We start from the raw sequence: 144,179 nt of genomic DNA, 5'->3' as shown, positions 1-144,179 counted from the left end.
CCAAGTCCTACACACTGATCCTTTAACTATTGGACGGATACAACTTTCACCTGCTTATTGCGATTCAGGAAAAGCTGTTACAGTTTGTCCTTAGGGGAACACAAATATTAGTAATACATTTCATGGCAAGCATCCAGTATTTTCAGAGATGTTTTATTCATACATCAATCATCCTGTTGCATGACATAAGAAATCAAGGGATCACCAAAGTCATTAGTATTCCTCCTTGGGGCAACATGAATATCTGTACCACTTTTACATCAATCCAAACTTTCTCAGAGATATTTCAGTCTGGACCGTACCAACCGACAGACTGACATTGCCATCTCTGGCCGCTAGCATGGCTAAAATCTTGGTTCTGTATAATAAATCTTTTGTTTATAATATTCTTCGAATGTTTACTAGTGCGATGTATGATGTGGATCAGATTTGCATGAGTCATTTGTCCCTTTGGGCAGCTTAAGTAAATCTTCTTTACTCAGTATTGTTCAATCTGAATATCATGCATGTGAGGTCATGATCTAATACTTTTCGAGCTTTAACAATCTGGAAAACCTATTGAAGTAGGTGAATCAATGTCTATGATTAGTCTCAAAATTCAGTTTCAGGTCCGTTGAGGATCACGTCCTCTGCTACTGAGTAGACTGTTATTCCAAAAGGAATTACAGACTTTGTTTTGGCCTTGAAACGTCAATATTTCATGTGGAGTATTGAGTAACACGTGCCTCTGAGACATTTTTATTTCTGAAATACAACACTTTTATGTGCAACAAATATTTTCCAAGGCAATCACCATGACAGGTTGCACATTTTGAATTCAATAGAGAGCTTTCATTTACTCCTTTACTCATGTTCAGTTTCACGTGAGGGCGTACTCCATGGATAGGGTTCATTATTGCAACATAAGCTTTAGCATGGTGACCAAATGCATTTATTTTACTCACTCACTGTGTGATTAATGTGGATATTTGAATCAAATACACTCCTTTTCTCTGACAGACAGATAGTGTTGTGCTTCTGTTGCTAGGCAATACAAGGACAGGTACAGTGGTCCATTCAGTATGAAACTGCTATTATGCAGGTCTGCTGTTTATCATTTTGATCTGATATCTTTGAAGTTTGTCTTTTTTTTTTTTTAACTAAAGAAGGACATATTTACTTAGAAAATACTGAAACATTAGAGGGTAATAACACTTACAAAAACTATTGCTTTTGTGTGTCTGACAGATGTGAGCTATAAATAAATAGATCTGTATAACATCTGGAAATACATATTTGTATTTAATACTTTTTTGTTCATCTAATGATAATTAATGATAATCTAAGATGTAATTAGAGTGCACATGATAGCAAAACAACTGTGTTTAATGAGCTTTTGTTCCTTTATTGGAAAGTTGGTAAAGAGTTGGCTGGATTTACACAGAAGATGATCTGTTTGCAAATAAATTAACAGACTAATTTTTTACCCATAAATTAAGTTTCAATACAATGTACTCATGCACTTCAGTTTTGAATTAGCCACAGAAGCAAATTTGTTTTAAAAGGTTTAAGTTAAAGTGCTTTAAAAATAATTATTTATTGTTTCCGGACATGCATAAATGCTACCTGAGGCTCTTTCTGTACCACCAGTTGGTATTCTTCTCCAGTTCCAAACGCCTAAAACACCCCAGTACACAGAAACCATACAGTAATTCTTTTGTAACATTTTGCTCCAGACATCTAATTACATCCATTTTAGAAGCCATTCATTATACGTCTTCTCTCTTGAGAAGAGAAATGTGTGCCAAGCGCATTTACATGATAGAAAAACTACAATTTCATGGTGAAAGGCCGTGGAAAATCTCCTTGTTTAGGAGGATAATTATGCTTCTGCGGTTGTCTCATATTTATTTCCCCTGTTGTGTCTGTTTACAATGAGGCCTTCTTAATAGACAGAGAATCATGTGGGTGTTGATGAATGGAACATTTGATAAAATTCTGATGTGTTTATGGCTGTCCGATCTTCCTCTTATTGTTTGTATAATGAATGCAGTCGTCCTCCAGGGCAAAGACCAAACCACAGGCCTGTCCATACACACTCTCACACACCCCACTGGTTCCACTTAGGAAATACTCTGGAAACATTCAGGCCTGTCAAATGTTTTCATTAATTGAACTGAAGTTATTTATTTATTAATTAATAAACAGAGACATCATCAGTCTGTTCAGCAAATGCCCAAAACGACAGTCATGTTGACATTTAAGTGACAAAGCCCCTAAATAGCCATAGTAATTATGACTGTTGCCCATTATGAGCGAATGAGGATGACAAACACAAACTTTAATACGAATCAGTGGTTTGTTCCTCCTCTTCTTCCAAAATTCACCAGTGGTTCCTTTTAACCGTGACCGCAGTCATAATTTTAACCCAAACCATGATCGTTCCCTCACCCTTAGCAAGTTATTTTTGTGCCCAAACCTAACCAAATTAAATTAACGTTTTAAGATTCAATTAACTTCTTATTAAATTGCAACTGAACAGTAGTACAGTAAAGTACTACAGTACAAATCCAGAAAACACATGAAAGTGGGCATAAAAATGATTGAGCCACTGCATGTGAGCTTGATGAAAATTCTCCATCTCACATACACGCAGAGCAGAATGTATTCACCAGCCATGTGTTCACTGCATCACAGTTTTATATGCCCAAACTGATAATGTTGCCTTAACAACTGCATTTTGTATGCTGTTATAGTGATAATCAGAATAAGGGCAAGAGCAGTATCAATAAAAGTTGCTGTTTTATTAGTAATTTGAATATTCTGATTATATTTATTCATTAATTTAGTCCAAAGCAGCACTTTAGTCAAAGAGAAAAGTGGCAATGGCTTGAGCCACTTTTGCCACTTTGTGCACAGATTCCTGGGTAAAAAGAGAAAGTCTATTCATCAGCTGAAAACAGCTGCCTACTTGGCTGGAAACAGTATTAATGAGAGCAATGAGAAACACTGAAGTTGCGACCCATAAAACAGCAACAAGCTGAAAGATCTGCAACTGCAAGAGACATCACATAATCTCACCCATTGTTAAAAAATGTGAGTAGTGCAGTGTTAATCATGTTCACACGGTTATTAAAGACACACAAGTTGAGGGTATCATGATGTTAATGACATAACTCATACCTCCTTTGTTTAAAATGTCTCAGCTAAAGATGCAGCCAGACAAAAGACAACATGTCATCCTGTGTGAATGGGCTGATCAGTAAAGCATATGTTGTTTTTAGTGTGAGGAATGGAATAACAGATAAGGAGCCATCATTCTGTGATCGGACCTGCACATGTATCAACCTTTTCCCCTTTTGTGTCATGTGATATTAGTGAGACAACAGATGGAGAACAACACATATAGTCTCCTGTGATTTGGTGGTAAGGCACAACTAATCCACATGTGGTGTCTCTTATCATGTTGTAGGAACATAAAGTGAATACAAAAAGTCTGTCTAGTGTTGGTTTTAATAAGACCAAATAGTGATTTCATGCAAATTCATAGTCATTCTGAAGTAATCTGTAAGCCTCAGACATGACGTGTTTGAGACAACCTGGCCATTGAAAAGACTTGAAATGTTTATTAATGAGCCCATCAGACTCGCCACAGTTATGTTGCTGGACGCTTATGAAGACATGATCTAATTCTGTAACCTTCTCAAGCCCGTCAGATTACAGCTTTACTCTTCCTTGTGCAGCCTGCAGATCACTTTGTAATGTTATCTAAGATGTTATTGTCACAGATGTTAACCGTCACGGTGGGTCGGGATTATTCGAGAGTGAGGTAGCGATCAAATTCACTCAGTAATTCTGGCGTGCTGAAGAGCTTGTGTTGAAAATATTAACAAGACGTTGGGGCCAAAAGCAAGTCAAAACCATTAAGGGTCTGATACCCAGCATTTGTGGTACGGATACTTCTTTCTTCTGTGTCTAGAGAGCGAGATCAACACAAAGGCACTGAAGCTTTCAGAGCACTAAGTGCTTTAGCAGAAGGAAATTGGTTGTCTAATGTCTACAGAGGGGTTTGTGCTTGCAAGTTTTCCGTGATTGCATGTTCAAATCACAATAAATATCCCTCTCTGTTGAGCTACTGAGCCCAAGGTAAAATGTTCTGTTGCACTGCCAGATGCAATTGCCATTTAGAGAGCCTAGCAGGGTGCTCACAGTGTAAAATACCTGCAGTGGTGTGTACTGCTCACACCGCTAGAGGGAGGAAACTGGGGTCCTGTCCTTCAATATATATCATAGCTGAATTTATATGTGAAGTCTGTTTGGAAAATGTTTGGCTTTTCCTTTACACACATGCCCTCCACATGTGTATTTACATTATATCCAGTCTGCAGAAAGGTTCACATACAGTGTAGAGGTGTTTCCTTGAATCTAAAGAGAACATGTTGACATTTTGAAAAAAATAGGTGACATCCACTTAAGTTTACATTTCTATTTATTGACCTTGGTATCTTCATGTTCTCGTATTGAACAACAGACAGTTTTCCTCACCCTCCTAGAACTGTGTTATAAGCCGTACGGTAAATGATATCATCTCTTTAAAGAGGGAAACTAAGTTTGAAGCAGGTCTGAAATTCTTTTGGCTGTAGATAATTTGCAGTGCAGACAGCCACCATATGGCATTGTGTTTGCGGGTGCTATAATCCTAACACAGCCACAGCATTCATTAATTGTTACTTTTTCATGTTCTGACTTCATGTGTGAAGTGGTAATCAGAAGAAAAAACACTTTGCCTCAATTCAGAAATCATGCTTAGACGACCCGTGAGGTCAGCAAAACCGCAGAAAAGAGCTCGACACAGAAGGATACTTGCAGCGTGTTAATCCCACAACTTTCCAGGAGGTTTTTTTCTTAGCTCTGTTGAGTAGACTTTTGGCTGTTATGTCCCCTATTACTGTAGAGGTATAGGCACAATCAGCTTTTCCATGTGGTGGACATTCCAACCACATCTGCTTTCAATATATCCACATGTCCAGCTGTTTCAGACCTACACTATAGGCTACCAGTCTTTTCCTAATCATTCTACTGAAGCTATATGTGAATGGCATCAGCATCATTAATCCACACAGTGTTGTGATACTATGTTCATGTATATAGTATTTCTGGTCAAATGAATGAAAGTAAAATGAAAGTTTTTGACATCTCACATATAATCAACTTATTGTAACTGCTCTAAAATTACAAAGAGTCAAGTGGGATTAATGTATTTACTGTTGTGTACTCCTTGGTTAACCATATTTATAATTAAAATAGCATCCACAGGATTGTCATGTCCGTGCAGACATTGAGAAAAATTACAAAAAGAAAAGAATATACCCCCTAGTGAAATATCTGCCACTGGTGTACATTTTAAATCAATCATCAGTGATGAGCATCTCTTGCCCACAGTGTGTTATTTCCCTCATCTTAGTCTTATCCATTTCCATACGTGCACTACAACTGCACAGGAAAACAGTTGTGAGAAACTGATACAATCTGCATTAGACAGTGGCTACTGCCTGGCCTGATGGAGATAAGAGAACAGTGTACAGGTCCCTAATCCTGATGCATTTGGTGTCATGTTTCTGGCCACCTGATTAATGTAAATCTAATATTCAGTCTCCTTTTCTATTTACGTCTGCACTGACTCATGAGGGAAATAACTGGCTGCTAAATTCTCCACTGTTTTTACTAGCCTGTTGCTAACTTTGGCTGAAGGTTAAAGAGAAAGAATGAACCCAAACAGTAAAGTTATGGCCGGAAAACGGAAACAATGAGCAATAAAACTCCATAGAGCTGACTGGAATTGCAAGTTATATTTCTCTGTGGATTCATCACTATGAACATCATAGTTGATCCATTGTTATCATTTGTCACAGTATGTGGTATGTCCCTTACTCCTGACTGAGAGAAGCTGGGTTGAGTTGGGTACATGATGTTAAATGACTTACTTGTTGCTCATCTTTTTCTGCTTGTCTATGATTATTTGTTGTTTGTTCAGGTAACAGCAATGTGTTTTTTGGGGGGTCCTAGTTGTGTACTGACAGTTGCAGATTACTTTACACACAAGTGCTGTTGCTTGTGTGATTTGTACGGTGGTCGACAAGGGCCAAACGCACTGCAACGGCCAAACGCGTCTCCGTTAAGGAAAACAGCTTCAAGTACAGAAACGATTCAAATGTACAAACTCAAACACAAGTCTAAACGAGGTGCAAAAAGAGAAACATGTTGCAAATGAAAAAACGCGCTGCAAAAAACAAAGACAAATGCAGCATCATCAAACGCGCTGCAAATAGAGAAACGATGCAGAGCACTAAACGATTCAAACCAAGAAACCTTCTTCAAAAGCAAAACGCTTCATAGCCGGTCACTGTTCCGATCCTGCAGGGGCGCTCGGGATGCAGAGAGACTGAACGGTGTTTCAGCGGGAACGGTAATGTGATTTTTATTTGATTATATTTGTATGTTATGTTTATATCACTGTACAACGCACATTACGTGACGTTTTTTTTTTTTTAATTGTAGTTTACATCAGACTCTACAAGGCTGCACATTTGCATGTAGATTAGCCTGCTTAATAAAATGATTAGAGATTGATATAAGCACCCGTTATAATAAAAAGTATAATAAAAAATTACTTTCTGCAGGACATTTTAGTACACCTTAAATGCCAGTTATTGAACCTGGATAGTGACAGAGAGAAGTGATTTTGTATATACAAGAACACAATCTGAACCTTTCAAGCCCCCTTCTAATCATTTATGTTACAAAATCACTAATCTGTTTACCTGCACTGGTGCTAGGTTGTGCAACATCAACTTGTGCACGAGTGGCAGGTGTCTCCTCATTGACATGCTTTAAAAAAGTTAGATTTTTGCCACATGCACAGCAAAAGGCAGGGAAAGCTGCAAGCGCAGATCCACAGAATGGACAGTACATCTGCAAAAGGAAAGGACAGGGTTTAGGTATGGAAGACTGTGATAAGAGGGCTTTTTTAATGTACTATTAAAGCGGGTGCTTATATCAATCTCTAATCATTTTATTAAGCAGGCTAATCTACATGCAAATGTGCAGCCTTGTAGAGTCTGATGTAAACTACAATTAAAAAAAAAACGTCACGTAATGTGCGTTGTACAGTGATATAAACATAACATACAAATATAATCAAATAAAAATCACATTACCGTTCCCGCTGAAACACCGTTCAGTCAGCTGTTCAGTCAGCTGTTCTGTCTCTCTGCATCCCGAGCGCCCCCTGCAGGTTTGGAGCAGTGACCGGCTATGAAGCGTTTTGCTTTTGAAGAAGGTTTCTTGGTTTGAATCGTTTAGTGCTCTGCATCGTTTCTCTATTTGCAGCGCGTTTGATGATGCTGCATTTGTCTTTGTTTTTTGCAGCGCGTTTTTTTCATTTGCAACACGTTTCTCTTTTTGCACCTCGTTTAGACTTGTGTTTGAGTTTGTACATTTGAATCGTTTCTGTACTTGAAGCTGTTTTCCTTAACGGAGACGCGTTTGGCCGTTGCAGTGCGTTTGGCCCTTGTCGGCCACCGTACCATTGGGGATCGTAAAACAGACAGATGAATGGGTCACCATAGAGAGAGTCTGTTGACTTCTATCTAAATCAGTGTGAACTTCGAAATATTCGAAGGCCCACATTTTTGACAGGACCATGTGGTTACTTCATGGCCAATTAAGCTAATTACTTGGCAAGTTTGTGGCAATGTGACAAACCGCTGACACAGCAATTCAGGAGATTGACATCAGGACATACAGAGATGACAATCAACACAAGACCAGGTATGTATTCTCAGGAAACAGCACCAGAGAGCCAGAGAGAGGGAAGGAAGTGGATATCTTTTGTGTATTAACGGTCGTCATGTTGCAATTTCATCTCAGCACTTCAGAAGTTGACATTGGCATTTGAAGTGTTGGAAAAGCCAAAACAGCTAACGTTTTAAATCCTGCTTTGGGTCTCCTGTGTACAACAAAAATCAGGCCTCTTGTGTTTCAAAACATCAAAAGGATTACTTGGAGTTTTGTCAGCTGCCTCCATAATGTTGTCTCTATAATGCCTTAAGATATTTTGGAAGGTAAATGCTTAATGGTGTATACATGTTCCACTAGTGCTTTTCCCAAACAAGTCAAGATCATATCACTTTCAGCTCATACTCACCTCAGCCTTCACAGCTCTGACTTTTTTGCACTTTTGCAACAAATCTAAAGAAAATTAGCCAAGGCCAAAAGCATTTATTACAGTGGATTCATAGTGACTGGACTCGGTTCACCCTTGAGAGGAGCAGTAAATCTGTGGGAATTTCTCACATCGCTTTCAACTTTGGTGAACTTTGAATTTCTCATCGATGACCACAGAGAGTTGGAGTCCAATCTGTCATTACAAGACTGCTGATTTAGCAATGCACTCCTATATCATTATTGGAATCAGGAGACAAATATCATCTTTTTTGTTTTACGATGGGTTTTTCTTCTTTGATTCCAAAATGATTCACATAACAGATCTTGGTGTGTTATGCAGCCTTGAATAGTCACACGATCAGGAACAGGCTAAAGAGGTCAGATAACCTCACTTCTTTCTAACTCTTTCTAACTCTTATAGGCTGAAGAATAACGTGTAATCATTATTTTTTTTAAATTGTCCTTAAACATATGTGGAGTGAATGACATAACATACAGCGGGAGCCATGGCTCAATGTTTTGTTATTAGCATGATTACGTATGTTGATTATTTTAAATAAGGTTTTCTTACCACTGAAAGAGAAAGGATGGCTCTTTATAGCAACTATGCCAAGTTGGCAGTGATGTGGGAAGCTATTGTTTGTTAGAACAAACAGAAAATGTTCAAACTTATTGTCCTGATATTGGCCGTGTTAACTGGTTTGGTAACCAACATCGAAACCTTTTCACCCCCTTCATAACTCATTCTAGGGGGTGGAGGGGGAAATGGCCCAGTGCAGAGAGGATAGTAAGCTCAGTACAGTATTTTAGCAACTATCCCTGCAACAAGTCCCTACTGTATGTCACCAAGCCTCTGAACCACATATTTTTGCAAAGACACACAAATACATTTTCTGGTGTCTCGGGCTGCTCAAGTGTTTGAAGAGGTTTTAAATTTCAGGTTTCCTTGAAATATCTGTAGACTATAACAAAATTTGAATTTAACATAGTGCAATGTCTCCGCATCCTAATACAAATAATATCACACAGTTTCACTAAGCTCATCTCATGGAATTATACTGCTCTTTTCCAGTGTGTATTAGTAGAGCCTAAACTAACAGACCTTATAATTGCCCTTTCATTTTTCATCTTAGAAAGGCACCAGCAGTAAAGAGGTAAACGCTGGAATCACTCACAGCATTGAATACAAAGACCAGCCATGACAGCTGAGTGTTTTAAATGGAGGGTAGTTTTTACAGAGCTCCCTCTCCCCCGGCTGAAGGATTTATTAGAATCCCATTTTCCTCCTCAGGGGTTCTCATGTTTCCAATCCAGCGCTGCAGCCTCTGTTGTCTGCACAGGAGTGCTACTGTACACCTCAGCAACACAAACAACCAAAACCACAAGGAGTGAGGAAAATGTGCATGTGTGCCTGCTATGGTATTTTTAGTCTTTAGTTGGGAGAAAGGTGAGTATTCACAACAGTCATATCCAGTCCTTGTAAAATGTTAAACCATTGTTTAAACTGTCACGTTTAACTAGTCAATAAAGTTTGACCTTTTGAATGAGTCCCATCATATATGTCAGGAGCAGGATTTATCTACATGTATCCTTTTTTCTTGAAATATTGATTATGACAGCAGTATTACTAACACGCAAGTTAACTTCACCACCTCTGACAAAGTGGAGTGCAGAACTGCTTTCTTTATACTTTTTAAAGGGGTATCCTGAATTGTGGGAGATGTTCCAAAACAGAGCTACATGCTTGTCCTCAGACTGACTCATGGTGACCGTGTCAGAGACCAATGGAAGAGCCAAGCAATATGGACCCAGAAGGAACATAGCGATATGAGCTACTGCTCAGAAGAAGGCGCAGGTCAAATACAAGTCTTTTACAAGTTAAAATAACTTTATACCTTAGCCAATGAGCTGTCAGGAAATTCTAAAACATGTAATTCAATCAATTTAATCTTTACTATAGAAGAAACCTCTTCTTTTGTGATTGTTTTCAGTTCCAAAGTCCAGATGTCTTTTTTCTTAAAGATATTGCCTCTTTAAAAAAAAAAACCTTAAATTACGACTGAAACTATTACTTTTTTTTCTTGTACTATGACTTAATTCTCAAAATCGCTTGTGTTTTGTAACAGTGGCTCTAATACCTAAATACTCTGTTGTACTTTTAAAACATTTAGACAGTAAAGATAAATGTCGGCAGCTGCGGTCTGACTAACACACTGAATAACCTAGCAGACTTGGCGCCAACACCTTCCCCGTAGAAAACGAGTCACCTCTGTGTAATGTGGTTAACTGATTGTAAAAGGGTGTTTGTATAAAGTTACTCTCATCTCTTCTGTCTTCTTTGTTGACTGGTCATACAGCATGCAGTCAGTCTCTCAGATTGTGTTTGTAGAAAACGCATGCTTGACAGATCGTCTGGGTGAATGGGGGGTCTGATGAGTGTAGATAACAGTGAGGTCCCCCAGTGTGGCCCAACACAGAGACTGAGCTGGTCAGATTCCCTCCAGCTGGTGCACAAACACGTCATCACTATGTCAGAATCAAAGGATAAAACATGTTATATCTTGTTGACACATCATTGTGTAAAGCTATTTGGCTTTAAATGAAAAAGTATGTATATTTCTCATCTAAAATGCTTACAATGATTTGTGGGTTGTTTGAACAAACATCTAATGACTGACTTCATAATAATTCTAATTATCATGTCTTTTCAAAATACAGTTATAGAGCATTTATTCATAATACATTTGGTGAAAACCAATTTATGAAGTTGACTCATTGTCTGTTTTTCTACTCTTACTGATGTTCAGCAAGTCAGCAGTCTACTGTATTTCTTTGTATTTGTATGCCTGCTTTCCAGTTATGGATTGCATGCTTAATGCTTACATTTCATGCATTTTGGTATCATTTAGCTAATTCTGCAGTTTTTGAGAGTGTTTTTACTATATTTAGATTTTGTAAGTTTTGTCAGAATAACCTTTAATAATCTTGAGATATTTGAGTGGAAGCAGACACATAAAATTGGACCATGTGGGGCCCCTTTGTTACACTTGAGGTATAGTTTATTGTTGTGTTGTATCATTAAGAAGCACAGAAGAGAGGACATCTTCCATGATCATTATCACTTAATGAAAAAACACTTTTTTTCCTTCTTTGCGTGCTGATCTTGTGTGATTGATCCTGGACCTGAGACACTGACAGGAATGTCAGCTATTCAGCACGGTAGAGGCCCAATGAAGGCATCACACTGCAGACATTTACATTTACAAAGGACAAATAAATGCCATTCATGTGATCAGCACAAGAATCACTTTAACATCTGCTGGTATGACCTCTCAAACAAAAAGTGCCCTAACTCCACATTCAGCCCAGGTTTCTTTCAACACCAAGCAACACATCTGACAGATGCTTGATGTGTTATTTTGCTTACTGGATGGTAGATGAATTTGACGAGATCTGCTTTTGGCTAGTAAACTGATCTATTTATCTGCCAAAAGAAAATTGTATCACAAAACTGCTGTGAGAAAATTATTTGCAAAGAAATGTAGCAGCGTTGTAATCTGTGCACACACAAAAAAGGACTCTTGAGTGAGTTTAACTGGAAAAGTCTCATATTTAGACCATTGCTCAGTTTCCATTGTAAAGTACTTTCAAGCCCATTGAGGCGTTGTGGTCAAGAGTGATATTTTTATGCAATTGAAGAAATATGGGGATGTGATTTTATGCAGCTCTAGTCCTTCAGTTTTCCATACTAGGAATTATTTAAGTTCTGGGCATTCCAGTTTGGATGAAAGGAAATGATAGCTGGACCAGTTCCTGCTTAAGTGCCACTCGGGACAGCAATCACAAAATGACAAATTACAAACAGCCCTGGAAAAACGATACTGTGCTGACAGAAAAGATGAGCCAGACGTTCAGTCTGACAGTAGCTATCTCTGGTTAAAGGATAAGATACTCTGTATTTTATCCTTAACATCGAATGAAAAGACCAAAATCAACAATTAACTGATTCAGTGAACAAGTATTTAATTCATGTCCAAAGCCTGATACATCTTGTTCCTCTGTGTCATAGATCTCCACTGTTGTCAAAACACAGCTAAAAACACATAAATGAGCCACAGTGTTGCACTGGGTGACATGTTCTTCCACTAATGTGAACATGTGCGCTGCTAAACACTGCCTTGCTGCCATAAATACTCCCTGCAGCAATGTGTGTTAATCCGCATATGAAAATAGTCCCCAACAAAAACACTAGTTATACCTGTTTGAGTACTGTCAGCTCAGCTAATTTATCTACATGTATTTACTTTTAACAAAGCTATAAATTTGTCAGACATTCAGAGAAAACCAATGGGCAGAGTATACTCATAAAGTATATATATGGACTAAAATATTGTTGGTTTTGGTGTTTTTATGAAATTTGTTGACAATAAGAAACAAATTGAATAACACTTCATCTTATCCCTCAAGCTTAAAGGTCTCTGATTAACTTAAAATTGCTTCTGTGAATTCTCACTAATTGCTGCTGTGCCTATCGCCCCTGTACAAGTATGTGAATGCAGTAAAAAGACCATATTAATTGTGATAACCTGCTGGCTAATACTGCAGGAAAGTAACCATGAGGATCAAAACAAATCAGTGCTTTTGCTGTTGAAAATGTGCTGGGAGTGAAAAAATGTATATTTGGGGGAAAAAAACATGGCAACTTGCTGAGGTGACGAGAGCCAGGATGGCATATCTAGGGCATGAATTGAAAGAATGTTTCAAAACCTATAATTAAGTAAATATTTTGGTGATGGCACATGGAGGAGTTGACCATGCTCAGTCTTTTTCCGTGTGTCACGCACAGACCAGGTGGATTCAAATGCAGAGACACAGGGATGAATGCAGAGTTCTCTAGTCGTTTAATCGGTCCAAAAGTCAAACACCAGGAAATCCAAAATACAGGGCAGAGGTACAAAATCGCTAGGCAGAACTCAGGGTCCAAACGGCAAAACTGGTCGATAATACTAAGACAGTATATAGATAAGAATGCTGGAACTCTGACAGGAAACTGACAAATAACAAATAATATGCAGATTTTTCTGGAGGGACTGGTTAACTCTCTATAGCTTTTATATAATTTCACTCTACAGTTCTCACTCTGTTTAGTGAGCTTGTTCCTAGTTCAAAGATGTCTCAGTATGGGAGCAGTTCTTTATCAATGCACTATTGGAACTGACAGAAAACTAAGAAAACAGATATGCTGCACATCTTTATGCATTTACAAGCAATTTAAAGAGTCAAAAACAAGCAGTTTCCAAGCTGGAAATACACTCCCTTATGGGAACACGCTTTATCTGGAATTCAGCTTTAAAACTGCTGACACAGCAGTGAAATGTCTTTCTGGGTAGAAAAATTAAAATCTATTATCCACCTGACTTATTTGTTTTGACAATCATGCAAGCTCAAGCTTGATTAAAGAGGTGACTGTTATCCATGCAAATTAAAAAAAACAAAACATGAAAGTTACAGCTAAACTTGAGTGCAAGGTGCTGGTCAGGAATCAAGCCTCTCGGGGGAAATGCAGCAAATTTCATGGCGTGACTCCTTACCATCTGCACTGACCAGTGGAAGCGGCTGTATGCTTTTGGCCTGAGGGATCAGTGAGGAGACTGACCCCTTTGATTTAATGAGATGGTCCAAACACACAAGAAAACTTGACCTGTGTGCATCACCCGTCAAGTAAAATTTGCTGACACTGCTCCAAGGGGCAAATTTATCTGCTGAGAAACAGCATTGTGCTCCTCATCTGTGGAACGGTTTAACATTGGAAAGCAGTCCTGGATGCAGTTCAAGGCATTGTTGACTTAAGCAGTTGGATGTATACTTACTGAACTTGTCTACTACTGTAAATCAGGACATCAGGTCCCTGGGCTGAGACTGTGTGATTTGGTTTCACCAAAAATGATGATAAAAAAAAGCCATTTGAACATTAGGCAGAAAAATGTAATAATTAGTCTTATCTTGAACTACCAAGTGTAACAAACATGGGAAAAGTTGTGGAATGTGTAAAAGATTTCCTGAGAAAAGACAAATAAACAGTTGAGGAACAATTGGCTGCAGGCCCTGCAGCACACCAGGAAAGGGTCTTTCCAGTCCGGCCAACTCCCCTCCCGGGCAGCTTGACACAGTTCCAAAGTCCAGATGAGTACCAGGGTCAGACGAGTCCAGACACTATCAGCACATGAACTCTCAAGTCAGTGATGGCAAGCTGATGGCAAAAGGGCTATTTTGAGTTGATGAGGGAGGGAATAGTTGCTTGACAGCCTGTGCAAAGATAAAAGTAGTAATGGACAGAGAATAACCAGGGAGGAAATGTTTACTATAACAGAATTATATGAAGTGTAGGATAAGATATTGGTCTTGATATTCAACACAATATTTCAAATACTCTTAAACTTCATATATTTTAATATATTATGTGCTCTCTGTGAATGGATAAGGCATTTATGGGTGCACTGAATGCTGAATAAAAGCGGGGAAAAAACCCTCATATAGATTGAAACATTGTAAATATATCAGCGGTAAGCAAGACAGTGTGCAGATTTATGTTTTTTTAGGGGTTTTTTTGTCACATATTCAAGTGGACAGAGACTTTTTAAAATGTTTATGACTAGGTGCTGAAAATAGCATTTATGTTTATACTGTTTATCTTCAGCAACAGCTGGCAAACTCAGCGTGTGAGGAATCAACAGAGAAGGTCCTGCAGGGTCCTGCCAGAAGGTCAGTGATGAGAGACTGAAACAAGACTCTCGTGCACCGATGTGATACATCAAAAACTTCTTTCAGTGCTTTAAACTGATGACTGTTGTGTACCAAATCCATTAATACTATCATGGGATTTTATCATAAAATGATCAAATTCCACACAGCAAGTAAGCTGTTAAAAATCCCCTCCAGACATGTAAAAATATTATTATTAAACAATAATTTGTCTCATATGTTTTTTCCACATTTATTTCTTCTCCCTCCCGAAACATTCCAGAATCTATAAATATGCAGATACTTTTTTTTAAATTTCCAATATTAAAAGTGCCTATAATCCTGTCATAGAGAGAGTGGAGCAGGTGGATCCAAATGCGGGAAACAGCAGGCAGACAGGATCAAAAGCAGAACTATTTATTGAACATCAACAGAAAATGTGACACAAGAATGGGCAAACTAAGCAGATGACTCAACAAAGACTGAACTGAAAAGTGGATTGTGTTCCAACACCCATACTACCATAATATTTAGTATGCCAGAAAAAGCTTTAGTATATCCCAATACTTATATCAAATGCAGTATGCCATAAGGACCAGGATGTTCTACTACATCTGGTCGCATAATATTCAAGCCAAGCATGCTTTTCTGGCTATTCTGGCCCACAATCCTTTGCACAGCTGATGATACATCAGATAAACTGAACCTTTGTAAAAGATCAGACCAATGACAGTAACAGTGCAGCGACAGAAGCAGCAACGACAGATTAAACAGTATGTCACAATATGTCTATATACAGTGAGCCTACTGCATGCAACAGAATGAACTTTGGGCAGCTGGAGTATGTACTGAAAGTAAAAAATTGAAGTGAGTGATTCGGAACGTAGGTGAATAAGTGGCTAGTAAACTGGAGAAGTGCTCTCTTTCAAAAGAACACAAAACTGATCAAAGCCAAATCTACGGTGGCCGACAAGGGCCAAACGCACTGCAACGGCCAAACGCGTATCCGTTAAGGAAAACAGCTTCAAGTACAGAAACGATTCAAATGTACAAACTCAAACACAAGTCTAAACGAGGTGCAAAAAGAGAAACGTGTTGCAAATGAAAAAACGCGCTGCAAAAAACAAAGACAAATGCAGCATCATCAAACGCGCTGCAAATAGAGAAACGATGCAGAGCACTAAACGATTCAAACCAAGAAACCTTCTTCAAAAGCAAAACGCTTCATAGCCGGTCACTGCTCCAAACCTTCAGGGGGCGCTCGGGATGCAGAGAGACTGAACAGCTGATTGAACAGCTGACTGAACGGTGTTTCAGCGGGAACGGTAATGTGATTTTTATTTGATTATATTTGTATGTTATGTTTATATCACTGTACAACGCACATTACGTGACGTTTTTTTTTTTTATTGTAGTTTACACCAGACTCTACAAGGCTGCACATTTGCATGTAGATTAGCCTGCTTAATAAAATGATTAGAGATTGATATAAGCACCCGCTTTAATAGTACATTAAAAAAGCCCTCTTATCACAGTCTTCCATACCTAAACCCTGTCCTTTCCTTTTGCAGATGTACTGTCCATTCTGTGGATCTGCGCTTGCAGCTTTCCCTGCCTTTTGCTGTGCATGTGGCAAAAATCTAACTTTTTTAAAGCATGTCAATGAGGAGACACCTGCCACTCGTGCACAAGTTGATGTTGCACAACCTAGCACCAGTGCAGGTAAACAGATTAGTGATTTTGTAACATAAATGATTAGAAGGGGGCTTGAAAGGTTCAGATTGTGTTCTTGTATATACAAAATCACTTCTCTCTGTCACTATCCAGGTTCAATAACTGGCATTTAAGGTGTACTAAAATGTCCTGCAGAAAGTAATTTTTTATTATACTTTTTATTATAACGGGTGCTTATATCAATCTCTAATCATTTTATTAAGCAGGCTAATCTACATGCAAATGTGCAGCCTTGTAGAGTCTGATGTAAACTACAATTAAAAAAAAAAAAAACGTCACGTAATGTGCGTTGTACAGTGATATAAACATAACATACAAATATAATCAAATAAAAATCACATTACCGTTCCCGCTGAAACACCGTTCAGTCTCTCTGCATCCCGAGCGCCCCCTGCAGGTTCGGAGCAGTGACCGGCTATGAAGCGTTTTGCTTTTGAAGAAGGTTTCTTGGTTTGAATCGTTTAGTGCTCTGCATCGTTTCTCTATTTGCAGCGCGTTTGATGATGCTGCATTTGTCTTTGTTTTTTGCAGCGCGTTTTTTCATTTGCAACACGTTTCTCTTTTTGCACCTCGTTTAGACTTGTGTTTGAGTTTGTACATTTGAATCGTTTCTGTACTTGAAGCTGTTTTCCTTAACGGAGACGCGTTTGGCCGTTGCAGTGCGTTTGGCCCTTGTCGGCCACCGTACCAATGGCACTCAAATGTTTGGCTTTAATTATTGTGTTTCTGGGTTTCATTAGCCAGGACAGTAAAACTTACTAAATATTCTGAGAAATTGCATTGCGATTATAGTGATTCATGGCTTTGTTGTCATTGTTAGGGTTACTATAAATAGGCACTATGGGCTAATTCATCATGATACATTGACATCTTGAGGTCTAAGAAACTTAGTCAATGTGCTTATGTGTCAGGACATCAGAGGCAAGTACAGACTCCTTATGAGTGTGCACTGAACAGAAACATTTAAATCAATAATGGAGTACAAATGTGCTACTACAATCATTTGCAGCAATGCACCCACTGGCTTATTTCCTTTTAATACGTTTGCATAATTTCAATCCTGTGGTGTGATGACTATTTGTGTGAGATCATGTTATTAATCCACCTTAGTATTATATTAAAGTTAACTAGAATCTTTAAAAAATATTACATTGTCAAGTTGTACTTGATAAAGTACAACTGGAAATTTATGAAAAGTGTGTAATATGGGGCCTTTCCACTTTTCTGCAGGGCATCTGAGCCCCACCAGCAGCTTTTCTTGGCTGCGTTTCTGCCTCCTGATGGGGGTCTGGAAAATATATATCCCTGCATGGGGCTTGACTAGATGCTGCTGCTTGCTGGAGCCCAGCAGGCAACACACCGCTGTATTATGCCTCCCCATGGGAGCACCACCGGAAAGTGTCAGTCACGAGACTTTGGCATCTGCAACCTGAGGGAACCAAAACACTTAGCTTCTGTTTCTCCCGTTTCTCTGACACAGCACATAGCCAGGGGCACATGCCCACTGTGCAGGACCTCCAATGTAGCCTCACAAGCAATGCAGGGTGTGGGGTAGTGGTAGTGGGAACTGGACATGAATAAGTTGGTAAGTATGAGACTGGCTCCAGTATTGGAGCTGTCACTCTATGTCGAGTCATATTGAAAGTCTCATCTATCAGCAGCCTCAGTTTGCTTGTGCCATGTCTTCTTTCAGTAGATGACAAAACACTCTCTCAGGGCCAATACTCACAGGCCCAGCTGTCTGTAAACATAACATCGGTACTATTGCTTGGTAGGAGTGTCAGCTTTACTGTTTCCCTGAGCCAAGCAGAGCTTGCATGTCTCTGGTGCATCCTGGAGATGGGATTTTGGTTCTGGTGAATAGTGTGGAAAGCCTCTAAGCTGCTTGACGGGAATATCAAAATCAAACTGACATTTCAGAGGAAATATTCTGAATAAATGACATGGGGGTTAAGATATTTCCTGGCACACTTTTTGTCCAATCAGTTCTGAGCAAAATTGTAAGGGAAACAAAGGAGCTTCAGTGCAGGAGTGCAGCACGGAGTGACCTCTGACTGATTTGCCAGTTTGTCTTCATCAGTGTTTAGATGAGTTTGATGAAAGAGGGTTGGAACTTTCTGCTGATTTGGAACATGACTCATCCCCTGCTATTTATTAAAGCTCTTGGTGGAGTTGTGCTTTCTCTTCCGTCTGGAATCATCTGCTAAAGAAATCTTCCTTTTAGACTATTGGAAATGGAATTGGTCTATGCAGTTGCACCAAAGACCTGCGCTGTGGCATAAAACTCACTGGTAGGGAGAGCTTCCTGGAAACATTATATTCCCCAATAGTGATCTGACATTGACCATAAACCAAAACAATACTGGAGCTAATGCATACAGTAGTTTAATAAACCAAAATAATCAGGAGGACCTTTAAAACCAGCGAGGAGCCACGGGGCAAATGCAGGAATGTGTCCCAGCATGTGTTTTTGTTTAGGTGCTCTATCAGTTACATTTCACAAAAAAGAAAGACAAGGATTATGTTGATCTATGTACTGCTCCACAGCTTCATCCATTGTCATCCTGCATTACAATCTACTGGAATAAATGCACATGCAGCTCTGTTCATTGACTTTAAAGTTGATTTGTGTTTATATTGTACAAGTGGCCAGTCCTCCCAAAAGGAAAATGCTGCATGCGTCTGGTGAGTGGTCGTGGTGCTCGCCACGTGTAGAGCAAAGCACAGAGATAAATATGGTTTGTGGCTGATCCACAGTGATCATAAGAGAAATCTGAGAGATTTGAGAAATTTGAGATATTCACAAATCGTCATGAAGTATATCAAGTGTATGTGTTTTCAGGTAACATTTTCCTTTGCGGCCAAATAATGTTTCTAAAAATTACATATCTATCTAGACTGACATCCAGCCTCACCTTACTTCAAAACAGCTAAACACAGACAGAGTCTCCATACGGTCACCAGATACATAGCTTGTGCATATTTCAGCTTTACCGTAAATGCTCAGACATGACAGCAAGAGCTATGACTCCAGCAGTGAAGGGAACCTCCGTTTTTGTGGTGCATGGAAAGATTTGCACAAGAGGGTGGGGAGGGGAAAGGGGGTTCCCGGCACTCTTAAAGAGTGATGACCTGATATTTAACCCCTTTTTCTGGGAAATGACCATTTTTTGTTCAGTCAGTGAAGGGAAAATCCCCCCAAAATAGTGTGGAAAATTCCTCAAATTCTTACTTGTTCTAGTAACTCATAAGGTGTTCAGCATGTTCTTCTGTTCTATTTTCATAGCACACTTGGGTGCCATGTTTGTGCCCAAAAAAACCCAACCTCACTACACTCATCATCCAAAATCTGGAAAAATGTTGTGGTATTTATTGACTGATTATTGGGGGAAATTACCACACGTAGTAACCACATAGAGTGAGATGAATCACCTCTAGATCTGAACACAAGTGAAATGACTTTTGATACAAATATTCGCTAACTACTCCCCTTAAACATGAATTGCATTTTATTCATGATAAGAAGGAAACTTCTGGAAACATCAAATACATGTTTTCCAACCAGCCTGTCTGTGTGTGGTCCTAATGTGTGTACAAGTGATTAGTTTTCTGATAACAGTTTTCTGTAAGAGATATAAAACAATTTACCGCCAAAAAAAGAAAAGACAAGAAAAGAAGAAATCAATCCTTTTTTTTAAAGGTTCATCGTTAACTGTGATATTTGGAACATGATGTACATAAATTATAGCTGCAAGCCTTCCAGTGAACATCTGTGCTGGCTTGTCCCACATAATAAATGACTGGAAGTGATGCACGGTCCCTTTGAGAACTTTGTTGGATTTTGGAAATAATCTGTTTTCACAACATGCATGTTGCTCAGATGGCAGCCAGTACACAGGTTATTGAGTCATCCGTCAGTTTGACGCATAATGACCGGTATGTACAATTCACACTCAAAAGCTGAGGTCAGTTTGAAAACAACGATCCAGCGAGATGCCTCATCCAGGAAAAGGAACACAATGTCACGGTCACAGGTAGCACCTGTTGTTGGTGCCGGGAATCCCAGAAAAAAAAGGCCTTGCTAAATGGATTCAGGATTTCAAATAAAACTTCAGATAAATATTTCTGGGAATGTCAGCCACTGAAGAATTGACGGAAATCTTGTAAACTACCTCAAAAAAAGACAATTCTATATTATTCACATGTCTGAAACATTGCGTAAAATGAACATTGGCCAAAAACATTAAGATATACAATGCACTACACCACATCAGTCATCTGAACATGACTGATTACCCAATAGTCAGGCTCAGCTCTGTATTTATTGCACTGCTGTATTTTATACACTGTGCAGTGGTTCGCTGATCTTGAACCACAAGAAAAATAATCCAACATGGTCTGTTTTAGTGCCCTCCTGAGCAACCAAGACAATACAAGGCTGAGCTTACACCGGCTGCTACTGAACAGGACTCACGTTTGGATGAGTTATTGTGTGTGAGCTGTTCAACAGCTGAACCTTGCATTACAACAAATCACACACATATTGACCTGGGCTTTTATATCAATGCTGCAATGTTGATTGTAACAATGTGAGATCCATTATGGCCATCATTTACAGTATTTACCTAATCTGTTCGGCTCGGCAGTCAGTGAGGTGTATGAATCATGTAAAATCGCCTGCAAAGTTTTTCTCTGTCTTCAGTGTTTTAAAGTTAAAGAAGCGAAAACCACACTGGGCTTAAAGTACCAAACTAAAATGACTTAAATTATACCTTACAGCAAGACGTAATAACTCATCTTAATGTATACTTCATGCCAGTGGATGAGAACCCTCAGCTTCACCTAAATGTGTACATTCTTCCAACAACCCCCTGCAGCTGCAGGAAGACCACTAAAGGAAATGTAGTGATGGATTTTCAAGATGTAGGGACTGCAAACAGTAGTCAGCACTTCCTTTAAGCACTCTCCAAGCTGTTAGAGCCTCTCACAGGCCCAGTGGTAACAGATTCAATTGGAGTAAAAAAAAAAAAAGCCAACATAATATCTGTGTTTGGGTACATTCTTAGGCAGCATTCCCAGACGCCGACATAGGCTTCAGTGAGTCCCGGAGACTGTGCTGGTTTTGCCAAGTTTATTCAAAATACAGCAACAATTGAAAGATTGTCCAAGTAGGTGGTTGATGGAAAGAATTAGAGCTGAATGGAATAGATCAGAGAAGGTAAGTTCCTGAAGCAAGAAATCATGTTATACACAAATTTAAAAGAGGTGCTGCCTGAGAATAATCAATTTGTTTATGTCATATGCATCCATGATATTATGGCAGAATAAATATTTTTGAGTTAAAGCTGGCGTCTGACTCTTTTCCCATCAGACTTGGCAGACATCTTGCCAGAAAAAGCAGTAGGAATGGCTGTAAATAAAAAGGACTCCTGTTTTAGGAAGCACAAAGAAGATAATAAAATAAACTACTGTCATTAATTAGCTTATTTACTAAGACCTTGACAGACTCTGTTGATTAGTTTCCAGGGGAAGAGCAGTGGAATGGCTCTAGATGGCACACTCCCCAGAACACACTGGACACTTACTCTACACAGCCAACTGTTTTGAATCAGCGGTAAATACTGCATGCTACATTTACAGACCTTAAAAGTGTTGCCAAATAGGAAAAAAAAAACTCTAAGTAAATGCCACAGAATTGCAAGAGTGCATGCAATCAATCTTCACATGCAAATGTCTGGATAGGGAGTGTAGATAAACACGGACTGATGTATTTTTCTTATGGCAAATACATTTCTTGTTTTAGAGTTTTGTACATCTCTAATCAGGCCATGCAGTGAAAGACAAACGTGACCGTGTGCTGTATGAGCAGGGATTCCAGCATGAGCATGCAGAGGTGTATAACCTATACCTTAAGGCAACTGGAAAATATTAATATTCCACCTGGTTCTACTGAGCAAAAACATCAGCAAGAATGTAAGGAATTCCACAGATAGGGCAGATTTTGCCTGAAAACCTAGAGTTTCACATTATAAAAAAGATTTTAATCAGCACCTTGTATACACAAACAATATTTATCTGCAGCATGACTCATGCAGAGCACCCCAGAAATTGGCACAGAATGACAGCACCACACTTATAGAGTGTTATATATATAGCATAATATATGCTTTCAATTTTGGTAAAGATACATTTTTTCTGTTATCTCTTAAAGTAGGTCAGTCATGTGCCACAGATCGAAAAAGGAATGTGAATGACACATTTACCTCCAAAAGCCCCCAAATGCACTTATGCAGGAGGAAGTGCAGGAGGTTCATGTCTCAAACACGTCACAGCAGGGATCCTGTCTGATCTTCTCACCTACATAGCAAAGAATGTTTGTTCATCCTACACGTTTTCTAAGTGTGTTCTCAGCTTGATTTTCACACACACATCTTGAAGTGAGTAAATCTGAGATGTAAAGTGATTCCCTGCCACTGATGCCCAGAAATGTAATATGCCTGTATGTGTTTTCCACAAATTTGTATGTGACCTATGAATGCATCCTTTATGTAGTATATATTTGCTTGGCCAATAGAGCATGTAGGATGTATTTGTTGCTAGAAAATTTATTTTCAAGATGACACTTTGGTGCCAAAACACAAAACATATGATGTGCATGAGCTGCAAAGACACATATATCCTGCAGGAGTTGGTGGAGATCAGATCAGAGCTAAAAAGAGAGTGAAAATAACCAGATGGCCAGAAAAATGTCTCTAAATTAATAGAAATGTTACTCAGCATCTCTTGGATGTGTAAATAGGTAACTGTTTGCTGTTTCCCTAGTTTCCTGAATATCCAGCCGGATTTAATATCCTTCAAAAAATGTAGGATGACCACCAGAATTTGTGTGTTTGAGCAAAGCATGGCTTCAGTGAGGTTTCTTTGCATGTATTTTTTGTTGTTTTGTTTTGTTGTTGTTATTGTTGTTTTTATGTATTATCATTATTATCATCATCATCATTATGACAGTCTATGTTAAAATTTCAATTTTTTTTTAATTTAATTAGCCAAAATGATAGTCCAGGTTTGAAGTGTAAATTGGTCAAAGGTCACTCAGTTCAGCTCAGCTCACTGCTCCAATAAAAGCAAAATAAAAAAGCACTGTATGTGTTAACTTACACCAAAGCAGCAATAAGCAGCAGAGCTCTTTGCATCATCATTGATTTATGATTTCATGTGGAAGCGCTGTGTTTTAATTGGCTGTTCAGTGTCCAGGGAGGTGGCGACATGGAGAGGTTTGCCCTTACTGTACCTGGCTGCCATCACTGAGGGTCGTTTCGCTGTGAGTTTAATATTCTTCAGGGTCTATATGGCGAGAGCGCACTTCCTAAAATCGGTGTGGAATTTAAAAAGGAGAGGGCCAAGAAAAGCAGGGTCACATAGCAAAGTGAACTTGAAGTGTGAGTGCTGGGGGATGAAATAGTGCCGTTACCTTTTGATTTGTTCCATGAACCCCAATGCAAACACCATCAGTGAGGTATTTTCCTTAGAAAGCTACTACTTCCTATTGAGAAACTGTGGGAGAGACAGGCTCCAATGGTGCTTTATGATGGTTTTCTTCTCACTAACATCACCACTATGACAGCCAACCCATTTTCATCTTCCAGTAAGTTCACATGAACTCAAACTGTGTCCACATTCACATGCTGGTCTTTCTAAAAAAAAAACACAAGACACCATAATTTTCGGTGAAATTTAGTATTGTGCAATGTAGGCGGATGTATTTGACAAAGAGATGATGATTTCAGTCGAAAAAAATCTCAGCGGCAACAGTGCTACTAAGTTCAAAAAGGAAATACAAGAACTTGCAACTCAACATTTCCATTGTTGCATCAGGATACTTAATGTTTAAAGGAAAACAACTTACATCACCAGTTGCTTGTGAGTGTTTATGTCCCTCCCAAGAGTTGTTTAGTATACCAAATATATTGATGATTAGCTACGTCAAAAGTTGCTTGGACTGTACGGGGAGATTTTGAACCGAGGAACTTTAGTCCAAAGCAGCAGCAAGATAGATCCCCCCATGTAGTCCAGACACTGGGGGTGGTGGTAGTGGCTCATGACTTCTGCTGAGACTGATCGGGCTGATGAGGTTGATGAAGTGATGCACTGATGAATGAATGAAGACTGGACAGAGATGGATTGAGCAAAACAGCACTAAAGAAAGCACTAAAGCAGAGGGGGAGAAAACCTATTTAAAAAGACCACTGCAATATGATAGGCTGACAATGAAGGTGCGTCACCGTTCTATTGGTTAGATGTGACCAGGTGATGTGAACAGCTGACATCTTAATTGATGCCCCAGGAAATGACAGCAAGGAAATTATGAGTGAGCTGTGTGAGGGATCAGAATGAGAGAGGGTTTTAAAATAAAACTGCAGATGAGAGCATGAAAAACGAGAGTCTTCCTGACTGAACTGTCGCTATGCTTCATTTATTAAAGCTCTCATGTCCAGAATCAAGCAAAAGTCTGGTTTAGTGTTGTCTTAAGGGGTCTAAGGGGACTTTGCCTTAGAATTCAGGTTGTAAGAGGTAGATACATTTTCCAAAAAGTCATTATCCACTTGTGTGGTCATCGGGAACTCCTGTGTGCTTTCACAAACCAAACACTCTCTCTCGTGCCTCTTTCAAAGGACCTTTAACATTCCTGTGTACATTTTTTTCCTCATCATTGAGTGCCGTTCTGTCTGTCAGCTCATTAGTCAAAGGTGTGCATTTAGCAGGAGAAACACCACAACACAGCAGTGTGCATTTACTGCCATCACTCACCAAACGTGAAGGACTCCACGCTTGCACAACTGGCATGCGATGAGTAGCATGGATGACTTGGTGCCTGTCCGTAAACACTACAAAAAAAGACATGCTTTCAGAGAGCAGCGTCCGTCCAACATAATCAGACTCTGACATCATTTGCTGGAATTGAGAAGACTCACTGCAACCAATTAATCATTTTCTTCCATGCATACATCCAAAGATGAGCTAGCTAAATGCCACCCCAGTAAAATCTAATCCTTCCCTGGGTCTTTACTATGTATAACAGATGCCCTGAGACAAAAATTCAATAATTTTTTTTGTTATGCAGCCAAACTTATTTCAAACATTACAGATTCATGGTGCATGGGAAATATTGGAGAAAAAAAAAACATACAGAATATTTTTTTTAAATTGTATTTTACCACAGACAGCAGATTCTTATAACATTGTTTCACAGAACATAATTTTCACCAAGTTACGCCAGCTCCAAAGCCACCGGTAATATCCATATTTCCCTTTTTTATCCCTCTGAGGTCAAGAAGGATTATGATCAAGGATTTACAATGGGTCCGAGTCATTTTAGTGTTTAGGCATGTGCCAGAGACAAAACAGCTGAAAGATTGAACAAATTAGTTTAGTCTTCAGTTCTCTTAAATGCTAGCTTTTGTTTCCCATATTTCTTTGGATGCTTTCAGCCTTCCTGCCAGATAATGTGGTTAGTTACCGTTATTAAAGCATGTTGCCCCCATGATCACTTTTACCCCAATCAGACTGATTACATTAGTGTCAGTGCTTTAATATGAATTAGTGATTATTCACATAAAAAAATATGGTTGGTGATTGTCTTTGTCTACACTTTCTATCAGTGACTCATGGAGTTCTTTGTTTAACTAGTAGCAGCAGGGGCCTCTTACTCACTCTTTCCACTTTTATTGTAGAGTCGTTGTAATTTTTTTCCCCCTAAAACATGATTTACTCAAGCTCTCGGGCTGTTTTGTGACAGATAGAATGAAGAATGATCCAGTCAACAGGGCCTGCTTGCCAAAAAAAGTTGTTAGTACATGCTTTTTTTTATTTCACACACACCTTTTTTAAGAGCCCCAACATCTTAAAGCTATGGTAGGCTATTTATTTTAGAAGGATTATTTGTTATATTTGTTGAAATTCTCTTTACACTTTGACAGCAATTAATAAATGAAAATGCTCTGACAAAAAAAAGGGGAGAAAATCCGGTATCTGTGGCTGCCGCAAGTCTGTAATAAGCAGGTCTAATCATTTAATTTGGCCCACATGAAATGCCTGGCTGCCTGTGCTCTCTTTCCATTGCTTTCATTGTCTCCTTCCGAAACCTCCTCAGTCCGTCAGAGATTCTGTGCTTCTGTGAGTCCCAGAACAATGAGCAGCACCTAGGCGTAGAGACAGTCCAGTATCTGACCTGAAGCCACTGCAGTGATGCATAAAAATGTATCACTGCTTTTCACTTTTGGGAGCTGAGTTCACTTCCATTCTAAGTTTATTGCTCCAGTATTGTACACAAGATTATGTCTGATGATCACATGTTGCCTTTCATTCTACTTTCTGTTGATATTCCTGTCTTTTTTTTCTCCCTCTTTGTTGTTCATGCAGTCCTGTCACTTCCTATCTATTGATATCCCACTGCTCACCTGGCTTCTAAACTTACTGATATGTGTGTGTGTGATTGAACTGTTAAGCTGTTGTATTGCGTGCACATATGAACACAGACATACACCGCATTCATCCCCTATCACAGAAGGGATAGGGGATGTAAACTGTATTTTCAAATTCTGACTTTTTTTCTTCTTCTCCTACTTCTTCTTTTTTTCTATTTTTTTTGCCATTTCCAACAAACTGCCGACCCCAGCTTTAATGCTTCCGCTAATAAAACCCACTGTTCAGCTGCAGGGGACATTGGAGTCCATCCAGGTTGAATGTTGCACAGACTAAAAATGTTTCAGAACTTAGTCATAGCCTGTCTATCATTCAATATAATTTCAATTTGCAGTGAAAGTCTTAACTTGCCAGAATGATAAGAGTGTGCTACAGCGTCATACATTGCCTAATAAATAATCCTATAAACAGTCCATCCTCAGATCTTTCACCACTTCAGGTTGGTGTTTCCCTGCAGTCATAAACAGATATATGACTCAGTTTTAAAGATGGAAAAAAACCACGATGGCTTGATTTGCTCATTGTGAATAAATGAAAAAAGTCCTTTAATACACCACAAAAGAGCTCAGATTTATAATTCTGGCAAATTTAGCCTTAATGAAACAGTAAAGTCATGAGTAAAATCCTCTTAATTAATTAATTAATTTATATATTTTTTATTATCACAGGGTAATAACTATAAGATGGTTTAATAGGCTTGATAATTATACAAGAAATTGTTAAATCTTTATCACTACAGCTGATGGCTTTTAGTTTTATATCATCTGGGTTCTCTCAATCTTGCACACACACAACAAGATAAGAAAACAAGTAATTGTTCATAGCAACACGGTCACCCCTGACCTTTGTCCTCTCTCATAGTAACAGTAAAAGCCCTCATTATTTTGGTAAAATTTTGTTTACTTGTTTTTGAAGTTATTAATGCAGTATGATTATTATCTTTTGTGCTGCCATTAAAACAGCCATGTAAAATACAGTAGAGTATTTATTCTTATCTGATCTTATCATCTCCCTGCTCAGATTCCTGCCATTACTCATAAGTTATCCTAAATACACAGTATTTAAAAAAGTGTTGCTTGTAAGCTTGTTTGTGTTGCCATAGCGTCCATCCATTTCCCAAGTGTCTCTTGGATTTGTTTGCCAGTTTTAGCACTCCTGACTATTTCTAGTAAAGTCTTTTTTTATTTTATCAGTCCTGCCTCATGAGTCTGCATTTGGGTCTAAATCCTGTTAATGCACATTATATAACAACCCAGTCATGAAACAGTCATGAAATTTGGTTAAGGCCCAAAATCACTTTGTTGGGGTTAGGGAAAGATTATGATATGGGTTACAATAATCACGTGAAAGGTGGTGTGTGTTAAAGTTACTAGTTCCCTAAAGTTGGGAACCTTTGTCGTCCTGGAAACAGTAAATACCACAACAATCATAGTTAATTGTTTGTAACTATGTCCCGATTCATGGTTGGCAGCGGGAAGCAAATAAAGGTCTCTAGCAGCAAAGTCTGCTACGTGCACTTTTTGCAAGTTAGCATCAGTCCAACCACCCAAACCGCCAATAAATGTGTCACTTTAAATAGATGTCATCTCAACTGTGCCACTTGGTGCTTTGAAAGTCATACACGAGTGTACTTTTCAAACCTAGGTGATGCAAAACGTGACACTGACACAATGTCCTCTAGCGGCTTGGCTGGTGTATTACACACTTTGGTGTGATACTGAATCTTCTTATCTTACTCTCAGTAAGAAAATTGTGTATTTCCCAAATTGTCAAACTATCCTTTTAATCATAGTCATCAAGGTTAAATGTACAGTATATAATTCTCACTTTTTTTTTACAGGTGCTTATTTGTCTGCATGGCCAGCTTGTAGCTACTCACGCTAAAACCTATTATAAACAAACCACAGTGGCTGGTTTCAAGTGGTTTTCTCAGTGCTTTAATAAACATAAAATGCTCCTCTACAGCTTTTTGGGTGTTAAACATGTACAGTATAAAAGTTTTCATGAACAAGGGGTATGGGTTGTAAAGTTTTAAAAATAAAGTAAATTACAAACTAGAGAATATGACAATATAATTAATTTTCTGTTACTATCAGATATTTTGTCAAGAGCACATTTAGAAAAGAGCAGAGAAACACTACAATTAAACACTATGTACCCTCACTGATGCCTGTATGTGTGTGGTATCTCCCCCAGTTAGAAAGAAATTCTGGGGAATATACTCAGAGTAAACATTTGCTATCTTTTGGCTGTTTCCGCAGCAGCTTTGGCTCAGTTTAGCATATATTCATTCAAACGTGGCACCTACAAGTCAGTCTTGTCAGTTATACCTCCCACGCTGTGAGGTCACGGTCACGCCCACAGCGATGTGCCCAGTCACACCTGCCTATGATATCTCCAAAACAATTTCCCATGAGCCCAGAGACGCTTATTCCACCTCCATCCCATTTCACAAGCTTGAACCCATTTTCCATTTGAACAACTGGTGAAGCATCATTACTGCCTTATCGCTTCCTGTAGACTTATATTTCACCAAGGTGGGTACCATATGTTGTAAATCCTGTATTTAAAAAAAACAAAGACCAGAGGTCATAAAAAGTCTGCATTCTAGTGGTATGTATACTCTGGCTATAGAACAGGTAACCACATTTTTTCTTATCACAGGTCCATATATCAAATCTATTTTTAGACAGCCCCCCTATTTTAGAGTGTAAGTCATCAGTGCATGTAGGCGCCTCAGTTCTCCCGTTTTTCCAGAACAGTTAAATCTCTGTCACACACCCACTCACGTTCCCCAGCTTTCCTCTTGATCCGAATGTCTGTGTGCTGCAGTGATTCAAAGAAGTAGCAAACACTGATTTTAAATGAGCCAAAAAGTCTCTGTCTTTACTTGGTGGTGGTCTGGCAAAGGCGAGAAAGAGAGGTCAAAGGTTAAATGCTCAGCCATAAATTCTATCTTTCATCTGCTTGATGATGTCATGACTTGGAGTGTTTGTAGCCATCCGTAGAAAGTCTACAAAATCAGTGAGATTGGCCATTTTTCTGCAGAAGTTATACTTTTCATATTTAAATTACATTTTGCCAATCTTGAATTTTTGATGCAGGGTATTTCAGTAGTTTTTGCATTCATGTATTTATTTCACTAGAGGATCTGGGTACCAAGGCTACTTGTAAAACAATGAACAATGAAAAAAAGGGGAAAATATGAATCCATCATGTATACCATTTAAACAAAAGCAACCCATTTTTGAGTTTTTAGTCGTGTATAATCCTTGGTCTTAACATAGACAAAAATGGAATTAGTGAATGAAAAATGCAATACAGTCATTCCCCCATAATTTCCATGAACGTTCTATGTTTAGAATAGAAACAAAACATTCATTCCCACTCACGACTTAGATCATCTCCCATGAGATTGTGGTATGACCAAAGATTGTGTTGTTTTGGCTACATTGGCTTTTTTCACTCCGTTTATGTGTACTTTTTTACACTTTGTAGACACAGAGGACAATTTATCCTCTCATTTTAACAGTACATGCTGACATTCATTACTCAATGAGTCACCTGGCGGCCAGACTTGTCATAGCAAAATGACAAGCGCTCCATAAACCAGTGAATATTCTGTCATAAATATAAACTTGTATTAATACACGGGTGCGGCTTATGGAATACATTTTTTGTTTTTTATATGACTTTGAGATCCATTCAGAGCAAGTTTTCTATTACCAGTTTGTCGAATTAATTGGCCTTCTTGATCTTGTATCATATTAAAATGAATCTATATACTTTTCAGAAATTGACAGTTAAATAAAATTAAAACTATTTATCGAATAATTACACTTTTATTTGACCGGAAACGGCCGCTTGGCTCTGGTGAGTGTATGAAATATTTGTCCGGTGATGGAAATCCAGCTCAGGAATGCATTTTTCCCCCAGTGTGTGTGTGCGCGCGTCTCGGATATTACACTGACTGGCTGTGAGGTAAGAAAATAAGTCCGTCCTACTCTCCTGCAGCCATCCCATTGGTCCAGACGGCACCTCAGGAATGTCCTTAAACTGTTTAAATAGCGCTCGTATCAGCTGTATAAATCAGTGGAATAAGTTAAAGCATCGGAATAAACCGAGGACAGGGGCTCACAGAGACTTTGCAACTATCTGAGTAAACGAATGAGCTTCGCCACGAACTAAAAGAAGACAGACGGGATAAATAATTGGACAAGGAAGGACTTTTGTTCTCCTTTTTTAAAATCTATTTTCAGAGGAATTTTTCATTTTAAAGGTTTGAAGACTATTTCTATTATTACGCATTGATGCCACTATTCAGCCTTGATGTACCCACTAATGTGTGTTTGTTATTCTTTGGTTGCAGTAGTTCACTTGAGAGTTGAAGATGATGCTCTGTGGCATCTTTTTGCTGTTGATGCTTTGGAGTTGTGAGAGCGCAAGATTGGCAGGTGAGAATTTATTTTAAAAAAAGTCTTTGTTTATTTATGTATTTTTATGTAAAAACGTGCATCTTTATTATAGGCACTACAATTATATTCTGTAGGGACTTTATTTGTGACTGAGGCATACACGTTACAGTGAACTTACATATCACAAAATCGTTTTGGTAATACATTATATATAATATATATTATATAAATATGTATATATATAAATATTCAAATGAATATTCAAGTAAAGGCAGTTATATTCTTCTTATTCTTCTGTTGAATGTGTTATCATTATTTCGGAGGTTTTCTCTGTGTTTGCGCATTTTTATGGAGACTGTTATTATAAAAGAAAAAAAATTGAACGGTTCCTTTTCTTTTCTTTGACCACAGAGAGTCGGGATGATAACAGTGTTTATGACTTATTTGACCTCGCTCGGGTAAACAAGAGACACAATGGAGTGGCTCTGGTCAAAGGCGCAGATCCATACAGCCCTGCATACAGGGTCCTGAACCCAGACCTGATCCCCCCCGTTCCCGACAGCTCCTTCAGGGACCTCATCGACTCCATCCAGGCTGAGAGGGGCTTCCTCCTCCTGGTCAACCTGAAGCAGTTCAAGAAAACCAGGGGCAGCATTTTAACCATCGAGAAGAATGACGGGTCCGGACCCATTTTCGAGATCGTTTCCAATGGCAAGGCGAACACTTTGGACGTGATCTACTCCACCATGAACCAGCAGCAGCTCGTGTCCATCGAAGATGCAAATTTGGCCACCGGACACTGGAAGAACATCACTCTGTTCGTTCAGGACGACCGTGCGCAACTCTTTGTGGGCTGCGAAGAGATCAATGTATCAGAGTTGGATGTGCCAATCTATCAAGTGCTGTCCCAGGAGGTGGCAAACATCGCCAGAGTGAGGATTGGAAAGGGAGCTGTGAAAGACAGATTTATGGTAAGATCTGTAGTGTTTTGGCTCCGATAACTATTGATATACTATTGATTTTAATTGATAACCTTTTATAGAATAGAAGATGCAACACACATTGTAATATTTATGCCTCTATGAAATGTCTAATGTAATTAAATGCATGTTTAATAGTTTTAAAGTGTCTAACTGTAATTCATCTTTTTGTAGGGAGTGCTTCAGAATGTGCGCTTTGTCTTTGGCACCACTCTGGACACCGTACTGAGAAATAAGGGGTGCAACAGTGGAGGTTAGTGTTAGAATCATATTAAATACATCATTTACATGTAATACAATCCATTTGATATAAAATACAAGTGGTCCACTACGTCCTGCTCCCATTTCCAAGCCAGTGAACAGAAATTAATTTGTCTTCTCTCCTCTTTTCCCCCTGCAGCTACCTTAACTGATGTCATGACCCTGGACAACCCAGTCAACGGCTCCAGCCCTGCCATTAGGACTGATTACACCGGCCACAAAGCCAAAGGTAACACCTCTCCTTCATAAAAAAAAGACAAGCCTCTGTCCCTGTTTCACTAGTCAGTTGTAAACTTTTAGAGGTAAGGTCATCAACTGTACTCTTCTTTTCTACATCCAGATCTGCAGTCTATCTGTGGCTTCTCTTGTGAGGACATCGCAGGCATGTTTAAGGAGCTGAAGGGACTCGGCGTGGTTGTTAAACAGTTGTCGAATGAGCTCCGCAAAGTGGTAAGCTCCAAGGGCCATCAGGGTCTGCTCTTTGTCATCATCCACTCTCTCTTTTCCTCTGCCCTCTGTCTTGCCTTCTGCTTCCAGTTAACGCATTCCCAGTGTGTAGCCACTTGTCGCAGTAATGGCAGTTGCTGGCCAAGTCCATAATGAGACCCATGTGAATACACAAATATGGTTGGCTGTTGGTTGTATTTGCGCTGCTTGCTAGAGTCAAGAAATGTTTTAATCATGGTGTTGGTCGGTGATTCATTTGTACTGGAACTTTGGCAAAGTGAAAGTTTTCCATCGTTCATTTTGAGTTACCCCCTTCTCTGTCTCTCTCTTTCTCTTTTTTCCTCCAGTCTGAGGACAGCACTATGCTGAAAAATCAAATGAATATCCACAGTGGAATCTGCTTCCACAATGGCATTGTGCACATGGACAAAGATGAATGGACTGTGGATGGCTGCACTGAGTGCACCTGCCAGGTAAGTGTCATCACACCTGCTGGAATGCAACCTTTACATAAGCCAGGGTTAAAAGACTTGGCTGTATTTCCTGTAAGCAGTTAAAGTTATAATAGTGTTCATATCAACACCTCCCTTTATTATCACTTTGCTTCTGTCTGAAAGCCCTCAACACTTCTTTGAAACTATCAACAAAGCAACATGGGGTATTTTCACCACTCTAGCAGCATCTAGTGAAGGGTGTTCATGTATTGTATAACTGTTGAGGTTTTTTTTTCTGTCACACATTATTCTTTTACTAATTCAACTGTCCCTCCATTCAGAACTCTGCTACCATATGCCGAAAAATCTCCTGCCCTCTGATCCCCTGTGCTAATGCCACTGTGCCTGATGGAGAGTGCTGCCCTCGCTGTGGACCACGTAAGCTTCCTTTTAAATCTACTGCAACCTCCATCATTTCCATAGTATTGTCTAGATTTCTTTCTCAATGTCTTTCTCCCAAGGTAAAAAATCTCATCCTTTATGTCTTCCTCCTACAGCAAGTGATGAAGCAGAGGATGGTTGGTCCCCCTGGTCTGAATGGACCCCTTGTTCAGTGACTTGTGGTCGGGGCATCCAGCAGCGTGGACGCTCCTGTGACCGCATCAACAGCAACTGTGAGGGCACCTCTGTCCAGACCCGTGACTGCTACCCCCAGGAATGCGACAAACGCTGTAAGTCTTAACTCAACCTTTGTGAAAATAAATATTTTCTGTTGATACACGATGAATTAATTGTGTGTATTGTTCACAGTCAAACAGGACGGTGGCTGGAGCCATTGGTCTCCCTGGTCTTCATGCTCTGTGACCTGCGGTGAAGGCGTCATCACCCGAATCCGCCTCTGCAACTCCCCCACACCCCAGATGGGTGGCAGAGACTGCCAGGGAGAAGGACGTCAAACCGAAATCTGCCAAAAGTCTCCTTGTCCTAGTAAGTTGAATTTCAGTGTCAACGTTATGTTAGAGTGTATGGATTCAGGGGAACATACTAAATTTTGTTTTTTATTATACTTTTAGTCAATGGAGGTTGGGGACCTTGGTCACCATGGGACACCTGCACTGTTACCTGTGGTGGAGGAGTCCAGAACCGCAAACGTCTCTGTTCTGATCCTGTCCCCAAATATGGAGGAAAGGATTGTGTTGGTGATGCCACAGTGTCTCAAGTATGCAACAAGCAAGACTGCCCTGTTGGTAAGCATCTCAGATTATTAAAGAAAAAGATCTGCATGTATGCATATATTCAAGATATGCATACATGCAACACCATTCTAAAGCACCAATTCTCTCTATAGATGGTTGTCTCTCCAACCCATGCTTCACTGGCGCAAAGTGCACCAGCTCCCCCGATGGCTCTTTCAGATGTGGCAGATGTCCACCTGGCTACACCGGGAATGGCATCACCTGCAAAGACATTGATGAGTGTAAAGAGGTTCCTGATGCTTGCCACACACACAACGGAGTTCATCGCTGTGAGAACACTGAGCCAGGTTACAACTGCTTGCCCTGCCCGTCACGTTTCTCCGGTCCTCAGCCCTTTGGAAGAGGAGTGGAGCAGGCGACTGCCAAAAAACAGGTTTGAATTATTACTTACTGCTCATGCTTGTGGTTTGAAGGCTAGTTTGCATTTTTTTAATGCTCTGAAATTTCTTTTTAGGTTTGCACACCCCGCAACCCTTGCCAGGATGGTAGCCACAACTGCAATAAAAATGCAAACTGTATCTACTTGGGCATCTACTCCGAATCCATGTTCAGATGTGAGTGCAAGCCAGGGTATGCTGGGAATGGCCATATTTGCGGAGAAGACACTGACCTGGACGGATGGCCCAATACTGACCTGCTGTGTGTGGAGAATGCTACCTACCACTGCAAAAAGGTAGCCAGACCCCACATGAACAGAAATACAAAAGGCCATCATTATCCATCTGCACTATATTATTGTGATGATTGCCTCTCTAACCTCTACTTTGTTTCTTTATAGGATAACTGCCCCAACCTTCCCAACTCTGGCCAGGAAGATCATGACAAAGATGGTCTGGGTGATGAATGTGACCATGATGATGACAATGATGGGATCCCCGATGATAGGGTGAGTCATCACAGTATTTTTTTTTAGCTAAAACCGTTATTTCCTCAGGGACCAGACATAGCAATCAGCAGTAGCCATCCTTCCTCTGGGCAGTTGGAATGTAAAGTCTCAGTGTTTGTGTGCTTTCATCAGATTCAAAGTGGAAAACCAGTGGTATAGAAATAGTGTAATATAATTTCAGCATAAAGACAGAGTGGCTTTTTGCCCATAATTCTTAGTGTGGATTTGGAAAGTCTGGCAAGAAAAATGCTGTGGTACAAATTACCAGCTCTCTTGCAGTGGAATATCACATTCCAGCAAAACTTAGAGGGAAAACAAGCCATGAAAATGAAAGTTCCTATAAATATCCTGTCTATGACCCATTTTAGTAATTTTATTGCTCTTTTATTTTTCTCCATCAATTTAGGACAACTGTCCAAAAGTGTACAACCCTGCCCAGTATGACGCAGACAGGGATGATGTTGGCGACCGCTGTGACAACTGTGTGTTCGAGGCTAACACTGACCAAACCGACACTGATAACAATGGAGAGGGTGATGCCTGTGCTGTCGACATTGATGGTGATGGTAAGTGATCTTTCCTTATTCCATCAATGTTATCTTTCATGACTTCCCTTAGCCTTAAAATAATTTCCACAGTCCTGGAGGCTAATATAAGTATGTTTTGACTTAACAGGCATTCTGAACGAAAACGACAATTGCCCATATGTTTACAATGAGGATCAGAGAGATACTGACAGAGATGGAGTGGGAGACCATTGCGACAACTGCCCTCTGGAACACAACCCTGATCAGGTATTGTCAGATCTCATCTTTCACTTTTCTTTTGCAAGCTACTCTTAATAACATAGCCCAGTCTGTCATGTGTACAGCATCAAGGCCACAAAGTGCACCTGCTTTAATGAAAGAAAAGAATGTGACAGCTTTGAGGAAAAAGAGCGCAATGCTCCCTCTCACCTTCTCCTTTCACCCACTTTTGGAACAAATATGTGTAATTTTGCTGAGGTGCAAGTACACTGAACAATTGTTTGAAGAGACATTGCTCACATACCTGAACACAAGGGGCTACATTTAAATCACAGCCAGAGTTGCACCTCTTATATTTAGGCTGGTGAAAAACAGTGAAGGGCTATTTGATGAGAGGACAATCGTCTTATAGTCTGAGAGTGGCTCTTTGGGAAATCTCATCATAAAGGAATTCTGTTCTCCTACAGATTGACTCTGACTCAGATCGCATAGGAGACAAGTGTGACAACAACCAGGACATTGACGAGGACGGTCACCAGAACAATTTGGACAACTGCCCCTACATTGCCAACTCCAACCAGGCAGACCACGACAAGGATGGCAAGGGTGACGCCTGCGACCATGACGATGACAATGATGGCATTCCTGATGACAAAGACAACTGCCGACTGGCCTTTAACCCTGATCAACTAGACTCTGATGGTGAGTCACTCTCTCAATGTTCCAAATATGTTCCAAATCTTGACTTGTAAAGAGAAACCCCTTCTCTTTAATTTCCATGTTTAAATATCTGTATTTTCCTCTCAGGTGATGGTCGTGGTGATATCTGCAAAGACGATTTCGACCAAGACAATGTTCTAGATATTGATGATGTGTGCCCAGAGAACTTTGCCATCAGTGAAACAGACTTCCGCAGATTCCAGATGGTTCCTCTGGACCCTAAGGGCACCTCCCAGATTGACCCCAACTGGGTGGTCCGGCATCAAGGCAAGGAGTTGGTGCAGACTGTCAACTGCGACCCTGGCATTGCTGTTGGTACGTAAGATAACAACAGGCATCTTTCTATGAATACACACAGTAGTAGCTACAAACAAATTCTGAAACATCTCCTGTTTTAATTCAGGTTTTGACGAGTTCAGCGCAGTGGATTTCAGTGGAACATTCTTCATCAACACGGACAGAGATGATGACTATGCTGGCTTCGTTTTTGGCTACCAGTCCAGCTCTCGCTTTTACACAGTTATGTGGAAACAGATCACCCAGACCTACTGGTCCCACACACCCACAAGAGCTCAAGGCTACTCTGGCCTGTCTATCAAGGCGGTTAACTCCACCACTGGGCCTGGTGAGCACCTGAGGAATGCCCTGTGGCACACTGGAGATACCCCAGGACAGGTGAGTGCAAATTCATCGGCTCATAGTTAGGCATATAGGATAGTGAATGCAGTGTTTGATTTTTTTCTCAACTTAACATTTTGTAATTCTTTGTTTCCAGGTGCGTACTCTTTGGCATGACCCCAAGAACATTGGCTGGAAGGATTTCACTGCCTACAGATGGCACCTGACCCACAGACCCAAGACTGGACTTATTAGGTGAGTTCAAAACCTAACCCAACCTATTTAATTTAATTACAAGTCTGCACACGTTTTTTTATGACATGGAATGAACTCATGTGATCAATTTCTCTTTTTTAGAGTGGTAATGTATGAGGGCAAGAGAATAATGGCCGATTCTGGAAACATCTATGACAAGACCTACGCTGGTGGGCGACTAGGCTTGTATGTCTTCTCTCAGGAGATGGTTTACTTCTCAGACCTCAAATACGAATGCAGAGGTAAGACATGTAACAGAGCATAGAAGTGATGGTTTGACATATTAAAAGGCACCATATCATCACCTTAGATTTTATTCTTAATGTTTTCTGTCTTTGATTTCTTTCAGATACATAATTGGACCACAGAACCTTCCAGAAGAATGTATCAGTCTGTCAGTATGAATATATAATTTGAGACCTGGATCGATATGTTTTTAACTTTTCCTTTGAGAAATGCACATTGGTGGAATGATGAGCAAATGAGCTAACATGAGGTAAACTGACCTCAGGACTTAAATGAAAGTTCAGTGATGATTCTGCACCAAACTCAAATTGTAAGCGCAGCTCTGCTCAGAAGAAATTGGCCCTCTCACTTTGTTGCTCTGGTCTGCGTTGAAGGAGGGCCACATTTATTGCTTTGCACACCTGAACTGTTGTCGTTTGGCGGTATTCCTCTAAGGATGAGGAACCAAAGGGAAGAGAGTTTCACGTTCTTACTTTTTTTTTGAGCATTAATATCTGCTGTGGATTCAAAGATACTTGTTTCAGTATGAAGAAAGCAGTAGGAGAACTTTCTTTGGATGGGGAAAAATGCCCCCTTGAAGGAACTGTTGAGGGACCATGGGCAGTATGGACTGACTGTTACTATCAAAGAGAGTGAATGTTGTTTGTGTGTTTGTGCATGTGTGTCACCCAACAAGCATTGCTATGAAGACAACCAAGTCAAATTTTGATTTCTTTTAATGACCCCAAAATCTTGCAGGCCTTTATTATATTATGTTCTTCTATTTCCCCAAGGCTTAGAGCTGGCCCAAAACATTATACCTAGTCTTCTCAGGAAAGAGCACTAGAAGAAACGAGGAGAGCACAAAATTCAGGACAGCACAGGGCCCCACAGCAGGTATGCTGTACACCTCTTTGAAAAGTAATTATAAGCAAATGTAATGTTAATATCTCTAACCTTTACCGAACATTTGAAGGGACGTAAACAGCGAGGGCCAGTCTATTTCCTGTTACAAGTCACCATTCTAAGTATGACTGTTAGTATGCTTATGTACTCATTCATTATAGAGGCTTTAATTCTCGTTCATCTCTGTATCTCTTCATCATGTTGTCAGCAACCCCTTCAAATTAACTGAAATCCAATCGTCTAATGACAGGATATAGAATTACTTTTGACCAAAACAGTAAAAAAAAAAAAAAAAGAAAGAAAAGAAAGACATAGGCATCACTTACAGTATCTCTAAGTATTATGCTTCTGCACAGTGTGCATGACTGGTGTGCCTGAGCATGTGTGTACATTTCTGACAAGGGAAAATCAAAGGAAACCCTTTATGTACAAATATTACCTCATTAATTCTTTTTGTATTGAGGCCAGCAATACACAAGAATCACTTGTCTTAGCAACAGAGTTTAAATTGGTTGGCTTCTTTTTTTTTAATTTTTTTTTTTTAGCAAGACTTTATCATTTATATGCTGTATATAAGATATTTTTGTAGCAAAAGAAGCCCATACAGGAACGTAAAGGATGAAAGAAATGTTGTCTTGACTATGTTGTGCTATATGTATTTCCTGTGCATTTTTGATAAATTATTATGTTGAGGTTATTTCATTTGTGTAGATATACTTTATGCTATTTAAATAATTTATCTTGAAGCGTAGCCTCATATGGAAGCGTTTCTGTCTGTATGTATAAACTCATTTGCACACTGACATGAGGATGTCTTTGTTATTTTGGTTTTGTACGTGTCTTTTTTTAATTATTAGTGAAGCTTTTCTATAAACATTTGTACCATAGTTTCTACCCAACGTGCTGTTTATACTCCTACTTGTTATTTTATAATGTCAAGTGAACAATAAACAGTTCAGGAAAAAAAATCACTGTCTTATGTTGTATTTTTGCACTTGTCAAACACCAGTCGGTTGAATAGTTCAAGATCTAGGCTTCTCTTTCTTTGACTTTTTTGGACTTCATATCCACTTTGATTGAGGTCTTCTCCCTAGAAAAGCAAAGGGAGCTGCGTCATGCTGGACTGGAATCCATTAGTTGATTTTAGTGAAGCCTTGGAGGAAGGGAGTATCCTTGGGAGTCAACAGAAGGAAAACTCAACATGAAGTATAACCTACTTAAACAGCACATCCATACAGATCTGATTACACATTACACAGGCATCTCATTACACCGTCAAACAATCACACTCCACGTGATCCACAGACATGAGGAATTTTGCACCTCAGAGTGATAAATTCACTCTCTTTAGGGAAGTGAATTTAAGTTACGGCACCGTCAGCTGGCTGTGGTCCACTCTTGCCAGAAGGAATGTGCATTGAAATTCCACCGTTTTCATAAAAATGTCCCCATAAAACTTGAAGATGAGGTATCCATACACTATATAGTTTTTTGACTGTTACGCTGGTGCTGGTCATCTGCAAACAGTACTTCTGCTGCTCATTTAGATCTTTCAGGACTAAAAAGAGCTGTAATTTAAGGCACCAGTGAGGGTCATGCCAAAAAAACCTGACTGTCTCAGTATGCTGCAGGTCTCTAAACATTAAAAGTGACCTCATTCTTACCAGACTGAGCTCACTGTGTTTCCATTACCCCAAATGAGCAGTATAGCTCCCCACTCTGTCTGTTACTTAAATAATATTTGTAAAATAGACAAAAATGGCACATGTGGTGTGTATGTGTGTATGTATCTATGAAATTATTACAAATGTATGGAATAAGTATAAGAACGACGTCTCATTAAGAGAAGTCAGCCTGAAAAAGTTATGTGTAAGTGCTATTTTGGACGTGTGCTGAGGTGTCTGTTTAGATTCCTGGACAGACCGTGCTGCAGGTTCCACTATAGCTGGGCTCTTGTTGGAGTTTGACCTTGGAGGCTCACCTGGCTGACGTGTTTTCAGACCAAAGGAATGTGAGATAATTCCAGCCGTTTAGTCAGGGTCAGAATGTGTAGGTGAGGTGAAGAGTGAGACAAACAGGCCCGTAGGTGTCCTGTGCCAGGAGAGTGGAAAGGAGGGACCTTAGGGCCCAGGTCAGCCAGGTGCAGGCATACTGTGCAAGCAAGAGCAAATAGGAATAATGTCAACAGCACCACAAATCCACCAAACAAACTGAAAGCAGAATTCTCAAAGCTGGCCATCTTTTGTCAGTGGTTTATTTTTTTAAATAATGACAATTAAGCTAGAAAGGACTCACACAGGATCCAATTTCAGAAGATCCTACTAATGGACAGGAATGAAAGGAATGCTTTGCATTTTAGGGGTTGGAGCTGAACTGGATTTGACAATCACTCCTGTGAAGCACGCGTCGTCCCCCTGTCCTCAATAAAAGCCGCACTAAGCGTCTGACCACACATCACTAACACAGACATTCTGTTTTTCATAGGAGAGGATCAATGTTGATACATTACAGTGCAGATTTCACCCAAAGACCCACTGCTATCGGCTGAGTGTGTTTGTGTGTAGTGGAACATTCTGTGGCAACTGTACCCAATTATTAAATTTAATGATAGCAATTTTCTGTTCTCATCTATGATACTTAGAGTAATACAAAAGATGGCCCTGCTGCTCTGTTTCTCATGCAGGGCTATAAACACAAATAAAAATGGGATGCAATCCAGCTGAATATTAATAACAGAGGGCAATTAGAATAAAAATAACAATTCTCGTCCCCAGTTTGTCCATTAACCAAGTGTTAAAACTACAAACAAATATTTTTGCACAATACTGACACATAGTGTTAAAGGACCAGTGTGTAGGATTTAGTTGCAGATTGCAACGAAATGAATACACCTCCCCCAACCCTCCACTACCAAGTGTGTAGGACAACCTACGGTGGCCACAAGATTAATTAAAAACCTGAAAAGCCCTCTCTAAAGACAGTGTTTGGTTTGTCTGTTCTGTGCTACTGTAGAAACATGGCTGTGCAACATGGCAGCCTTCATGGAAAAGGACCTGCTCTGCCTATGTATATAAAAAGGGCCATTCTAAGCTAATGAAAACACGATTCTTATTGTTATGGGATTATACACAAATTAAGACACATTTATGTACATTACATTACATTTCTAAAAGGTCCATTCCACTACATGCCACTTAATCTTACACACTGGTCCTTTAATGTATAGAAAATGGTTATATCTATATAAATCTACAACTTTTACAGCATGTCCCCTGATAACTGCATCGCTTAGGATTTTGTGTCTTACAACTCCCCTATTAGCTTGATCCTGACGTCCCAGCAGTGATGCATCTTTTGATAGACATTCTAATGGCAGGGCCTCGGGTGGATTGGGTCCATCTGTGTATTGTTTAGGGTCTCATGGAGTTGCTTCATTCATCTCAAGGTCCTGGCTCCATCGCTTCGTCAACTCACATTCATCCAACAGGATAAGTAACTGCTCCTCAGTGAGATTTGGTGACTCATTCTGCAGGAAGAAATGAATATTTATGATTTATTAAAAAATATATACTGTATGTATGTGTGTAAGCAAGTGTGTCTGTGTGTGTATGTGTGGCAGTGTGTGATTTCAAAACTGTATGGTGTACATGCATCTTAAAACAAAATTAAGAGTATGTCTGTACAGATGTGTTTGCAGGTGTACATACAGCAACCTGTCCTTTTACAACTAGTGAGACACACACTGTAAACCTCTGGCAATCAAATAATATGAGCCTATTTTTACTGAAGTGATGACAGAATATTTTTCATCTTGACTGCTGATATCTTCCCATTACAGACATCCTTCACTGGGCTTAAAACTCTGTTTTTGACAAATCCAGACAACGTGTTGCATTAATACATGACCTGTGATAACAGTGGCAGTTCATAATAATGTACTGCTGTGGTTGTTCTCTGTGCCTAGTTGGATGCTGTTTGGGAAAAAACACTTACAATCGGATATAACTTTTGTTTTTTCCCTGATAAATCAGTTTCGGCCCTCTGGGACTGCATGTGAGTTCAAGGAAAAAAGCCAACCTTCTTAAATTAGGTTATGAAGAAAAATTTAAACAACTGCTGATATCTATTTCTGGGAGTGACGTGTTATTCAGCAAGTCTAACTAAAATTTCTGGGGGAAACTTTTAATGCCTTAATGCCCAAGGGACAACGGATGAAAACTAGCTATTTTAGCTAATTCCGGTGCAATTACATTTTAATTTGAAATGTTCATGAATGTACACTGTCCCTTTTTAAATAAATAAACTAAACTAAACTAAATTATCTTAAGTAATTAGATGAGGCTGACTAATTTATTGATGCACAAGTGCTCATAGACAGTTGCTATCACTTGGTGTGAGAATGCACTTTGTTTAGTCAGCTGCAACTCAACAGTCAATTTGTTCCAGTAATATCAACTCATTACCTTTCATGACAAGAGCATTAGGCCAAAAGTGCGTCCAGGAAAGCCAGACCTTAAATGTCTGGGTTGAATAGTAATCATTTTCGTCATTCTCTCAGCTTGTGCACTCATGTTTCCCACTGTCATACCAAACTGAACAGAATGTCCCTGGCCTTAAAGTAGGTATGTCCTGATCCAATTACTCTGTCCCTGTGTCTGATGTGAGTCTTGAAGCTGTATTAATTTACATTTTTTTATCCACATGGGAGCAGCAGAACCAGCTGTAAGCATAATACTGACATATTATCACCTCATAACAATGATATGACAAAAGTGTGATAATTCCCCCCCCCCCTTTTTTTTTCCTGCTAATTTTTACATATCCAACCAATACAAAGTAATATTACTCATTTTGAGTCATGTTTCTGTCCACCTGATGAATGTAATATTCCAACTTCCATCTTCCTCATAGCTCTGTTTTGGTCTACACAAACTACTGAGGGAAATATGTGGATACTTATTTTCTAAATGCTAGTCACTTACATTCTCACTAACAGCCACTAGCCACTAACTTTGTCTGTCTGCTAACATACACTGGGTTTATCTTTTGCTGAAAGCAGTTTCCTGCTGCAGCTGAAAACAGGATTGATGGAAAAAGTGACAGTGAACCCAGACAGTGAAGTTGTTGCTCATAAAATAAAAACAATGAACAGACAAATGCTTAGTAGAGCGGTACTCAGTTGATTCTGTTCTTTAGGTTGGTCATTACAAGCTAAACCTTTTTAATTTGACACATTGTGGGTCACATTTTGGGAGATTTCATTTGCCATGTTTTATTTATTTGTTTGTTTATTTCCTTTAGGAGACAGGGCATGTTGGCATTTTAAAAACATCAGTATAAATGTGCCAGGTTAATTTTCACCTGTAGTCCTGACTCAACCAATTGACAAATGTATAAAAAAAACTTAATGCATTGCAAAGATACAGTCAAAGCAAAAGGAAAAAAACTGGAGAAACCTCCCACTTGGCCCATAGACTTTACATTGGGATGATGTACAAAGATTTTAGCATTGTATTTTTAGGCTTGTGGAAAGTTTTACAAATATAAATTACTAATATTCATAGTAGAAAGAGTCCTAATTTAACCTTTGTTGCAGTAAGAAGTGTCCAGTCAGCAGTTTTATGGATGTCTCTTCTATAATGGCTGGCCACAGATTTTTTTTTTCTGCAATACCATGAGTGGCCATTGGGAGAAGTTAGTAGCGAGACTGACCAGCGGATGTATCCAGTTCTGTTAATACATCCATGAGTTAAACAAGCTACAACATGTAGTGAGCTTTAGAGGTGTCAGTGGGTAGATTTTGTTACCATTGAACTACAATTCTGTAATTGTTGTTTTCTCATACAATTGAGCTGCAAAATGCAAACTTAGTGAATCTGGAAAAACACTCGGTCCAGACACAGACCAAATATTACACCCATGCAGTTGTTTTCGCCTCTTTACTGCACCCTGCTGAGTTACTCAAGGCAAAATCACATTCCTGTGTCTCATCTTGCCTCAATAGCTGAAGCTAATACTCTTCATCGATCATCTGTATACCTCTTCTGACCTCAAAGTTCCAGTTGTTGATAGACATCTCCACTATGTTCAAAGTCCTCGAGAATGTAATGACACCCTTTAGGTCATCGAGGGTTGGTTTGTGGTCCTCATTTGTGACCCCTGCAATTACTCAGACACTGCATATCACTTTCTACTAACAGACAGGAGACCACAGGCACCATGGACACATTCCAGCCACAATGCCCCCTGCAGCACTCCATGTTTTGTCCTTTGACATGCATGTATCAAGACATTGCCCTTTGCATGTGGACTTGACCTTTACCTCTAAATGGCAGAGGATGAAAACAGCCCGTGTGCTTGCTTTGTGTTCATCTTTGTCCATGCTCACATATACACTTACCCACACACCCTAACATGTAGGCATTTTGGATACACTTAGTTTCTATTTCTTGTTTATTTTATGTTTAAATAGGTAACATGAATGAGCCACAACTGCAACTCAAGACATACTGCATTATAATGTGCAGGCCACTTACAGGCATGTCAGTATTTTCAGTGTTCATGAATGGGTAATTAAAAAGTGCCCCACTGGCTGGAGTATTAATGGTAAGAAATGCTTTTAACCAGTACCAGCCGTCCTAGAAATAGAAACTACAAGTTTACCTTACCTATGGAGAGGAGAGAAAAAAGTGAGATGCAAGAAAGAGTGCTTTTTACTGCTATGAAAAAATGCTGTGATTCTTTCAAAGTGGTTGACCTCAGGTGCCCCTGATACTATGTAGTCCAAGGGTGTCTGTGGGTGACTGATATGTGTTTTCCTGTCTGGCTGTCTGTCTACTCTTTACAGAGCCAGTTAAACTCAAGTGTTACAGTGTTTTCAGCTCTTCTCAGGACTTGAACTGCACAGCAGACACCACATTAATTTCAGTAAACAGCAGAGAAAAAGTGCTGCATACATGATATATTTAATTTAGGTGGTTCTGGGAAGTATCCTTCTTCCACTGGATTATCACTGAGACATGAACAACAATTTTGAGCCTGCAGTTTTTTTTAACACAGCGTTATTATCAGTTCCACAAGGAAATGAATAGAGCAGGAGAAGATAAAACCTTTGTCAGAATGGTTCAAGCTTCTGTTTTTAAGCTGAGCCATGAGTGGCTTTTGTGCAAGCAGCCATGGAACATGTGGAGAGAGAAGATGTAAATAAAAAGTCCCCAGTTGAAAGAAGTGTGCAGCTGTGTGAGCTGCTTCCCTTGAGGCTGGTTTTGGAGTTATTCCCAGCCATACATCCTCTGGCATAAACATGTGAAATACAAGCTGGAGGTGGAGAATCTATTCATTCACTTAACGCTGACAGCTCCTACTGAGAAAAGTTATGGACCTGTGACTTTATTCAGTATCTTATATATATTATATTGAACACTGACTTAAATACTACTAATAAATAAAAATGGAAGAATGACATTAGCAGAAAAAACACGTTAATGTTGGATAACTGCTTTATTCACTCATATTTCCTCCTTCCTTCTTCTGACGGATTTGTGACAGAAAAACAATGCATTTATGAGGAAATTGCTTCATGTGACTGCTCATGAATCCAACATAGTATTAGATAAATATCTAGGATTCTATTGTATGAACACTTACACAAATCATAAGAACAGTTTTTGCAATGGGCATATCAGCTACTTTTAATCATACTTTTCACAACTGACTCATCACTGACGTCAGTCACAGTTTGGTTGAAGTCAAATTAATCTTGAGCCCTTTACGTCTGGTGGTTATTGTGAGAGCGTCAGCATTACTGCTCCAGACATTGCATACTACTCTCTTGCTCTCCCACTCGCCCAGCAGGCTAATTGTATCTGTCTCAGTCTAGCCTACAGCCACACAAAGCCATATGCACAGAAAGTAAGTGTAAGGGAAAACCTCTGTCTCTGTCCTGTTTAGCGATGCAATGCATTCGCTTTGACCTCATGCGCTGTCATTTGTCCCTGACTTTACTCTTCTTCCTTGTGCATTTGAATAGTACTAACATGACAGTGAGCTTAATATGTAGTCTGCCCTCCAGACAGGGAAGCCTAGCGTCTACCAACAGACAATGGTAGGATGGGAGAACTCCAGACCCTTGATATATGACAAAGGTTTATGGTCACTATCTCGTATCAGTTTCCCACCAGGAGATGAATCTGAGAAAGCCAGATCTGTTCAGCCCTCCAGCTATCTGCCCTGCAATGGACCACCACCTCTGTACAGCTCAGTGTTCGGCTCCTGTACACATGGGGTGCAGGACCAGTTCACGACAAGTGTGGGCTCCTTAGCTTTCAAGGTCACTGACTTCAGTCACATACCTAAGCTTTATCGTCCACAGACCCCAGGGCCAGTTCTCCATTAATAGGGAGGAATTCTATGAATTACGTTTTATGCACTCCCATTCAGATGTTGAGAGTTTCTCACAAGAAAAGCCAGCAATACTTTCTGTTTTAGTACATCTATGACAACACAGCAGATGCATCATTGTCAATACCTCTTGCCAATGTGTTTAGCAGAGAAAACAAGTCTGTCCAATGTCTGACAATGTGGATAATATAGATAAATTTGCCTCTGGGACTTTCTGAGGATCATTAAAGTCAGTTTGTGGAGTGATTGCTGGATGGAATACCTTATCCTCACTTCACCCCATCATTTAACAAAGCACAGAGCACATATATAACGTTTGCTTAGGCATACCCTAAATATCCTTGTTCACATGACTTACATGTTGCTCTCAATGTTTTGACTGAGCCACTGAATGCAGCCCAAAGAAAAATAAATGACAGTTGTTCATTCTGGGGTCATTTACCAAACAACTTTAGCCTGGGCTGTCTCAATGATGTGGTGAACATACAGTAAATGTTGAATTAGAAATCAGTTTGCAGTGCTGCCGTAAAGATAGAAATGTACAAAATGTGGTTTACAAGTGCCAACATACAAATGTATACCACCTTTATGACAACAACGTCTATGTGCATACTCTGTAGATACAGTGACCTTTAAAATCAAAGATTATTGTAGAGAAAACTTTTCATTAAACTGTCTGTTTCATCATCAAGAAGCAGACAAGAGCAGACAGTGTGACAAGAAAAAGATATGGAAGGAATGAAAGGAATCCGTTTCTCCCTGCCTCCTCTTTTCTGGTGAATCAGTGGGCCTGTGTGTGTGTGTGTGTGTGTGTGTGTGTGTGTGTGTGTGTGTGTGTGTGTGTGTGTGTGTGTGTGTGTGTGTGTGTGTGTGTGTGTGTGTGTGTGTGTGTCTGTGTGTGTGTGTGTGTGTGTGTTCAGACCAACAGATTCAGACCAACTTAAAAGGGTGCCCACTCTGTATTGAAAATACCTGTTGGTATGTGTACATGTAATATGTAAAATGCTCTACTCTCACTCTGAATTCTGTATTATTCCAGGATAATAAAGTTACATTTTGGCTTTTTTAATATCATATTTATCATCCAGTCACACATAAAAAGTTTATTCACATTATTAAACAATTAGGTTGAATTGCACTTGAAAATCCATGGTAACATGAACATGGTGTGATTGATGATGTTGGTCTAAATAGAGTAAGATGGCTTTTACTGACATCATCCTGCTTTTCTGTAAATGTTGGGATTGTCCTTCCTTTTGTAGTTGATCTAGGAATGCAGCCAAATGAGGATGCAGAAAAACTAGCACAGGGTCAGCTGTTCAGTATCACAGATTTAGCTTTAACATTTGGAAACAGCCCTGTTGAGCTTTTTCTTTTTCTTTTTTGTACTACTATGACTTGTCCCAACAATAATCTTTGTGGAGGAAAGGCCAAGGTCTTACTGCTATTAACAGCAAAAAAAGGGAACATCAAAGGTGAGTGGAGATATTCTTTGGAAAAGAGATTATATTCATTGGTGTTAGGGATGAAAGAAAGGAGAAGGAGAGATGACGCTCACATTTTGTTCCAACGAAACATGGCTTTTGTTTGAATAAATCACAGCAGAAAGGTAAATCAGGGAGATCTGTAGAGAAACACTTGAATTCTTACCACCACACGCTGGAATCAATCAAACTGAAGTAGAGCAGAGAATATGTAGTCACAACTAAGATGTATGAGACTGACCTTTTAACACTTTCTGCCTTTACAGTAGCAACAGGCCAGACTAAACATAGAGCCTCATGGTTCCCATTGGGTGAGAAAACATCTAATATCTAATAAATCCTGCTTGTTTATAGAGATATTATGCTTTAGTCAAACATTTTTATTTCAAACATATTTTGAAAAGAAATTTATGGCCTGTCAACTTCTTAACTTTGCTTCTTTCCTTGGAATTCTGTGTTTATTTTCTAACTATTTTCATCACTAACTGTAAGCAGACAAAATGCAAACAAAAGACTTCTTGTGAAAAGGTTGGACAGACAAAGAAAAAATAACATTAGAACACTAGAACAAAGTATCACTGTTTCCAAATGAATGATATCACCCCATATAAGGTAGTGTTAGTGGTTTCCTGTTGTGGAGCTGTGTATGTCATTAGACATTAACAGTTATGAAAATGACAATTAGCTTAGCACAACATAGGAAATAAGGGGAAACAGCTAGCCTGTGACTCTCTCAAGTTCAAAAATCCACCTACCAGCTCTACTGAAGCTGACTAATTAATATTATGTATGCCATATCATACATATACAAATATAAGTATAAAACCAACAAGTGATTTTGCAAGAAATGATTTGCACTAATTATTTTTTAGCCAACAACAACTGGGTGCAGTGCCTTCCTGGAGTCTTGTTGTCTTTGTGTGGTAGCCAACAATCAGCAGAGACACTGCTTAAAAGTGCTGGGTGGATGAATGAACTGTTGTTTACTAAGAAACAGTTATAGCAAATATTTCTCCTTCTAAAACCACAACTTTTAATATTTCTTTGCTGGAAGGCAGATTTTTGAAGGCTAGTTGCTTCCAGTCTTCATGCTAATAGCTAAGTGATTCCAGGCTGTAGGTCCATACTGAATGCATATATGAGAGTAATACTGGTCTTTGCATGAAAGCAAATGAGATAATACCCCAAAATGTCAAACTATGTGCTGCAGTTGTAGCAGATAAACCAAACTATGTAAACTTTTCCCTTCCTTTTGATAGAATTTAGGGAAAGGATCCTGCCTTTTCCTGAATTATTTTTACTTTGAACTAATAACTCAACACAATTGATTCTCTGAAAACAACTTAGTTGTCATTGTGAGAGAATTGCATATTAAACCTGCATAGTTGTTACACACAAGAGCCTGTGTGAAGACATTTGAGTTACATACGTTATACAAATCAACTTAATGAGTATACTGGAGCTATGTGAAACTGTTTAAGAATTCCTTCACAGACAAATTCCATACAAATAAATCTTTTCTACCACAAAACAAGCCTGGTGGCACTAAGAATATACACAGTCAGTGTGCTGTTTACATTGCAGTCACTTTCTGGGTACAGTCACTTAGTGACAGTATATAAAATGCTGTGACACACTGCTAAATGCAAAGAGTGTCTAGAAACACCAGTAGTTAAGAGACTGGTGGTTTTGATGTTTTGATGTTTTTGAGTTTACATAATGAGTAAACTGTTCCTCAAATGGAGCTTAATTAGTAAAAAAATTCCATTTGTTTCTCTTTAATTAGGCCTGGAATAGGTCTTGGTTGCATGGCTTGGTGCCTTTTTTGATGCAAGGGTGTGGCTGGCAACGTTTTTATTACCTCACTGTTTGTGAGTGAAAAGGGTATCTTTTATGTTTAAATTAGACATATACTGTATACATCAGGTTGTGGTTTACCAGTGTGTGAAGTGACTGTGTTGGTAAAATGAAGGATAATACATCTGAATTTGTATTCCATCTACAACAGTGCAGAGAGGAAGCAAACAGATAGTTTGTTGCCCAAGATTGAGGGATGCTATCCATTTTTACAAGGACAGGGCAAACCAATAAATTTATCCTGATGTTCTCCTTTTACCGCACACAAAATTTAAAGACATAAAAGCCAGAGAAAACAATAATCAGGCCTATTCACCTTTGTTCTTAAAACATTCCTGCGTTGTGCCTTTAGCTACAGGGTTTTGGGAAAGAGTGACAGTTCTGTGGTTGTAACTCGTCAGAGGCTCTTAAAACCAGTCAGAGCTCAATGGTTTCCAAGGAACTCTGTGTAGTGTGGGCATCGAATCTCAGCGAAGAATGTTAGAAAGTCATGAAACACTATGCAGCACAAAAGCCCATCAGCAGAGTTAACAACCATTCTCACTGTCAGATCAAATCCATGTACAAAGCAAAGCAGAGCAAGAACTTTTACTAAAAAAATTTGCATCAAACCATAAACTCATACTAAAGTGTGTGAGTGATGGATAAAGAGAACAGGGAGATGGGGAAAAGGAGAAAAATATGGGCCTGCAGAGACCCAAATATTGCTTGCGATTTCATTATCCCCCTGTGAGAATGACTGACAATGAGCTGTGTGCATGTAATAATCTCTTATACACGTGTCTATGGATAGAGGCTCTGAGGAGTGTTATAATACACAGTGCAGTACTTATGTGAACGTGATCATGTGTTTTATTGTGCGAGTGTGTGAACGAACATGGCGGCTTTGAACTCACAGTCATCTCCTGGCCCTGGCCCAGCATCTCCAGCTGCTGTTGGATCTCTTGGAGCCGCCTCTCCTGCCCTCTCCTCTCCTTTATATCCTGCAGGACCTTCTCTCCTGGCTTCGGGTCCCCATCACACTTCCAGCCAATAACCTCGGAGCCATGGCCCTGATACACAACAGACACGACTGTTTCTCACAGGGAGCAAACAACTCAGCTCACATGTGGACATATTTGGGCACTTACAACTCATGGCTGCCACTTGTCAACATTTATATAGGGATCAAAAACCATACAACAGTTCAACACAGTGAATTCAAGTGAAACTTTTCCATTCCTTCAGGACTCTTGTGTTATAGTATGCTCATGTCTGTTAAAATACCATAACTGTAGTATGTCTTAAAGATAAACAGTTTGATGCAGAAACAGATACACATCAATGACTCTCTCCTGCTTAGCACAGGGTAATGTGGCATTTGTGTGGTGTTGGAATGGAAAAATCAGTTCCCAAGTGGGAAAAGCCATGTGGATGCTCCCTTAAGCCAAAACAACAACTCAGAAATGTGCAGTCATGGTACACAATTTGCAGAAAGCTGACGTCACACGTGCAGAAACATGGCGATTGAAAGTAAACGTTTGGTTGATGGCAAGAAACTTTTACCCAATTCATGTGCTCCATATTCGTTTTTTGCTCACTTGTAATTTGTAATATTATTAGGTTAGGTATTAGGTTGTAAACATTAGTTGCTTTCCACCTATAGTGACCTAGATTAGTTGGACAAGTTATTTATTAGTATTAACCCTGACAACAAGTCAGGTAAAACAATATTTTAGTGGTTTTAGAGAATGAAGTCTACAGTCTGTCCCAAGTCTGGAACAAAATACATGACATTTGCTTTGAAGCATCCATGTTGTTTCCACATTACGACTTAAAAGCTTATGAATACACCAAAATCGGAAGAACAACTTCCCAACTCGGAAAATGGGACAAATCAAGGAGCACGTGGATGCAACATAAAATCAGATACTCATATAAGACCTTAGCTTCAACTACAGTCCACAAGGGGTCCAACATAAATGACACATTTACAGCATCCACGTGCATTGGGTTGACACAATGAAGCTGCATCCAAGGTAAACTTTGAAAATGGGTCAGGAGGAAATGGGAGACTCATGCCTGGAGGACTGGCTGATAAGTGAGAGGCTTGTCTTACTGACCACAGGATGGGTCTTTTTCCTTGGGGATTTATTACAGGGACTGAACAGTCTGAAGTGAAGTCGTGCAAATCCACATTGATTAATTACAAATAATTAAACAGATGTCAAGTTTATGACAGTACCTTGCTGATACACTGCAATAATGGAATAGCCTCTGCAGCTGTAGGACAATGAACAGTATAGGTGCAGAAAAGCTAACATTGTCAAATCTCAAAGTATGGGTCAAACTCCTTCCTCACCCCACCCACTGGGAAATACATGGCAAAAAGAACAATACAGTAGAGCCTGACCAGTGGATAATGTTCTGACCTCTAAAAAGACACAGCTACTCTATAAAAGTTTTTTTTATTTAAAAAAAAAAAAGAAAGTTGAATCTGAGAGGATGTTGCCAACCACAGGACTGTTTAGGAGTGTTTGTCCAGTGCCATGTGGTTGAAATCTCCATCTCCGTTGGTTAGTCTGAATGCCAGGCAGGCATATGTATGATATAATAATGTTGAAATTGATGGTTATTTCATAAAAAGCTGACACAACGTTACTGAAGACAACGAGAACCAGCATAATTTATGAAGTTAAACACTGAATTACTAAATCAGTGTAATCTATTATGACACATTTATAATAGGATGTTATCTTAGTTAAATCCAAGCAGGAGGCAAGTTCTGTAGAGTTTATTAGAGTAGAATAGAGTATTTTGAGAGGAACAAACCTTCTGCTCTTGTTAATAAGCGAAACAGACAGGCCCACTAGACTAATATAATTTACACAGATTTTCAGGGACAAAATTATACCAATGTGGCTTGACTCAATTTGCTGAAATATTCAAATCTTTACAAAAACAAGAACATCCTAGATTTTTCCTAAGTGTGTGTGGCCTCACCTACCAGTGCCCCCTGTCTCCATAAGGGAAATAATGACAGCTTCTATCTGAAGCCTCTTTTAAGTGGTTGTTACTAGAGCCCTTCAGTTAAGACTCGCTCACCCAGACTACAAAAGCCAGGACCATGCCGGGATCAGACTCCTGTCATGAACCAGAGTGAGAAACACGGCATTCCAACCAGGAAAAATAAAAATTAAAGTCTAGCTTTACCACCATCCTTACACCACTAAATGCATGTTTCTAAAAAGGCCCAAATCTATGGGAGAAATTGTTTATTTAATTTGGAAACAACCACTGCCCTACTTTTCAAGATCTATACGTAGACTCTAAACTTCTAAATTGCCTGCAAGGCTTAGCACTGATAAAACTATCACTGACCAAAGTTTAGATGAGTTTGGCATGCATGTTACATACTTTCTTACAAAACCAATTTTCTCTGGCTAAATTAACACTCTATAAATCCTGATGAGTGTACATAAATGGCAAGTCCACAGTCTTTTTGTGTAAACCTTACTAATCTGAACGTAATTAGCAAAGACAAATGGTCCAAAAATTACACATCAACTTTCCTGGCTTTATCCTCCTTGTCATCATTGCCTTGAACTTAGGTCTTCTCTTTCAGTGTTAGAGCAGCATGTTACTGATGTAGCTCCTGGAGGTGGAGCTATTTTGAACTACTTTATATACAGGTTAATTAATAATAGCCCTAGCCCCTGCAGATAAATTGTCACCAGATAAATCTGAGGATTGTGAGATGATTAATGGGAGAGGAAAGAAGAAGAAGAAAACGTTCTGATACATAAATCTGTTTTCAGTTTTTGAACTTTTTCTCTTATCTTGGATTTTTGGTGAAATATTGGATCATTTGAACATTTATTGAAATGAAACCATGTGAGAAGTTCAGAGGGAAAAATCAGTACTTGGTGGAGCTGTTAACAACTCACAGACATTTGAAATGTGACCCTGACTACACATTGCTTTTTGTAAGACATCAAAAGCCAAAAAGATTGGAAATGACTGGTTCCATCTTTAACACTGTGTTGTATTTTAAAAGCCTGTTATATTATCCATTGCGTCAAATGATCTGAAAAGTAACTAAAGCTGTCATATGTAGTGGAGTAGAAAGTACAATATTTCCCCCTGAAATGTAGTGGAGGGGAATTATATAGTAACATCAAATTGAAATACTCAAGTACTTCAAATTTGTACTTAAGTGGTTAGGGTTAGGGTTAGGGTTATTTAAGGCTTATAGACACGATCGGTCCATGCGTATTCATAGTAGGAGTAGCTGTCAATGTTTTGCTCAAATACCAAAGTAGTGGAGAAATGAAAATCTTGACCCAATGATGGCACTAGATGAAAAGTCTTTACAATATATCCAGAGCTGAACGTGAAATGTTAGTATCAAAGTTGAGACATTGAGATATTTCACTGGATATCTTCATCTTTCTGCTGGCACTCAAGGAAAAGTCAGAAGATCACCAATAATTTCATGGCAACCCATCTAGATAAAATAATGCTTGACATGAAGTGTCAAGTTTAAACAGATTTCAAATCATTAACTTGTGACAAGTGACAATTGAAAACCATATGAGATCATAAGTATTACATTGACAAAGGGTTTGTTTTCTGGTCATAAAAGATTGATTGGCATATAACTTATTCTTTGTGGTACTTTGCTCATAATTTCTCTAAATATATAATTGATTAAGCAATAATAATAAATGGGTGAATTAAGTTTAGATCTATTTCCAAGGCAATGGCAAAAATAAACAGTAATTTAGTCTTTGTATTTGTGCCAGTTGAATTGTAGTGATGATTCGCTTCTTGGAGTGGACTAAGAGAATAATGATTCTTGACCAGACTCCAGATATTGCTCAAATACATTACAGTATTTGTGCTTGTTTTCCTGGAATGAGTGATAGCTTTACCGCAATATGAGGTTAGACTGAGTGACTTTCCAACAGAGCAGGGGAGACAGACCTGTGCTCAGCTTATCTGAACATCAGAAAATTGGCTCTCCTCTGAGTAGCCACTTGACATGCAGTTGAAGATCTCCAATAATCACATAAGCTAGCTCGGTCACAAGACAGCTGGGAGGCCACAAAGATGTGGACTTTGTTATCCTCAAGTGTGAAAAAAAACATGTCAAACAGAATTAGCTTTTTTAAATAAAGCATGTCAGACTATTGATCAAATATCAAACAAAAGCCTTGGAATTTGATGTTGCATTAGCATCATAAGTTGATATGAAGGGCAGCATTGTAAATACAGAGCATTATACGGACTGTCAAGTGCACCTTGAATGCAGAATGGAGGTTATTAAAAGAGAGAAAGGGGTGATTTAAACATATGACAGCTGCTGAGAAGCTGTCCTTGGTTTACCTTATAGTTCGGGTTTTTCTTTCCCGTAACATGAAAAAAAAACATAACTACTAGTCAACTGTCATGAGCAAAAAACAGTCAGTATATTATTTATGACTTTCTGAACTTTAATCAAGCATGTATTTCAGGTTCATTAAGGGTTTATTGATATCCTGTGATCAATTTTATTATTTCAAATAGAAGCAATACATTCCATCCCAAAGTTGTCATGATGTTTCAGTATGAAACAGCTGCGGAGGTTGATGGATGGTCCCTCTGTCATCCAAAGTGATGAAATACGATTAATACTGGGGATTATTATATGCCAAACATTTCATTTCAAATTAATACAAAACAAATTTTTGATGCCTAACACTCAGCAATACTCAGTCTGCTATATCTTGATGCTCCCAATTAAGGAACATATAATTCCATCACGTCAATCATATTAGTTTTGTAAGGTAGTAGTGGGAGCCATTGAGATTAATACCCTGGAGCTTCTTCGGCACTCTAATGTGGGTCGCATCTGTGGTGCACATCGCCAAATATAATAGCTGGATCCCCTCATGCAGACACAATATCAGATATATCTCATGAACAGCAAGAAAACAAGACAAATGATTAGGTCACCCTCACGCTTCAGTCCTCCCATGCATCCTGCTGCAACACGTATATCTCTACATGGCAACAGGGGGTACCAGCCCACTGTTTCCATCAGCTTCTTCAGGCATTATTTTGCTAGGGCTGTCCAAAGCTAGAGCAATAACCAGAAGGAGAGCTTGATGAACATGTTTACACACTCAAGACATGCGTAACAGGGCCAGCATGTTCAGAGGCAGCTAATCCAAATAAGTGTCAACATTAAAATCATAAAAGCTTCAAACAAACTAATTTGTACAACATGTGGTCTTTTCAACAAAGTTTCAAACTAGCTAAAACCATAAATAGGTGGAGAAACTAAACATCATAGAGACTTACTGGTAATTTTGAAGAGTTCCACAAATCAAACAAAGGGTAACACTCAATGAGTTTTCCCTCGAAAAGCACGTGATGTGGATGCTAGCCAATACTGGAGCGTGTTCTAGCATGCAGTGGCCACAAAATGGCTCATTGGCCTTGACTCCAGGGTCCGCTTTATTAAAAATGTCTGTTGGTCACATTGACTCACCCACTCATTAAAAAACAGACTACACATATAATAAAAGCAGCATGTATTTGTTATACACAGAGTTACCACTTTATTAAGTGATCTAATGCAATCCACTAACAATTCCTACCTTTTTAAAGCTTGAGGTGTATGTTTTCACATCTATACTGTAGACATGTCTAAGGCTGTAGTTAGTGGTTCAGTATAATGCGACATCAGCCTACCTACAGCCTCAAAAATTAAAATGCATTTGAGCTCTGACAGTATCAACAAAATCTGCAAATTATAAGTTTTACAGAGATAGGGCTGTTGCATTACATCATAAAGGTATACTTGATTATGCTTGTATCTGATATATCTTGGTCACAAGTGTAATATACAGTAAGCAAATCTATGATGATCACAGCACTGCCCTGTTCTTGGACTGTTCTCCCAGTTTTGATAATTTTATTACATTTGCTAACCTTAAACTCATCTATAAATGCCTAAATAACCAGGCTCCTCAGGTGCTCAGTGACTTGGTGATACCTCTCGGGCTTCTGGCGCAGTACTGTGAGGTACGTCTGCTGAGAATTGAAAGGTGCCCTTTCATAAATTCACACTTGGACAGACAGCTTTTTCTGTGTGGGCGATCAACATGTGGATCTGTTTACCCACAGAGCTGAAAAATGGATCATGACTGGAAAAATGTTAAACTCAAATTGAAAGTGTTTTTAAAGAGGGTTCAGTCATGCAGTCATGACGGACCTGGTGCTTGTTGTTTTCTGGACCTTTTAGGGTGTGTTTTGTGTTGTTTCATATGTACTTTGTTGTTGACTTTTGTCTTGAAATGTGTGCATATGTATTGTTAGGTTCTGTGTTACATCCATAAATGTATGTACATGTATTATTGAGTTGTGTTGTGCAGTTAAATATGGTTTTTACTGTTGAGTTTCATGTATTTTAAAAAAAACATTATATGGACAGGCTTTGCAAACTAGCTTAGGCTATACATGTTCTGGTATGAGGCATAAGTTCATGCTATATACTTGTCCCTACACAAAGAAACATAACAATTTAAAAAAGGATTCCTACTAACTGGAAAATATTATCTCCCATGTTTGCAGTCAATACATCTTGTTAATGGCCTTTGGCTACACATTACAAAGGGACAGTGCTGTTGTGATGAAAGGGAGTCAGCCTTGCTGACGCACCCAGAAATGCCTGCTGTTGTACAGAACAGCATGCTCCTCTTTTCCTCTGTTTCCCTGTTTCTCTCCCTGTGTTTCTCTGCATATTTGAAGTATAGTAGAAGCTCTGACTGTGCCACGTGGACCCAGGCTACCTGCCAAGGCCTGTCCACATGCCTTGCCACGAGCACTCCGTGTGAGAGCTTGGGAGTAATCTGTTCGGAAGCTATGTCTGAGAGTCTTGACTTTTTCTTTTCCTTGTTTTTGTTTGTTTTTTACCCAGCTTTGACCTGTGGTGATCTGCCAAGTTCTGAAGAAGAGGTGCTGTAACACAGCCATGTGCCATATACAGTATATACCAACCTGCATGCTGAACTTTACGCAAGGCAATACAACAAATGTTTTTAATCCTGCACCATTCTTGAAACAATAATCCCTTCCCCTTCCTCTTTCTCTGTAAAGTTAGACTGCACATCTATCTAAAACTACTTCTTAAGTAAAAATGTCAGGTTTGCATAACAAAGTTTTATAAATGCCCCAAATATGATATTTGTTTGTATCCAAGTAGTCTGTTTACCCTGATTGCTGAACATTCCTTAAGTATTAGAAGATTCACTTGTGGGTCATCTGGATTTTTATACTTGCTTATTTCAGAAATGAGGGTGGTCCAGGGCAACCTCTGCTTCACAGATCAAAACATCCCGATGCAACCTCCTACAATCAAAAAAGGATGTTTAATGTGATACAGCATCAAAACATCCACACCACCTGGGCGTTCTCAGCTTGTTGTTAAAGGTACAATCCACAGAGCAATCACAGGTCTGAAAAATGTACGTCTTATCTGTTTGGAGTCTTTACTGTTGAGGTTGTGAAAGACAGTCTTGCATATGAGATCTTTCTAAACTGTTTTCAATTCTTCACAGGATGTGGCTTTTGAGAGACTCATTGGATCAGCCACCCCTCATCATTTTGCAAAGAAAAGGTAATTTTAATATTTGCCAACTAATGACACAGACAAAATGCATTTGAACAAAAAACTTCAGAAGCAGACCATGTTAAATATTTATCTAAAGCATCTGGAGAGAAAACCGTCCAAGCATCTTTTTGCACTTCTTGTCCCCCAGTGACACATGCTGTGTATTGTCAAGCACAATGGGCCTACTTGACCTACATTTCAGCTGTGCAACAATCTTGTACAATGAGGTGATACATCCAAATAAAACGTGGAACTATGAGCATTCGACATTCAACATTAAGGAAAACACGCTCATTCGCTTTCTTGCCGAGAGTCAGATGAAAAAGTGGCTACAACTCTTCTGTCTGTAGGCCACAATAAACATGAAGCTACTGCCAGCAACTGCCTAGCTTATTCATTCATTTTCTTTATCGCTTAACCTCTAGAGGGTCGCGGGGGAGCTGTAGCCAATCTCATCCCTCATTGGGCAAGAGGCCAGATAAACCCTGGACAGGTCACCAGTTAGTCACAGGGCTTACATATAGTGTAGTGGCAGACAGCTATTCATACTCACAGTTTGTATGTGTACCTTAGGTACAAAAACTGCAAAAACAAATGAGATATAATGTGTTAATAAGTGTGCTTTAGAGGTGCTGGGAGACAGATCTTATTCCTTTGCACAGAGCCAGCTATGCTAGCAACTTTAGCCAAAGCTAACTGTCTGTTTGCAGTCACTTCATATTTACCATACAAACATTAAAGTGCAATAAATCTTCTCATCTAACTCCTCAAAATGTTGAACTATTGTTTTAATTGAGCTCAGCCATAGTGGGGTTACTGATATTCTAAAATACTTAACCATATTTAATTTTGGTCATAGAGAAGATTAGTGATTAGTGTAAGGGTTGTGACTGAATAATCTAGTACTACAATGAATTAATGAATTAATGAAACAGCCAAAAGTTAGATCTCAGCCATGACAGGGAAAAACTTCTCTAAACCACTTAACACAACTGCTGCTGCGGATAACACCAGTGGGAGAGGCGTTTATAAGAAGACAATAAACTGTGTCTCATGGGAATTATAGGGTGGAGAAGGGTGTGGAGTCTATTCTTCTAGGCCAAGTTAACCGTGTGAAAAACAGCAAGCATGCCACATTACAACCTGACATCTCAATTCTCACCCTGCAGCTGTCCAGGCATCAGAAGAATATCAAAGCCACAAATGCTGCGACGATAATGGATTTTTCATATAACGATTAATACAAATGTGAAAATGATATTGTTTTTCAAGCGAAGATAATATAAATGACACATTCGTTCACTGTTAAGTTGTTGCCTGCTGTAAAAAGTTCTGAATGCTGGATGCTGAACAAAACATAACCCTTTTCTGGTGTCTATTAGCATATTTTCACATTTTTCTTTTGGGACATGAACACTGTATTCTAGAGAGGACAGTTTCTTCCATAGCAAAGAAGATAAATTGTATTTGTTATCTTCCTGCTGTCTTCACTATTAAAGAGAAACATATTGTTCTGTTTTGTTTTCTGGCTGTGATTAATTTTAAGGCCAGGAATCACAATACATAATCAAATCTGATACAGATTCAAAATACCTTCACATGAGAAAACTGTTGGATTTGTGCTGAGGATAGCTGGTATAATCTATTTTGACTCTAATACAGCTCACGTTTGGTGATATAAAATGAAAACACTTAAAAGCGTATATTTTAGATTGATATAATATGACTGTTTCTTTTCCACAGTTGCTTGATTATATGACCGGACCAAATAAGCAATTTGCTGACTATCTTCTGACCACATTGTATTGGTCAAGGGGCGTTTTCTGCCCAAAACTCTGCTTTCGCACTTAACATTTGCTGTAGTTAAAATCATGGGTGCTCATCAGCAACCACACAGTGTGACTGAGTGATCTCATCGTCACATATCAAAATATAGCCAACCAATACACAACAAAAAACAACAACTGTAGTTACTATGCAATCACAGCCTTGTTGATTATGGGAGGGATCCAATGCAATCAAATACAGTGGGACAGTGACTGAAAACCATCAGTTTTCATTGTAACCACACTTTCAAAAACCCACATTTGAAAGAATGACGTACACAATTCTGACCTGTGAAACACACATACACACTCCCACACACCCACCCACACACACAGACAATCATGTCACAAAACACCCAAAACCAGCTAATTCTCATGACACAATCTCCTTTTTCTGGCTTCAAACTGTGGGTGGTGCAGGCGTTACCACACAGTGGTACAGTAGGAGGAGTGTCCTTTACATTAATCCTATGTGCCAACAGATGTTTTTAATGACAAAAAGGCTGTTTCAGCTGAGGCTTAAAAAAAAGAGGGGGAGCAAAAAAATAGAAGAATGCAAATGGAGCAATGCTGTCATTAGAAAAATATCAACAGTGTCCAAGGAAAACACTGAACAATGTTGTGCTTTGATTCCATTCAATCCAGATCATTCAAGTATGGTTTGCTCTTACCTGACCCTTTTCCGGTCATCAAAAATCAAAGAGCCAGAGGCAAAGAAAACAAGCCTTTTTCTCATAAGCACTTTCAATATGACTCATCATGGGGCCATGTGATGAGTGAAACTATGTTTCCACAAATACTGATGGTATGGTTTATGCCTTATCATTTAGTCAGTACAGTATAATATCCACCTGCCATTGCATTGCCCTATATTGTAGAGATGGAAAAACCTCAAAGACAAACAGTGCCCTCATATGTGCTTTACTGCTACAGATGCAAATCTAAAACCCAGAATCCACAGATGACCACTTCAGTCCAAATACGCCTTTTTACATCTTACAAAATTGTATTGCTACAAGTAGATGACTGGCTGCAATATATGGGCACTAGTCTTCTTATGCAGTTTACGGTAGCCTTCATATGTAGTAAGCCGTTCTGCATGTGTTAATATCGCCAAATGAAAGGGAAAGCCTTGTTCCGTTTCTGGAGCTGGCACTCCTCAACCTCCATGAGTCCTGTAATTACGTTATGATGGGGGGCTGACTCTCCTCTGTGGCAGTATCTAAGTTGGTGCCAGGCCTCACATGCTGCATTCACCGTCCCATGCTCAAGTGAAGGACCTGCTTTACCAGACAGGCTCTTGCTAAGGTGACTGCACAAGAATGCAATACTTTTTCATCAGAATATCACTCCCGACTTATTGGGAAAGAATGCAGCCAAGATCTGAAGTCACATTTTCAAGAACTGACTGATGAGTGCTCACTAGGGAGAGGAGAATAACTCCCTCTTCCATGTAATGTAAAACTGACAGATGATCGATCTGACATTGCCAGGGAACAGGAGACAACAGCAAACATAAAAATCTAGGTCACGATTAAACATTGTCGGGAAAAACAGTTTTAGTGGTGTTGAAACAGAGGTATGATGCTCTCCTTTGTTTTTATTAAAGACTGCCGGAATGAACAGCCAAATAAGCAGGTACCTAAGTTACTGTCCAAATGGTTATAGTTAGGAACTTTGACTGGTGTAAGCTTCTGCATAGAAGAAAGGTAACCACAAAACAAAAGCATATTTACTTTTATGACCACCTTTAGGATTTATGGCCACTGATGTGGAATGAAAGACTGGCTCTGAATGAGATTTATTGCTAGTGCAGTCTACCTTTCATATATGCCCTAATAGTGAGACTGGATTGAGGTAGGGTAAGGAAACAGCTTCTTTTTAAGCGATACAGGTGTGGTGTTCACCAACCTTTCACTTATTATTGTATACACTGCATGACAACACTTAAATCAAGTGAATTTTTTGCTTTTTTTTCTAAAACGTATTCGCCCTTTTAGCAGTCTGAAGGTGAATCATCTGCAACCAGTTACTTGAGAGACAAAAGTTTTGTGTAATTGTTTAATTCATATTTTACATCATTTAAAAAGCATTGGACATATCAACACTAATGGGTAGCAGATGATAGATGGATGTTGGGGAATTTTACTTTCCCAAAATCTCTCTAACTATACAAAATGATTAAAGGGTGGGAAGGAACGGAGGGAAAGTAGGTTATACAAAGTAACACATCCAGCTGCCTAGTAATATCAACGTTTTTTTAGAATTGGCCACAAGTCCACTCTACATCATGAAGGGAGAGTCTCCCCCAAAGGACCATTATCTTATTTAAAAAGGAGTTTTGGTTTAAAGGGCCATTCTGCTGATTTTACACATGAGCTTCAGTTCTTGCTATGTGTGCTAGTCAGTGACAGTAGTTGTGTAGTGTCTTCTGTGGCTGGGGGGGAGATTTCCAAAGTCTGAAAAAATAACTCTGATGATGTCATCAGGGTTGTCTCAGCTCAGGACGCTGTCTGGAAAACAGTGTGTGGAGTAATCCGCTGCAAAATGTAGGCTCCAGTGTTTTAAGTCAGGTTATCTCAGCATTTTTCTTGTTTGAATCTGTCTCTTCTAAATTCCCTCTAACCCTAACCCCAGCCTAACTTAATGGAAGTTCAATACTAAGTTGCTGGAATATCTCTTTAAAACAACAATCACAATTATCGAGGCAGTGTTACAGTACACTCAATATACCTCAAGTATTGATCATGTCCGTATGGATGTGGTCAGGTTCAATAATTCTCTGTGGCATTGATTGAAACAAAATCTTGTACTGAAAACTAAGTTTGCGAGATTTAGTTTGTCTTTGTCAGGCTGTCGATTAAGTTGTAACTACCACAATTTGAGGTTGAAGCCAATGCAGAAGTTCTGCAAAGTGCAATACCATTGATGGCCACTAAATAATGGATCTAAAAAGTGTCAACTTCTCTCTAGATATATTAAGTGATTTTTTTTTTTTTTACAATGAGCAAGTAAAGCAGCGAGTCATTATGGTTTCAATCGCTATATTCAGGCCCTCTGTTAAGTGTGCTGGTGGTCATTAAGAAATTATTGCTCTGTTAATAAGATTTGAAGACTTCCAGATGACATTAGATAAGTTTACAGTGGGACAGTGAGATAACAAGGATACCAGTATAAATATTGAGGACATTATGACATCATGTGCTATTTCAACAATGCGATTCAAGGTCTGTCATTTTTCCTTGTCTACATCCAACAATGATAGTAGAAAATGGCAACCTGGGTTCGCAAGACTGTTGTAAAGTTTTTATGATTTCAAAAACATCATTTTCCTTTGACAGCCTACGCAATTGATGAGCATGGCCATCTGGCCTTGAAAATGCTGTTAGATAAGTTCCTGTGATAACTAACTGAGCTCATGTCTAGGAGCAGGCCCAAACACAGGAACCAAGGCCTGGAAAAATTTTAAAGTTATAAATATCCGTGAAGTTCGTTCTCCACTGTCTGATGTGGTGGTGATGTAAAGGTCATACTCTAAACTCAGACAATATACAATAAAATGATAAAGTATATGCAGTAAATGCAACTTAAGGCATGGACAAAATATTGGGAAAACAAAGATTAACAATAAATGTGTTAACTAAGCATGAGCATAATGATCATGTTAAAATTAAATATTAAGAATACTTAAATGTATCAGATTTACCATTACTCACATGGAAACAATACAAATGTGTTAGATTCATTTTAGTAGGAACAAATAATGCACAGGAAGATTTATAGTATGGCCTTCATATGGAAACCTGGAAAATTGGACGGAAAAGAATGCCAACCTTCAGTTCCAAATTACAGCATACAATTATAGCGAACAATACTATTTTCTCCATCTTACGAATAGGGGTGTAACACAAAACTTTACAAAATCTTGCCACTGACACCCCACTGAGCTGACCTTGTAATAAGGCTTAAAGACCTCGCCTCTGGGTAGCGTTGAATAGTGTCTAGAGAAGTTAATTGAGCTTGATGAAAACTCATTGCTATTACAATGTAGACATGGGGCTGTTGGATACATACCTGACACATACTTGCATTTGTGTAGGAGCTTTGCACGGAGAGAAATTCTTCAACAGGAAGGAGAAGGCGAATTTTGGAGTCAATGTCAATCAGCTGCTCCAGGTCAGAGGGCTGCGGGGTGTAACCCTGGCTTGTAAAGACTGACACAGCCCACATTTCCTGCTGGAAGAGAAACATCACTGAAATAAATCATTGGCCCACTGGCCTGTTTTATGTTGTCGCAACCTAAATAGGGGCCTATACACATTATATATCCATTACATATTTTGTGACCTTGTAAAAGTGATGTCTAGAACAGGGAAGAGGTGCAAGTACTTCTGGCTGGTGATCAGGGTGATCTCTCTTCACCACACAACATGCCAACTATATGCTCAAATGGCAAAACATCAATAATTGCCTGCTCCTCACAGTGATTGTCTGTCCCAGTGAGACTCCCATTATATTCTTAGGGAAGTAGTGGGTGGGGGGTGAGTTCATCAGGGTCCAGTGGTGAGATAAGTTCTTGCAGTAAGGCTTTCATGCCAAAGAAGATCACAACTAAAGAGCACAGCTGTAACCTCTGGATGCTGAGGAAACCTAGACCAGCAAACGTCAGCTAGGTGGAGCACATATCCAATACAAAAAGCCAAGAATGAACAAAATTGAGACCCAAAAATGATTATGTGTTATACCTACAGATTCTCAGATGGTCTAACCTTTGTAGAGTTTCACTCAGATTTGGCAGAAAACCTCAATTCCAGACTTAACACAGATGTTGGTTTGCTGTTTGTGTCCATGTGCCATTTTTTTTTTCAACCATTGCAAAAGACACAATATAAAAATGTAAAAGAAAGAATGACAGAATCCTAGCATCACTTTCAATCTTACAACAGCCGTAGCAATAATTTGTATTTTAACCTTGATTCTGGACTACTCCAAATTTGACCCGCTGATGGTAAAGTCATGTTAGCTGACTTGATATTAAACTCTGAGAAGAAATGTAGACAGCTAACTAGGTTGAAAACACTGGTTGTGTTCTTCACAGTGATTGATCCCAGCTTTAAATGAACAATTTGAAACAGTTTGACTCTCAGCACGAAAACAAATAAATGCATTATACTCATGTTGAACTATTACTTTCAAGCATGAAAATTGTTTGCACAGCTGCAATATCATCCAAAAGATTAATATAATCACTTTTCCAATCCCCATACTGAATTGAAAAAATATTGCTCTCACCCTTCACATATCATCAACCCAAGGCCAAAGGTAAGATATGAATGTCAGTAAAATATATTACACATCTCCAAATGCGGCACCAAAATGTGCTACTATTACTGACTGCTACTGATTTATTGCCGTAGGTTAGCAGAATTACATAAAACTGGGAGCTTGTTAAGTCGAGACGCACTGACATCAAAAATGTGCAAAAGGCTAACTCTGTGGTTGATGTGTCCCAGGGGTTTTTGCCAAGAACTGGGTGAAGTCCTCAGAACTTAAGACCTATCACTGACAAATTCCTGGTGACATAAATAATGTGCTCGCTCCGTTATGGTCATGCATAATAGCATGCTTCGCAATAACAGGAAGTCTTCTTCTAGCCAATAAAAAAACCAGAGAGCATCTGCACTCCCCTCACTTTGGTATCTGCCACCACAATTACTGCAGTGTTGTTCTAAAACGCAAGGCAAACATCATAAATAGAGCAGCAAGACATAAAAAAAAGACCCTGGTAAGCCGTCCCACGGATGCTGAGCTGTCGGGGTCAGGCTAAATGGAACCGTATGTAGGTAGGTATGTTCCCTCTTGCTTCCCAACACGCTTTATCCCATCTGACTTCAAACTGGCCTCACAGCTGCCAAGAGGACTATTAAGGCAAATTAAGAGTAAAAACAAAAAAGCATTTGAAGTTAGGATGGTGTGGGTGGATGTTCACAGTGAGATGGTCTCCTGCTCCAGGTGGCACAGGGTCTCAGATGATCACAAGGGAAACAAGACATCTCATTCTCTTGGCTTTGAGCTCTGTCAGCACACCCATCGCTTTGAGTGCAACTGTAGCTTATGAAAAAGGGCTATATGAGAGATTCTGGCTACTGAATTTCACAGAACACTGGGGGAATTGTTATGAAAATTTGATTATAAAATGAATCCATAACATGTGGCATTCCATGTGAACTGCATCTGGTTCATAATCTGAACCGCTTTGAGGAGTCAGAATCTTCTGCCCATAGGCTATCTCAACTGCCAAGCAGTCATCAAAACATGAATATCTGACCAGTGTTACTCCATGTGCTCTGTTCTGTAGGCCAACGTGTGGCTGAGTTATTGGGCCTCTTTTTGCTTTTAACAATGTCACTCAAAAGGTCAACTGTGGTAGATAATAAAACAGATTCCAATGACGAAGAGCATTAGAAAAACAGTTTATAAATGCACAGGATCATATTCAAATGCTGTGACTAAAAACTGAAAATAATATTTGCCTTCTATAAAATATTAGATATATCACGTGAGATCAAAGTTGATATCAGACACACTGAATGGAATCATTTGCTGCAATGCTGCTCCCCAAAAGACCTCTAGACACGAGGGGGAAGTATTAAGAAACTTGAAAAAGAGAGACTCAACCGACAGCATATGTTGCCTGTTAAAGCTTCATGTCAGCCTACCTCACTGTCTGCGCCTCTGGCACTGTCCTCTTCCTTTTCGTCTATTTCTTGGAGGAGCTCAGCCAGACGCTTCTTCTCTGCCTCGGTCAAAAGCACTTGGCCACCCTCACCACTTACCAGCTATTGCATTGCACATTTAGAAAAAAGACATTGAAAATTGTTATTTGAATCACAATTTCATGTGGTGCTGTAGGAAGCTTAAAATGTGTCTCTCTTATAGAGATAAATCTTTTCCTCGCAGAAAAGACAAACAGCCAAGAGACTCGCTCCAAGTCATGCGATATACCCCACAAGTGCATTTGGCCTAACGTGAACTTTGACATACCTCGATGTTTCTCTTGACAAAGTCCCTCTGTTTTTTCTTGCCTTCAAAAACTTCACAGTGGCTGCCTTCAAATTGCTCTTCCCATGTCTCCTCACGGCCTTCCTCAAATGATTCTATCGTGCTTTCTGGCCTCTTTTCACCTGTCAGGAGTACCACACTTTAGTTTCCAGGAGGTAAATATTGAAAAAGTAAGTCAAAGCTTGAATAATAAGGATTTGCCAACTCTGACTAAAAAAACACCTACAGTTTTATTAGTGTCATTTTTCTAACTATGAATTCATATATTTATCTGCTGATCAACATGATCAAGAGTTAGCAGCCAAAATAATCCAGAAACAGGGATTCATTTGTACGTAATGAGAATATTCTAATGACCATTCCATCTCACGAACGAACTCGAACAAACTCTCATGATAGCGTTTCTGGACCAAGCAACTGAATTCCTCAATGCTCCAAGGCAGCTGTTTTGTAGTAAGTAAACTAAGATGCTTTTCCTTGACGGATATCACATAACATATATATATAAAGGTTTTGATCAGGAAATTGTTAATATAAGTAAAACAGTGGGTAAACATTCACATTTGGAAAACAGCTTTAATAACTTAGTGCACTACTGTAGGCACCAGTCCCTATCAGAGTGGAAAAACATCTGATGTAAGTTTCCTAAGCTCATAGCACCATCAAGTGTGCAGTTCAGGCAATACAACCAAGATAATAGAACAGCCATTATTAAAACAGGCATGCTGCATTTTAAATGTTGTTTTCACTGGGGCTGCAACTAATTATTATTTTAGTTATTCATTGTTACTTGCTGACAAACAGTTTAAAACTTGCAGATGTTCCATTTAGTGTCATATATTACAAATAAAAACAGTAAATAGTCACATTTGAGTGGGTGGAACCAGAACATGTTTGATACTTTTGCTTGAACAATGCCTTAAATTATTTATCAATTACCAAAATAGTTGCCAATTAATTTCCTGTAGATTAACTAAATGATGCAGCTCTATGTTTTATTAACTTACTTTTCCCCATATGTTGCCTGTCTCTGTCCTGTTCACAGTCAGGAACCTGAGTTTTGAACACTGACACAAAGTCATCCTCTTCTTCAGGCCCTTTAAGGTAGAAAACATAATTTATATATCAGTGACATCGTGTGCTACACCTGTGAGCACACTGTTCATGACCTGTACACTTCTGCCCATACTTACCAGTAGGTGATTCCAGAGCTAAAAACAACTTTGTGTTCACAGCTTCATGAGTACACTCAGAGCGGCCTTCAGGCTTATTCTGCTGTAAAAAACAAAACAAAAAACCACACAGCATTGCATTATCATACTAGTAAAAAATACTGGTGTAGTAAACTGGAAATGTAGAGTGAATACAGTTCTGTGTCTACCAGTAGCTCTTGCCAGAGTTTTGCTTGAAGTTCTTTCCTTTCACGCCTGACTTCTTTTTCTTTGCAGATCTTTGAAGACAGTATTTCATCCAGCTGTCTCATTTCTTCAATGGCCCTCTGTAGTTTAGGATCTTCCTTCTCTTTGTCAGTTATTTCAACATCACACTGACCTAAAAAGAAGCACATATTCTGTTACAAAGCAGCTTTATCGACAATGAACCATCCTGAATAGTACCGTTTCCAAAATGGAGCACTCCACTGGACATTATACAGAACACTAACCTTTGTCAGGACTTAAGGTTGAGGAGTTGTTTATAGTTTCTTCAGAGCTGCTTTGGCCCTATAGGGAATTGTTTTGTAAAGTAAATGTAATTCAGTTGTTTTTAAGTTAACCAGGAGTTTTGTATTGACGTGTATCTTCTTTACTTAATTACCTGAAAATCAGCAGTATCGTTGGTCAAAACCTCAAGGGAAAATGGAGTTGTTGGACAAAGTCTGTCACTGTGAGGCAATGACACGCTCGACACTCGGCTACCAGTTTGCTCACTCGATGCAGGTCGGGAAATGTCATCCAAACTACCTCTGATAATTTCCATGGTGGTCTGATATCTTTCAGCTGGATTTCAACAAGAAAAAAACAACATAAAGCACCTGCGATCATGAAATAGCTGTTAACCAAGTAAAAATAACACTTTCGAGCGTTTTCAGCCCATGTTTGGTAACTATGGACGCAAACATTCCCGGATGTTGTAACTATGGAAATATGCATTTGTTACTATGGATACGGTACGGAATCGAGACAGCCCAGCTGATGCTTCAAATCAATGCAGCTAGCGGTTAGCTATAGCAGTTAGCACTGCTCGGCTCGTCAAATCATATTTTTGTGGTGTGCACAGTAACGTTGAATGTCTTCAGTGCAACTAAGATATTGTTGGTAAATGTTTATACTGTGAGAAAGCGACGGTGGAGGATTCGAGGCCGTGTTTCTGTGGTAGGTAATGCTAACCAGAAAGCCATTTGTTTTAATGTCAAGCTAGCGTTAGCAAGCTTTAAAAATGGGCTAATATTGATTATCTCAAAAGCTAGGTGGCTAACCTAACAATGAAAACAGGCTGTGCTGTACTGTGTTGGCTATTCTGTCATGTTCAATAACGTAAATGGTAAAGATAGCACAGTTATCACCAACATAATAGACCCGGTGTGTCTGTATGTGCATCCTTTTTTTCTTGTATCGGTATCAAACCTAGCAATCTTAGCGAATAGGGGAGTCGCAGGGAGTATGTATGTAGCCGCTCATACGGAACCATTCAGAACCAGAGAAAATGTGTATTATGCATGTGAGAGGAAACGTAGGGAGGAGTTTCTAATTAACGTTAGTTTACTAACTGCATCATCTCCTAATTGTTTTCTCAGTGCTGTCATTGTACCACTGTCCTACAATCACACCCATTTTCTCTGGCAGCTGTCCAGGCTCTGCAGACCACCTGCGCCAAGCAGGTATCAACCCCCTGGCAGCTAGGGGTGGCTTTTTCATCACCAAATATGAATATCTCTGTATTGAAATGATTGTGTGATCATTACAGGTTGAGTTGACTCTGCAGGGGAAGATGTGCAATGGAATGATAGAGTCAATATCAAAAGCCTGTTGGGCCCACACCTCAGCCACTAAACGGTGCTTCTTCTTGCTGCTGATGCTGACTGTACTGTCCACTGGGCAAGGGTCAGGTAAGAGGCAACATTTTTTGCACACATACTATATCAATCAATATATGTGGCTATTGTATTAACCTTTCTGTTCTTTGTTGAGGAAACATTGTCAAATGAGCTTTGTTAGGAAAAATAGTTTTGACTGGGACTGTAGACCAAACATGATTGTTGGGGAGTGCTGACAGTGAAAGAGTATTTACTAGACATTGTTTCTGATTCTACTTCACAGAGTAACTTAATTAACTGCCTGTAGGAGCTATTTATTAGTTTTAGTCTGGTTGTTGTTTTACTCATAATAATTAGTTATTTGATATTTGTTTAGTTAAATTGTTTGCTTGTTTAGCAAATTCCATTTTAATTAACTTTTATTATCGTCACTACATTGCGTAGGGACATTGATTTCATCATATGCCCGATTATCCCAGTAGATTTATCATTACTCACGTCAGCCATATGACGACTTATACAGTCATACAGAAGACACTGAAAGCAAAAGGTCAGTTGTTATGGTTTCTGTTTGAATAGGCAATCTGACAAGTTGTGCAATATCTTGAACTTTTGATTGTTATTCTGAATCAGCTATGATTCATGCATGCTTTGAAAAAGGGAGGAAAAAAGATAAACTATCTTTTTCCGTTTAAAAGCTACTGTAGCCAAAACAACTCAACCCTTTGACACAAAAATGTAATCAGACCAAATGTTGGTGTGGCTATTAGATTTAATAAATAGTGGTTTAAGATTTGTTTTACAGCTGAACCAGTATTCTGCAAAATATTGTTTGTTTACAGTTCCAGTGCTAAAGAAAAAATAGGGATGCAGGGATTGTATTAGTGCATATATTGATCTGATTAAGTGGATTGGATATTGGCCATAAGTTGGTCTGTCAACCTATCAGCACTTTGTTCTGTATTTGTTGTTCATAATTGTTAGTGTCTAGTGAGCATGCCAGTATAATTCAAATCATTTTCTCTGTAACATGAAATAGTTTTTTCTGGTGTAATGTGTTTATTATATTAAACCTGAGAAATGTAAAGTCAGTTTGCAAAGAAGTCAATCCAGCTATATAATCAAATCTTACCATTTCTCATTTATTCTCAAAGACTTTAATTACTGCTATCTATGTCGTCCCTATTTTAAGGTTGTTTAAGACCCTTCATGGTGCAGCATGGCTCAGCGAATCTGTCAGAGACCAACATGAGCTATTTCCCTGTGGGAACAGTACTGGAATACCACTGTGATCCTGGTTACCTGACAAACGGACCCAGCATCCTCACCTGCACGGCACTAGGACACTGGTCCTCTGAACCACCACACTGCATCCACAGTGACGGTAAAGACAAACCTCCTCATTTCTCCTCAGCCTTCAGACACACAGACTCTCTTGGCATCAAAAATCGAACATAATAGATTGTATTTACAGTAGAAATATTATAATTTTGATAGTTTGTTGTTGTTGTTGTTGTTGTTGTTGTTGTTTCATTTACATTTATTTCACTTCCATTTTTAATTTATGTTTTGAATACCTACAGTTTGTTTACTTTATCGATTTGGATTGAGCATAAACAAGCTCAACTGTTCCTGTAAATGTAGTCAGGAACATGTTTAATTTGAAGACACAAACTGAGTTTTACTCAAATCAACATCCAGAAACTGTAATAACAAAAACAGTCATAGTATGACTAATATGCCTTTCACATGGAAGCATAATAAATGGATAGAAACCAAGCAAGTTTTTACAACAGATACACAAAGACAACATAGTGACACCTTAGTGACTGAAGTTAGTGTTTTTATTGTTTTCCTTTCTTTACATGAACAGTATGCCAGCCTTCATATCAGCCAGAGAACGGGGGCTACACCTGCCACCCCTCCCCCTGCCGAAGACTTACTCATGGCACTGTGATTGAATATTTCTGTGATGAAGGCTATATCCTGAAGGGAGACTATAAATACCTTACCTGTCAGTATGGGGAGTGGGACAGCCTAATGCAGATCAGCTGCCTCATGGAGCAAGGTAAAGGTACCTGAGCTGAGCTGATATTTGAATCATTTAAATAAACTACTAAAATAAACATATATCAATAGAGTTATTAGATCATTCAGAATAACCACTAAAATAATCATAGATAAATAAAGCTCATAAATACAGTTGTATTGAATGAGTAACTCTGTCATCCTGAAAGGTATACTACACTCATACATAAGTAATCCATCCAAATCTTCACTTATGACCCACTAGAAGTGTTTGGCAGTGTATGTATCTGCAGACACTGCCATATGCCTGTATTTTCTTATTATTTTACTGAACACTATGAAATGAGCACTATAAGCACTTTTTTGTCTCAAACCAGGCTCAACATATGTGTTGCCTTAATACAAGTGATAACCTAAGCAGTTTCTTAGAATTTCTTCTTTCCTGGTCTTCCCAGGATGTGTGAGGCCATACATGGTCCAAAACAGCTGGGTAAACCTCACAGAAACCAACAGGGGCCTGTTCCCTGTGGGTACAGTACTGCAGTACAGCTGTGACCCTGGTTACCTGCCAGACGGACCCAGCATCCTCACCTGCACCACGCTGGGACGCTGGTCCTCTGAACCCCCTCGCTGCATACGTAGTGGCGGTAAGATATTCTGTCCACCTTTGTTTCCCCTAATCTGTAAAGTATTGTAGGTCATTAACCTAATTCAAACTCCTTCTCTCAGAAGTATACATATCGTTACTTTCAGTCATATTTTAATTATGCAGCACTTTAATTCTGTCATTTTTAGCCAATGCTGGTGTCTTATTAACTAAAAAAAAACATTAAAAAGTACTTTTAAAGCAGGGCAGGTACTTTATATGTTGTTTTCTTCCTCCATCAGCATGTCTACCCCTCTCTGAACCAGAAAATGGGGGCTACACCTGCCACCCATCCCCCTGTCGAATGTTTTCCCATGGCACTGTGATTGAATTCTTCTGTGATAAGGGCTTCGTTCTCAAGGGAGACTATAACTACCTGACCTGTCAGGATGGACAGTGGGACGGCCCCATGCAGATCAGTTGTGTGAGACAAGGTTGGTCAGTCCTCAAACTCAGATCTATCACGAGCCTAATTTGGTCTTAAACATCCAACAGTGAGTGAAATAATAGCCCAAAGAAGACATTTTAATTATTTAATATTTAAACTTTTTTTAAAAATCTGGGTTAAATGTTATTATGCCTCTTTACACTGTAAAGCAGTTTAAAAACATAAGTCCTTTATTAACAAATCTTATATTTATTCTTACAGACCTGTAATTACAGCTATTTACTGTATTTCTGAATGTTCCTTTTTTAAGGTTGTATGAGACCCTTCATGGAGCAGCATGTCTTAACTAATTTGACGGAGACCAAAAACAACTCATTCCCCGTGGGCACAGTACTGGAGTACCACTGTGACCCTGGTTACCTGCCAGATGGACCCAGCATCCTCACCTGCACAGCACTGGGACACTGGTCCTCTGAACCTCCTCGCTGCATACGCAGTGACGGTAAAGACAAACCTCCTCAATCTCCTTTGTACAAGTTTTTACAGCACATGCACGAAAAAAAAAGTCCAATATTGTGTGTAGGAGATGTGTTCATGCCAGATGGAAGGGAGAACATAGTGACACAGCACTGAAGTTGATTTTTTTATTGTTTTCCTTTCTTTCCATGAACAGTATGCCAGCCTCCATATCAGCCAGAGAACGGGGGCTACACCTGCCACCCCTCCCCCTGCCAAAGACTTACTCATGGCACTGTGATTGAATATTTCTGTGATGAAGGCTATATCCTGAAGGGAGACTATAAATACCTTACCTGTCAGTATGGGGAGTGGGACAGCCTAATGCAGACCAGCTGCCTCATGGAGCAAGGTAAAGGTACCTGAGCTGATATTTGAACCATTTAAATAAACTATAAACATAAACATAGATGAATAGATTTCAGAAGTTCAGTATAGATAACCATGTCGACTGTTTATCTGTCTTATAGACAGCAATCCCACTTTACCACTGGGGATGCCCGCCTTGTCCATAGTGTCATCCACGGCTAGTTCAGTGGCCCTCATCCTGCTCCTGGTGGTGCTATTTGTACTTCTGCAGCCAAAACTCAAGTCTTTCCATCGGTGAGTGTGCCTTTTTTCCCTAAAAACATATATTTATAATTAAAACCAGTCTACTATCTGGAATGTACATTGAGGAAACTGGTCTTTAAACTAAACTTCTAAAAATCTTCCGGCCTTCCACACGCAGACGTGATCAGGGGGTGACCGGACAGCCTGTGTCAATCATGGTGGAAGGAGTCCAGGTTACTCTGCCCTCGTATGAGGAGGCTGTTTGTGGTAATGATGTCTCAGCTTCAGCTCTCAGCTCTGAGTCTCGTGTCCAAATAGTGCTGTCTGAGGGTCAGCACGCCACCGCGGAGGCTGGCCCCTCTCGGCCTTCTTCCCTTAAACCGCAGCATTCAGAAATGGCTGTGGTCCACCCTGTGCCACAGTCTTCATCCTCGTCATCACCCGCACCCTCATCCTCTGCCTGGGCTCTGGAGCATGCAGGCGCTGCTGCTCCTCCATCGTCACAAAGAAGGCCGTCTGCAGGCAGCGACCAACACAGCCTGACTCTGATGGACTCAGAGATGGACTACTCTGATGGTAAAGTCTTCTTCACACACATTTCATAAATTTCTTGTTTAATGTCCCCACTTTAATATAATGCTCACTTTTGTCTTTTTTCTGCAGATATGCCATTATTGAAGGAGGCCTGAAACATGCTGCAGCTTTTGAACTTACCCGAGACAACTAGCGCTGCTGCTGACCTTTACTGGTGAGGGATGCCTCTTGAGAGTTTGTCAACACAGCTGTCAACACACACAAGCCCAACTAAAGAGGCACCGAGTGAAGCTGTGGGTCGCTCTGAGTAAATCCTCTGACCATCCCAAAGGAGCATGGAGAGGGGATTCACATGTAAATACATGCTTACATTTTTTATAGGAATTCCTACACTCTGTATGTATGTCTAATGTCCTAAGATCCGTTTGAAAATGCAGAACAAAAAGAGAAAGGAACAGACACTTCTGAAGGAGTGTGTCATAAAGATTGCTGAAAAAATGACTGATGTCCTTCAGTCGAACCGGCAAAGCTGCAAACTTATTTTGGGGGCTAATAATCAAACCAGTGTCTTGTTTGCTGTTACTTTTTTTACGCACATGTCACATCATGTAAAACACACATTGGCAAAAATGCATGAAGGCCAGGTAAGCTAGATTGTTCTTACAACACCATCTTTTAAGAATTTTGCCATTATGAATTTAATCATTATTTAAGACATAATTAATCATGACTCCTGTCGTTCCACATGTAACTGTACAGAATAAGGCTGCTCGTTCACTCTTCTGAGTGAAGGAAACCGTTTGAAGTGACTTTATTGTTTCAGGCCTGCATTCAACACATTTCATCCCTTCAAAGAGCTGTATCTCCAAATGTATTTTCTTCATACTTGTATTTTTGCCCCCCAATGGCCTTAGCTTTCCACTTCTATGCACAGGTAATCTACACTATGTAAAATAAGGAGTTTTAAAAATGAATGTCAGTTAAACGCCTCCACTGCTTAGCAATTATATGTGTGGCTTTGTCAGACACATCACCCATACACCGGAAAATATTATCCTCTTAATTTATTCAGGCTGTTTGGAAATTCCTGTTTTATGTCTAAATGAGAAACTGAAATGCGTATTGAATTAACTTGTTGTCCAGAAAGCTGTTGATCAGCCACGGCTTCTTTTGATGCTTCCATAGCTCTTGGAAACTTTACAAAGTGGGTCTTTTCACTTTTTCGCTTCAGTTTAAAGTCTACTGCAGGCACTTTGTATGTGACACTGTAAAAGTTGTTGGGAAGATTCAACAAAAAAAATGTAAATGTACAGCTTGGTGTAATGTCAGTGTTCACTTTGTTTGACTGTCCATTGAATTTATGTTTGGACTGCAGAACGGATTTCATTTTTGTTTTGTTTTTTGTGAAGATGGTATTTTAATATATGTAAAAAGTTTTAAGTTAAGTTTACTCTGTACATATTTATTTTGATTAAATATTATTTGAGGTGTGCAAATTGTTTTTATCCTTTTTTTTCATCAGTGATTCTCTATGTCTTTGCAGACAGTGCAGAATATTACCGTCTGAGTCTGACCTTTCTTCAAGGTTTGACATATTTTTAATGAAAGTAATTTATAATACACGGCACATTTCTACAGTCTAAAGGAGCAAATGACACATCAGTTTACAATTACAATTTAAGAAAATATTTCATTCTCATCACTCAAATGTGCTAAATTGGCCCCTGAGACATAAATTGCTTTTTTCAGACTTTTCCCTGATCAGCTGATGAATGTGAAAAGTGTTAAATTCTGTACAATGAAGCTCAAATATTCAAGAGAATGAACAACAAACATTTTTGAGTGGAGGACTTTAAGGTAGTTTAAATACAAAAATATGAATATAAAAAGTCATTTTTTATCATTCCTACTTCAACATGCATTACCCATAGTTTACATTCTATAGGCTTGAATAAGTAAACAATAATTTGTGTATTTATTGTTGCTTCAGGAATCAGTATCACAGGTCTTTGTTTCCCTCTCCAGCAGCAGGTTGTGGTCTGTGACACTGTCACACAGTCATGAAGTTTTTTTCTGCCTGCAAGCTTCTTCTCTGATGCTAAGGTTGTCTCACATCCTCTGGAACACCAACATTGTATTTTCTTGTTTCTGTGTAAGAGAAGGGTGAGATTAGACATCTGCTTTGTTTCATTCAATACACTCATACAATGTGCTCCACCTTCTTGTCCCAGCCTCACTCTACAAAAACACACATAAACAGGCAGCTGTGACATTTACCCTCAGCTTGTGGTTTGAATGTTTGGTAACATCTGAAGCACAGGGCCAGAAGAAGGGCCTCAGTACACTGGAATGTTATGTATAACAGAGGGAAGAGAAACATGGGTCCGATGACATGCGGAGGAAAGGCCACTTTTAAGATGGCGACACACAGCTGGACGTTTTGACACCCTGTTTCCATGGCGATGGTCCTGCTGCATCTAAAAAGAGATCATCAGTTTCAATTTTAATACAATTTGCAATAACAGATTTCAGTCCAGGTTTCACTGGTTTATCTGAAACTTCTCCATTTCTTTTAACATCTTCAATCTTGTTTACATGCATATAATCATTTACCATTTAGAGAGGTCATTAAAAATCTTAATTATAGCCCTTGTGAGAACTGACCTTTTTCATAGTCATTAAAAGCATGTTTTGAGTATGTAGAGTGCAGTAAAGAAAATTAATAACTGCAAAAAGTCTACTAAAAAATACTTTTGAGTGTACTGTTGAGGCACACCACTGGTTCCCAACCAGAGAGTCGAGACATCCCTGACAAGATGAACCTCAGCAGTCACAAGAGGATTAAAGGATCAAGGGGGAAAAAATGTAATAGACAAAATTATTGCTCAAATCCATAAATTAAAAATCCCCCTGTTGTTCAAACTGTTTACAACATATGTCCACAGTGTTTATGAGTGTTCACTGCATCCCAGTTCTGTTATTGCCTAATTTTAAGGCATCATAGACCAAATAGGCTGTGAACCAGTGATATGCTCAATTCTCTGACAAAAACAAAAAGGAACTGGAGCTAATTAGTCACAGTTGCAAACATTTTACTTTCTGCAGGTGAATAAGCAGCAGCTATCCTAAGTTTAATTTTGAGTGTGTATGTCTGTGCATGTATTGCATCCTTTACTGATAGTCGAGAACTATAAAATACACTTTTTACACTGTGAGAGCAGTGCACTATAAGTATATACTACATACATTATGCAATCAGTATGTAGTATTGAATTGAGACAGATTTGTTTAAATACAACTTCATAGGTATATGTAGGGTGTATTGACTTACTGTCCACTGAGTCTGCATATGATGGATAGGATATATCCCAGCATAAAACCAATCAGTGGCAAGAACATTGACACAGCCAGAACATCAGGCATGAGGATCATCCACAGTACGTCTTTGACGACAACAGCAGACAGGGCAAAAACAATGATGCTAGATATGATCAGGATGCTGACACCAGCCTGTCAAGAAGAAGAAAACGTATAATAAGAGCCAATTTAACCTTCCCAATGTTACTTAATTCTGAGTATCAAAGTTGGAGTAATGTTTAGTGAAGCAAACATGAAGGGAAAATCACTGAGCCCCCTCTTCTCATTTCCAACATCATCTGGAAGCAGTATGTGCTTTTAGCTTACATTTAAGGACATGGCTTCCTGTTACTCATACTTCTTTGCTTATTTGGACCACAAATTGCACCCGTGCCATGTGATGAATAATGCTGAGAAAAACAATTCTGTATCCAGTAAACCTTTTTCAAATATGACGTTTTAATGTGTCACAGGTGAAGCAAAGGTATTAATAATCAAATTAGTGATTCACTTTCAGGGTCTTGATGTTGTACATGCTGACTCACTGCCATACTCATGTCATATTGTCAGTAAAGCTGTACTTTTCCGATCAGAATCCAACATGCCTTATCTAAACCAGATCAGTTGTTCATGTGATGACTGTGTTTGTGTGAGGTGCTCTCACTTTCAAGATGAATGGTGTGTAGTTTGGTTTGTAGTGATTAATGGCAATGCCGATGGCGCAAGGCACCAGGGTATATACGAGAACAGTGATGATGCCGACGTATGGTACAGCGTTCTCCAGACCGGTGAAGCCTTGGCAGAAGATATAAAGCAGCAAAGGCATCAGACCCAGAGCTGCAATACTGGAGCAAGTGGTCATTACGATGCTGGGAGGGTATCAGGGAGAAAAGAAACAGTATTAGACATTTGTGTTTGAAATATAAAGGTCTCAAATGGTATTTGCATGTCAGAGTAAACGAAGACCGTGGCTGCCATATTTGCTGTTCGTAAAACTGACAGCAAAACAAAGCAAGGGCCTAGTTTCCGAGAAATGTTTATCGACTAGACAACAAGGGATGTTTACCTGAGGTTCATGTCACCCTTTATAGCCAGGGAAAAAATGTTTGATAAACTTCCTCCTGGGCAGCAGCCACAGATGAGCACAGTCACAGACTTGATAGGATCCATCTGCAGGCTTTTGGCTAGACCGAAAGCAGTCAGGGGCATGATGCCGAACTGGGCCAGTATCGCAATGGCTACTCCTTTTGGCTTAAGGAAATGGGTCCTAATTTTAGAAATCTCCATCTTGCATCCAAGAGATATCATGGTGATGGAGAGGATGACCATGGAGATAATGTTGATGGCCATGTTTAAGTGGGTGGATATTTTAGGGAAATCCATGCTTCCATTGCCAGAAAAATGTCCTTCATTGTAGATGTAAGTTATTCCCTTGTAGACCTCTGTCACATTCATCGTGGCACCTGTCCCAATATGGTGTGTTTATTGTGTTGTAGCTCTCACCTGTCACACAAAGCAAATTAAATGCATTAACATCAGAGGAATCACAGTTTTAGATTCTTCATTTGTTTTAATTTTGTACACATTTCATTTCCACAAATGGCTTTGTTATCTTTCAGAATAGGATTTGGTGGCTTGAGCATCACATAGCGCTCTGCAGATATCCTACAGACAGTAAAAACCAACATAAACATTTAATTGGGTTGAGATCTGGTGACTTTGAAGGCCATAGCATATGATTCACATTATTTTCATACTCATCAAACCAGTCAGTGACCCCTCATGCCATATAGATCCACCAGATAGCCACCAGATCCCCTCACTGTAGGGGTCAACCATTCAGATCTGTACCAATTTTTCCTTTAATTTGTCACCTGTCTGTATATCATACTCTCACATGATACTCTCCCCTAGTACTGCAAAACTTCCTTTGTGTTGATCAGTGTTAACAGACACAGCAGTATTGTTATTGAGTTTTCTGTGGGATACTGACTAATTCCGCCTGTAATACAAGATTGTTGTGCATCTACTCAACTATTTTGCTTTGTGTATTTGTTTATGGTTTTGTTGATGCCACCACTTTCTGCCAGTATTTTGCTCTAAAATTCTGAATATTATGTCAGAATTTTAATATTGTAAAAATCCATAACACATATACAAAGTAATAACCAATAGCAATAATTACATGAATTCAAGTGGTGCCTGCAAGTGTTTCAGGTACAGGTACATTTAAGGTAGAAAGTAAATACTAACTACGTTTTACTTTAGTATGTAATGATTCATTAGTAAATGTTTAATGAATGTTACTTGCTGCAACTTTAGACTGGTGGCTGTAAAACATCTACAAACATTGTACAGATTCAGAGAAGCAAATACATAAAACCAGCATCAGTACCTTGTGAGTCATACATGCACAGTGGATAAACTGTTCTCGTTTGAAAACGGTTTTCTTCACAAGTGATATGACCATAATTAAATGGTGGCAAATTAAATAATGACATTTTTAAACTCATTTGTATTACAATCAATACAATGTCTGAACAGACTAAACTAAACAATTTATTGCTCTTGTTAAAAATAATTGTTTGTGAAGATACATACAGTCTGATACACCAGGTCCAAATATGAATAAAATCATAAAATACATATACTGTTGCACTGCATGACATATTCCTTTATGACAAGTATAGTTTAGTTTGAACCAAAAACACAACTGGATTTGTATACACGACTTCTCATGTTCTGCACAGGGTTACCATTTTTATGAGCTGATGAAAATAACACTGTTCATTGTCATAACTGACATTTATCACCCAGTGCAACAGTATTATTCTTTTATTTGATGTTAATAGTTTTGGCACAGCATTGAACAATTCATCAGAAACAGATGGATGACACAAACCCATCTGTGCACCAAACACAAAACTTTTTTTCATTTCGGTTTGTTTTTTGTCTTTTTCTTGTAATTGTTGATAATAATAAAAAGATACAATAGTGCCAGTCTCTGCCTTAAAATGTAATAACATTATAGTAATGAGCTATGTAATGAAGACAGTTTCTTACCTTCATTTCAGGCCAACTTCTGCAGCTTCTGGCTTTGGTCACTCAGACACTTGTTTCGATCTCTCCTCACGTTCTTCTGTCGTACTCCTTTTCTCTGAGTTTGGGCCCCTTGCCCTCCCCTCTCTGTCACATGGATCCATGACAACGGGGTGGGAGTAATAAGACTAAAGGAAATTCTTCAAAACTTTTTTTAACACAACTGCTTTCATTTTCACTGAATTTCAGGGAATACAGATTTTAAGCCACTTACAAGAAGTTACCCTCTATCCATATTGAACCCCCCTTTTCCAGGGAAGTGTGGGAACGTTTACTAGCAGTGGGCTTGATGAAAAGAATGTTATTGCCGCAGTACCCTGAAAGGGGCACTACTTACTATGCCTCACTTGCCCATGTAAATAGACCTTAATTTAATGTTATGCAACCAGGCAGGAATCAGAGTGCTGGAGTGGAAGAATTACCAGTCTTTTCAAACAGGGTCCTCTTGATTATGAAACAGGGGTGCTTCTATAAACAATGACATATTAATTATGATTCACATGAGGGACTAGATATGTTAGACAAGGCTCAAATGGATTGTTTCCTAATCTCTCGTAGCATGGTAGAAATTAGGTCAAAGTTAAAGAGCCACATTTTCAAATCTCTATGCACCTCACGTGCTGACATTCAGTAGACCCTCTCAGAAAAACAACAGTTCAAGTATTTTAAGTTGCCTCTTCTACATACAGAGAAGTCATAGAGATGGCAAACTTCCCCAGATAGTTTTGTTAAAGGGTGAACCTTAACTCGGGCAGTCATGTTGCAGATTACATGTTAGATTCAAACTCGAAACTGGAAGTAAGAGAATTGGGGGAATGAAGAGCATTTTTGCCAAATTAATGTCAGGCTCTGATGACAATCAAGGCACTTAAAAAGCACATTATAATGTAATTCCATGTACCATTCAATTAATATTTAAAAAGGTTTCCTCACTGGAGGAATAAATTCTCCACAAAGCAAGTAAAGTGTCCTGATTTTTAGCTCCCCGATATTTCTGGGTTCATAGAGGCAGTTCATTGGGGCAGCTGTGGTTCAGGAGGTAGAGCAGCTCGCCTACTAAGTGGAAGATTGGTGGTTCTTTCCCTGGCTCCTACAGTCCTCATGTCGAGTGTCCTTGAGCAAGATACTGAACCCCAAGTTGCTCCCGAAGTGTGTGAGTGTGTGTGAATGAGTATTAAATTAGCTCTCCTGATGAGCAGGTTGGCACCTTGCATGGCAGCCTCTGCCGTCAGCGTATGAACATGTGTGTGAGAATGTTGACATGCAGTGTAAAGCGCTTTGAATGATTGGAAGACTAGATAAGTGCTACAAATGGCAGACAAATTAAAGGAAAAACCAACATGAAGTGTTTTAGTAAGGCGTTGGGCCACCATGTGCTCCCAGAGCAGCTTCAAAATGCCTCTGCATTGATGCCACAAGTTTCTGAACTCTACTGGAGGGATGAACACCACTCTTCCAATAGATATTCTCTCATTTGGTGTTTTGATGATTGTGGTGAAGAATGCTGTCTAAAAGATCCAAAATCTCCCATAGGTATTCAATTTGGTTGAGAGCTGGTAACTTTGAAGGCCATAGCATATGATTAACATCATTTTCATACTTATCAAACCATTCAGTGACTCCTCATGACCTATGGTATTGTCATCCTGGAAGAGACCACTCCCATCAGGATAGAAATGTTTCATCATAGCATGAAGGTGATCACTCAGAATGTTCCATTGATTTGCAGTGACCCTTTCCTCTAAGGGGAAAAAATGGACCCAAACCATGACAGCAAAATTGACCCAACAGCATAACAGAGGCACCAGATCCCCTCAATGTAGGGGTCAACCATTCAGACCTGTACCGACCTTTCCTTTAATATTTTTTATATTTAAATATATTTATGATAGTCCACACATAAAGATTAAACAGTAGGTGATATGTTGATTTTAAAAATGTTAAATCATGTTTAGCTGAGTTTTATGCAAATTAGACAAGACCCCTGAAGATTCCCGACATGAAGCACATCTATGAAGTACTGCAGAAGGTTTTGAGCAGTGACAGCTTTCTGCAGAAGCTATTTAAGGGTCCTATGGAGGCAAGTGTGCAGCCATGGATGGTGAGTGGGGGGAGGGCAGCAGAAGTGAGCTAGGCCACCATCTGGCCTCATAATCATATGCTGGGAGAAGAGCCTAGTTATTGTAGCACACTGCCCTGCTTAAAATGACCACTGAAGCAGCAGACTTTAACACAAAGCCGTTTTATCATCACAGAATCAGGTTTGCCTCAACGGCCTACTAATAGAGAATATGCCATATTAAATCACTGGGTGACAAATTTATTCGTGTAAATTTAATGACGTGTTTTTAGTTTAATATATGTGTTAATATCTGTACAAACAAACAGAGGGACTCAGTAAATAACAATACAGATGGTGCTCTGACTGCTGTCTTTTTTCAATTTATACGAGACGTTGTATTTATGTGGGCACGTCCACATCTTTAGGCTTGTGGGAAATGAAGTTTAAAGTCCAGCTAGAGCGTCAGTGTAAACAGGGCAGTGTGTAAGCGAATTACTCCATTACCCACAAAGCATGGTTTTGTTGCGCATGCGCGGTGTATGTTTTGGCGTACATGTGTAGGCGAATCACGTGTAATCGTAGCCCGTCATGTCTCTGCTGTAGCAGAGCTCCCTGCTAGGTTTTATTATTTGCATCCAGTTGTCGCTGCACTTTGTTTTGACAGCTGCTTGTTTTCTTTTCTGATACCAGTTTTTTTTTACCGAAGAATGAGCGAAAACGATGACATCGAAGTCGACAGCGATGTATGTGGTTTAGTTTCCTCTAGAAGTAGCTAGCTAGTTTGTTAGCTGAACAACAACTTTATCGTTCTTGACCACCTACGCTACACGACTGAGCTAGCTAGCTAGCTCGTTTCTTGGCTAGCACTTCGTTTTAACACAAGCAGAGATAAATGTTTGGAAAAAGTGGGGGGTTATTGGCATTTGATTTGCTGGCTCGATAATAAAACGCCAACACACAGTCTGAGGATGAGTTAGCGTTCTCTGGCTGCTTTTAAACCTGTTCGACATTGAGCAGTTAAGCGCAGGACAACAACTTGTGGTCAGTCGTAGTTCATCACTGCCAGTCGCCCCAATTAGAAACACTTGTTAATGAAATGCTGAGTTGAAGCTGAAGTTGCAGATATTGAAGTAAACACAATGCGACAGTCGTGAATAGCGGTGAAGCTGTTTCTGTAAGCAAGGTCAGCTCATCTGAGAGCTGCTGGAACAAGTGTTAAGATCAAGTGTCATATGGATACCAGCAGGTTTTTATTGGGTTATTTTAAGCATACTTTTACTATAATACAGCTCATCTATATATTTATATATTTTTAGATAAAGGTAATCCCATCACGTAGCTATATTTAGCAGATGTCCTCTTCCTTCCATATTGATCCTTCAATATGAATATATCTTCAAATTAATCAACATGTAATGTCCTTTCACCCACATAGCGAACGACTGAATAGGCATAAAGTACTCTGTGTTCTCAAACCTTCCTGCAGATTAGCTTGTGCAGTCGCCTGTAATGCAAATAGGACACGAGAGACGGCTGTGTTCATGTTTTGTCCGTTGGGGACCTGCAGCCCTATGGACCTTTTTAAAATTTGCTCTTCTGTTATAGCCAGTATTCAGTGGTGTTGCAGGTGATTATACCACATATCAATCACACCTGCAAACCGCAACATCAAACATACTGTACAAGCTCATTTGAATTCCCTATCATGTCCAAGTCTGCTGAATTTAACAGTCTATAAATGTTATGTGTATACATCTGAAATCATGTCAGATCCTCAATCTCCTCACATATTTCTCTGGTCCATGGATTCCCCTCCCCCATTTGATTAAGCTAGGATCTCCAGCTCTATGTGCACATAAAGCCTCAGTGTACATATACTGTGAGGCCTGTAGAGCCTACATGATTTAACATGTCTCTTGTTATGGGATAATTCAGATGTAAAAACAGACAACACAGTGTGATTTCAGCGGTTCATCTTACTTAGCTGTCCAAATGATTTTTTTTAAATTTAATAAGTGTATTTGTATATTTGTAGTCATTTGCAGCTCTTGTTCATTAAGTGCATAATTCTTATGGGTCTGTAATGTTTCTGTATTTATATCAAGATATGTGTGAATAAATTGTCTAAGTGAACAGTTAATAATAAAACTAGGTTAATTGTGCTTGTTAGGCGTATTCATTGAGCTTTCATTACAAACCTTGTTGCATGAAAAAAAAACCTCTTAATCTCAGACTTCAGAAAAACGTTTAAAAATCTATCGAAGTTTGAAAAAGGTCACGTGGTGATTGAGACAGGACAGTTTCACATTCTGGGGATTTTTGTCTATCTGATAAATTCACACTAAAGAAATCCTGCTGCGGGTAGTATTGTGTTTTCAGTTGCCTTTGGTCTTTTCTGTAATTTTCCCCACAAAATCTCACATTTATGAATCTAATATTTTATCTCGGACACTGGCGTATGATAACCATAACAGGAAAGTTTCCATGTCAAGTGTGTGGAATTTTTTTTTTTAACTTACACCCAACTAACATGTCTGTCTGTAATCCATTGTTCACAGAAATATGTCTACCAGTTGAGCTTTCAGTCACAATGAAGAACAGATTTAAATGACAGGACACAGAGTTCTCATTAGTTGTGTTTGATGTTTAAACTGCAATTTGCTAAATTTTGCCTAGAGGTAGAACGGTTGTTGGTTATGTCTTATGATCCTGCATCCTGCCCCAACTCTGCCACTTATCTTAACAAGCAGGCTACCTGGAATCAGCATGAGGCTGAGCCTTTGTAAATGTACAGGCACATTGTTGTCTGTCGGACCATGTAGTTAGCTCCTCTCTTGTACAAAAAAGGGAACAAATTCTTCTCTCTTTGGAAGCTGCTGTGCATAAGATGTCATTTTGCTACAACTAGTGCTGCCTTATCAGTCCATTTACAAGGTAGACATTGTAGTTCATACAGAGTTCCTGTGAGGAACAATGAGTGGACAAAGTGTACGGACTGTCAGTGTTTGCTGGTCCCATTTTAGTAACTGAAAGCAAACAGCATGTCTTCAGTAAACAGAGATCACATCCCTGTAAACATTCTAAGACCACTGGCTCCTGCTGTGACACGTACACACAAGGTGCATTTAAAGCTGTGAAGTTTTACAGCTTTAAAGTGCTCCATTTTTTTGTTAAAAGAATCATATGGACATCAAGTAACTTAGTTTTTTGTTTTTTGTGACTTCTTGGTTTGAACTAGTGCTTTTTGGTATGAATGACCAGTGTATGTATAAACTTTGACTGTTCCTTTACAGGCAGACAAGCGAGCACATCACAACGCGCTGGAGCGCAAACGCAGGGACCACATTAAGGACAGCTTCCACGGTTTACGAGATTCTGTGCCTGCATTACAAGGAGAGAAGGTGAGAGGAAACATATTCTCTAGTCTATTCTACAGTATAAAACGGTGCCAGCAAAGGAAATAAAATCAAAATGAAGTTAAGACTGGAAGATAATGTCAGATGCTTATCGTATAAAGTGTTAGTATTATATGTAAATCTGTGTCACATCAACATATAGCATGTGCGCACACACAAACATACACAAACAATACCATAGGAAACACAATATGAATTTGATCATTCCATCCAGCTTCATGACAGATAACTATTGGCATAAAGCATAAACCATCAAAGGTACACCAGGTCTTTATTAGCCTAACCTGCATGCATGCAACCTAAGAGTCATGAAAACAAACAAGCTGGCAGTATGAGCCTCTGGCCCTGATTGTCCTTACTGCAGTTTGTTTTCTAGGGTTTATAATGACTTGCACACATGCAGGCAGGGCAGTGCACCTTTTTGATGTCTGAGAATATCTGCTCACAGACAAACTGTATGTTGACCCTGCAAATCGCCAGCAAAGAGAATGCAAAGATGAGCATTTCTCTGGTACAGATGACCAGCAGATTAAAAAACAGGTTATTTCATCTTGCACCATTTCATTTCATCAGTTAAATTTCCAAATCCATAATACTCAACCACCTTATCAGAGATTGTTCCAGTTTGTACCAATCAAAGCCAGTGCTGTTCTATGGTGTTTTGCACTGTGCTCTCTTGGAAAAGAGAAACATTGATGTCATTTAATGAAGAGAATTTGTTTTTTCATGTGTGCCAGGAACTGTCCTGCAGGACTACAAGCTAATTTCAGCATACATGTATACTGTAACTGTGTTGTACAATTGGTTAGGTAAGAGATTCACATGTTTTAACTGTACAAATTGACACTGCAGCATTGCTTCATGGCTCTCTGAAATTTTTGCTGACAGAATTCTGTTAAACAGGCCTCCCGAGCACAGATTCTAGACAAAGCCACTGAGTACATCCAGTACATGAGGCGAAAAAACCACACCCACCAGCAAGACATTGACGACTTAAAGAAGCAGAATGCACTGTTGGAGCAGCAAGGTAAGTAGAGATTTGTTACTTTGTTTGTTGTTGTCTTGTGACAAAGTGAGTTGTAGTCTTTCAGTCACAATATGTCACATTTGATGTGATTGGTTGCTATTATTTTTCTATCTTTTTCGTCTTTGTTGTTGCAGTTCGTGCACTGGAGAAGGCCAAGGGGAACACTCAGCTCCAGACAAACTACTCTGCCGATAGCAGCTTGTACACAAACCGTAAAGGGAGCGCAGTGTCAGCCTTTGACGGCGGGTCCGACTCCAGCTCTGAATCAGAGCCAGACGAGCCACCTAACAGAAAGAAGCTGCGCGTGGAGCCCAGCTAGACTGCGGTCGCCCCCGCCTCTCTAAACAGACTCTTTTTGCCCACCAGCCCCCAACTCCTCTTCTCTCTGTCTGCACTCAGTTCTGCCTTCTAACGCCAGTCCAGGAGACCAGGAGACTGTGTGAGAGAGGTGCTATTATGTATAAAACGCTTCTACCTTCTTTTTTTCCTCCTGGCAAGCACCCTGTCACTCCTCTTATGGCCCAGCAACAACTTTTAAGACCCCTAAAGTGAGGCAGCTCTGCAGTTTTGAAGGACTCAATGCTTTTCAAACCTCATAATAACCATTCATAATCAAACATGGGGATGACAAGGTATGAAGTTTTAGTAAAGCTACAGATAATATCCAGTTTTTTTTTTCTTCACTTACTTGTTTTGGACAACCTCTGCAAAGTGTTGGAGGAGTCGTGAGACTTTAAGACCTTTTGAAAATGGTAATTGAGGATGGTTTACCTTTTTAATATTCATACTTTTCCAGATAAGAATGTGAAGTTGCTTTTGAGAAAATGTCCGTTATGCAAAATGCAACCCTCCTTATTCAGTGTAGGTGGCTGAAATTTTTGTCTTTGAGATGTTTGTGTAATCAAATAAGTCCCTCTATTTATAGTGATGCATCAAAATTGATTTCTTACCCTTATATATATTCTTATGTCCAATCTCCCTCATGTTTGTCTCAAGATTTTCCAGAGAACACAGGAGGATGAAGAAGTTGATCTGTCGTTTTAGTGGATTTTTTCACAGGTTCAACTATTTATTTTCCTCTATTTTTATTATTATCATAAATAAAATGTGGGTATAAAAAAAAATCCCCTAATGGATACTGAATGTTACACAATGCAGTTCAAGGGCAGTGACCTTTATTTTTGTTAATGAAAGTCAGTTTCAGTGTGTAGTATATATGCCGTATACTCTTAATGGTGTCAGTTCTGCAAAGAAAAGCCTTCCCCTGAAGTATTTGCCTGTGCTGGGGATGTTTTATCTTTCTTTTTTTCCCTTTTTGCAGAGGTAAATTAGTGTGTACGTATCAATATTTGTTTGTTCCATTCCATGGAAATTACAGGTATGTTGTACATACTGCCAACGGTTGTCTTGCAAGTTGAGGCATACCTTTATTATGAGACTATAAATAAAACTATTTTATCCTTTTGGGATGTATTTGTGACTCAACTTGTTTTAATATGATCTTATGATAGCTTTTGTGCAGTTGTTTTCCTGACTTTGTATTATTCCTAAATATTCAAGTTTAATTTGTGTGCTGGGTTGGAGGGTAACGTGAGATAATATCTCATTTCCAGCTACAGTTAATGATGTTAACTAGTGGTGGAAGAAGTATTCAGATCCTTTAGTAGGTCTGGACCTCCATGAACCTCTCCCTCCATCCCAGAACACTGACCAACGTTTAAGCACCCACACCTGGTAAAAGTACCAATACAGCAATATACTCCATTACAAGTAAAAGTCCTGCATGAAAATCCTACTTTAGTAAAAGTACTATAAAGTATTATCAGCTTACCTGATGTTAGCTAGTTTAGTCCAATGTTTCCCAACTTATGGGTCGGGCCCCTCCAAAGGGTCACCAGATAAAATCAGGGGTTGTGAGTTCTGCTACATAGATCTGTTTTCAGTTTTTTGACTTTTTCTCTAATCTTTCATTTTTGGTGAAATATTGGATAATTTGAACATGTATTGAAATGAAACCATTTGAGAAGTTTAGAGGGTAAAAAACTGTATTTGGTGGAGCTATTAACAACTCAAAGAAATCTGAAATGTGACCCCGACTAGACACTGCTTTTAGTAAGATGTCAAAAGACAAAAAAGTTGGAAACTACTTGTTTAATCTAACAATGTGTTGTATTTTAAAAGTTGATTATATTATCCATTGTATCAAATCTTCATCTGAAAAGTAACTAAAGCTGCAAAATAAATATAGTGACTTAGCACATACTACATTTCCCTCTGAAATGTACCTGGAGTGGAAGTACTGTATAAAGTAGCATCAAATGGAAATGCTAAAGGAAAATACAAGTACTTCTAAATTGTACTTAAGTACAGTATTTGGATAAATGTACTTAGTTACTTTTCACTAATGTTGAGGACCAGTGGCGATTTTAGACCCTTTTTAGGGATGCTCAAGCACCACTAAATTTGATCTCAGCACCCCTAAAAATATATATTTTATTTTTTTTATTTTTTTTTAAATTATTTTATACAACTTTAATTATTTTTGCGAGCCTGTCTGTAAGAGACAGGGTTCATTAACTATCTCAGGGTCCTCTCTGTAGAAATCTGTGATTGTTTATTCTGAACCATTATTATTATACATTATAGTAGACCACTCTACTATGTAGTAATATTTCTTCTTCTTGTTGTAATTTACGTTATCCACTGAAATTAGTCATTTAGAAGGGGGTTTGAACACTTGCAGGGCATTGTATGTCAAATTCTTATTAGGAGCTGAGCCCCTCTGGTCTGATCCTAGAATCGCCCCTGTTGAGGACAGAGCTCATGTCTCAGTAATATTTCAGGAAATTGGGAGTTTGCCGTCTAGCATTTGGGGTCCATGTAGTTTTTGGTCATTCGATTTTCTTTTCAGGAACGAGTATTGGAAACACAAAAAACGAATGGTTATTTGATTTTCCTTTTAAAATACAAAAGATTAAATTGAAATAGCTGTTTTTCTTTTTCCTGGTCAAAAATGGCTGAACAGAAATGAAGAAATGGTTTGATTTACTTTTCATATTTAGAACAATAAAAAAAATAAAATCACTGGCAAACAGAAACAAAATTGGCTGGTTTTATCATATTCTGAGACTGGATATCATCAAGGCAAGAGTGCAATAAAGACCTTTTTTTTTTTTTAAATCCTGTCGTGTCCGGGAAAAGTTACACTAACCGCTGCAGGGGTCTGTCAGACCGTCGTATCTATCAAAGTAAACCAACTGTCCAGAGGGCTGTTGCACAATACCTAGATAGCAGATTAAACCGGGATTTTTCGGTTATCCTGCCTGAGTTTAACCGGGACTGGGTTGCATGAAAACAGAGGAGCATAATTACCATGGAGATTTATTCTGTGCGGCTAATAACCAGGCTTTGTTCATCCTGGTGTCTTATTTGTTCAGTCATCTGTCACTCCGGTCGGAAATAAATGTGTTTTTAAGTTAATTCATGGTCTTCATGTATCCTGCCTCATTTTATTAGCCTGCATTAAAATACCTCAGATACATTATACTTTTTAAAATTATAATTATCATTTTTACATCATACATGTCAGTCATTATTAGTTAGGCTTACTGTCATATCGTTTTTATGAAGACTGCGGTTGATACTGAGGTCGGAGATTTGATAAATAGGCTATTACTGCAGGTTTTGAGATGATTAGAAACGGCTGATGAAGCAAAGGTGGATTCAGTGAAGTCAGTGATTGTAATACATAACGTCCCATTCACGTGTTTCTTTCTTCACAACGGCGTGCCCTTGTTTGGATGTTAAAGTGTTAGATGAAGAAGCTTTAATACTGAGAGGAGCTTTCTGTGCAGAGGTCCCAAAGTTCAGCACCGTGCAGCGCGGAGCCCTCACCATCCACAGATAATCTGTGTTTCACTACGTTTCTTCACAAGAAGCGTGTTCTCATATTCAGTTAGAGATGCTGAAAATCTGAATAAAGGTCAATGTTTACAGCTCTATCAGATTTGGCCAGTCTTCGACACCTTCCCTGGCCACGCCCTCTAAGTAATTCCTTCATTCACCGAGAGAGAGAGAGAGAGAGAGAGAGAGAGAGAGAGAGAGAGAGAGAGAGAGAGAGAGATTTGCGCGTATATTCTTGCATTGCATTTCTAAGTGTAGGCTACAACTGATCATTTGTGAGAATGACAGTAACTCCTTGAATTGTAATTATGACCGTTTCAGTGGAGCAATGGTTAGTTAAGTGAATATATTTGGACTACTTACACATTCAGTCGGTCCGTTATTGTCAGTCAGGGTTTTTCTCTCAGTTGATTTACATCGGATTTAGGCTATTTCTCTTTTAACATATACAGGGTGTCCATAAAGTCTCTTTAATTTAATAATAACATTTAACAAATGTATTACAAAAGCAAATTAATAGACACATCTGTGGAAATGTAATCATTTAATACACCTCTATATGGGCACCAGTTGCACAACGCACATCAAGACGGTACTCGATTTCTAGCCATGTTCGCTGTAGCATAGCCTCATCAATGGTGGCGATGGCATCAGTGATCTTTTGCTTCAGGTCGTTGATGTCCAGTATCTTTGTTCGATACATGATACACAAATGCAATGTGATTAAAAACTGTGATAACCACTGATTACATAGAACACATCTGATTAACATATCTCATCAATTGCCTTTGTAATACATTTTTTTAATTGTAAAGAGACTTTGAGGACACCCTGTTTCACCAACTCATTAGTTTGACATACAGTAGCTGCATTTCCTTATCCTGGTTTGGCAAACGTGCAACGGATAAAGCCAGGATGCACTGCGGAGACTTGGTCAAGCCTCGCTTTTTTATCCTAGATTTGTTAATTCTGTTTTTGTGCAAGAGCCCTCCGGCCGCCTGTCCCCCATGCACCCCATAGCGAACGAGAATTTCTGCACCTGATTACTCCCAAAAGTAATCTGATTACATGTAATCTGATTACTTTCCCAAAAGTAATCTGATTACCTTTATGTATTCTAACACAGTTTACTACTATTCAACTTAAATCTCACTGTATCTTTATGAAACCTTGTGACAATTAGCAGCAGTTGCACGTTTAGAGGTTACAATAGTGTATTTGGGAGGTTTGACGTATTGCTGTGTGGATACAAAAGAAGTATTATATCAGTTTGTCTTATATAACTGTAAATATCTGTGCCACATGTATTTCTATGTCAATATAGAAAGGTAAACATGATGATCGAGCTCTGACATTTCTGGTAACAAGGTATTACAGCTCTCTGGTCTCACAAAAACGGTCAAACTGCCCAGGTAGGAGGTCAGAGGAGGATCACTTCCCACTACTCAGAAACACAGTTTCAGTCACTAAATCTACAAGATTATTAATTAAACTTAAAGATTAAAGATCTACCCATGACTGAGCAAAGCTGTTATTTGGACTGGCCTGGCTGAGTTGATATTAATTTTGTTGAGTTTGATAACTATCCCGAACCACCATCTGTTTTTGCACCCTGTTATGATCATCATCGCCACACACTTTTAACATCTTCAGGGTTGTGAGGGGGGAAAAACAGACCGGGGTCACCATGTTGCCTCTGGAATGCGTGACAACAATGCTCCTCTGTCTGTTTTGTTTGTGTGCGGTGGTGTCTGCCAGATAGCTTCTTGTAAACGACAGTTGAATTAATTGAATAAACAATACAAATAATAACAGTCATAAATTAGTAGTTAGTTACCAGTAGTTGCCAGTGCATCATGTCCACCTTGCTAAAAGTATTGTAGTCTAATACAACAGGCCTGCAGTAAATTTTCACTTCATGAAGGTTATATTGTTCAGTTTTTGTTGAAACTGTTTTTAGAGAGGTAGGCTATTAATCGACTGTATGGTCATTTTGGAGGCTGTTTGGAGCTGTTTGTGATACTTCTGAACTATATTTCATTATACAGAGAGGTGTTTTCTGTTATTTAGCTTCACCTCATTGATATAATGGGGTGGACACATGATTAGAAATCCCTGTCCTTATGTTGCAGTACATTTTCAACAGTAGTACAATCTGGCACCTTTAAAATGATCATAGATTTGAAACAACACTGAACAAGTTTAAACAAAAACTGAGGTTATCAATTTCATAAAAGAAGGATTTGCTGACATTAAAAATAGGAAAAGACAGACAGGAGTTCTTTTTTTAATTGATCTTTATGCGCTCTTGCTTCGTTGACGACATTCTTTTTTTGTTTCTGTTTGCCAATGATTTTATTTTTCACTATTCTTAATATGAAAAGAAAGTCAAACCATTTTTTAAAGCTCTGCTCATCCCATCTTGACCAGGAAAAAGAAATACAGTTCATATTTCAATTTAATCTTTTGTAGGCCTATTTTAAAACGAAAATCAAATAACCACTAATATTTTGCTTTTCAGCACTGGTTCTTAAAAAGAAAATCGAATGAAGAAAAGATACATGGACCCCTATCTATATAGCTTGCTTACATTTAGAACACTCCCACAGTGGGAGGTGGGGTAGCCTTTTCACAGATGCAGGTTGCATGTTGCCTTCCGTGGCCGTAGAAGTTTTCGGAGAAGTGTCAGCTGAATGCACAGTAATATAAAATAAGACTGAACTTATCTATTTTGAGCTGTGTGATGATTGTGAAACAGTATAATGGTAATGACAAACAGGCAAAGATGCTTTATTATACAATTCTGAATTACATGCTTATCAGTATTATTCGTGCTTAGACTCTTGTTCCTAGAGTCTTTTCTATTCTTCTTGTGAACATTTGTCACCGAAGCATAATATATTCCACTATGAAAAGCAATTTAGGCTACACTCTTCACCAACAATTATCCACATTGCGGTGGCTTCAGAGCCGTTTGAACCCTGAAGCAGGAGATTCCGAGGAGCCGTGAAGGCAGCACACAGCAGCAGGGTAGTGAGCACATCAGCCAAACGCTACATGGCAGAGTCATGCTTTCTCTCGTATGTTTTTTAACACTTCGTCATGGCTAAACAATACGACTTCTTGTTCAGGTTACTAATGCTGGGAGACTCCGGCGTTGGAAAGACTTGCATGCTGCGCAGGTTCACGGAGAGCGAGTTTGACCCGTCACATATTTCCACCATCGGTAAGCCATAAAACAAGTTCAGTGACGCTTGTGTCAAAACTCGCATCATGTGGTTGAACCAGATCAATGACAACTTTTTACTGAATGAATGTCGACGCTGAGACTTTAACTGTAATTAACAAAACAATTAACTGTCTGTCATTATTCACTTTACTTCAAAGTACAAAAACAGGCCTACTTAGTCTGTGGGATTAGTATAAACTGGCCCCGGGCCATAAATGCTCTGAAACTGACAGAAAGACGTGTCAGCACTAAGAAAAAGCTACACTTATACTTTATCATATGCTTAAATATGAATCATTTCTTATAAAGACAAATTGCTCTAAAATGATAGAAGCAGCTTGATCACTAACAGTAACAATGGACATGAAGGTCCACAGGAAAGGCTTTTTCCTCTGCTAAGTGTTAGATATTTTATCCTGCTCTTAAATGCACAAAATGTAATGTGTGGACTGATATATGCACTCTTTTCCTGACTAATGACTCAGATTGAAAGTATTAGGGCTTTTTTAAAACGAAAGATTCATTATTCTCACATTAACAAAAGAAAAGAGTCACGGCAGGCTATAAAGCTTGTTGTTACTGTCACAGAAAGTGTTTAGTGAAGTGTGGAGTTTAATTCAGGGTGAAATGTTTGTGAACTGAAAGCCGGAGACTGGATCTGCTTCCTTGTTGGAAGGGCTGTGGGCTGAGAAAGCTTTACGCAGGATTAAACTCAGCTATTTGAGAAAGTGGTACAAAAGTCTCCTTCCATTTAGATCCCTTATGTTGAGGTTATTGGTTAACATTGGACAGCCTCAGTCATCCCTGCACACCTGCACATAAGTAACCTATGGATGTTTCAGAGAGCCGTGGAAACAAAATGGCATCAGTGCGGGTTGAGCAGACGTGTTAAATGCACGGCTTTGCACGAATTACATAAACACACAAGCAAAGCCAGCAAGGCATACTCTGCACATCTTACTATGCAAGCTTCTGTCAGTGACAAAGTGTTAAACAAGCTTTTAGAGATAATTAAAGTCAGCTATACATTACATTGCACAACTCATTGATAATTGTGAATCATCTTAATCATTTTAAGGCAAACATCGTAGATGCAGACTACAGTGATGATCTATGGCTAAACCCAGTAGCAGCTACAACGAACACTGTGAGAACACCAGCATACACAGAAGTTGAATTTTTTTGATTCACCAAAGCCCAAAATTCAAATCCAACTCATGTGGATGTATTATCTAGCCAATGGAGTCATTCACTAGTATTATCAAAGGACCAACTCCTAATGTGTCATCTGACCCACAAAGTGCTAAAGCTTGATAGAACAACTTACCTGTTTGTTAGGAGATATTCACATATATTATCCAGATGGCACATTGTTCAGTACAGAATAACGACAGATAAACTTTATTTATCCCATTCAGGGAATTTGAAGTGTCTCAGCAGCAAAACGAAGTACAACAGCAGAATAATAAAATATAGTAGAACATAGCAGAGATAAAATGCTCGATAAATCAGTTGATTGAAAGTTCATCTGCAACAATTTTTTATCATAGGCCTTTTTTAAAGAAAACAATACAAAGTAAATAATACAATGATCTATTATTATGGCTGAATTTCATTTAGTTGCCACAGTTTGAGGGCCATTGTCACACTGTTATGGCTCATTGGGACACTTAAATAGAGCTGAGGTATTGTTTATATTACTAGTAACACCTGTGCTTTTCCTACTTTGACTTGTCAAAATGTCTGCTATGTCTGCTGCCCATCCATTAATAACTGAATTCATTTTTCAAGCAGAAATGCCAAGCATGATCAAGTTCCACTTTTTCACTTCTGAGGATTTGTCGCTTTTCTTTGTCGTATGTGACAGTAAATTTAACATCGGTGGGTTTTTGACTGTTAGTCAGGCAGAGCAAGCAAATTGACGATGTCACCATGGACTTCACTAGAGCTGCAACCATTAGGTTATTAAGCGATTTAGTCGATTGACAGAATATTAACCATGAGCTATTTGAATAATCGATTAATAATTTTAGTCATTATTGATAAAGATATCAGCTTTTTCTTTGTGAAATAACTGAATATGTTTTGGACTGGCGGTTGGACATTTGAATGCATCTCTTTGAGCTATGGGGAAAAAATAACAGGAATTCTCACTATTCAATGTCAATTCATGAGACAAACTAAAATTGCACAATTAATCAATAATTTAAATAATAATTAGTTGGAGCCCTATAATATAATATAGTACAGTATAGATAAGTAACATTACAAAGTAGAATACTATATACATAACAAGCACCTAATATATACAATATGTAGCATTAACATTTTTCAGTGTGGATTGTGAACTATGGTAGCAGCATAAAAATCAAACAAGAATTGATGTAGGTAAGTGCACAGTGCAGTATATCACTTTTGCTTTAATGCAAAACACAATGAGGAGATTTTAAGTGATGCATTCCGGTTGTTGGCAGCCAAATCTATTGTGTCCCATTTCTTAGCTCACTTGTCCTGTTACCTAGCAGAACAAAAACACCACTGTAGTTCACATCAGTCTCACCCCTCTTGTGGAGACACAATCATTTAAAAGTTGACACTATGCAGTGCCAGAGATACTATTCATTAGGGCTAACAGCATCTCTGAACAACACTCATTAAACACTCAAAAACACACAGACAGCCTGTATGCAAAACACCACAAAATCAGGATTTTTCACCAATTTCGTCACAGTTGCTAAAGTGATTCCAGTAAATCCATAAAGGAGTTTGCATCTATGTTTTTTCTGCTGTCTGTGAAATAAAATGTATTTTTATGTTTTTTTAGGAGTTGATTTTAAAATGAAAACACTAGAAATTGATGGAGTCAAGGTGCGTGTACAGATATGGTATGTTAAAGTACACTCTTAACGTTTTATATATAGTTATATTACATGTACAGTATGCTTACGTACATGTTATTTGATTCTGTTTTCCTGATGTGTGTTATGTCTTCTGTGAAAGGGACACAGCTGGTCAGGAACGTTATCAGACCATTACCAAGCAGTACTACAGACGTGCACAGGTGATCCCTCCGTATAAACAGCCACAAACGTCAAGTTACCTTTCCATGAGTTTATGTCAAATTAAATCATTAATCCTTTTTCGTGGATTTTCATCCAGGGTATCATCTTTGTTTACGACATCACAAATGAGCCATCGTTTCTGCACATAGCAAAGTGGATCAGCGATGTGGAAGAAGTAAGCCAATAAACACTCTCATTTCCCTTCCTTGCACTTGTTGTCCTTCACAGTGACTTTGGATCTTTTATAACTTCTTTAATGAAGTTTGGATACTTGCTGTACACCCCGTGGCTTTGTGTGAGTGACAAGATGATAAAGTCTCTCATCTTCATGCTGTCTGTCTCATCTTTTTTTGGCGTTGTTGTTTTGCAGTACGCCTCTGACAAGGTGCAGAGGATCTTAGTAGGAAACAAATCTGATGAGGAACCCATGAGGCGGGTGACGAAAACAGAAGGAAGCAAGGTTTGATTTCACCTTATTTCATGTGTGAACATCACTTTTTTTAATTGTGATTTTCTTTATTTTTTGTTTTCTATGTCTATTCTTATATCTACTAATGTTCCACTGTCCATCTTTACTGGGTGAAAACTTATTAAGGCTATGAAATACCTTTTGACTCACTTTATTTCTAACCATATCTAACTGAATCTTGCAGTTAGCAGGACGCTATGGAATGGACTTCTTTGAGACCAGTGCTTCGTCCAGCAGTAATATCTGTGAGGTAGGACACATTGTGAATCTCCAATGAAAATGCCTGTCTCTTGCATGTGTGTGCATAAATATTGCTGAAATCTCCCTGCAACATTCTTTTGTCATCACGTATTTGTCTTTTGACTTCCTCCTTCCTCCAGTCATTCACCCATGTGACAGAACTGGTGCTGCAGGATCACAAGAGAGACGTGGACAACTTGTTGGGCTCTCTGGATGATTATCTGGATAAAGTGACACTGGAGGAGGAGAAGGGCAGACAAGATAATGAGGAGAACAGTCAGAAGACCTGCGCATGTTAGCAAGAAGTGCCGCAGCTAATTGTTTACAATGTTTTTCCCACTGTGACGTCTTCAGCCCTCCTCCACTTTCTTTGTAGATACTGTGACCGGTTGGCCATGAAGGTGCTCATTTGGTTTCACTGTTTGTTAGTCAGGAAGCTTCATGCAGATAAATGCAGTTATCACCAGCCAACAGCAGAGGGACAATTTTGTGGCATGATCACTGAACATTTTTGGCAGTGAGAATATCTGCAGTTCTGAAAGGCATTTCTGTATGTTTGCTTCAGTGAAACTATCAGTGTACACACTTTTAACATTTTCTTTGAACTTTGAACACAATTTTGCACTGCTACTTCATCAATTACTGTTTAATTTACTGTTTTCCATCACTTTTTCTTTCCTGTTGCTTATTTGATTTGTAGCCTACACATGGACACATTTACATTTAGTGGAGTTTATGGACTCCCATCAATAAGTCTGTTTATTAAGGTGAGAAAAGTATAAAGGCTACAACAAGGTATCTAAGGAGGATGAAGTTGATTTATTTACACCTAGAAACTCAAGCCAAGCAGGACTGGATTCATCAAGTTTTTTCCTCAAAGGAGACAGTGTTGTGCCTTGTTCAATAATATGTCTGAATGCAGTACATGTTTATTCACCATCCTGAATGAATATACAGTTCGTTTTATAAATGTGACTGTCATTGCCTACTGTGGGTTTTGAATTTATAAGCAGTGTTACACCTGCTTTTTTTTTTTTGGTTGAGGTGCCACATCCATTGTGTTTTTAGCAATGCTTGAAACTCAATGACGTTGCAAAAAAATTCTAGTAATGTGTAATGTTTTTGAGGTCAATAAATGGATTCATATTTAAAGATAATTAACTGCTGAGTCACTGAATTAGACTTGAGTGTGAAGTTAGGTCCACTGAGTAAGGTAATGGATTCATTCATTTTTCATCAGGTGCTGCAAAAGACAGGTGATCACATGTTCAATTTTTGATGACTTAGGAAAACGGATACTTCATAGAGGAACCATAATGTAGAATACATGTTAGAAACCATGCTGTTTTCTCCAGTGAATACTTATTGACACTAGCATGTGCACTCAAATACATGTTGAAGATAATATAATTTTAAAATTAACAACACATAACATTTGGTTTAAAAGAAATTTAAACACTCGTCTTGCCCTGAATAGGTTAAAACACATGTCATTGTAAACCACCAAAAACAACTATTGTGGTTCTACAATCAGTTTCATTAATCTATCTCAAACATGATGTGAAAGAGTATAATGTGTCTGGTGTAGATCAGTTTCCTGCAGAGCCATCTGATACCCATGAAAGGCAGCTTTCTGCCCTAAGTGAGTCATGTGACTAGCAGTTGGATACTGTCACACGATGAGATCCAGTCTGCCCCCAGTGTGGAAGCACAGGAGTCAAGATGACGTTCATCGCCAAGACCTTCTATGATCTGAGAGCCACCACGCTGGAGGGAGACTCTGTGGACTTCAACGTGTTCAGGGGACGGGTGGTCCTGATAGAGAATGTGGCTTCGCTCTGAGGCACCACCACCGGGGACTTCAGCCAGCTCAACCAGCTTCAGAGCAAGTACCCCCATCGGCTGGTGGTCCTGGGTTTTCCCTGTAACCAGTTTGGATATCAGGTCAGTGGAGCAACATGGTAGTCTGAGGCAATCAAAATGTGACACTGTAATATCTTGTCTTGATAGGGGCCTGAAATCTCTTCTTTTTTTTACATTTTGAAAGGACATTTTTAATTAAAAGTATTGAGTTCTATAGCCTACAGAAAAGACTTTCAAGACATTCAAGAGCAAGTACAATAAAAATGTGTACAGCTGTCATTAGAAAAAATTGCTCAAATTCAGCTACCTGCAGTTTACATTTCTCTTTCTTACATTTCGTACATTATGATAAAACAGCATCAAATAGACACACTCACCATGCATCTGAGGGGGAAACATACAAAGGTTCACTTTCCATCCCACCAAAGAATACATTCAAGAATACATCAAACCAAACCACATTCAGACACACAATCAGTTGTGTTTCCATCACTACAGATGGCATTACATTTACTTAACATTTATTTGCAAGAGACTTATCCTAACCTTAATATAACCTTAAACTAACATCAACTTTATACCAAGTCTTCACCTTTAAATGAATAATTTACATTAAAGAGGCTTTTTGTCCTCATAAAGGAGGAGGTGTACACAAACACACACACACACACACACACACACACACACACACACACACACACTGTCCTGTAGGTCACTTTTAAGGACGCTGTACGGACTTATATTAATTTCCCAGAGACTTACCCCAACCCGTAGCCTGACCTTGACCACTGACGCAATAATCAGCTTTTCCGAACAGGGGACACGGCTCCCCAATTGTAAAAGCTGTCCCCAATGAGAGAACAGCACACACACACACACACACACACACACACACACTGTATAATAAACTCAAATTCCTGTTGAAGCCAAAATGAGAGGCAAACTCTTAGCTTTTAAGCCTTTAAAATGTTGCAGTGGAGTCTTTATCAGTTTGAACAAATATGATTAATGTCATTCAGACAGTGAATCCTTGTGTTTTTCAGGAAAACTGCACCAATGGCGAGATTCTGAATTTACTGCAGCATGTGCGTCCAGGCGGCGGGTTTCAGCCCAACTTTACCATCTTTGAGAAGTGTGATGTCAACGGAACGAACACGCATCCAGTCTTTGCCTATCTGAAAGACAAACTCCCCTATCCTGATGACAACCCCACTTCCTTCATGCAGGACCCCAAATTTCTGGTGTGGAGTCCCATCAGCAGGACAGACATCTCTTGGAACTTTGAGAAGTTTCTCATTGGGCCAGAGGGAGAGCCCTTTAAAAGATACAGCAAAATGTTCCCCACCATTGACATAGAGCCTGACATTCAAAGACTGTTAAGATTAACTAAGACCTAAGAATAGCCTCCACCTCTTAATGACTTCTCATCCATAATAGTCAAAACTGATATGCTGTCCTCCACACTTTTAAGCCTTATTAAATGAGGGTGATATTCTGAAACTATGTGGGAATATTACCTGAGATCCTGTAAGTGTTTAAAGGTAGTGGATGAATAAATTCAGTATATGTTTCACACTTTTAAACTTATGTCAATGGACAAAGATAACACTCCACAACAGCAAACTATACAGTATAGTAGTACCCAGTTTGAACAGATGAGAGTATACTTGAAATCACTTGAAAAACGGTATTTACAGTATGTTTGCATGTCCTCTTTCTTGTCCTATACCAGCCTGACCAGCAGATGTCGCTACTAACTTGATTATACATACAGATAAATTCTGTCATGCTTTTATGAATTAACATTCACAGCACACACTCACAAAATGTTTGCACAGGAATAAAAACCTAAAAAAACACCTTTTCTCTCATTTATGTATCGTTTTTGAATCGGATGATTATATAATGTACAGCATCTTAAAAATGTCTGCCTATGATGCAAATTTGATCAAAATAGGTGTTGTCATGTCTGAAACAGCCCTAATAAAAGTGATGAGACTTGAAATACAGTGGGATGGATGTGGTATTGTGATGCAAGTTGTCACTAATACACTATCTAAAATAACTCTTGCATTATGCATCCTCTGATCTGCTGATTCATTCAGTCTTTGTGGAGATCTTCTTTCTCCACATAATTCACTAGATCTGCATTTCCAAGTAAGAGCTGCTTCTACCAGCTGATACGCCTGCAGTCAGTGCTTTACAACCATGGTGACACCTAAAGTCAAGTCCTACATCATGCATCTAGGAGATCTTCTACCTTCCCACTGTGTAATGAGGTCTCATCCAGCTTTAGCTTTCTGTGCACAGTATGCATTGTGTGCAAGGTCTGCAGATTAGCAATGGATTTCTGCACATCCGCTCTCATCCACACCAGCTAATGGTGTCAGAGCCACAGGCTACACAGGCTGGGCAGTGCCCTCATGTCTTTGGCAGGTTGCTGGAGGGACATTTGTGACAGCAGTGAAAACATGCAGTCACCTGACATTGGACAGGGGTGTTCCCACTTTGCATGAGGCAGCTGTGATGGATGTAGTCTGCCTCACGCTCTTTGCATATCATATTTAAATCAAGTCAAAGCTTTTATTGTCATATGCACAGCTAAACAAGATTCACTGTACAATTACATTCTTCAATTGCCTTCCACTCTGAATGCTGTTTATCAAAGAAATATGAGGCACATAAATGAAGAATATAAAAATAAAGAAAACAAATAATACAATGTCAGGAGAGAAAAAAAGAAAAGAAAATATCTGAAGAACACTATGTACAATACACAATACACAGAGTAGTATATATGTGTTTATACAGACAGTTGGTGAATATCTGTGTGTGTGGGGTCTAAATGTGGATTTTAATGCAGTGGATTGGATCCGTTCATCAGTCTGAGCATAAAAACTGTCCCTCAGCTCAGAGGTCCTGCAATTCACACTTCTGTACCTCCTGTCAGAAGGCATAGGTGTGAAAACCTGTTTTGAGGGTAGGTGGAGTCTTTGATGATGCTGCAGGCTTTGTGGACTCTCCAGTGATAGATATCCTGCAGAGATGGTAAGTGCACCCTGACAATCTTCTCAGCAGTCTTTACCACTCTCTGCAGGTGTTTGCGGACCAGTGGTGGTGCAGTCCCCATACCACTCAGTGACGCAGCTGGTCAGGATGCTTTCTGTGATACAACTGTAGACGCTGCTGGAAATCCTCAGTAACATGCCGAATTTCCGAGTCTCCTTAGAAAGTGTAGCCACTGTTGTGCTTTCTGGACCAGCTGGGTGATGTTTCATGTTAAGATGAGGTCATAATTGATGTGGACACCCACGAATATAAAGCTGCTGACCCCTCTGTACCTGACTCATAGACTGTCAGAGGTTGGTGGGGTCTCCTCTTTCCTCAAGTCCACTATCATCTCCTTGGTCTTATCTGCACTGAGAGATATGCTGTCGTTGTCACACCATGTCACCAGACTTGCCACCTCTGTCCTTTATGCCATTCCATCACTCCCAGTGATCAGACCACTGTGACTGTGGTGTTGTCAGCAAATTTCAGGATGGCATTGTCCTTCTGTGAGGCAATACAGTTGTAGGGGAATAGTGTGTAGAGCATGTGACCGAGGACACATCCTTGTGGGGTGCCTAGCCTCACAGTATGTGTGGTTAGATTTCCAATTCAGACAGATTGTAGTCTGCCAGTGAGGATATTTAACAGCCAGTCACAGAGTGTGGAGTTCAGGCCAAGGTTGTGTAGTTTGTTTGTGAGTTTGTGGGCGAGGACTGTATTAGCTGTAATCAATGAGGAGCTTTCAGATGTAGACATCAAAAGCCAGCAAATGTTTGTGGTTTCATGATGCCTGAGGGCATTTGATAGATATCTCTCACAGGCTGACTGGTTTGTGCTTTATCGTCAGGTAACTAATGCTGCTTATACATTCAACAAACATTGGAGGAGGAATACCAGGGGCCTCCCCTGCCCTCTGCACAATTTCCCTTCACACACAGCTTGCAGAAAAATACCCCCAAAGATCCTTGATGTAGGAGAGATGACTCACTGTAAAAACAATTGTACACTTGATTAAAACGATTAAATGAAATAAAACAATCAACTATCTTGTCGCATCTTAATTTGTGTAATATGTTACACAAATTATAACTTCAACTCTGGGCAACACTTTTGACTTTCATGTATTTTACTCTAACAACATTTAACATTACAATTTTGATGACATTTTACAATATGAATTAAAAGTTCATTTTATTCTAATCTCTTGTGACCATAGATGTTCTAAATGTTCCAACTTGAACAGGACATGGCATTTGCAATACATTTGCAGTATATGGACCTACTTCGAGTTAAACTATTTAATATACTTGAACAGCTATATTTTGTGGTAAATTAAGTCACATTTGACACGAACGCAAAATGTTCCTTTCTAGCACAGTACGTGGGCTAAGATTTAAGTGCATATAACTGGACATACAGTGGATGTCAGTAAACATTCAGAGTAGGCTACAGTTTGCGTATTTTATAAACCTCTTTTTTTAGCGGCAGAGTGAGAGCTCTTCATTTTCCCTCCTCTCCATCTCCCCACTACAGGTGAACACTGTTGCCACGGAAACGTTTGCTTTCTCCACTAGGCTTTCTCGCGAGACTCCGGGGCAGAGAGAGGGGAGGCTGCCTGAATGATCTCATCCCTCCAGCAGCTGCATAGCGCAGCGAGGCAAACCCTTAACTTTGTATCAAACTTCCAAGTTGTCTTTGAGAGCGAGACACCAGGACATTTTCGGTTCAGACAAGGAGCCAACACGTTTTCCCGCAAAGGCGAAGAAGAGCGCTGCGCAGTTTGTGTTTCGGACTTGTGGGACCTTGTTACGAGTTGAACAAAAGGAGGAAAAACCGCCGCGTATTGTGTGACATCCACAACGCTTGAGGTGGAAAAGCAGAAAAGGTGAGTCGGGAGCGTGGTGGTGGTTATGTGTGGGGTGTTGTTCGTGGTACAACATCTGTCGGCTGTGTGACAGGGACAAAGCAGATCTTTGTGCTGTGTGAGCTGCAGTGGGGAGCCAGTGTGTAACCAGTGCCAGTGTTTTGTTTTATTATTAAATAGGGCTAGTTGGTAGACGAAGTGAATTTCGGTAAGAAGCGTTTCTATCACCAGGGCTGTCAACATGTAGCCTGTTGGCAGTGTATCCGCTGCGTCGTTGCATGTCAAGGGCATTGTTCCCAGCATTGCTTCAGGGAGACGATTCACAGGTGGCATCGTGTGCACTACCTCACACAGGATGTATGGATATATGTCTCCCTGTGCAACTGTCACCACCCGAAAAATCTGTCTTGTATTTGATTTAGCATGCAGTACCTCACAGGATTGGTGGTCTCAGGCTCCAGGTGATTTCCCTGTGCCACATCTGCCTGGCCCTGACAGCTGTGCTTGGTTCACACTGTAAACCAAGCAGTGCCTGCCTGGTTTATCACCTGGTTGATCAGATTAGGCCAAAGTGATTGAATAGTGAATGGAGAGTACAGCCTAATCAATATGCAATGCTTAATTCTGGTGTCCATTAAGTATTGAATGGTGCATTTTGATCAGAAAAATACCCAATCAGACCATGCTTTTGCTGGTTTCTTGATTTATTTTTGTACATGCACAAAAACAGCACAAAATGAGCAGCGAGACTGTTATGAAACTGAAAAATAATCCAGATCATCACAGTGGTTGCTGCCTCACAGTATAGGAATGATCTGGCAATGCACAGCTACCAGGCAAACAGATGTTTGTTTAGATAGCAGAACCAAGTTCTGTCATATTGTGTTCAATAGGAGCTTATTTACAAATATCAGCTGCAACACACCAGTCACAGCTATGCAGGAAGGTAATTAAACCCAGTGGCTCGCCTCCAGCCAAGTCATAGTGTCTTGGAGTTGTGTAACTTGACATGAGTCAGGTGAAAAAAAAGGGGGAAGCTTTGGAGTTTAGCTTTGGGCATGGATCAAGGATTGTTGGCATTCTTTATAGGCTTAGCTGACTTGTGGTGAGTATGACTTATCATCCAGCCTCACTGCCATCTTTACTGGTGAGTCTAATCTTAGCTTTGTCCCGTTTTTCTTGTTTCAAATCATAGCTATTATTCACACATGACTGCTTCTTGCTCTTTATAGTGGGATTTCTTATAGGGCTTAATCTAATGCAAATGCAGCAGCTTTATATTACTAATGGGAAAAGCGTGTTTGCTTTATTTTAATCAGCCACGATGGGACAACAAGTCTGTGTTTTATGCTGCTGACTAAAATACCACTCAAGGTTAAGATGAGACAGAACTGTGTGAGACTAACAGCTCATTTGGGGACATGACACTACTTTACAGCCATAGCGTGTTGACAGGATGAGTCTTAAGATGATTTTTTTTCTTCAGTTTTTGCCATTATCATCAAAAATGCACCTGCAATACAAACTTTAAACATGTCTGTTCCTTGACAGAAGAGCCATCGCTTCTCGTGTTTCCTCCTGTTCTATTACTGAAGGACAGTGTTTCTATTTTCACTGTTTCGCTTCACGCTTCTCGCATAACAACAACAATTGTTATTGTGCTTCATTTGTAGTATTGTCTTCGTAGCGTGCCCACACATTCACAGAGGGATGATGCTTCCTGTTGCTAAGTTAAGCGTATGTTTCTTTTGTCTCCTGCGTATTGGCTGGCAGGGAATAGCTTGGGCAAAGATAAAAGGCAACAACAAGAGGAGCATTGTGCTGCTTTATAATTTGTCTGGAATGTGTGGTGTGCAATTATGCTAAGTGGCCATCATGAAATGCTTAAATTAACTGTTTACATTATGTAATGAATAATGAGATTGTTGTTGTTATTAATTCTCAAGTTCAAAGTGTGAGATTCTTTATTGATTTAATGATCCCAATGTTTACATTCAGTATTCACTAGACTAATGTTTTCTGCAAACTTTTAAGGTTACAAAATTGGTATGTGGTCTTCAATCTGGGCCCAAGTCTGTGCCACTTTTTCAAGCTGGACGACAAACTAAACAGACCTTGAGACATGACCCTGGATGATCTGGTGTACCAACATGGCCAATGTCAACTACAAGGCTGCTTTCTTTTTGCTTATTCTTTCTACGACATAGACCAAAATGAGTCTCATGTTGACCTATATCAGTTTTTTTTAAAAAAAAAGAGAAGCTCTGTCAGTGTGAACATGACTGACAGTGTCTGACTGGTATTAGTCATCCCATAGTCAGAAGTCAAATGACTCGATGATGATACGGCCTCCAGTTGTTTTCAGTGCGAGTGTCTTTTTGCTGGTGACCAAGGGGGTTGATGAGTTTGACTGTAATGAGGTGTGACTATGGGTCGCCGTTTCCTGCTTGCTCAACTGTTGTAATGCTCAGTCTTTTTGTCTGGATCGGACGATCCACTGTATGCCAGCCAATGGAGGAAAGCAGTAGGCTCTGAAACTACAATAGTGATGATGTAATCCCTTTCAGTGCACTGTCACAGAGTAAATGCGTGCAGACAAAGAAAAATTCCCCTCTGTCCCGCCCCACCTGCCACAAAGTTTTGGGAGGTTTGACCTCGGAAAAATGCAGTTCAGACACTGTAATTATCTGTGCAAGAGATTTGGTGGAGCTCATTCGCATTGGGAGTTCAGTAGCGGGGCAGGTGCAATGTGTTGCTATTGGCTCCAATCTGGGCCCTCAACTGATTGACAGTTGGGCCTCTGTTCGGTGGTCTGTTACTTATACGCTCATGAACTGAAGCAACCTCTATGTGACTGATTTCTGTCATCCTGCTCCCAACTCTCAACCCTAAACCAAAACCCACAGTCATGCAGAGATCAGACACTGTGTAATTCCCCTTTTCTGCTCCCATCAAACCTCATCGTGCCGAAAATAGTATGACATGGGGCAGAGATCGGAAGATGGAGAAGGGGGGAAAAAAAACAACACTTCGACAAACAACCTCTTAGTTAAAAGAATTTAAAGTGAGACAAGGAGAAAAAACTTTCCATAATGAAATCTGGGATTGCGAAGATGATGTGTTGCTGCAGGCTATCCACTGCCACACAGCGATGACGTGCTCGTTATTGTCTCGACATGTCTGCTACACTGTCTCTCTGTTTGGCTTGTGCGCTCTCTCTGGAACAGATTACAGAACTCGGCTCTGAGAGGAATCAAAACATCAGGCAGAGTTGCAGGCCTGTGCCCCATGCAGAGCCTATGTGGGCAGCAGTGGAAAAATAATTCCACATACAAAAACCACAGAGGTTTCGCTGTTGTCCCTCCTGTGGACAGAAATCTGAGAAGGAGGCAGGAATGCGTGAGGGCTTGGTCATGGCTGAGCTCAAAACAGATCTCGATGCGTAGACAGGTCTGTTAAGCTTGTCTTCATTCCTGCTCATGCTTACAACTGTTTTCGTTATTTTCAGGAGCAGCTTTTAGCATGTGATGTGTAGTAAAACAGGAATGCAGGCACAACAGTACAATGAGTGAGACTTCTCCTGAGCATAAAGACACCAGTCTAGGAGTGCCACCTAAGCAAAAAGTGCTGTAAGTTTTTAAAAATAGGCAGGATTCATGCTGAAGTTTGTGTTGTGCATTGTTTCCTGTGCTGAAACTTGACAAATCCTTTCCTCATATTGCTCCAAAATTCCACATCCTTTGCTTTGGAACCAGGGAATCCATTTCCACCCTGCAGTTCCTGCTCTGCTCTCGGTAAAGCTGAAAGGGAAGAATGAGTCCACTGTAAACCAAAGGCTTCTTTTTCTAGGTTCCGATGACTTTTTAAACAAATATAAGTTTCAGGTGGACTGAGTGAAGTGTGTGCAGGGACTGTTAATGTAATTCTGTGTTATTAACTCAGCCCAGATCGTAAAAGGCAGAAATAACTCAACATGGATGTTACAGTAATTAAGCTATACAGCGTATAACAGTTCTGTCTGATGAATTTGGCTATAGTCTGTAGCTGTGTTGTTCCAGGTGCAAAGGGCAGATAGGGCAGGCTAATAACAAACATGGCTGCTTTCCCAGCCTTTCCTCTCTGGCTGCCTGTTTCCTGTGTATTTCATTGATGTATTCCTGGATACCCTGCCTACAGATTTGCTACACAAGAGTCACAGCTGAAACTGAAAGCTGGCCTGTAAATGTGAAGTTAGGCATGTGCTTAATGAAAGCGTGCAGTAAATGAATATTTGAGATGAAGCTTTCTTACCATTTTTTTCAACTCTCTCTTTCAGTGTTAAATTGCTGAAAGTGTGTATTGTATTGTTTCTGTGTCTCTCTACAAAACAGGTGCTTAGCTGTCATTACTAGTATGAGGAGGTAAGGGGGTGTTGTTTCCATGTTTGTGTTGATGTGGTACTCATACTTGCCCTGAATGCTGATGAGGTGGAAGTCGCCACTGGCTGTTTGTTACTAGAACCTGTTTATGTCCTAGATGTTCAGCTTTTGGTTCATTTTCAGCAGACTCTGAAAACCTAAATCATGTATTGAAATACCCCAAACAAGTTAGAAAAACACTCCAGAAGATGCAGATTATAGGGGGCCCTCAAAGAGCTAATGTCAAAACTTGTTTTCCTCCTCTGTGACTTATGGGGAATCAAAGTCCTGATTATTATCAGCCGGGGGGGATAAAAAGGAGGGTTGGATGGGTAGCGTGTTAATTGCATTCTGCTTCACTCTGCATCCATGAACTAAGACTCAAGCAGAAGAATTTACTGGGACAAGTGTCTGATGTCGTCTGATTAATAAAGCAGATGTTAATTTACTCAGCTTTTGCTGTGCACATATTTCAGCTTTAGTGGTTTTTTTTTTTGGTGTTTATTGGAAGCAAGAATATTGAAAACACTGCACCCTGGGTTGCAACCTAAAATGACATGTGGCTTGTGTGGAACTGGCATGGGAGCTCGATAAACCGCAGTAGCAGATCTGGCTGGAATGTGCCAGTAAGTGCAGTGCAGTGCAAGCCAGCAGCTGTGCAGGTTTGCACTGTGATTTCTGGCACAGGCTGTTATTTAGCAGGGCACCACAGTTATGCAACACTAACTGACTTATCGCTGTCCAAATGACTCTGTATGAATTGATTAACTCTGCAGCCTGACTGCTTATAATTGGACTGGAAGTGCACTGGGCCATGCACTGGACACGTACCAAAATCAATGACTGGAAATGTTTTTTTGTGTATAACTCTGCCACACTGTTGTTGTGGATTTTGTGTCCTCATCAAGCCTTTCCACATACAAAACAGTACATTTACAGTCTGCTTGCCATTTCTGACGAATAATGCTGATTACTGAGGCACACCTGAGCTTTCCACTGAGTCCTCAGTTGGAGAATTAGGCTGCTCTCAGTGCTGTAAGGGACAACACAGTCAAGCCGACTTCTCCAGAGTCAGGGCAGAGAATCCCCCTGAGGTTTTCTGCAAGGATAATAAGCCCTTCCTTTACGCCAACCCCCTCCCTTGCTCTGTGCTGGTCCTAATGTCAACTCATGCTGAAGCTTTCCCTTGTCCTGAGCACTGCAGCCCATGGTGTTAACTTGTTAAAATGCTAACCTGGCAAGATCCTTTTCCTTGTTTTTCTGCCTCCATCTATGCAAGCATATAAAAGGGTTAATTACAAAAGGAGTTAATCTAGTGCACAAGGCACACATTTAATGTCTGGTGGCAGCAGAGCAGCTATTTGGCCAGTGTGAGAGGATATTAATCAGGCTTTCACCTTGACTCTGGCCTTCTATGGTGGCTGGCTGTGTTTTCCTTTTTATTGCTGCTCTCTCAGCTAAGGGTCCTATTGTTTCCTAGCAGCACTCTCATGCTCCTCTGTCACATGCGTTAGTCAATGGGGAAATCCTCGTACCAGCTGTACAAGGACTCCAAATGCATCCCATTATGGCTGCCATTATTCATCAGTGTAATCAAATTAGCTATTGTGCTTTACCCTGATTGCTCCACAGGTGAATTTGTTGCCCAGGCAGCTGTTGATCGATTGTCAGATCAGTTTGACTGATGAAAATGAACTCCAGAGGATGTGGAGAGCATCTTATGATAGATTTGATTGCACTCTCTGGAGGCCTTTTTGAATAGTCTGGTCAGTGCTGCTGGTACTGCAGTGAAGCTCATGTTTCTCATGTTTGCTCAGCAGGGTCCTGGCCTTTCACCAACTGCCTAATCAAACCATCACAGCTGCTCCTCTCCCACAACATCACCTTGCCACAAACCTGTCCAGACAGATCCAGAAAAAATGAGCAGAACAAACTACCATGTCATTCCCACAGTATGCCATTCTTAAAATAGGATTTCAGCAACACAATTGAATACAATCCCATAACTGTGGAATTCAAAAGAGAGAGACAGAGAGACAGAAATGTATTTCTCTGGTGCTGCCAATGTTTTCATTCTTTTTTCCTATTAGGCTGTTATCTGGTCTGACCATTCACCTTATGTGTCTGTGTTTTAGCTACAAATAGAGTGTGGTTGTTGCTTTGGCACATATGATTTTTTGCATGAGAACTTTCTGTTTCGGCAAAAATAGAAATGTACTTCAATTGTGGTAGGTTCGGTCTAAGCAGGATTCTAACTTCATGATTCTCTGTGATTTGGCTTGTTTGCTACCTGTGTAATCACGCAGCAAGGATGTTAGAGGACAGTCAGTGGATGGCTTCCAAAAATTGCAGGCATCTGTTATATTGACACTGCCACTGTGAGAATCTGTCAGGCTACTGTCGACTGACCTTGCTGCTCATACACAGTTGTACTTTACACTGAGACCTAACTGCTCTCACCATGAACCTGTCCTCATACCAAACACAGACTTACTACACACACCTATTTACTCACGTGAACAGTCTCATTCACTTATTTATGTTCATAAACAGTCTCATTCACTTTTGGTTTGGTTAGAAAAATAGTGATCAGGATTAAAACTAGACTTGAGAGTAATAGGCTTCATGTAAGTAGTAACTACCACCGCATGAGGCTGAAGCCAAAGCAGAGTGCAATACCTAGAATAACTAGATCTTGGCTCCAAAAAATCCCAGGCTCCAAATGACTCCCACTCAAAAAGTGTCAACTTCTCTCTAGAAATGTTAAGTCAATGCATTTTTTCAACTAATCATTCTTTCTTTAATTGCTACATTCAGTTATTGCTTTGTTAATAAGATTTAAAGAATTCTTGTAGGCTTTGCTGTCTGCCATTAAAACAAGCTCCAGTTTAAACTAATGGGTCATCTTGCTAAATCCATCTTTATATACAGCCTGTGGGTCCAAGCCCCCCGATGCTAACCTGATGTGCTAGATTGTTACACAGAATTCTCTGAGAAGTCGTCCTTGGAAACAGTTTGGAAAAGGGCAGGCACTTTCAAAAAATACTTGGCAGATGATTGGATGAAGTATCTATCACCATTTATAATGTCTGACTTCAAGAGCAAAGAGGAGGAAACACAACAACAAGCTGCAGTCTGAGGAACTTTGAAAGTTGGCAAGCTAGTCAATGTAGCTACTTTGTAGTTATATAAACACTCTCCAGTTCTGATATAACTGATGCCATAACAGTGTCTATGCTAACTCCTTTAGGAGCTGACATTTTTGTTTATGAATAAACAGTTACTAATCACTGTTGTCATACCTAAACCATGTCCATAGCTGCCAGTAGTTCATCAGAGGACAGTTATTGGAGCCATAAATGCTTATCTTTAAACTGGAAGGATGGATTCTCACATGATCTCGCAAAATAACCTCTGTACAATTCAGACCTGGAATCTCACTGACCCAACGCTCTGTGAAATCCAAGAATGGTCCATTCAGAATATGCTACTCCCTCCACCGGACCAAAGTAGTTTGATCAAATCAAGTGACCAACATTATCATCCTCAAGAGCCCTGTGCTCTCAGAGGAATGGGGCTAACATTGATTAGCCTGTTTCCAATAGGAATAATGGGGCCACGTGATCAGCATTCCAATAAAGATTTTCATGTGTCATGCATGCTTGTTGTCTCCAGGCATGTGCATGTTGGTAGCCATAGGCAACGGGAGTAAACAGATGTATTGGCCTGGGCCCAGCTAGCACTGGCAATGGGCAAGTGACCAATACTCACTGATGGGCACACACATGCACACAGCATGGTGCTCTGGCATGCAGTGTGTGATACCAGTGGATGCTCCCAGCCTCGGGCGGACATCAGCGCACACCACACTTTGAACCATCTCCTGTCTGGAACCAGACTCCCCACAATCAAAATACCATGACGTAATTGACATTTTGATTGATGGCTGATGAGCCACTCTGTTTATCCCTGTTCAAACTTTCCTACAGCTCTACAACTCTTTTGCTACCGGCGGTTATGTGACATGGATCCAGTGGAGCAGTCAAAATGAATCTGCACATGCTAGATACATAAGTGAGCAGCTATGTGGGCTGCGGCTGCTGTGACTCTTGAGTCGTTTTGTTCATGAGTAGCTGTGATCTGGGAATGAAGTAATAGCAGGCTTCGAAGTGTTTGCCCCCCCCCCCCCCCCCCCCTGGCTGAACCCCATCCCCCGTCTTCTGGCACGTGGAGAGTCTGAATTATAGGCGGCAAACACACAAACCATTCACTCAGCCCTCCTCCTTGCATCAACTGTTAATTATACTGCTGCTACTCTCGCATCCTGTCTATTTTAATCCTTCACTGATGGAAACTGCTTCATCCCAACACACATTTGAGCACACAGAGGCGTGTGCTGGCCCCATGCTGAGCAGGGTGTATTTGTTTGTTAACAAACAGGTTCACTGCTTATCAGATATTAAGAGGGGGATATGAGAACAGAGTGCCCCTATTAACACCTCTCTCTGTATCCCAGCCCACATCTCCTTGTTTGACAATGCACACTGGTGGGAAATACTTCTGTGGCATCAGGGTTAACCTAGATAAGTGAGGAACAATTTAGTAGATTTTAGTAGAATGTAACAAGCGGAAATATTCAAATGTATAGCAATAAGCATACTTCTGATACATTGAAATGCATGACTGCCAAGTTTGGAGTCACCTCACACCCTATAGGGGCTGTTAGTAGAAACAGTAGGTGAAAGACTTTCCAAGAGCCAGGGGGTAGCCAATCACACTAATAGTGATAGAACTGAAAAGATTTAACTAAACCTGTGGTATTGGGATTTTGAAAGCCAAAGCTTTCTCTCTCAGTATGTCCCAGGGGGGAAAAATCCCCACATAAAATCCCCACATAAATCACATTTTTGTTCACCAGGAGGAAATAATGCAATAGGTTGTTGGGAAAAGGTAAGCTATTTGGCAGAGTGCATGTGCGGAAATGGTTGTCAGTATGTGTTTTCTCTGTGGAGAAACATTGAGGTGGGATTGTCATATTAAATGTCTTAGTGTTTTTTTGAAGTTCCTGCGATAGTTGTGCCAACTGATATATGAGTATGCTGGCTTTCTCAGTGAAGCGCAGTAGGCAAATTTTCCTGATGTGTTGGAACTCCAAGCAGCCAGAGGCACTGATTTCTCTGAATTAACTAAAGAGTAGCAAAGCCCCCTTAAAGAAGCCCATGTTCAGGTACATTTATAACCAGTAATAGACATAAACAAAATTATAAACATTAGCTTGGGGGATGTTTATTTGTATTTAATAAACACAGCTCTGCATCCATGGGCCGCAGTTGCCCAGAGAACATGTGGTTTCAGCTATTTTTAACGAAGTAGCAAATTAAGGGCATATTACAATTTACTTTAAATATAAATAATGTATTTTAAGTAAATATAATTTAAATGTATGATTCTACAGGCGATTCTCAAGTTCTTCATGTTCATACATATTAGCAATAGCCCAAATGAAATGATAACACTGTGACTGTATTTATCAAATACAGGTGAGTACTTGTTGGAGTGGTGGCTGACTGGGTGAACTTTGGGCTTTATTATCAGCTTTTGGCACAATGCAACCGCTCATACAAAGGGTTACTGCAATTATCTTTATTGTGCTCTATCAGTGTAGTGCCACTTGGACACACAAACCTTGTGTTTGTTTCTAACCAACGAACCTGTGTATCACTCATATGCCAGACTGCTGGAACAGATAAATTACCAGTGGACCAAAAGACCAGTGTCTGTAACTACATTTCCACACATAGTACTTCTAACCTAGAAGTCAAACTTATTTCAATATATTTATTAAACAGAGTTGTCAACTTTCAGTTCATTAAATATGGGTGTGGCAATGTTTGTAGCAGAGGTAAAATTTGGCACATGACCTCAGATGTAAAGTTTACGATATATATCATTTCCTCATCACCTCAAAGAATGAGACAAGCAGAGTTAATGGTTGAGAGGGCTACAAGTCACAGCCAGTATTTACTGTTAGGCAACAAGCACAGTATGATCCCTCACTGGCTTCCCACCTGCAAACATTGCCCACTCTGTATAATTTTGTGCCCAACAAAGAAGACGGCACCGTTGCAGAGTTGAACCCACGTCTCTGCAGTGGTAGTTATGGAAAGTTGTAAATTTTTCATTAAATGCAAAACATGACCAACATGTTTATTTGCATGCACTGCACCGTGCTTTTTATTGTATATTTCAGATATGAAATTCTGGTTATGAATAAAGTCGTTACTGTAAAAAAAAGATGGGTTGGAGCGAGAAATTGAATCCTTTATAGATTTTAGTCAGCCTTGATTGAATGCTACAGAATGACCATAGCTTGCATTTCAAACATGGGGTTTCAAAGACAATGTATTCTTAGTTTGAGACAGGTATTGCAGAAATAACATCTCAACAAGCTGACTGGGACCAGCAAATCTCTGTCTTTGATGTTTTCAGAGAGAAAAGGAAGTTTGGTTTGTTTGTTCTCATGAACCAAATTGACTGTGCCTTGCTGTTTTCGTTTTTCTGGAATTTTGTGGATTTTATTCAGGGTTATCCTTTGTCATATACTGTGTGTGTGTGTGTGTGTGTGTGTGTGTGTGTGTGTGTGTGTGTGTGTGTGTGTGTGTGTGTGTGTGTGTGTGTGTGTGTGTGTGTGTGTGTGTGTGTGTGTGTGTGTGTGTGTGTGTGTGTGTGTGTGTGTGTGTGTGTGTGCGTGCGCGCGCGCGTGTACCTGTCCATGTGCATCAGGAGCTCACCGTCTCTAATGGAGTCTTAGGGTTGGAGGCGGGCAGAGAGGGCACAGAGAGGGAAAGTGCAGCCTAGAGCAGACTTCCACTTTTAAACCTCAGCTCCCAACTGCTGCAGTTCAGCAGCCAGGAAGCCACCTCATTAGAATTTTTTACATTCCTCTTCAGGCAGCAGCACACTCCTTCCTCTCCATTGCTCTTTATAATGCACAACTTTTAAAAGCTGACAAGCTTAAATCCGAGTAATAAAGACAAGTCATCTATAACCCCACGTCTAATATGGGAGGCACTAAACCGACTCAGGCTTGTCTCAATAGATTAATGTATTTATGGACCATAAAGTTGTGAAATTACTGTGCACAATGTCTGTGATGGCTTACACACATTAAATCAATTGAATATAGACCCATTAAAAACTTTTTTTCACCTTTTGTTTTGACAGAGTATTGTCAGCTGTTAAGTGTATAAGTAATACTAATTCCTCTTTACTCTGTTCAAGCAGACCACCTAAGCTGTTAGCAGTGCAATTAGATTTTTTTAAAGGTAAATGGCCCTCCAGGGGCAGGACAAAGTCATTGTCAAACTCCTGGCCCACCCAGATAATGACATTGGAAATAGGGAATGGGTTTACCATTGCTAACTGTATAAACTATGCGGAGTGTTTCAAGTGTCTATTTATCCTGCTGTCTCTCCCACGTAATATGCGAAAACCCTGGTGGTGTACTTTCTGGATCAGGAGACAGGAAGGATTCGAGGACACCCCTGCCGGAGATAATGGCAATGAATATATACTGGCGCTCCTCCAGAATTGTCTTCTTGTGTAAGGCTGTGAGTGAAATTCAATTTGCCAGTGTTTAGCTATGCCCATTACTCACTGAACTGTGCTGCAGTGATAGCGAGGGGCCCAGAGTTAGGGCAAAGCAGCACATCACAGAACAATGGCAATGATGAATGTCGATATGCTGCCACCGGTTTTTGAAGTGCTCCAACTACACGTGCTGTTTGCATTGCGTGCGTGGTCAGTTGAACTATTCGTCAGTTTGTTTTATTGCGGTGTGCCACTTCATCCGAGGCTGTTATCTCATAGATCAAAGCTTCCAGTTGTAAGTTGGCTGCTAAGTTAGAAGACAAGGCTGTAGTTGTAAAGTCATGGCACTTTAAAAAAAAGTTTTACCACAGACTATCACTTGGACAGAACTGGACTGCACATCTCTCTAAAACGTTGCCTGAACATGCCCTACTTCTCTGCCCCCCCTCACACAGACGTTCATCACTTCCTCCACTGAAATTGGTGGAATTCCAGTATCCTGGCTCGTGGTTGGATGACGCGAGTATCGTTTGTCTGCCAGCAGGCCTGCCTGTTTTTCTCTAAAGGTGTCAGGTTCTCAGGTTTGCTCAATCAGACGGGCAGGTTTGTGCCTGGTTCTCAGCCAGATGCACATATGGGATGAGGGAGCAGACCGAAAGGGTAAACAAGAACAAGGCAGATGTGGAGAGAGGGGAGTGGTGGAGATATTTTGTTATTTCTGTGCATCTGTTGTGCTCGTGGCTAGCCTTGGTTGAGCTATACCTCAGTGGATGTGTGGAGACCTCAGCTTACCCCTCACTCCTCAACACTCCCTCCTTGACAGGAAATAATGTTGTGTAGGAGTCAGTGGATTTACTACTATTGCAGATTTTTCCTTGTCTGAAGCTGTAATCCTCTGTCTGACCAATGCACAGCCTTGTGGGTAAGCTTGCTCATTGTGTAAGAGTTTGAGGCTTAACTGCAATCTCACTCCATTCTTCATCATTTAAACAAACTTTTCCAGAAAGGTATTTTCCCATGTCACTTCCCCAAATCTCAGTCATCTGACAGCTAACATGGGTTGCACAGTGAGTAAATAGATTACCAAACCACTAAATTGATCTTGATATCATTTTCATACAGTCATGCACAACACATAAGTCTGCTCATTGTTTGACTCTAAGTACACCTTGCTGTTTTTCTGTGGGACATTCCTCCACCCTTTTCTGCTCATCATGATAATATCCTCCCAGTTGTTCTTTGTTGCTTCTGTTTCCCTTGTTTACCATTTTTGGTTCAGTCTTAGCCTCATCTCTATCTCTCTAGCTCACCAATTCATTTGGTTTTCCTGGCAGGCCTCATATACACAGCTATAGTTTGGTTCCCGTGCCAGGCAATTTTCAAAGACTTCACTGTGTTGGAATGGGGCCCCAGACTTGCCCAAGCCAGGACAGAGGGACCTTTGTGCCTGCTGCCCAACATCCCAGTCAGCCCTTAGAGCAGGGAAAGATTAGGAGACAGGGAGAGCCAATGGGATAAATAGAAGGGTGCCTTTTGAAAGCCATCAGTGTCAGCCAAACAGCCCCTCAGCCCCATTCAACCACGCAGTAATTACAAGCTTGTAGGGCAATCCTTTGGCTCCTTTGTCACTGCTTTGGAAACACTTGCCCAGTCTACTGGGAAACTTCATTGCCTCTCTGTTTGGTGACTAGGGACAAGGAGTCTCTCAACTCCAACATGTTGTCCTTTCTCTCTGGTATACCAAGCTAGTCAAGCCATCTCAGCTACAGGGATTCCCCTCCAGGAGACCCCAGCTTTGAGAAAGTGTAGCACCCCAATTGGTGTCTCAGTGATGACTCAGCTCTTGTTCTTATGGTTTATGAGTCAGCTTGGAAGAGTCAGACCCCAGATTTACGTCTCTTATTCATCACACTATTAATCTGTCCTGCTGACAGACTGCTGTCTGTCTTCCACCTCTGATTAGTGTATGTGTGCTTTTTGTCACAAGGTCCTGAATGGCCTTCTGTCTGAGTCACCAGGAACACACTCAGGCTGAGTCTTCAAGGGGGTGCAGTCCTCTGTGTCTAGACTCGTCCTTACAACCGCAACAACTAATTCCTCAGAGGCATGCCACAATATCATCAGCCCCTGGTCTACATCTGTATCACCACTTTGCTCATCTCTCACTGAGCCCTCCGAACCAGCTGGGGAGGTCAGAGCCCCAATTACAGAAAGTTAACCTCATTTAGTCAACAGGTTCAAGCTGTCTCGACATGTCCCACAGACCTGTGAAAGAGAGAAGCTGTTAAATTCTGAAGTGGACGGATGGAGGGTGGCAGGATGGGTAGAAAGGAGACTGCGTTATGTTGTGGGTCTTTTCTTTCTTCTTGGCTTCCACTTCAATGTTGCATTTTCAGTCAGTCTCTCTCTGTCAAATGCACACACACTTAAAATGTACACAAGGCACACTTTTTCAGCCTCTGTGTCAAGCTCTTCTTTTTAATCTGACAAGACTATGAAGCCTGTCATCTGTCTTCGTGTCCGTCAGCGAAGAGATTAGAGGCCCTTTTTCTGGGACGTGTGTGTGTTCGTTCTATTCATCAGTCTGTCCCTGTGGACATACTCTGCAACATGAGGGAACTAGACCTGCAGTTTAATGTACATTCCCAGACTATTTTCATTCTTATTCATGTCAGAGAATACAGTGTTAGTAGGACATGAATGAGTTTTTTTTTTTTGTTTTTTTTTTTTTAAATAAATGGGTTTCTATTAATCTGCTTCAGACATGTACTCCACTCCCATACCCCATTGAACTGATGACCATTCATTAGAGAGGTGTGTGGCAGTCGTCGACCTAACAATTGTGTATGGTCAGCCTGGATCAAATCTGCATGCCACACAGTAAACTACACCAAGCGGAGATAGACAATAGCTACAGACATTGGAATTTAACAAGGATAAAGAGGTACTATAGTGATTTGCGCCCCCTCAGCCACCCCCCACCCCTAAACAATGTCATCGTCAATCGTGATGTTTCACTGTGGAAATCGTCATGTGCAAATTTAGTATACATCGCCTAACCCTAGCAAAGCTCAGTGGTGATATTTTCTTTCATCTTATTTGAATTTCCACTGGATGAAGATTTGAAAACATGCATGAAGGTTACAGTTCAGTTATGCCAGGGAATCTTGATGGACTTGTGGGTTAAGGCGTATCATCTAACCATGATGCTGTGACAATCTGATATTTGTTGCATCCATTTAATTTAATCAGGTCTAATTTGGTCTAATGCGAGGAATTTTTTTGCTGATTTGCTTATTATCTGTTAAGAGTATTAGGCTCCACATGAAACCTCTAAAGAATTTCTTGTTTATTCACTGCTGTTTTTATTTGTGATTTAACCAAATGGAAGCTCAACACACTCTTGGATTAGGACAAGAACTATGTCTAGTAGTTTTACCACAAGATTTTATTCTGCTTGTTTAGAGGTTAGTTGTTTTGAAATAAAGCTGACTGTGGTTACTTTGCCTCAGGCATTCTTACAACTGAATCATCTCCAGAGCCATGAGATTTTACACTTGCTCTCTTTTCCTTGCAAATTGATGTTGAAATTATCATGCAAATTGTCTCCTAAACATTTGAGCCATCTCTCAGTTGACTGTGTCATTATGGTAATGTTGTTGGTCACATGCACTATGCACTGCATTCATACAGATATATGTAGTTCATTTTTGAATGGAAACCCTCTTTGATTACTTTTATTTATTAAAGCAAACTGTAATCCCTCTTATATGGACATTACAGTTGATGTGTCACACCCCACATGATGGCCTGCTTTCTAAGTAGTGTATCTGTGTGCTACCTAGCATAAAGCTGGCAGGGATGTTGGGATGCAGTGTAAAGGTGGCCTTGCTGTAGGCCCGTCACAGTGCACTGATTGCTAGTGGCTAATGTGATCACAGCCACAGCCAGGCAGGGCTGACTGAGAGTGGAGCCTTAATCTCCCCCAGTGTCTCACTGCCAAATTGGCCTGATTTGTCAGGCAGAGGATCATCACCCACTTCTCAGATGACTTTCAAAGGCCCCTTTGCTTTTTGAAGTGGAGCTTTGGATATTTGATCCGGAAAACTGCAACTCTGCATTACAATTCACTACAGTCGGCTACTAAATGGGCACGCGAAGAGACCTCACACGCCAAGAGTCAGTGTTAGAGGGAAGCTTAGAGGTCTGCCAGTTGCAGAGACGGAAATGTATTAATTGATGCAAATGATTTTTCTCACTTATATAATCTTGCTCTGACCTATAAGTGTGCCATATTGTATCGTTCACGATAGTATCGTAAGTTTTAATATGATAAGAAATTCCTATTGTGATAACAGCAATATTCCGACTTGTCGACGTAATGATGTCATACCGGTACGTGCAGTAACAACAAACATGGCTGAAAGCAAAAGAAGCATTGCTACCAGCTCCACAGCTTAGGAGTTAAAAAGGGAAGTGATTTCAATAGCGTAGAAGTGGATTGGTTGTAAAAGATCAGATGTATAACAAACCACAGTACTATGAAAGAAGTGCAAGAAGACTGTACAACAAGAGGGGGCAATACAAAACAATTATTTCAACACATCAAACAAAAGCACCCATATGAGTATGAGGAGAGCCAAAAATTCTACATGCTTGTGGACTGTTGGTCGAAAAGAAGACATTTTTGAGATTTCACCTTTTAGCTTTGGGAAACTGATCGACATTTGTCATACTATTTTATAAACCAAATGACTCATTCATTGAAAAAGTAATCAACATATTATTGATAATGAAAATAAATAACTAATTAGTTGTAGCTCTACTCCAACTAACTCATCTGGACAAAGGCATTATTTTGCTCAGACCTTCAGGGGAAAAAAACACAATTTGTTGAACTCATTTTGATTTGGGCTGAGCTTTCAAGTTTCCCCTAGATGCTTATGCTGAAATTGGTTTAAAAAGTAGGGCCCCTTATCTGAAATTAAACAAGTCAGTGAATTTTCACTGGCTCCTAAAAAGCCATCGGAAGAAAAAAAACCTACACATTTTGTTCTGTAGGCAGGTTCATGGATTCCATATATCTCTCACTTTCTACAGAGAGGAAATTATTGCATATTTATGAAGATGCCCTCACATATTTTCATGGCAAAGGAAAAATGAAGAGATACCCTGTTGTGTGACAGATATGAAATGAAAAAAGGAGAGATATGTTCTTGCTTACTTTAAAAATTAGATTGTAATTAAACTTAGCATTGTGCTTTCTCCAATGTCAAGGACAGTGTCACAGGGTACTCATCAAAGTCAAACAAGTGTGAAGAAGTCTAGTTTTCTAATACTATGGATCTCACTTCCAAAATTGTATAGTATAATACCTTATTTCTGCCTTCTTCTATGTCAGGTAAAGCTGTATGAGTCAGGATATGGATACCTTTGCCCACACTTTTTCTGTCTGTACTAACTGAGTCCTCTTTTCTTTCCAGGACGGTGTCTTTTGAGTAAAAGAAATGCCAGTTAGAAGCCTTGACTCTGCTGAGGAAGCAGTATGCAGGCTTGAGTGCTGAAGAGGTGGCCTTACCCTTTCTCTTCTTCTGCCTCCTGTTTGATCCAGACAATCAATCTGCTCATGAAGTCAGGGAGCAGCATCCCATCCCAGAGACAGCTATGTCTACCTGCTGAGTGCCTTTAACCTTTGGCACTCGTGTCATGACAAGTCTGAAGCGCCCATCCATGGAGCACACCGTTGGGGGTTCCATCCCCGCCGCTGATGAGTTTTACACCCGCCACCTCCGTATGGTCAATGGAGGGGCTGTGCCAACCCGCACAGACAATGTTCATGCCACTGTGGCCACAGGAGTGCCTAAAATGGGTGTTCGGGCTCGGGTTGCTGATTGGCCCCCAAGAAAAGACCTTGCTCTGTGGCACCCAGCTGTGGAGCCTGAGAACCCTGCTGTGCCATCTGCTGGAAAACCTCACATTAGGTTAGGCTCGATTATTAGCCCTCAGGACTCGTCAATGCTGCGTAACATCCACAATACTTTGAAGAATCGAACCCAGCTCCAGGGGAACCACTACAGTCCTGACACCCGTTACCTGGCCCCAGGAGACTACAGAGGTCCATCACATCGAAACCCACGGCAGAGACGCATCCGTCAGCGCAGCAACAGTGACATGACTATCAGTGAGATGGAAGGCAGTGGGGACAGTGGTGAGGACTGGGGTCCACCATCCGGAACCAAATGGTCCCCTCTTCACCGTGAATATGGCAGCACCTCCTCAATAGATCAGCATGGAGCATCTGGAGAGAGTTTCTTTGAAATGCTTAAAGGCTATCAAGGGGACAAGGTTGACCAGCGTAGCCCTGCTCCAGCAAAACTAGAGGACATGCTGAATGTGGGGTCCAAGCAGACCATCATTGATCTTCAGGAGGATGTCACGGAAAACCTGCCTCCTAAAACCAAGGACAGAGATAAGCCCCCAAAGAGACGCACTAAATCTGAGACAGGGGGGGAGTCTATATTCCGTAAACTTCGAAATGTGCGAGGTGAGTCAGACTCACCCAGAGCGGGGTCTGACATAGAGGATAGCAGGACAGAGGACATGGGCCCCCCTCTTAAGCCCTGGGTGTGTCAGAAAGGCTTTTCCCACTATGATGTTCAGAGCATGCTGTTTGACCTCAACGAAGTAACTCAATTGCGACAGTCGGCAAGCAAAAGGAAAAACACCACCACAGGGGCATCTGCTGCTGCTGTAGCATCAGCAACCTCCACCCTCTCGTCCACCCACAGCCTGCCTTACAGCTCTCCAAGCGGCAGCCAGGAAGAGCTCAATTCAAGAGACAGTCCTACCCTGGACACAGGGGATGAGCAGAGCAACGAAATGCTACTAAGTTGCCCCTGCTTCCGCAACGAGATAGGTGCTGATGGCAATGGGAGACGCAGATTGGGAACAGGGTATCATGGGCTTGTGGGTGGTGGAGCAGGTAACGGCAGCTCAGGGAACCTGAGTGTGGAAGGAAACTTGTATGAAACATCTGTGAGCACACACTGCACCAATGCTGGAGTAGCAGTGCTCGAAGGACCAAAAGAGGGCCCTAGCACACTCAGTGAAAAGGGCAAACAATACATTGTGGAGCATGTGGACCTGGGAGCCTACTATTATAGGAAGTTTTTTTACCTAAGGGGTAAGATTAATTTAACGGCTTTCATTATATGTGTTCATTAGCATACAAATGTGTGTTTAAAACAGTGATGTTGAATATCCACCAACAAATGGTTTTTAATTGTGCCCATTTCTCACTTTCGTTACCTCAGAGCACTGGAACTATTTTGGGATGGATGAGGTGCTGGGTCCAGTGGCAGTGAGCTTGCGCAGGGAGAAGCTAGAGGAGGACAAAGAGCACGGCCAGCAGTATAACTACCGCCTCATCTTCAGAACAAGCGAGGTCAGCCATTATGACTTGTCTTGCTTACATCCCAACCTCAGCCTCAGAACCACATCCCATCAGTGCTTCCTGCTGTGGAGTGAATCTTCCCACAGCATTTAAAGATGTAGTCTATTGTTTTTTACACTCACAACTTTAGAAAAGTTGAGGAAAGAATTTTTTGTGTTGTTAGATTGTTAAACATTTAGAAAATCAGTAGCCTACTTTGCTTATATCCTGCATATCTGTATGAAATCCTGAAATGTACAAGGTGAGTATGGCTCACTTTCTACTGTGCCTGCACCATACTAATAGGACCAGCTCGAGGTGAAACCAGTCTCAGTCCTTCGTCCTCATTATGCAATCAGCCCTTTGGCTATTCAACTGTCTTCCAATATCAGCAATGTGTGAAGAAACTTCAGAGAGTGTACTCATCTCTCAGCTTCCAAAGCCTGTCAGTGCCCAACAATCTCAAACCACTGTGTGGAGAGCTGTTTCAGTTAAAAAAAAAAAAAGGCTGTGACATTTAGTTGCAATGTTGGCCCTTCTGTGTCTGGCCTTGTATTCTGGGTTATAAATTTTGGGTTACAGGTTTTATTATGTGGATGTACATTCCCAGACAGAGAGTAAAGGCACCTGTTTGAGGCTGTTTGTTGTGCATTGAAGTAGAACAGGTGCATGTGATTTAACCCCCACACTTTAGACTTAAGTACCTTCCGTCCCCCACTCCCTATCCTACCTTCCAAATATGGAGAACACAGGTCTATTGTGAACACAGGCCTATTTCTCTCCCGCAAGTCTCAAGCATGTAGGAGAGAAAGTCTCCGTCCATTCCAGCTGCTTATGATAGCCAAGTGATTGAGTTCACCCCCAGAGCCCAGCACAATGCATACTCTGTGTACACAGAATGCCTCGACAAGCCCTCCCACCTCTTCTTCCTCAGTTCCACTCTCTATTTGCCCTAGGCCTAGAAACATAATTGTCTTGTTGTTTTATGTCAGTGTTTTATGAATACAAGGATGGTATTACTTTAAAAAACACAGCAGCTTACATCCTTTTTCTGGTGTCTGGGCAGGCATTTTCTGCTATCAGTGTGTTCCATCTCTGACAGAAAGTTCAAAGCACACCAAGGATTCCTGAGGTGCATTCTTTCTCTCCTCGCACAACCTGCTTTAATCTCCTCTTCCTCCCCTGTCTCTTTCCACTCAGCTGACAACTCTTCGAGGTTCTATCCTGGAGGATGCAGTGCCTTCCACCTCTAAGCATGGCACTACCCGAGGACTGCCCATTAAAGAGGTACTGGAGTACCTTCTCCCTGAGCTGGATCTGTCCTGCCTTAGACTGGCCCTCAACACACCCAAAGTCACAGAGCAGCTGATGAAACTGGATGAACAAGGGGTAGGAAGATGAAAGCACAAATATTGAAACATAAATATAAAAACAAGCAGCAAAGCAGTCTGAAATTGTGTTAAAGGTTGTTTTTTTTTTTTTAAATGTACTATTTCAAGTTTGGTTTAGGTGGAACAAATGTATTACAGCTGTGTCTAATTGCTTGCCTGAATTTGTTTATCTCTACAGAAGTGGAAATATTTGTGTTCTGTGATGTCCTTATGTGAACCTTTATAGAAATATTGTGTCTCTCATTGTGTGTGTGTGGGTGTTTGTTGATTCCCAGCTGAGTTTTCAGGTAAAGGTTGGGGTGATGTACTGTAGAGCGGGCCAGAGCACAGAGGAGGAGATGTACAACAACGAGATGGCCGGTCCCGCCCTGGAAGAGTTCCTCCAACTGCTGGGGGAGAAGGTTCGCCTCAAGGGTTTCACCAAGTACAGAGCCCAGCTGGACACTAAAAGTAACAATGCCCGAACACACACATAGATGACACAGTTTGTGCTTTTATTCATAAATGATCCAGGTTATGATGCATCCTTTAAAAGCATGTCATTATTGGAGCTAACTGTTTAGATTAGAGATCAAAGGTGCAATGTGCATTTTGCTGCCCATTACCTTGACTTGTATTGCTAGTAACAATCTGGCTCGAATTGTGTGTTTCCCCTTCTTCATATTCCACTTTTCTTCATGGGACCTTTACTTTGCTCCTTACTTTTGGTCAAATATTTCATTTAACCTGAGCTCACTTTCCCTGTCCATGTTTGTCCTCATAACAATTTCACTTAACTTTTTGCATTTATATCCTTTTCTTTCACATATATCAACTATAATAGTCCTTCATCCCAGTTATGGATATACTGTAACTGACATGACTAAAACATATCTGCTGATTGAACCGAGTCAGACATCATTCATGTCTTATAGCCTTGTTGTTGACAAAGAAACTTTCTAGTGTAACTCTTTACATATGTACTCTATCTATTGTGAACACTTATAGGTTACATGAGTAAAACAGCTAAATGTTCTCTACATTGGTTTTGACAGTCATGTTATCCAGGCTGACATTGATCCACACTTGACTATTGTCTGGTTGTTATGGCTAAAGAGAAATTGCATCCTGTCTTGCACAGAAAACACACAGCACACAGAATACACATGTGAGAGAGATGGATTGCAGTAATTGTACAATGGTTCTCAACACTGTATTGCTATTTTTCCTACAGCGGATTCCACAGGCACTCACTCTCTGTACACGACATACAAGGACTATGAGATCATGTTTCATGTGTCGACCCTGCTGCCTTACACACCCAACAACAAACAACAGGTGAGGATATAGAGCCCAGTCATTGTGGTATATCATTAGCTGTGTATCAGAAGATGAAAATCTTCTTTGTTTTAAAACAGATGTTCCAAAGGCAACATGTAAGGAAGGGGGTGTATGGTTTATTGGAATGCATGATATGAATTGTGGCTCACATATTAGATTTGATTTCTGTCCAACTTTTATTCTAAAAGAAGCTTTCATTGTTTTCAAGTACCATGTCCAGGTTTTTGGTTGTCATTTAAAAGGAATGCTCCCCATTCTTTGTATGCTCTCATACTCAAGACTACACTTCTCTTCTAAATACTTGAATTTTTTTCTCTGACCAGTTGCTGAGAAAGCGCCACATTGGGAATGACATAGTAACCATCGTGTTCCAGGAGCCTGGCTCTCACCCCTTCACGCCCAAGGCTGTTCGCTCTCACTTTCAGCATGTCTTCATCATCGTAAGGGTGCACGACCCCTGCTCTGACAACACATGCTACAGGTGGGTCTTTGTATTTGACCAGGAAAGATGATACAGCAGATACAGTGGAGCTGGACTGAAGCAGCAATGCACTGAGCTTGTAGGTGTAAAGTAAATGTGTAAAAAGACCACAAGGGATTTTGTTTTATTTCTGCACGTGTATACATACTATGTGGTTTGTGTTTGTCAAAGGATGGAAGGAAGGAAAAGAAAAAGTAGTGTTGGTATGCAGCATATGTCCGAACAAAACCCCATCCTGGATAAATACAGGTTTCAAAAAATCTAGCCTACCAAAGACTTGGAAAGGTTTACAGTTTCAAAATGTGTGAGACTGACACTAAGGTTAAGGTTAGCCCACCAGCTATGAATATATATGACCATATATGACTGTTTCTTGAGACTAAGGAGACTCATTACAATTTTAAGTAGGCCAGACTGACCACACCTGCCATCGATGTTGAAAAATAAATCTGGTTTTAACGTTCCAGGACATAACTGAACCCTTTTTACAGTAGCCTGAAAGCTCCGCACTACTCAGAGTGCTACCAGCAGTGCTGTTGTAACTAGCATTAAGACAAAAGCATTGACTGGAAGGCATGGGTCACAGTGAAACCTAAAAGCCTTTGCGTGACCATCATCCCATCTATCTGGACTGTATATTTTTGTGTCAACTGTGTGCATGAGTATAAATTAGTTTGATTATTGTCAGATAGAAGAGATTGTCGCTGCAGCGGTTGTCGATCTGTCAGGAGCTCTCCTCTTCTCCTCCACTGGTTGATTCTTGGCCTTGTGATGATCAGATTGCTCTGCATACACACATATCAAGCACACATAGTTGCTCCCTCTTGCTCTATTCCTCCCTTTTGTCCTTTTACCTCTTTCTCATGCTCACTTGCACACACACATGCACGCTCTTTCCCTCGCACTGATTCACTCAAAGGCTCACCCTACTCACACTCATATAATACAAGCCCCCCCATCCATGTCCTCCTCCCCCCTCTCCCTGCCTGCCACTTTGCCTTTGGGCAGAATGAGCCAGAGTGGTCTGAAGGAGTTAGCGCCATGCACATGAAATACTCTCTTCACCCGGACATGCATGTGAGTGGGAAGGATTGTTGAGAGCAGAGTCCCTCAGAGCTCACATAGTCCACCTCGGGAGCGGACGGGTCAAGCTAGCCTTCTGTCTCTCAGCTCACAAACACGTCAAATTCAGGCTAATTTATTTTGAGATCTTTTCTGTTCACTGCCAAGTTTCTTTGACCAGCTGCTCAATTTCATCAACAAGTGGACGCCTTCATCCTGCCTGCTTTTGCCTAAAGGGGGCATCTTTTGGTTTACACTCCAGGAGTCTTTTTGAAGAAAAGGAGAAAAGGGTGAAATGCTGGTTCTCCTGGTTTGCCTTATGGATGAAATGGAAATGCATGGGACACAGAATCCTCGACGACAATTTAGCTATCCCACCCAGAGCCACTCACACACCCAGCCTTTGGCTTCTCCACACATTCTTTGGATCTAGGAACTATATGTTAAGGCTTCGCTGACTGTTTGTCACAAGTATTTCCATGGCTGCCTTTCCCTGATGGTGTAGAAAATAAGTCTGGGTCTGGACAAGAACTACAAGGATTTGTAACAACATACTTGAGCATCGGATTGTGGCTGCAGAAAAAAACAAATTTAGCACTGGCTCAGCGAATCATTTTCTCATCTTGTGTTCATTGCAACAAAGATTAAGAATATTTTGCAGCTAACATTTTGAGGAGCATGGTTGCTTTTTGTTCAAGCCAGGAGGTAAGATATAGGTGTTTGTGTAGGTGTTTGTATGATTTGGTGTCTTGGTTTTGTAGAAAGCACATAGAGCAATTGATGCAGTGATTTGACTCTTGTTATTTACTGGATTCCAAACGCTGTGGATTTTAGCTGATCTCTAGTCAAACATTATAATCAAAAACACAGCAATCACACATACATTCATTGGAATGCCGGCATCGATACATACAAGATTGAAACTAGATGTCATACAAAGAGATGATTGTTTGTTGTGATTTTTGTTATCACAGAATGGGACTGTGTCTTTATGCCTTGTGTAAGACCCTGTTGTAAAGGCAGTGATTTTACTTCTCTGATCTCTATTAGTAAAAGTGTATGTTTTTGATTTGTTGAGTAATCTAGTTATTAATAGCCTGTTGTTGCCTGCTGCTGAGATTTGGATAATACTCAGGTCATATTGAGCCAGACCGGAGCATTAGAGGAGTAAGTGGTCCAGGGCCAGCGGGGTGCTAATCTGCTGCTTTCAACCGCTGCCTCAAAGTCACACGAGGCCAGCAAGGAAGATTGCGTAACTAGATCTTTGTTAAGGTAATAGAGGCTGTTTTGTGCTTGCTAGCTGTAGCTATAGCTGTAGCTGCAGTGCCTCTTTTCCATACCATGATGTAGCAAAGAGTGGCAGAGTGTGAGCACTGGGAGCTGGCTTGTCAAATCGGATTGGATGTATAGTATTTATATGCTTTGTGTAGTCAGGCATGGTGTGCAACATCTCTGCTACAGGCAATGACTTTATTATCTGTTTAATGGACTGGATGGAGACTTGTCAGGACTGTCACATCAGCTTATTCAAGGCTGCATCTTGGTGTTCATACACTCATGAGGCTTTCACTGTATATATATATTAGACACACACAAACAGAGTGTGTGTGTATATACACACACACACACACACACACACACACACACACACACACACACACACACACACACACACACACACACACACACACATATATATATATATACTCTCACACACACAGTATGTGCCTGTGTGTGTGTGTGTGTGTGTGTGTACATATATATCTTCTTACTTAATTATGTAGCCACAGGCCACAGTGGATATAAACATGCTATCAGCTACTTAGACAATACAAATCTATCTTCCCCAATGGTAAAACAATCCCAATATGTTTAAATTCATTAGAATTTTTTTTGGACAGTGAGCCAAGTTTATTTTGCACAAAAGGTATGAGACAGCATTAACTGCACCTGTTGACTAATTTATAGTAATTCAACTCCAGGACAGCTATTGTGTGCAAATGGAATAGGAGCAATAGAGGGTAACACGAGGAGAACCCTGCCCGTAGGAATTCTAACGCCCTCTTTTATATTCATGAGTGAAACAGGTCAAAGGCAACGAAGCCTCAGGAGAAACTATGTAAAGATGTGTCTACTGTTCTTATTTTACAAGCCCATCTGCTGTTTGTCCTTGCAACATACAGTATCTCACTAAATTTTCTTGTTTTTTTGTTTGTTTGTTTATACTTTGTCACTCTTCAGTTTTTCACATATCTTGTTTCCATATCTTTGTTTTATATGATTTGTTTTTTTGCATAATATACACATCTCATTCTATCACTATATAATGTGGATAGCAGTGTTTTTGTTCAATGTATGTTTTTGCAAGTATGTTTAATTTATATGGTTTTATGACAGAAAAAATGTGCAAATGCATACTTAAAATTAGCTTACAGGTATCAATTTTGATGTATGTAATGTAGCAGTGACCTCAAACCCTCCCTTCTTTCGTCCCTCTGCAGTGTGGCTGTCACCCGTTCCCAGGATGTCCCCTCCTTCGGCCCCCCAATCCCCAAGGGTGTGACTTTCCCCAAGTCCACTGTCTTCAGGGACTTCCTATTGGCCAAAGTCATCAATGCTGAGAACGCAGCCCACAAGTCGGATAAGTTTGGCGCCATGGCAACACGCACTCGGCAGGAGTACCTGAGAGACTTGGCAGAACGTCATGTGACCAATACTCCAGTAGAACCCACTGGGAAGTTCCCCTTCATCTCTCTGGCACACAAGCGGCGGGAGAAGGTGCGTCCATACAGCGGGGCGGAGCTCCGCAGCCTGGGGGCAGTAACCTGGCAGGTTCATGCTGAAGACCAAGTGGCCGGCGCTGAACGCGAATGCCTGTTGGCCATTTCAAATGACTTCATCATCCTACTGGATCAGGAGGCCAAAGCAGTCGTGTTTAACTGTGCCACACGTGATGTGATTGGTTGGTCATCTGGAAGCCCCGCCTCCATGAAGATCTACTATGAGCGTGGTGAGAGTGTGTCGCTGCGCTCCATTAATAACAACACGGAAGACTTTGGAGAGGTTGTCAAAAGACTGGAGGTCAGTGGGGCACTTCTGCTGTCTGTGACAGTACATCTCATTAGTACATTCACATCTGTTGTAGCTATCAGAGGTCACACTGAGTTAAGCACTGTCTCTGACAAACAGCTTGTAATGAAAAAACACATAAATCCTTGTAATTCTGAATATGATAAATCTATTACTACTTTAATCATTATATTTTCATTTTAGGTAGTTATCAGAAACAAATTACAATGACTAAAACAAGATAAATATACATTTCTAAATCAAGCAACTAATTTCAACGAGTGCAAAGATCTGGGCCTTTTGAAATTTCCATGTAACCACTAATTTAACAGATATGTAGGCAGAAAGTACTTAATGAAGTTTGTCCCATGATAGACAGTTTGAAGACATGCAATGCCCAATGTCCACTTCTTTGACTACAGCAGTATGAAAAAAATAAGAACAAAGTGTTGATGTTATAATAGCAACATATGGGCGTAGCCTCAAATTATGCAGCCACCAAAAAGCCACAGCTGTTGTGTTGTAACTATGATTATAAGTAATGCAAAGCATAATACATAGTTATTTGGTGATATGATATCATTACTGAGGTTTGTACGTAAGGCACTGCTTTTTGGTGGGTTATTTGAATCATTCCTCAGTCTGAGCAGTTTTAGTTGATGGTAAACAAAGTCAAGAATTACTGTTGCCTACTGCCAGTACTTGCACATGTCTTTGTAATACATTATTGTTTTTCTTTTTTTGGCAATGGCTTTTGTTGTGGCTATCATGACTCAGTCCCTGTTGTGATTTGCTCCCAGACCGTACAAGCTAGTATTTACTTGTCAGTTAATCAGTCACAGGTAGAGGAGGAGCTAAACAGGGTGTCCAGTGGTAGTCAAATATACGGGGAGTGTTCCAAATAATTCAAATTAATGTGTTTTGTATTCATAGATTGTGATGGATAGATGTGTCTGAGGCTTATGAGGGATTAATGTTATTGTCAGATGAGATGATGTTTTGTGGAAGTTTGTGAGAACAGTTTTATGCATTGTGCTTTTCTTCCACTTTTCCCATTTCCTGTGCCACCACATGTCCATTGCTCTACTCTGTATGTTCTGTAGCTCTTGACCAAGGGCAGCCAAACCACAGAGATGACCCTGCGTCGTAATGCCCTGGGCCAACTGGGCTTCCACGTCAACTTTGAGGGCATTGTAGCAGAGGTGGAGCCCTACGGCTATGCCTGGCAGGCTGGACTCAGGCAAGGTAGCAGATTAGTGGAGATTTGCAAGGTTACAGTGGCCTCACTGTCCCACGAGCAGATGATCGACCTGCTCCGAACCTCCGTCACCGTCAAGGTGGTCATCATTCCTCCACACGAAGACTCTACACCACGCAGGTAGAGTGGACATAGAAAATCTGTACAAGATACTGCAGTTAATCCAGTTGAGGCTGTCAGGGTAGTATTCTAAATGTGAATGCTTCATGTGCCAACAGAGGCTGCTCAGAAATCTACCACATGCCACTAGTGGACTACAAGAACCACAAGGAGGGCATGCCCTATGAATTAAAGTTCCCCTTCCGCCCGACCAACAACAACAAGTGGCCACGCACATCCTCCAGCCCTCAAACACGCGCTGCTGGCACAGGGGGAACACTGATCAAGGCCCCGCCATCAGATTTCGGTGACCGTAACTCTGCTGCTATTCCACGCAGTGTGTCCAGTGATGGTCGACCCATCAATCCCAAAAGGTCACATAATATCTAAAATGCGTTTATGAAACTTGAAGGCACACTGAACTCATGCCTGTCTGATTGCTGCATCATTTTTAATGACATCCTTATGTGTCCTTGCAGATATTCCCCTGGGAACGATAACTATGCTCTTGCCTGCTCCATCGTGATGGGTCGCACGCTGCACAACACAAACTCCCCTTCTAGCCTCTCCTACTCTGACACCATGGGCTCCAACCAATGGAGGCAGAAGTCTATGCCTGATGGGTATGTTCTTCTGCCCCTCACTCTAGGTTTCACAGACTACATTTCACGAATCAAACATTTGCAACATAAGCCCTCCTTATTGCTCTTCTAGGTTTAATAACAACAACTGCCAGTCCCCTGTGACATCTGTGCGGCATGTGGCAGGTGACGGGGTCAAAGTGTCGTCTAGCACCGGTGCTGCTTGGTCCCGAACTGGGGAGGGTGACACAGCCAGCAGACAGGGAGACAAATCCAGTGCAGGTTGGATAAAATTTGGTCTCAGTATTAGAGCTATTATTAAATAAAACATGATATTTACTGTGCACTCACTGATGAAGAGACCTCATTACTCATATGTCTTTGCCTCCTACAGACACTTTGGTTTCCAAGGCAGTGATTCCTCGACTACAGCCGCCAGAGCAAAGCGGACACATGTCGCCTAATAAGAGTACTAAGGTGAGCCAAAGTCAACAAACACATGTCAGTTCCTTGTTTCTATTTGATGGCAAGCTACAAGTTGATAACTGTGGTAACTAAAGGGCTGCTGGTTAATTGCTGGTAATGTAATTTGGAGTAGAAACTACCATATGTTTATACCATATTTCTGCTCTAAGAACAGTTAATGTTAAAATAAATGTTTTTAACATATAAACTATTACAGTGGCACGAGCAGCTGCTTGCAGTATCATTATGGGTTCTCAAAGCCTCTCTATATGAATTGTAAAAACTTGCAGAACAAAAATGGTTTCAAATTAAAAAATTATAATTTGACTCATTGTCTCTGAACAGGCGGATGCTCCATATTCATCCAGCCAGTCGAGCAGCAACACACTCTCAAGCAACGCCTCCAGCTCCGCCCACAGCGACGAGAAATGGTATGAGGTCGGTTCCCGTTCAGGGGTGCGGATTGATCTAGAGCTCAATGGCTATCTTCAGGGGACCTCCACTGACAGTGGCATCGACGCCACGTCCTTCACTGCTACCCAAAGCAGCACAGCTTCTTCAACTGGTGCCTTCAGGGCCAAAGAAAAAATTCCATGGCAGGATGAGTCAGCAGGGAGCCAGAGAGCCACCGACATGTCACCTCCAACACCAGACTCTCTTGATGCTATTGGAGGCAGTGAGAACCCGGCGACGAGCCCATCAGCCTTCCCTCCTGACAGTGGTTCCTACAGTGATGCCGCCTCCCACTCCAGGTGTGCTGCTGTTCTGTTAGTCAGCTGAGTTGGCTATAGGATCAATGTTTCATTAAACAGACAGTGATTCATTGTAGTCCAGATATATCCTGTACCATCCCAGATGGAAAAGTCCAAAGCTCTGCGGTTTGTGGTTTGGCATTAACAAAGGGAAAGGGGAAGAATGAAATAACTGTGTGTGTGCGAGGTTTTGAATTTGTATGTATCTCAGTCTCCCGATATCCATGATAGAAAGGAAATGCTTGATGTTGCTAGAAATGCAGACTGTGAACTCAGCACTGTTCCCCCCTCTTCTAAATCCCACTTCCTTTGAATCAACTAAAGCTTTCCTCCCTCTCTTCTTCACTCGGCCAGAAATAACTCAGCTCCACCAGACCTCTACATAGGCAGCTTTGTTTCATAGTATGTGCACGCACATGTGCGCTTGCAACTAGACACAAAACTTGCCATTTGAAATTTCAGCTTTTGAGTCAAACTATGGAGAAGTGTTATTTGAAGTTTCTGAAAATGAAGTGCAAGTGTCCTATTTCTTATTTATGAATTCATCGGTCGGTCCCATCTACAGCAATAGCAGGAGCTTTAGTGATGGAACAGTTAATGTTTTTAAGAGGTTTTCGCATGTTTATTTAATATAATATTTTGACAGTGAAGCAAGAAGAAGACAATTTGGGGAATGCATTTTCAATCACAAGTAATCAGTGCTTTTTTAATAAAAGGTCAAAATAAGAGTTGAACAACTGTAGTGAGTTATCTTTGTGTTTGTGTATTTTGTGATTGCTTAAATATTTATGTCAGTGACTCTTTTCTTTATCTATTCTTTACGTCCCTCTCTTTCCCCTGTTCGTCTCTAGCACACTGAGTTCTGGCCACTCAGGGAGTCCGATGGGCCAGGGCTGCAGTCCCATGTCACCCCAGGATGAGTCAGCCCCCTCACTCACATCCCAGAACTCCCCAGGGCCCAAGAGCTTCTATCCTCGGCAGGGGGCGACCTCGAAATACCTGATTGGCTGGAGGAAACCTGGGGGAACCGTCAACTCTGTGGACTTTGGCAGCACTCGCAAGTAAGACAGGAACTATTTTTATGAAGCATCTGTGAATGTTTAAAACTCTGTCTCATGCATGTTGTGATAACTTTATCATTCAGTGTAGAAATGCGTCCTGCTGTTAGTGGTGTTGATGTTTGAGAGGTTGGGACGGAATATTTTGTCCCAGACACTGCTCCTCTAATTTACATGCTTTCTTAAGTTTGGTCAACACTGCCACCGTGTGGTGTAGCTGGGAAGCTTTTTTGATATCATCTTTTGGTTCCCAGGAGTGATTTTACTTTCCCTTTTTTGTTCATTCAAGGTAGCAGCAGCTTATGTTTGGCTTAAAGGGTGATAGTATAATTTGTGGTTGATGACAACTGTTATTTTCACACTGTACAGCTGCTCAGCAAACCACAGTTTGGTGAATCAGTTGGGTGATTAAGTACATTCGTCATGGTACATTAACACCACATCACAATTACAGCATCTTATCTTTCCCAGATTTTTCCATCCAGTGTGGGAATCTGAACCACTGACCTCTAATCACAGACATGCTTTCTTGAATTCTAGGTCACCACCTCCATTACACCCCCGATTTTCTATTAAATGTGTTTCGTTTGGATTTAAGGATTTTTCGGTCTGAGTTAGGTTTCACTTTATTCTCCAGACGGCACCAGAGCGATGGCTTATTGGGCGGCCAGCCGCAGCTCAGGGCCAATCTCCGGGGCTCCCAGTCACCCCAGCGGCACACTGCCAAGTCCAGCTTGGAGGAAGACTTGAAGAAGCTCATCACACTTGACAGCCCTCCACCCACTACAAGTGAAGAGAAGGTATTCAGAAAGTCACTGGCTTAATTGTCAATACTGACATAAATGTAAAGGTCTATAATGCATGTAAAACACATCTTTTTGCACATATTCTATTTCTCTCTGAAGCCATTGTTTCCTGGCCCACCACCCAGTCGTCGCTCCCTCCATAGAACGCTTTCAGATGAGAGTATTTACAGCGGACAGAGGGAGCCTTCCTCGACTGGACAGCGCAACACACCCACCGACCTTCTGTTCAGCTGCTCCACCATGCCACGCTCACCCACTGCTCGCCACGCAGCCAGCCGACGAGCGTCACACAAATCCTTGGGTAAATGTTCAGATTTTATAGTTGACCATAAAGGAGATGGAAGTGTAGTGCATATTGTCCTTTCTGTAAACAGTAATGAAATGGGATGAATTGATTTACAATTCACAGTATGTCTTCAGGTAATGAAATGAAAATATTAAATTTAATTTTAGCTTACATGGGTTATGTGCCATCACCGTTGGCTGCATTTCTCTCATTTTCTGTCATGGGGGAGCAGACACATATGCTGCCCAGTGGGTTTTACTTTGCAGTTTCTTTTTCCCAGGAGACCTGTCCGCCCCGGAGAGCTCAGAGCTGGAACAGGAGAGGAAGAGGCAGCAGCTGCAGGATCCTGTCCTCATGCCCCTGCCTGACTCTGGGGCAGATGGTCCCCTGGACTGGGCCCACCTGGTAGATGCTGCCAAGGCCTTTGAGGGTAGGCACACATCATGTTTTCATTTCCTCTTCGAAATTATTGGAAGTGAAGGTTAATTTAGGAAATCATTTTTCAGGGGAACTGCTGTATTTATTATCACCAGAAGAGTGTGCTGTTATTCTGTGTTTGTTTTCCCTCAACTGAAGGCTGAAGTTCTAACAGTACATCTGGATACTGTTTTTCATTCAGAGCAGAGGCTGGTCTTCCTAGCAGCCCAGGAGGAGAGCTCCATGGCTGAGAGCACAGCAGCCACCAGCCCCCAGCAGGCTGAGCCTCAGGCAGCCCCACTGAGACAACCCTCGCCTGGGTAAGAGGCCTCTGGTCATGGCCTGGGACCAGTGTTTGCTTTAATCCACTCATGTCCAGAACTGTGCCATATAAGACCCTGCAGATCTCACTCCAGTGAAACACTACTGCAGCTGATATCACTAATTAGTCTTCTACTCTGGTTGACCACACACTAATCAGTAGAATCAATGGCTATAATGTTTGGTTTGAATGAAAACCCACTTTCAGAAAAGAAATATTGACCATAAGCTAAACCACTACTTTAAGTTCCCAGCTAAAGTCCTTGTTGTCCTTTTTTCACAGAGAGATTCCGGCCTGTTTGATGGGGAAGGTCAGCCAGCTGGAGTCCATGGTGAAAGCACTACAGGAGGACCTGAAGAAAGTGAGTCGTGTTTCAGTTAGACTGAGAACTCCTTTCTTCTTTTGCTGAGGTCCACAGCATCTGTAAAACAGTTACAACAGTTGAAGGAGTAATAAACATGAAAAACAATGGGTCTGAATTTTAGTCCAAAATGTCACAAACAAATCAACATGAAATATAGATAACACAGATCTAGATGACAATGCGTAAGACTCTGTACTGTATACAACTATCCAGTTACAGCAAGTTGAAACATCAAAATCCAGACCCTAACTGTCAAGTTATTAACCAGCTTAAATTAAGAATAAGCAGATGGTTATGACACAAAACTTTGAATTACTGTAATCAGTTTGCTCTAGTTTTACACTTTACCTGACACTAATGTAAATATAAAGAGAAGCACAGTCTCAGATCACATTGCTCACAATTAGTTTTTCTTTTATTCTCCCAGTATTTGGTTACTTGAGTCAGGTTACATCAGTGGCCACAAAGTGCATATTACATATATATATATTTAAAACACTACAAAACTGTGTTTCTGTATCACCAGGAGAAGGATGCCAAGGTGTCACTGCAGGTTCAGATCCAGAGTCTGCGTGAAGACAACAAACGTCTCCTGGAGGAGTCCTACAGTGCTTCAGCCAAGCTCAAGAAGTTCACAGAGTGGGTTTTCAACACCATTGACATGAACTGATGCACACAGCCGTCGACTGTTCTCCACTGGGAGTATGACCACTACTGAAGCTGACCTGAAACTGTTCAGTACTGTACACACATTACAGTCCTTCAAGGACCATCCAAAAAATGTTCATAAAAACTCACATCAAGAACAGTTTCTCTCACAAACCAGTGCCAACGTAGACTTATTTGCCATCCTGCTTCAGCCTTGTGAATCTGTGGTATAATAATCACCATGAAAGTCAGAGAATCATTACAAGAAAGGACAGGGGGACAGAGAAATCGAGCAGTGGTGTAACTGTGTGAAAGTTTTGATCAGCATGCAGTCCCTTCCTTAGAATTTCACAAATGATATGATGCTTTGTGTCCAATTTAACGGATTGTTGGTATCCCTGCATGTCAGAGAGTGCAAGATGTTGAATTTAACCTAAAGGGATTTAAAGTTACTGTCCCTGTGTAGCTCCCTAGCTAACTTAATTACAAGTGAACAGATTTCTAATTATAAAGTTGTAGCCCAAATAAAATTAAATTTCATCCAATTTAAGAGTTATCAAATATAGCCCCATATTCCTCTGATAGAGGTCGACACTTTTTAAGAATTGACAGTGTGTTGCAGATTTTTTTGTTTTACATTGACCTTCAATTTTCCCAACTCAGTGATGACGTCACTGTTTTTTGTTGTTGTTTTTTTAAATTACTAATCAAAAAAGAGATATATGCTAGATACTTTACATGAAAGATATCACTATCTTTATGGTAGCAGTGTGCATAGGTAGATACAGGCAGACCCTTTACATAGCATACACTGTAAACACTGTAATGTCAAGCGCCTGTCTGTAATCCCTATATGAAAAATGTTCTAGAGGGTTATTGCAAGTCAAAGCTGTATAGAACTACTGGTCAAAAGTAGATGAAAAGAATATATATTGTACAAACACAGAACAATATGGGTGCCATAAAAATAGAGCAATGTCACTTATTTCAATTCTTGTAAATATATAATGTTAACTATTTTCTCACCTCTGCCCTTGATATATTTAAAGAGTATTTATGAAAATGTATGGCCAAAAAAGAAAAAAACAGCCTATGCAGTTCGAGATCTGCATGTTTTTATTATAGTCAGTCTCGTATGTGAGAGGATATTTATCCTTTAACTCGAAACAAAGTTATCAATAAAACAAGTCACATTTTTAATCCAAACTACTAAAAAATACAAATCAATAATCAGAAATTAATATGTTTTTGGCACATAAAGACCTCATAATAGTGTTTCACAGATGCCTGCTGCAGTGGATTGAATGACAGTGCCACCTAGTGTTGATAACATGTAAAATGCTATATGGATCTGACCCCCCTCCTCCATCCATAGCATGCTAAAAGGCTTCAATCTGATCCTTAATTCTCTCAATAGATTAAAATCGGTACTGTTTGGTATATTATTACATAGTAAGATATTGTGTAAATCCTGAAATTCTAGCTACAGAGGTTTCTGTAGTAGCCTATGTAAATCTGCTTTTAAGCCTGACCTGAATTTGGTCTCTAGACGACCAGGCAAACAAAGTCTATATTTAAGCCTCATAAGTGATTCCTTTTGTACTCAGATACTGTGCAACTGTACATAAAGAGAATTTGATATTCATCAGAATTTGCACCTTCATTCTTATTTTTTAAGATTATTTTTGATGTAAATCTGCTTTATTGGCTAGGATATAGAGGAGAGCAACAGGAGTAATATGAAAGAGAAACAGGGGATAAGGCAGGACGAAGACCATGAGCCGGACTCAGACTCAAGACTGAGTCCCGCACCCCTAGCACAGCAGATCGCCCCTGCACCTTCATTCTCAACATGTGTGACAGCATGTGATTCTGTTTCCATTGAGCTGTGATGTGTAAAAATGTTTATATCTATTAAAGATATTTTGTTGAATTACACTTTGTTTCACAGAGCGGTCTTTTGGTGTGGCACTTTGTGATGTTTTAGGGGGGAATGAAGTATGAATCATATGGTTTAGATGTCATCAACCACATAAACAGATTTACTTAAGAATTGTTCTATGTTTTAACAAGAGGAAAACAATAGCTAAACTAATGTCTGCCATTAGTGCTGAGTGCTGGAGTAAATGGATACCTGTCAAAGGTCTGCCAGGAGGTGGCTGCCTGCTGTTGTATTGTGATTAACAGAGAGCTGCTGTTTTTCCACTCAGGCATGATTACACAAGGCAGTTGCCCTGACAGAGATGAGCCTGGATGAGACAGATTGATGGATGAGGATAACCTGAGAGATGGCGAGCTGATGGCAGTTATGGTCCTAGAAATGACTGCAGTGTGATGGCTTGCAGAGTTATGGCTAGACTGCTACAAAGCTGCTTTTTGGTATATTTTTTATACAATTAGAAATACAATAGGTTCACTTTTTTAAAACAATAATTAAATATCTACGTGTACACTGACAGAGGTCTTGGTCACTGTAATTGTTCCTCTTGTCCAGACTGGCTGCAAAAGGAACCCTCTGTGAGACTGGGGACTAGTAAAGCTGCCTTCAAATTGAACTTCTAAGCTTGTGGTTACGACGTCGGAAGTTGTGTTTACGATATGGTTCAGATCACCACTGCTTGGCAACGTTTAGAAGCCACCCAGGCTACCCATTAAGCTAGCTGGCAAGCTAGTCAGAGGGAAAAGACGAGGCCTTTCGAAATATCAACAATTTCCTCAGCGACATGATACAATTACTAAGAAAAACTGTATACGACTCAAATGAAAACACTGTGAATGAACTTCCATGGCGTTCAATATTTCTGAAAACATAGACAACACTCAGCTCTTCTCATGAAAACGGTAAACACGACCCCATTTGAAGGCAACAAAAAACTTATATAATATAACATACGCTAAAGCTAAGCTGAAGGTCTAAAAAGATACAAAGTGAATATCATCCAAAGTGACTGTCTTTTGTACATTCCCTCTTGTTTCTGCAGAAAGTTTACTTAATGGCTGTGTTGGCCAATCATATACAGACAAGCGCGATAATTTAGGTGAACGCTGTTGCTAAACAGAAAGTACAGCTGAGGTTGACGGGAATGTCATTAGTTTTACAGGTGACCTACTAACATTTGAAAATGTATTTTGTGAAGCTAGATAATAAGGATCACCAAATTCAACAGAATTTATTCTCAAAGGACCTTGGATATTTGGAGCAAATTGCATGGCAATCCACCTGTGTTAAGATATTTCAATCAAACCAAAAATGCTATCATGGTGGCACAATAGGAAAAAACAGGGAAATGATACTAAAGTCATAATTTAGAAACCATGAATGTCTGTACAAAATGTTGTGCCAGTTGATCTTCTAGATATCTCGCTTCTTCATTGAATAGGTGAAAACTTTCACCTGTTGGTTGCCCTAAAAGTCAGAGGATAACCAAAGTCAATAGAATTTATCCTCTGGGCATTTTGAATA

The 144,179-nt window shown here is 40.0% G+C and overlaps 8 protein-coding genes across 9 annotated transcripts; 6 read left to right on the top strand and 2 right to left on the bottom strand.

The window, feature by feature from the left end:
- The first annotated feature begins 31,272 nt into the window (after positions 1-31,272).
- LOC134000500 (thrombospondin-1-like) lies at positions 31,273-39,629 on the top strand. The gene is made up of 22 exons (XM_062439843.1): positions 31,273-31,441; positions 31,532-31,616; positions 31,989-32,548; positions 32,732-32,810; positions 32,958-33,047; positions 33,159-33,268; positions 33,613-33,738; positions 34,041-34,137; positions 34,257-34,430; positions 34,510-34,686; positions 34,773-34,946; positions 35,048-35,328; positions 35,410-35,628; positions 35,734-35,841; positions 36,248-36,407; positions 36,517-36,635; positions 37,055-37,289; positions 37,395-37,622; positions 37,711-37,982; positions 38,083-38,180; positions 38,283-38,422; positions 38,530-39,629. Exons 2-22 carry the CDS (start codon positions 31,553-31,555, stop codon positions 38,535-38,537), a joined length of 3,519 nt encoding a protein of 1,172 aa, XP_062295827.1. The 5' UTR covers positions 31,273-31,441; positions 31,532-31,552; the 3' UTR covers positions 38,538-39,629.
- A 3,100-nt stretch (positions 39,630-42,729) lies between these two features.
- Positions 42,730-70,555, bottom strand: fsip1 (fibrous sheath interacting protein 1). The gene is made up of 10 exons (XM_062439777.1): positions 70,394-70,555; positions 70,242-70,299; positions 69,960-70,129; positions 69,772-69,850; positions 69,586-69,675; positions 68,561-68,700; positions 68,236-68,355; positions 65,591-65,752; positions 51,949-52,104; positions 42,730-42,837 (listed from the first exon to the last, which is right to left on the bottom strand). The coding sequence occupies exons 1-10, from the start codon at positions 70,553-70,555 to the stop codon at positions 42,730-42,732; spliced, it is 1,245 nt and encodes a 414-aa protein (XP_062295761.1).
- Positions 70,556-71,566: 1,011 nt separating this feature from the next.
- On the top strand, positions 71,567-77,681 carry LOC134001042 (sushi domain-containing protein 4-like). The gene is made up of 10 exons (XM_062440575.1): positions 71,567-71,684; positions 72,805-72,996; positions 73,486-73,680; positions 74,096-74,287; positions 74,529-74,720; positions 74,985-75,176; positions 75,348-75,542; positions 75,661-75,793; positions 75,921-76,318; positions 76,406-77,681. Exons 1-10 carry the CDS (start codon positions 71,567-71,569, stop codon positions 76,429-76,431), a joined length of 1,833 nt encoding a protein of 610 aa, XP_062296559.1. The 3' UTR covers positions 76,432-77,681.
- A 693-nt stretch (positions 77,682-78,374) lies between these two features.
- LOC134000435 (hepatic sodium/bile acid cotransporter-like) lies at positions 78,375-81,088 on the bottom strand. The gene is made up of 5 exons (XM_062439776.1): positions 80,700-81,088; positions 80,298-80,502; positions 79,608-79,786; positions 78,554-78,753; positions 78,375-78,424 (listed from the first exon to the last, which is right to left on the bottom strand). Exons 1-5 carry the CDS (start codon positions 81,086-81,088, stop codon positions 78,375-78,377), a joined length of 1,023 nt encoding a protein of 340 aa, XP_062295760.1.
- A 4,287-nt stretch (positions 81,089-85,375) lies between these two features.
- Positions 85,376-90,704, top strand: LOC134000728 (protein max-like). 2 transcript variants are annotated; one of them, XM_062440194.1, is made up of 4 exons: positions 85,376-85,537; positions 88,088-88,195; positions 89,114-89,237; positions 89,372-90,704. In XM_062440194.1, exons 1-4 carry the CDS (start codon positions 85,502-85,504, stop codon positions 89,554-89,556), a joined length of 453 nt encoding a protein of 150 aa, XP_062296178.1. In that variant the 5' UTR covers positions 85,376-85,501; the 3' UTR covers positions 89,557-90,704. The 2 variants fall into 2 exon arrangements, with proteins under 2 accessions (XP_062296178.1, XP_062296177.1); XM_062440193.1 differs by having other exon boundaries at positions 89,099-89,237.
- Positions 90,705-96,242: 5,538 nt separating this feature from the next.
- On the top strand, positions 96,243-100,439 carry LOC134000727 (ras-related protein Rab-15-like). The gene is made up of 7 exons (XM_062440192.1): positions 96,243-96,366; positions 99,194-99,254; positions 99,370-99,430; positions 99,529-99,606; positions 99,802-99,891; positions 100,085-100,150; positions 100,281-100,439. Exons 1-7 carry the CDS (start codon positions 96,243-96,245, stop codon positions 100,437-100,439), a joined length of 639 nt encoding a protein of 212 aa, XP_062296176.1.
- Positions 100,440-101,725: 1,286 nt separating this feature from the next.
- On the top strand, positions 101,726-103,400 carry gpx2 (glutathione peroxidase 2). The gene is made up of 2 exons (XM_062439933.1): positions 101,726-102,084; positions 103,047-103,400. The coding sequence occupies exons 1-2, from the start codon at positions 101,863-101,865 to the stop codon at positions 103,398-103,400; spliced, it is 576 nt and encodes a 191-aa protein (XP_062295917.1). The 5' UTR covers positions 101,726-101,862.
- A 3,297-nt stretch (positions 103,401-106,697) lies between these two features.
- On the top strand, positions 106,698-142,603 carry LOC134000655 (signal-induced proliferation-associated 1-like protein 1). Its single transcript, XM_062440071.1, has 21 exons — positions 106,698-106,939; positions 124,389-126,088; positions 126,219-126,349; positions 127,538-127,726; positions 128,004-128,178; positions 128,942-129,045; positions 129,372-129,529; positions 133,093-133,672; positions 134,764-135,038; positions 135,137-135,391; positions 135,497-135,640; positions 135,732-135,880; positions 135,993-136,075; positions 136,409-136,815; positions 137,667-137,876; positions 138,511-138,673; positions 138,779-138,980; positions 139,246-139,395; positions 139,585-139,702; positions 139,987-140,065; positions 140,595-142,603. Exons 2-21 carry the CDS (start codon positions 124,612-124,614, stop codon positions 140,736-140,738), a joined length of 5,193 nt encoding a protein of 1,730 aa, XP_062296055.1. The 5' UTR covers positions 106,698-106,939; positions 124,389-124,611; the 3' UTR covers positions 140,739-142,603.
- The last annotated feature ends 1,576 nt before the right edge of the window (positions 142,604-144,179 follow it).

The sequence above is a fragment of the Scomber scombrus genome, chromosome 19 (genome assembly GCF_963691925.1).
Source record: "Scomber scombrus chromosome 19, fScoSco1.1, whole genome shotgun sequence".
Taxonomy (NCBI): Eukaryota; Metazoa; Chordata; class Actinopteri; order Scombriformes; family Scombridae; genus Scomber; species Scomber scombrus.
Note: the sequence above shows the minus strand (reverse complement) of the source record. Positions and strands in the feature narration are given on the sequence as shown.

Bases quoted from the DNA above. Each gene is read 5' to 3' on its own strand.
- LOC134000500 (XM_062439843.1), top strand. From the start codon at position 31,553: ATGATGCTCTGTGGCATCTTTTTGCTGTTGATGCTTTGGAGTTGTGAG. The intron at 33,739-34,040 runs GTAAGTGTCATC...CCCTCCATTCAG, and splicing joins GCACTGAGTGCACCTGCCAG to AACTCTGCTACCATATGCCG. The intron at 36,408-36,516 runs GTAAGTGATCTT...TTGACTTAACAG, and splicing joins TGTCGACATTGATGGTGATG to GCATTCTGAACGAAAACGAC.
- LOC134000435 (XM_062439776.1), bottom strand. From the start codon at position 81,088: ATGAATGTGACAGAGGTCTACAAGGGAATAACTTACATCTACAATGAA. The intron at 79,787-80,297 runs GTGAGAGCACCT...TCTTCTTGACAG, and splicing joins ACACACCATTCATCTTGAAA to GCTGGTGTCAGCATCCTGAT. The intron at 78,754-79,607 runs GTAAGTCAATAC...ATCTCTTTTTAG, and splicing joins ATATGCAGACTCAGTGGACA to ATGCAGCAGGACCATCGCCA.
- LOC134000655 (XM_062440071.1), top strand. From the start codon at position 124,612: ATGACAAGTCTGAAGCGCCCATCCATGGAGCACACCGTTGGGGGTTCC. The intron at 133,673-134,763 runs GTCAGTGGGGCA...TATGTTCTGTAG, and splicing joins AGGTTGTCAAAAGACTGGAG to CTCTTGACCAAGGGCAGCCA. The intron at 139,703-139,986 runs GTAAGAGGCCTC...CTTTTTTCACAG, and splicing joins CTGAGACAACCCTCGCCTGG to AGAGATTCCGGCCTGTTTGA.
- fsip1 (XM_062439777.1), bottom strand. From the start codon at position 70,555: ATGGAAATTATCAGAGGTAGTTTGGATGACATTTCCCGACCTGCATCG. The intron at 69,851-69,959 runs GTAGACACAGAA...TTTTTACAGCAG, and splicing joins AACTCTGGCAAGAGCTACTG to AATAAGCCTGAAGGCCGCTC. The intron at 52,105-65,590 runs GTATGTATCCAA...GTTGTGTATCAG, and splicing joins CAAATGCAAGTATGTGTCAG to GGCCATGGCTCCGAGGTTAT.
- LOC134001042 (XM_062440575.1), top strand. From the start codon at position 71,567: ATGTGCAATGGAATGATAGAGTCAATATCAAAAGCCTGTTGGGCCCAC. The intron at 72,997-73,485 runs GTAAAGACAAAC...TTACATGAACAG, and splicing joins ACACTGCATCCACAGTGACG to TATGCCAGCCTTCATATCAG. The intron at 75,543-75,660 runs GTAAAGGTACCT...TCTGTCTTATAG, and splicing joins CAGCTGCCTCATGGAGCAAG to ACAGCAATCCCACTTTACCA.
- LOC134000727 (XM_062440192.1), top strand. From the start codon at position 96,243: ATGGCTAAACAATACGACTTCTTGTTCAGGTTACTAATGCTGGGAGAC. The intron at 99,607-99,801 runs GTAAGCCAATAA...GTTGTTTTGCAG, and splicing joins GGATCAGCGATGTGGAAGAA to TACGCCTCTGACAAGGTGCA. The intron at 99,892-100,084 runs GTTTGATTTCAC...TGAATCTTGCAG, and splicing joins CGAAAACAGAAGGAAGCAAG to TTAGCAGGACGCTATGGAAT.
- LOC134000728 (XM_062440193.1), top strand. From the start codon at position 85,502: ATGAGCGAAAACGATGACATCGAAGTCGACAGCGAT. The intron at 85,538-88,087 runs GTATGTGGTTTA...GTTCCTTTACAG, and splicing joins ACATCGAAGTCGACAGCGAT to GCAGACAAGCGAGCACATCA. The intron at 88,196-89,098 runs GTGAGAGGAAAC...TTTTGCTGACAG, and splicing joins CTGCATTACAAGGAGAGAAG to AATTCTGTTAAACAGGCCTC.